This window comes from Gopherus flavomarginatus, chromosome 10, assembly GCF_025201925.1.
Source record: "Gopherus flavomarginatus isolate rGopFla2 chromosome 10, rGopFla2.mat.asm, whole genome shotgun sequence".
Lineage (NCBI taxonomy): Eukaryota > Metazoa > Chordata > Testudines > Testudinidae > Gopherus > Gopherus flavomarginatus.
Genome location: NC_066626.1, coordinates 18,978,800 through 19,119,240, shown reverse-complemented (window position 1 = coordinate 19,119,240; position 140,441 = coordinate 18,978,800). Strand labels below are relative to the sequence as shown.

Below are 140,441 nucleotides of genomic sequence, written 5' to 3'. Positions count from 1 at the left end.
ACAAACAAGCATAAGGGGTGCTATGGGGGTGGGAGAAACTTGGTCCTGTCATTCTTTTTCAGGCATGTAGGCAAATAAACGAAAGACAGAAATCCAGAATTGTTGGTACATAACTACAAGAGTGAAGGGAAAAATTATGGGATATTGCTATCTCCACAAACCAGGCTAGAAGCGGACTTCTTTACTTTATCAACCTGGAATGGTATTTTCCTGCACAACAATATGGGTTAACAATATTTCTCTACAGACTGGGTTGCGATGAAATCCTTTAAAGTGTAGTATTTAAAGAGGTATACTCTGCAAAAGCAACTTTCTTGAAAACCATTTTGGGCTTCCAGCTTGGCTTCTCAGTCACGCCATATCATTCTCAGTGAACAAGTACATGGGCCAGATTCCCAGCAGGCGTAAATCAATGTAACTCTATTGATTTCTGACAGTCCTGCAAACTCTCGCTGAGATTTGAAGCCAAGCAGAGTCTTTCAGCCTCAGTCTCTTCATCACCAGTATCAGTGTATCTGCAGTTGAACAATTCTGTTGAACCAGAACAAGCTCTAATTCTCTCTTGTCCCGGTGTGTTGACTGCAGGGTGAAAAAGTTGGGGTGGGGTGGAATAAACACCTGTTTTAGTCACTAAGGTAAGCTGATTGCTTGCAGTATTCAAAGGCACCTGTGTAGATCAGAACCCCTCGTAAGCTTAGTAGGGTTGGTCAATTTTTTTTTTTTTGGACAGAAAATGGGGTTTTTGCAAAACACTTTTTTGGGGTGGGGGACCTATTTTTCATTTTAAAAATATCAAGTTTTTGTTGAAAATGGATGAGAACTGAAAAATTTCATTTTATCTTAAAAACATTTCTGGGGAAGAAATCTCAACTTTCTGACCACCTTCAGTGCTTAGTCCTGTGCAAACACACGGTAAGAACGAGTTTCTGCATAAAGAGTTTACAGTGGAAACAAAAGACAGGAGAATGGGAATAGTATTAACACCATCTGGAACTGAGGTCAGAGAAGCTAAGTGACTTCTCCAAGGTCACACAGGACATCTGTGGCAGAACCAAGAATAGAACTCAGATGTCTTGAGTCCTAGTCCTTCGCTGTCCTTAACCACAAAACCATTCCTCTCTCTTAATCACAAGGCTGATCAGAGAGATCCCAGAGCCTTCTCTCCACACCTCATTTATAAGCATTTTAAAATCAGACTTTGTTGCCATTTTTCCACAGCACATCAACGTAATTTTATTGTAAGTTTGTCTTCACTACCAGCCAATCAGTCCTCGCTCCTGTGTTTGGTTTCTAAAGTCCATCACCAAATGGTGTAAGTAAGACTGACTCCTGCGGGTTCCCTAGAGCACAGCCTTTCCAATGCCAGGCATTAATTTACAGTGAGACGTGTCTGTCACCAGGCTCAGCAGCAGAAGGTGGCAATAATTAGCTCTTCTCCCCGTAGGAACGCGGCTCCCCAAACTTGTGTTTGTTTTAAGGTGTGACTTGTAAGTCTTTACATTTCATTTGTAAATTGCGTCTTTGGAACATTAAGAGTCAGGAGAAGCCCCATATCACCCATCATCATGATCTGGCCTTAAACTACTGAGATCTGATCATAAGCAATCCATAACCTTTAGCATGCAAGATTTAGCACGGTTCCAAATGCATCCAATGCAATTGCCACTGCCAGCAGATGGCGCTGCACCATAGGAAGAGATGCCTAAATGAGCTCTCTTCTGCCAGTTATTACAGAGGCATATTCTAGAATGAGCCCAAGATTTCATAGATACTTTGACATTTCCCGCAAATGCTTCTTATCAGATTCAAAGTCCTTATAAGGTCCTGAAAACTAAAGGGGAAATTTAAGCTGTTGACATTTGGCGTCTTTACAAATGTAATAGTCAGATGTTTGTTAACCAGCAGTTCCCTTCAAAAGACAAATACAAAGGGTTGTGTTGTCCAAAGCTTAATTAGCAGGTTTACCAGCATCCACTCAGGGTGCTTCATTGTCTTCACTGAGATTAAAAATAATAACCACTTGCACAGAGGGAGAAGAACCCAGTGAAAGGTGGGGGCCATGGAATTCAACCACAGCATTTCCAATATGCAAGGCGGGAAGGAGGGTAAAGCACAAGCAAAGCTTTGGAGCCAGTGCCTATGATAATGTATCCCTTCTGTTGCATTCCTGTCAGCACAGTGCTCATCCTTCTGTTACAATGATGCCTCGCACACTGTGTAGTGTAAAGAGACCTCTGAAGGCTGTGGAGAAGAGTCCCATGTTGCACCCCAAATCAGACACTGTGCACAAGTATTCACAGCACATTTAGGGCTCCTCGTGGCAAGAGTCAGCCACAGTCCCTAGAAGCTAGTGCTGCAGAAAACTGATCTGTAACAGCATTAGGGGGTGTGGGGGGATTATTTCATCTCCACCTGCTCTTACTGATTTTTTTTCATTTATTTTCTGTGCCTTTAACAGAATCCTTACATACATGGGAGAGCTACACCAAGGACTGTATTATGCAGGAGCTACTAGGTCAACCACAGTTTACAAATGGAAATTGTAGAGGAAAACAAACTCTCTAATCTTAACATCTCTCCTCTAACTCCCCTCCTCCGCCTGCTCCCTGAATCCTCTGCCTGGCTTTGTCTTGTATTCCTTTGTTGCTTTTTCTTTGATTCTCTTTGAGTGTCTAGTGGTGTGGGGATACATTTTGATCTCATTTACACTGGGGGTAAGCATGGCGTAATGCCATTGAAATTGGTGGGGTTACTTTTGATTTACCCCTGTGTAAGTGAATCAGAATTTAGCATAGTGTCCCTGCTTAATTAAAAAATAGGTGTTATTCTTTATTGTGGTCCGCAAGATCATTTTTACACTCAGCTACTTGCTTTCTGACACATTCTGCAGGCAAATCCTGCTTGCCTTATTCACATAAGTAGACTCAATGAAGTCATTTATTTGTAATTTTGGTCACTGGGTCATAACAGGGTGGCCAAAAATTTGACTGATGGAGTTTGACAATATACTTGATAAGAGCCCATTTTTAATACATGTGTAAACTGAACAAACTACAGGCCCAAACATGTGATACTCCATTTTCATCTAAGCAGCCTCTTTTATTCTGCTCCGTGCTATATAAATTAATGCAGCCCAAAGGTTGCCAGCAAGTTCCCAATATGGCCCCTGTTCAGTAAAGTTAAGCTGTCTCAGGGGCAGCATAATATGAAATGAGTAATACAATGTGCAGCCCGCTTCCTAGGGGCAGCAGGAGAAGATGGAAAAATTAGTCTCTTGAGCATTTGTGAAAAACATCTCTGTCCAATTTCTAGAGCTATTCAGACTGTCAGCAGCTATTTTCTGTTACACCACTTGGGCCCTAAACTCCACTCAGCTCTTATTCATTTGCGTAACCCAATGGTTCCATCATAAGTAAAAACCTAAGGTTGGGCCTCACACTTTGGGTCTGAACACATCAGGCTTTGCATCCAGATTGGATCCAGACTTTTCACCAGAGCTTCAGCTGTTGTAAGTCAGTGTAGCTGTGTTGATTTCAATGGAACTATGTGGATTAGGGAGACCAGATAGCAAGTGTGAAAAATTGAGATGGGGTGGGGGTAATAGGAGCCCATATATAAAAAAGCCCCAAATATCAGGACTGTCCCTATAAAATCAGGACATCTGGTCACCCTAATGTGGATTTACATTAGCTGAGGATCTGGCTCTTTTTGTTTCAGCTCCATCTAGTTCAAATTCTCCCTCCCCTAAGCTGTTTGTGTGATATGCTCTTGGAATTCCAGACAGAATGGCAAAGGGCTGAATGGACCTGGAGACTAAACTGCTCTGAGTCAATTCTGGGTTCTCCTGGTGGTTGTAGCCAATAGCACAACTTGAGAGCACTGTCTCGTCTCCTCCCCTTTGCTTTCTTTTGGCTTCTTTGGAGCTTAGTGCTTTTCTTGACCAGATGGGGAGACCAATTATAACAAATGAAAAATAAATTGGAGCATATTGCTTCTACAAGACATGCTGTGCCCATGATTTCCTTCTATGGATACTACAGGCCAAAGCCAATTTATTTTCATTGCCACAAAGCTGGGGAGGAAACAGTGATAGAGAGGGAAAGAAACTGAGATCACATCCAGAATGGAGGTTCTAGAATTGCTACAAAACCCAGCTAGGTTACAAAGTTCTCAAGACACCCCTGAACATTTGGATCTGGGATTTGCATTAGGTTGGGAGTCGGTGAGTTTTTTGCACTAATCTCTCATTTCTGGAGACTTAGGTTGAGTCATGTGCTAAGAACACTCTTTAGTATTCATGTGTGCTTAGGTGGTCTTGGCTTTGAGCACAGGTGTCACAACAAAGAGGCTTCTGCTGGTAGCATATGAACTGTACTCATGGTAAAAATCATAGCTAGTAGACAGACTAGACCACACATCTTTTAGACGCCTGGCCTCAGGGAAGAGTGGTTGAGTCTTTCCTATTAGTATTTCTTTCTTTCTTGGGGTGGCTGATTTCTTTAAACCTTTGTTTCCTCTTAAAATAGGGTATGTCTTTCGGATCTCTAGCAACCTCCTCAGATAGGCCTGATATGTGACATTATCCTCTAGAAGAAGTAAGACCCAGATCCTCAAAGGCTTTTAGGTCCCTAACTTCTAAACTATGCTCTTTGGGGCAGGTGTAGTAAAGTGATCCTTATAGGGTTAATTTGGTTACCCAAAGTATTATGGGATGGAGCCATGCTCCACCCCTTCCTTACTGCTTGTTTTGTAAGTGGGAGTTCCCCAGCACACTCTACAAACTCTGTTGTGATGCAGGAGAATAAAGCAGCAAGTTCCTAGCCTGCAGTATTGTGAGTAGAGTGTTATTTTTGTTGAACTGAGCAGTTTCTTTACAAATGCAGGGACTCTTTACTAGTCTGTGTTTGTATGGTGCCTAGTATAATGGGGCCCTATTTTGGCCTGGCCCATAGTCTCTGCTAAAATAAACATGATCACTAATAATACATTGGCAAACCTTCAAGCTCTTCTGTAGGAAGCACGTCTCAGGCAGCGCTAGTTGATTTAAGTTCCCCTGTATACAGGCCCTTCCCAGAATTGGGGAAGTAAGGGAATAGGGGATACGGGGTGGAAATACCCATATTTAGTGAAGTTGGAGCACTCTTTTCTTGTGAAGGTAAATGAGAAGCAAAACTCACTGCAGAATTGCTTGGGGAAAGGTATTTTAAATGCTAGTAAAAAAAGGACTGTTGTTCTTGGTGGTAAACTCCTGAAGGCATGATGTGAAGGAGGATTTCAGCTGGAGGCAGCTGAGCAATATATGGATTCTGGAAGTTTCTGGATAGAGCTGGTGTGGTCCCAGCCATGCTAGTGTGTCCCATACATAGGCTTCTACAGCTTACTCCGGTATTAGTTTTGAATGTTCTTCACATTGCAGGGGTCAGTTTAATTAGTGGGTATTTTGTTTCCTATTTCTCTGCTATATCATGGTGTATTGAAATAACCACCATTGTCTTCTGATATTTTGGGCTGGCAATAGGGGCCTAGCCTCTAGGTCATTATTTATGCTCTTCAGAAGGCTTTGCTGTTGATTGTCTGTTGCTCTGATATCTCCAGTTTGCATCTGGTATCAAAGTATGTTTCTATTTCCTTTGTGTTATACTCTTCCCCCATCTCCATTTGTTAACCCACCTTGTCATTCCTATGTAAGTTTAGGACAATGTCTCAGTAGTCATAAGTGAATGGACCTTTGCCATGCAATGAGCCATGACAGGACAACTTTGTTAACCTCAGCATCCTCCTTCCTGGAAGTTTGTCCTCAGCAGCAGACCTCCACTTAATTTGACATGATTGGCGTTCCCTGCTTATGAGAGATCCCAGAGTGGAATAACAGGAAAGCTCATTATTAAAGTGCATTACATAATTCCAATCCTACAGTATTGTAAGAAACAGAAGTGTCTTATATAGACAGAAGGGCAAGGAGCACTCATGGATGAATCAAGGCATGCAAAGATCCATTATTCAAAGTTCAGTGCAAGGAACATGTAAAGGTCATGCCCAGTTAAGGACATTCTTGCATGTTTCATGCATGATCCCTATATCATATGAATGATTATTGCATTGTTGCTGGTATAAAATATACGGACAGGGCTATCTTGTATATACCAGCTTTCATGGAGCCCGAATGTATGCACAGCAGCCATCCCTGCTACTGGCTTTTCTCTCAAAACACATTAAAGAAACTCATAGTGCTATTACCAAGGCTATGATGGATAATCAGAATGAGCAAATGGTGTACCCTGTTCTCACCCCAGGGAAGACCTTGACAAATCATGAGTTCTTGCAAGAGATCGTTTGGGTTTCACATTGGTATAAATTTGACAATACTTCTAGAAGGTGCTCAGAGGAAGTATATAATTCAGGAAGGGGAAGGATGTTCATGGAGTTTAAGAAGAAGGGGTAAACACTGGATTGGCCAGTGGCAAAGAGGAAATGTGTCATATCCAAGTTCATAATCATCATGTCCTGCATTAGGGGTCAGTGTGCAAATATAGTAAAACTGCAGACTTTTGTGTATGGAAGCCTTACTTGTCCTAGGCCTAAAATGTCCATGAACCCTTATTGAGGAACTGGTGGTATTGCTGGGATGTAAAAGAATGAAAAATGAATGGAACCAGTGAAGGAGAGACTGAACATGAGAAGAATCACCCAGCATCAAAGATGTGTTTGGGTGACATCCTTAGTGATGATTAGCTATAAAAGACCAGTGTCCAGATCCACATAACAAAAAGTCTCTAACAAGGCAGCCCACTCCTTTAAGGACCAGGAGGTTTTGGGCCAGCCAGCCCTGTTCAGTTAGCTCTGCCCTGCTACACTTGGGAAGGAGGTGTGACTTAAAAGGAGGAAGAGGAAGCAAGTGGGGGAGGTCCATGGAGAAAAGCATCTGGAATCTCCTGAGGCGTCTAGATCAGCTGAGGAAAAAGAGATGTAGGGGGAGTCTCCTGTGCCAGGCCCAGAGAGGAGAGTCAGCCAGAGAGCTGGCTGGAGAGGAGAGGATACTGGGCTTGGCCTGTGATCTGCTAGAGGCCTGAGGTAGGAGGTAGTCCTGATCCAGGTGATTGGAGTCCAGGAAGGAGTTGGTGGTTAGACAGTGAGGTGGGCCGTTGCTGCTGGGAGCCCACCTGTAAGGAAGGGAGCTAAAGACTGAAGCCAGTGGTGCTGAAGGTTTTTTTGCTGTGATGTTGTGTTAGACTTGGACTAAGGGACTCTGTTACCCTGCAGAGAGTAGTAGAATGATTTTAAAATGGATTGGTTACTGAAGATATTTGTGGGGAAACTGAGGCAGAGTGCTGCAGTGCTGGATCTTGCTGTGATGAGATGCTCTGAGACGGTGAGTCTTGTATCAGTGCCCATCTTGAGAAAGCAGAGCAGGTTTGATGGCATTTAAAGCCAATGCCAAGGTAGATCACTCATGTTACAATTGACTGCCTAGCACTCTCACAAGCTACAACATTAGGTTGCAGATGACTGGCACTCAAAAAAAGAAATGGTCATCTGATGCCTCTGTTCCTACCAGGAGGGTTGTGGTATGCAAGAGAGAGAGGCTCTTAAAATCTAATGGAGAATCCAGAATATAGGAAAAATATCACTATATCCGGTCCATAATTAACAATCCAGTATCTTGATTCTCCTCCTCATTCCATTCACTGACTGCACAGAGTTTGGGCTTTCAAGATTTTTGTCAGTAACTATCCCAGGGAGAGGAAACAGGGGTATTTTTTCTAGGATTTTTACAATTTAACAAAATGTCTGTAGCTTAATTAATCTAAGCTGGACCCGCCTGCGCGCAGCAAGGTCCTTAACAGCTTCCAGGTGAAGTAATGAAAGAGTTGTGAAATGTAATTCAGTACTGAAGGCAGCCTTACTCTCTTCAGCAACTGCTTGTGATATTCACTTGCGACAATGATTGCATGCCCATTTTAAAGGGAGATTTTAATTATTAGCATGAACAACATGGGCTAGTGCTTCATGGAGGTGAATGACTGGGAGGGCCAGTTCCCTGTCAAGCTTTTAATTGGGAAGCGCTCAGAATGGGCCCAGGTAACAACCCCCAGTGCCGACAGGATATGATCCCATGGAGCAAATGATTGCATGATAGCTTTGCTACTGAAATGCATCATTTGGCATTGCTTCCAGCTCACCAGGCAGGTATCCAATTAGTCACACAAAAGAAATCAATCCAATTTTCTTTTGCCTCGTACTGCAGAATCCCATTAATTTTACAAACTCTTGTTAGTACCTTCAATCTCCAAAACATTACCCAAGGATATTCTTTACTGTGTGAGCAACAGGGAATCAATAAGGGCTCTGGAAAGGGGCAAAAACAGTAGAAAGAGTTAATAGTAATTATTTATAGAAAGCAATCTGAATCATTTTAAATTTAATTTGAAGTCCAATATTTAAAGATTCTTGAATACTAAAGCCATTTTAATCATGTTTATCCTGTGTCTTATTGAGTAGGACCAGAGTATTACTCATTCGTGTGTGTGTGACCCTGAGTTATCAAGGACATGCTGGGCAAGCAGCCAAAGGTAATACAAGCTCAATAATAATAATCTATACTTAAAGTTAACATGATGGCTGTTACGCCACAGCCATGTTGACTGGAGGGGGTTAGATCCTCTAGCCCTGGTGACTGCTTGACTTAGTACTTGTTTTAGTGCATGAGAAACATTATAAAATTAAAACATCTCTCTTGCAAGGGGGGAAAGGCATGAAATAGAAGTAATTAAGAAATGGCTGAATATATGGAACGGGGGTGGTGGGGAGTGGTGAATCCAAAAGCAGCTTGTACTTGTTAAAACGGGCAATAAAACGTATCTGACACCAGGTACATAGCAGATTGCCATTGTGTGCTTCATGAGACCAGACCCAGAGATTTGCGGGACCTCTGTTCTATTTAAAGGACTCCACAGCCAGGATGCAGAATGAGAGATGGGAGAGACTCCTCACCAGTCCACCTTGTCCCATATTTCTCTCTATTGCGTATTTAATGTCTAGTTGAGTCATAAAATCCACAAGTGATGCAATTTCTTCTTCCATGACCTACCCCAGTTGGTGGCTGTCCTTATAGCTCAGTCCATGGGCTCTCAGTCTGGAGGTCATAACTACCCCTCGGGGGGAAGGCTGGTGAACAGGTTTCAAAGGTTGGGACCATCTTCCCTTTCCTTGTGGCTGGATGGATAGGAACTAGGAGGTCCCAGAGCCACCTTCTGTTGTAACAAGGGCTCATGGGATGTGAAAGGTGGAAAATCATTGGTGTAATCCATTCACTGTGAGGATGTTTTGCTTGATATTCATCCTAAATGTTCTGATTGCGCTAACTGAGGCTCTGGCTTCTCAAGTCTATAGAGCTGCTTGGAAGATTGGAAACACCTCCTTGGACCTGTAGCCCAACAGCATGACTGGGGCTAAGCTGGTATTGTCCTTCACTCTGTGCTGTGCTCAGGAAGCCCCAGAGTAGAATGCTGACAGGCTTGTAAAACTTGCAGATCTGGCCGTTTCGTTCCTGGGTAGCTCATGCATAAGGGCCTGCACTGAGAGGCTGTTTAGATACAATGTAGCGGGATAGCTGATGCCACTTGTGCTCTAGAAGAGCTGAAAGCCTGGTATTTTCTTAGGCTGTAAGGTCTTTGGGACAAGCATCATTTTCTTCTGCATTTGTACAGTACCTAGCGCAGTGGAGGCGTGGTTCATGAACAGGGTTCTGAGGCGCTGCAACAGGGTGATCACACGGCTCTGGCCCTAGAAGGGTAAAAGCAGCCCTGGAGAGGGCTGCAGCGCGTAAGAGAGATTAAGAACGGCTGGGGAAGCTGAGTGGGTAGCTGACCACAGCTGTGGCTGGCTGAATGAGGGCCCAGCTGACCCTGATAAGAGGACTGGGGGTCAGAAGCCGAGAGATATCCCTCTCACAGCCAGAGAGAGACTGGACCTGGCTGCTGGGAGCTGGGCTGGGGAAAAGCCAGAGGAGCTGGGGAGCTCCGGTCTGGAAAATCCCCAGGCTGCAGGCCTTGCTAAAAGCCGGAAAAGGTACTGGGGTTGCAGAGGGCAGCCCAGATACAGGCAGAGCAGCAGGTCCAAACCCCCTTGCCGATGATGAGTGGCAATTATACTGCAGACTGCCCTACTGAGCAGGGGCTCAATGGTGACTGGCAGTAGCCAAAGACTGAGGTGAGGTGGGGATAGGGGGTTGGGAGTTCCCTGGGGAGAGGAGACAGAGTGAGATTGTGGGGTACTGCAGGGGGCAGAACCTCAAGAGAAGGGGCACCGGGGTCCAGGAGGGACATGGGGAGCCAGCAGCAAGGCGAGACACTGGCCTGCAGAGGGCACTCCAGAGGCTGGTGAGCTAATTCCCTGGATGACCAGCAGGAGGTGCCGCAGCAGTGAGTCGTCACCCCGCCATATACGCCAGTCACAACTTTGAAAAAATGTAACCTGCCTACAGTTGATTTCAGGCACAAAAAGCCATTTATACATTTTCTAGTGCATATTTTGGAGCACCAATAGTAGTAGTTGCATTAAAAAAGCACCCAGATTGGAGCAGCCTTGTGCCAACACATAGCTAGAGAAAGTCCCTGCTTTTAGAAGAGATTATCAAAATGGGCAAAACAGACAAAGGGCGGGAGAAGAAACAAACAGGGGAAGTGGCTTGCCCACCAATGACTGTCGGAGCTTGGGCTAGAATACAGGTCTCCTGACTCTCATTCCAGGGCTCAATCCTCTAGATGACCCTGTCTCGCTAACATTAATAGTAACCATATTAATATTTAGTCACAAATAAAGCTTAAAACGAATCTTTACAGATTTTTACACGAGCATTTAGGAGCAAATACTAGCTTTCCAGCACCAGATGTACTTTCTGAAGATCACAGCATTCCAGTTTGAATCTTTTTTTTTTTGTATAGCACAGTTCCCTTACTTAGTATTTTTAATCACTGCTTATCTCATTGTTACAAAGAAGACCCTGACAAGCTCTCGCAATAACCGTGAGAGGGACTGTAGTAAATAAATACTATTTAAAGGTGACATTTCCAAATCAAGAGCTTAGATTTCCAGACAAACAGTGAGGCAGGTCTTATACTCACATCTGTATGTAGCATTATTCACGTAGTTTTTGCCTTAGTCTCAGGATTCCAAAAAATGATGTCCTGGTATCGTGCTATATGAAATCCCGGACCCCTCTCTGTAAAATCTCCATTGATACTTAATACTTGGCTTCAAAACACACAGAGTTCAGCAAAACCCACAATGAACTTTAATATCATCATCGGCCAGGAACAGACCGCAACAAGCCATGCAGGAGGTTTGACCTCACAGAAGGCTGGCATCTCAGAAGGCTCTTCCCTGAAGAACAGTGTTTTCCAAACACCAAGATGAGCTCTGACATAGAAACTGCTTAAAGGGATATTGTCCACTACGTTTAAGATGAAAATTCAGGTTTTTATAAGAAAGAAAGAAAGAGAAAAATCTTTTTTTAAAAAAGAGGCACCAGGCGGCTGTTTCTAACAGTGTTTTAACCTATTTAGGAAGTATTCACAGGCTTGCAACACATTGCTATGTGCATATCAGGGAGAAAATGAAAATCATTACAACAGAGGACTTTTGTTTAGAGAAATATTTATACAGTAATATAATTGTCAGCTCTGTCTATTTAAAAGGGAGATATGTTGTAGAGCGAATCTCTTTACACTACCCAGAACATATTGTTTTCTGGAGGTTTTATTAAATTGAGTGAAACTTCTGATATTTATCAAGCCAGGAAAATTTATCAAATGCTAATATTTATTTTTTTTTAAAAAAATGGACAGGTGTGCTTGATTTTGTGTTTTAGGGTGTTTTGTTTTTTTGAAAGGAAATGTACTTTGAGTATTGAGTAAGTGGTAATCAAATACCTAATTCAAGATTTATTTATTTTTTTTAAATAGCGAAAGCAGGATAATGATTGTAACTAGAACAGGCAACACAGATATGTGTTAATGTTAAACCTATTATCATGACAAACTCAGAATATTAATCTACTATTCAGAGTGCTGCTGAGTTTGATTCCGAATAATGTTCTACCCAGTTTCTCAGTGTGGGCTGGGGACACTGCATGGACCATCCAATCAGGAAGCCATTTGAGGGAGAGTGCCTTCTATCATTAGTTAATCCCCTGACTGAAGAAAAGGAACTAGGCCAACAGACTGACAGGAGCTCTTTCCATCCATTTCTCAGGCAGTGGGGAATGATTACCACACATGCCAGTTTAGAGGAGAGGGAACAGGGGAATCAAGGCCTGACCAATGCCCACAGAAGTCCAGGGAAAGTCTCCTATTCATTTCAGTGGGCACTAGACTGGGCCCTCTGTGAAGATCCATAGGTCTTTGGCAAGGCTCTAAAGGACGCCAGGACAAACAGATTGTAATCTGAATGTTGTTTTATGTCCCCCCAGTTCAGTGCTGACAAATTGCTCTAAGCTCTTTCAACAAAGATACAATCTTCTGTCCCACACCAATCTTTCTCAGCATAACAACGTAGGGTTTCAGTCCTTCAGATGAGGATCTAAATAATGGTTTTGCTGTGAAGATATGTCATCCATGGAAGGCAACTGACACAAAAATGTAGTGACAGATGCTGTGTGCATTGGAGTGTACCTGATGGCTCTTCCATACAGTCATCCAGCCACTAGCACAGGGGTGGGCAAACTGTGGACCGGGGGACACATCTGGCCTCCAGATGCTTTAATCCAGCCCTCGAGGTCCAGCTGGGGAGTGGGGGCCAGGGCTTGCCCTGCTCCACATGGCTCCCAGAAGCTGTGGCATGTCCCCTCTCCGGTTCCTACGCATAGGGGCAGCCAAGGGGCTCTGCACGCTGCTCCCGCAGCTCCCGTAGGCTGGGAACCATGGCCCCTGGGAGCTGCAGGGGTGGTGCCTGTGGACAGGGCAGCGTGCAGAGCCGCCTGACTGCGCCTCCACATAAGAGCCAGAGGAGGGGGACATGCCACTGCTTTTGGGAGCTGCTTGAGGTAAACACCATCTGGAGCCTGCCCCCCTGTTCCCCTCCTGCACCCCAACCTCCTGCCCCCCTTCCTCCAAACCCCTCAGTCCCAGCCTGGAGCACCCTCTTGCACCCCAAACCCCTCATCCCCAGCCAGAACCCTCACACACACCCCGCACCGCAACCCCCACTTTCGTGAGCATTCGTGGCCTGCCATACAATTTCCATACCCAGATGTGGCCCTCAGGCCAAAAAGTTTGCCCGCCCATGCCCTAGTATAACGACCCTCCAGCAGTCTGTGTTCATGGAAACTTAACACTCATAGGCTGTTTATTACATTGTTACACTACATTATTAGTTTGTATTGCAGTAACACAACGGGGCTCCCTCGTTGTGCTAGGCATTAGTACTCTGTGTAATAAAGAAGAGCTCAGAGTCTTAGCATGGGGAGAGAGACAACAGGAAACCATAACGAACAAATAGGAGACAATAAACCAAACAGCTGCTGCAATTATAGAATGACTAAAATGTTGTAGGCCTGATTCTGCTCTTGTTTACACCCATTGTAAAGCAGGAATAAGGCTGCAATTGTCCTTGGAGTAACCGCAGCGTAAAATCTGAATCAAGTCTGAGCGTGTATCTGCCAGCCCTTAAAAACAGAGCCATCCCATTGCAACCATGAAACTGCCTTGTGTTCACAGCAAATTGAAGATGAGACCATAAGAGTGCTTTGCTATAGAGTCATGGAGAGACACACCAGGCCTATATCCGAGGCCTACAGTAGATTACAGAAGCATACCTAACAGTCTTGATCAGCTTATTTGGTCGAGAAAGTATCATATGGCTTAAGGGGATAGAAAACTCCCTTTTTCGATAATGACTCACGTGGGGATTTCCCCTTGTTTCAGTATTAGCCTTGCTGGATTTTTTCTTCTTTCCTACCTGCTTTGCTGCTAGGAGATTGCTCATTATAACCCAGAATTAAAAAAAGATCCAATCTTGTCAGCATGGGTCTGAGTCATAAAGTGCGGAGCTCTCTCGGGGAGGTGAGAGCACTCAGCAGTTCCTACAAGCCAGCCTTTCGGAAAGAACGTCCCTCATTATGGTGCAGAGCGGTGCGAAGAAAGCCATTTGCTGTGCACAACAAGAATGTTGGTCTACAAAACCCAGGAGCTATGCCACGTATGGTGGTTTTTGTTAAATATTTGTATATATGTATAGCCAGAGCTGCCTTGTAACAGTCACTCTACCTATAGACCTGTGGCCAAATTCACACTCACTGTGAAACTCCCTTAGGCCTGTTGAGAGCCACTCTACCCCTGTGTAAGGGAGTCTATGCATTGAGGAGCTAGAGGAAGGTGTGAGTTAAGGTGGGATGGAGCCTAGTTTAATTGGCAGCTTCTTTCAGCTGCTTGGCTTGTAACAAACATCAGCTTAGCGCTACTTACACCCACTCCTGATATAGAAGGCTTTGTAAAGAGAGTCTAAGTTACTATATGGGGGAGAATGGCATGAATCTAACTTACCCATACTCACCATCACCTCTGAATTTGGCACCCACTGTTAACATCAAACTATAATATAGTAATTACTAAGTAATACCTAACACTTACAGTAGCACTTTTCAACAGTGGATCTAAAAGTGCTTTATAAAGGAGGTCAGTACAATTATCCCCATTTTAGAGATGGAGAAACTGAGGCAAAGAGGTGCCCTGACTTGCCCAAACTTACCCAGTAGTCCAGTGCAAGAGCTGGGAATACAACTTCTGAGTACCAGTCTGTTGCCCTATCCACCAGACTACACTCCTCTGAAGAGAAACCAAGAGTAAAACCCTGAGATTGTTGGAAAGACAAAACCAAACGTTATGCAGTGTTAAAAATACCCTCCCCGCCCCATCAGTTGAAGCTTCCTCCTCTACAGTGATAGTGTTTCTTAATGAGGCCTGATTTGTTTCAAAAGGCCCAAATACATTGACTTCAATGGGAGCTCTTGGGTGTTTGGTAGTTGAAAATCACTTATTTAGGCAGATAGCTAAGAGTTTAGGTGCCTAATTTTAATCCCCCTGAGAACAAGGGAGGAGGCTTTAAGAACAAGACACGTGGCATTAGGAAGAAGAACTTATTTTAAAAATATTGGCTCCCTCAACCAGATAATTCAGTAAGGTGACATTTGTGAATTTGCTAACAGCACCAAAGGGGCAACCCCCTCCTAGGTCAAAATAAACAAGCCCACTAAATTTCCATTGAAGAACTATGAAATACTCTGCCAGCCTTGCTTTCTAGACTTCAATATAGCACTGAAGAAACCAGATAATACATGCACATCACAAGTATGCTGCATAGGTACATGTTTTATGGTCTTCATCCTGCTCTCATTCTAGGTGGTGACAAAATTCCCATTGAACTTTAAGGGAAGCAGGATTGGTCCCAGCATATCTGTCCCTAATTTCCTGCTTTCCCCGTGAATCTCTAGCTGCTATCTTTTGCCACCTGTGATTGTTCTTTTTTTATTTCCTCTCTCCAGGAAGTCTGTGTCTGCTTATCTATTTGCTTAAGCCAGCACAAAAGTCTCTGTGGCTTTTTATCTGTAGTTACTCTTTATAGAACATCTGCTTACAGTCCAGTAGTCGTCCACATCTTTGAAAACAACCAATGCTTTTACTGATTTGTCTGAATCCTGTGTAAAATAGTTACTACTGTACTTCCAAAAATGTTCCCATTCTATTGGGAGAGCGCACACTAAAACAGTAGGCATCCAACAATATGATCAAGCAAAAGCAGAAAGACAGAAAGCACTTTCCAACAGGGCTAATGCATATAATGGTACTGTATAACGTATTGAAAAGACAGCAATGTGTTACATCCTGGGTTGTCAACCTGGGTATTGCACTTAACTGTTGTGAAGTTGTGACCGTCCTGCTATTCTCTTCTTTTTAAATGAAAATGTGGTGGGTTCTGGAGTGGCTAGATAGATGGTAGATGGGTGTGTGTGGATTTATATATTTCTATTGCTGTAGCTCCTGAGGGCTCTATACAGAAGTCAGTGCCCCGTTGTACAAGGCATGTACAAACATATAACACACAGCCAGCCCATGTCCCAGAGAGCTCACCGTCTAGGATGCAGACAATACGCAGCTGGAGAATAAGCTAACCCACGGTGGGGAGAGGGATAGGAAGGCAAGGTAATCGCAGAGATGGGTGCACTGAACAAAGTCAAAGTCCTACGGAGCTATGGAGTCAGTCACAGATGGAGGATCACGTTTTTTATTTTTGTGTACGTATTCTAAGAGCTGATACACTTGTGCCTGCTAGTTCTGCTACTGGGAAGAAAAGGTGCTTCTTCTGGACTCAGTCCTGCTCCCACTGGAGTCTTTGGCATAGAGCAACTCGTGTGAGTTCAAGCCCCTTAGGAGTACTCGCTATTGGGTGATTTACATTAGGTAGCTTGGTACAGCAATCTTGGTTACCAATAGAACATCCTCACCTCAGATAAGCATATAACATACAGCACAGCTGGATTTTCCACAGCGCCTGAATATCCCTAAAATCTGCCCCAATGTCTCTAACAGCTCCGACTGAAGAGCTGGGAGATAGTCCTCCAGTGTCAGTCCTTCCCTGCCTTTAGTGGCTTTTCAGCATCTCCGCTGGGCAGGCAGGGATCAGGGAGGGGCACGTGCTTTTGTCGGTTAAACATAATCATGTGTAAATTTAGTGTTGACAAAAGAGGGACACGAATAGTATAGGCTGGAGTTCTTCTGGGTGCAGACACGATTCCAGGTTTTCTCCTTCATGTTGCTCCTAGACACCCAGAAATTAGAAATGAATGTGAGAGGCTTGGTTACTTAATGTAGTTAAGGTCATTCAAGAGACCTATGGTAGAGCCAGGTACACTGCTAAATGGTGCTGTCTCCCTTTACTATACCAAGTAGGATCGTTTCATGGGTACTTTGACCTCCCACCTGTTTGTGTTTTCCTAACGTAGTGTCTCTTGTTTGGTTAGACTGCCAGCATTTTGGGGTAGGACCTGTTGTTTTTTTAATTTAATGTATTGTGTTTATACAGCCCAGGTTCCTGACTGCAGTACAAACAATAAGTGATATTATTATTTTAGACTCACTTCCCCTTCATAGTCTATCTAGATTGTCTTAAAATTCTTCCTCGTTACTACTCTTCTCATAAATGCAGAATGAGCTGGATCATTTCTGAGCATCCTATTATTTTATTAGGTAGGTTTCTGAAATACATCACCTCCATTTCACATGAAGTCTAAAAGGCATCCTATGAGTTACATAGACACTTGTATCCTTGAGGTTGTTGTTTGCTGAGTTAAACCCAACATGTTAAAAGTGCAGAAGGAGAACTAGAGCTTGTATTAAAATTGCCTGAGGGTTTTTGGACTGGTTCATAAAAATAGCTGCATCAAAAATCTGAAAAACAAATTCAGCACCAAATAGTTTCTAGTGCCCCCATCTATTTCAACTAGTGTGATATTAATAGAATACACAACAGCAGGGAGTGGGAAAATCAATGTATTCTCACTCACATAAGGGACTGACTAAATGACTCTCAAATACAAAAATAAATAAATGGCTCCCCATGATAATCTGAAACTGTATTATGCTGGCTGAAACAACTTGGCTTTTTAACTGTAACCTAACATGTTAAATTCAATCAGTTTTATTTGAGGCCATAGATAGATTGAGTGATCAATCTCCATTACCTTGGGCTCTCTCTCTTTTTTCCCCCACCTCCTCATCTTTGTGTTACCATTTTTCTTCTTACTAGACATCTCAGTTCATTTCTGTGAGCCTTCTTCCTCTTAATGGCTGAATTCCATATTTAACAATAAACCCCTCAGACATCTAAAGGGAAGTAAGTGTGTGTGTGTGTGTGTGTGCGTGTGTGCATGAAAGAGCAATGACAATTTTAAAATAATAGAGGCTCATTAACACTTTTGTGCACTGCTGTCGCTGGATAAATAACATATTTTAGCTTTCACAAATGGGATGTTCAAATGGGATGTTCAGATGCCATTTAAAAAAAATCTCCCTCTCCCTTCCCTTCTCCTCCCCCACCTCCCGTTGTATAATTGGCAAACAGGTATCTTCCCCCCCCTCAACCCTCTGAGAAATGGAATGAGGACATAGCAATTAACTCTCCAGTTCCTGCAATCAGAATGCTAATCACATCCTTAGCAACTGCTTGGTCACTACGGTACTGGCACCATCCCTAGCTCAAATCCGTTCTTAGTCATTCTCATAGTAACTTTGGTCAGAGCAGAGGTTATGCACACTTGCTGACACGCCGCCAAACGATCCCATCAATCTCCATTCTGCAAAGTCGGACCTCATTGCAAATGAAAGCAAGCTGGGAGGCTCAAAAGGCAGCCATTAACTGGCCAGAGAACCCAGGCTGTTTGCTTTTCAGACCCAGCGTGTAAATGACAGACCGACCGTTTCTCTACAGCCTCTCTGCTCTAATAGTCTTAAATGTGAGGCTAATGAACTTTATCTTTCAACTCCATTGAACCTCATTATACTGTAAATACCCCTTGTGTAACATCTTCCAGTGAATCAGCTGCCAAAAACAATAACGATGCTATCAATAAAGAACTATGGTCTAAAAAACAGCCCAACTAGATTCATTTTTCTCAGTAAATGTTTGCCCTATGAAGAGTAGAGACAAACTACAGAAGATGTAATAGAAGAATTATAGATGTCCTGATACCTGAGGATACTGAAAGAATCGATCAGTAATATTCAGTCAATAGATCAAAATTCTAGTCCTGCTGAAGTCAATTGACTCATGTGTCACTAAGATTTGACCTGTTAAAATGGCTCAGTTTCACTCACCAGTTCTCATTTGGCCAAAGTCTCTCAGATCCACCACTATAAATCCAGAGTAACTACTGTATGCAGGTGAAACGAAGAGGAATTTGTATCTCATCTAATCTATAATGAGCAATCTTCCAGACCAGGTGTGAACTACTGTAACCAGGTTTCATTCATTGGATATTTGGAGTCAAATTCACCAGCTCGCTCTAGTGCTTTGAGCCACTCCAGCAACACAAACCAGTCATAAGCCCAGTTTGCTGGTCCATTAAAGTGAGCTTGTGAGTGACAACTTTGCATTGCCAGAGGAGTATAAAACAGCCGGCATGTGTTCATGAATCTAGCCCTTAATTTTTAAGTGACAAAATTCTTGTCTATGGAATGGATCCTTTTACACTAGTCGGCAAGTACCCAGAGAAGGAAATCATAGTTGGAAGGAGGAGAATGAATGTGGCCTATTCAAAGTATGTGAGAGCCCATTTCATGTGTCAATCTCTAGCTATTGGGGATACAAGGAAACAACTCCTGGGGGCAGGTGATTCCAAATCTTCCTAATGCCGGATTTCTCCCTCTGGAGAAGCTGGTATTGGCCCCTGTGAGAGGCAGGATGCTGAACTAGCGGGTTTGGCCCAGTATGGTAATTTCTATGTTCAGATTCGGAGAACACATTCAGATATAAGGTCTGGGTGTTGAGATGCTGTAGAATAGATCGTTATTAACCCAGAGATCTGTCTAAGCATCAGATAGATGCATGGCTTCAAAATGAGGGGCAGAGTGGACATTTTCAGTAATGGCAGCATTTACTATATATTTATAATTGGAAGATATAAATTCTCCATTTTCCTAATTGATTCCTGTAACAGAGATGCACTGAGTGCTGTATACAGCTCTCTGATTGCTGGGCAAACATTATTGCAGTGTCAATATTTGCTCTTATTTTCCTAGAGCTATCATTGTCTGAGAGGCTATAATTCATTTGGGACAATGCTCTAGTAGTTTTGTATTTAATACACATGGAAAGTATCTGGCAAATTAACCTACTTTTTAGTTTGCAGTGAAAACAGTTGTAACTTCATTGCTAAGATTGAAGGCCAAGATGTTCAGAAGTGACTACTGATTTTGGGTGCCTCTTTTTTTATTCTTACCCTATTGAAGATACCTTTTAAAGGGGCCTGGATTTTCAAAGGGTGGGGGCTCAGAATTCATACTCACTTTAAGGCCCTTTTACACTGCCAGAGAGAGGCTGCGTAACCATGTTGGTCCTTCATCTTCTCATGCCCCATCTCCATCTGCTCTGACTGTTCCAGCCGCTTGTGGCATTTTTTTCTTGACTCTGGTAAGCTCTTTAGGGTAGGCACTATCTCTTACTATGTGTTTGCACGGCACCTCACGCAACAGGGACCTCCATCCTGATTTGTGTCTCCTGGCACTACTGTAACATAAACTAATCGATGATAAATGTGCCCCAAACTTTTATGCTGGCTGTGGGGGTTCCGTTGCCTGCAAGAGAAGGAGTAAGCAATACACCCAGATCTGGTCTGATTTTATTGTGGAGGGAATGGGGAGGATAGTGGATTGAGCAGGAGGAGGGAGAAGCTATATTCCGCTCTAGCCAGGGATAAATGAGACTTACCAATTCCTAAAGGGCTTATCTTTTTAATTACTACATGGCGCTGCCATGTAACCCTAGAGCATGAGCAGTAAACCTCTCGCTACTGCTGGTGGGTCCTTGGAGACTTCCTATGACTGCAAGTTTGGCCAAGTTGTCTGAATTGACCCTAAAAGTCATGCAAACCACAGCATGGGATCTTCATGGTATATATCCTACTTACAATAGGGTATTTTTGATATGTTGTTTGGGATGCACCACCATGGAGCAGTACTTCAGGTTATTCCGTTGGTCCTTGAGTCTTTTACATATACATAATTGTGTTTCAGATAATACTATTCCCAGTTTGACAGATGATCACTATAATTTATGGTAAGGAAATGACTAGGGAGTCCCTTCTGTGTCTGGAAGGAAGCCAGAACTAAAGAATATTGTGAGAAATAAGTGCCTGGGTGCTAGACCTCAATATAGGACTAGGTATTGGTTGAACAGTGTTCATCTATTTCAGATGTACGGAGCTAGACATCCATACCAAGGTCTTCTCACAGCCAGATCTGAACGGAGAAGCTGCAATTCTGAAAGGATATGATTGACTACAGGTTATTCATAATTGGTGCTTTGCTTTGCTTACTGTAATATCCATTTTTCACCCTGTTCTGTGTTCCAAAGGGCAGAATTTGGTCTCGTGTGTGTAAAAGGGTGGGGAGAGGGAGAAAAGCATCTTTCCATGGGCAACTAAAATGGGTCACTCCTCTGCAAGCTGATTTGAGAGGAAGCCCGGGGTCCAATATTCATTTCTCCTTACATGCATGGAAATTCAAGTTGCATGATTGAAACCTCATCCAGAATATTGGAGTCAAAATCCAAAGTGTGGATCTGAGAAGAGTTTTGCCAGATCTGTTCAAAAACTTATATGAGACGTTACCAAGATCCTGCTGACCAAGAACTCATTTTGCTGATTAAAATGATGATCATTGTGACACACTGGCCTGTGCGGGCTAGAGGTCCCCCTCTGTGCCCAATCCACAGAGGCTATGAGTCTTACAGAGCTCCAACTGGAGAACATTAGTTTAAGCTGTAGCCACTCACGCTTTTAGCTTTAGAGGTCTCCAGTTCAGTCCCCAATATGTCAGCCAAGATCATAGCTGGACCAGACACCTTGCTTTTTGTTCTTCCTTTCTGCCAAAGCTTCCTCTGACAGTCAAGTTGATGGTCCAGCATTAACCAACAAAATAATTTGAATTTCAAAATAAAGACAGCTTCCCAGCTGATAAACTATTTTCTGAGTCCTCAAGCATTCTCCCTCTCAGCCCTCCTCCCTGTCATGTCTTTTTCTGCCACAAGTTCACCTGGACCTTGCTGCAACTGATAACACTTCCAGTAGCAACCCTTGCAGATTTGTCTCTGGGACAAGTTCTGATCTGACCCCAGTTTTACACTAGTGTAACGGCATAGACTTCGATGGAGTTATTTTTGGTTTGCACCACGATAAATGAGATTGTCAAAATCAATTGGTTGGTCCTCCTTGTTGACTTTTCTCTAGACTCTGACTTGAATAATGAAAAATGAATTTTAATATGCTGTTCTTGAACTCTAGCAGCCCTAATATAAACGATTCATGGCCTGGTTGTCATTGCCATTAAGGTCCCTTTACACCACTCCACAGCTTGATGGAATCAGTAAATTGATATAATTTGTCACTTATACCCACTTTAAGATCCTTTATGCTGCTAGAACAATGTACAAAGGCCTTTATGAAAATGAGAATCAAGCCCTTAATGACTATTTTGTAGCACCAAATACTTGTAAGCAAAAATGGCTGGTCTGTTCTTAATCTCTTCCACTGCATTTATAAAATCAAAAACATAAAGACCAGCTCCTGTACGACAAAGATCCTTCCTGCTGGATTCCTCAGTAATAGGAGAATTGTAGCAAAAAGCTACCCAGTTGCAGGAGAATTTCAGATGTGCTACCAACAGTTGGCTACCAGAACCTAGATCAGTACTTTCCTATGGATATGGGCTTTGTAGTCTAATAGAAAAGACGAAAGGAGGAAATTAACAAGAAGAAACTTCAGAAAATAGAAACAGGATTATCTACTAGGGATGCCATTTCCTCCTAGATCCCATTTAAGGCCCTGAATCTGGGAAGCCCTTAAGCATGTGCTTAATTTTAAGCACTTGTCTAAGTGCCCTTTGAGCATAGGAATGCCTTCCTGAAGTGGAGCCCTGAGTGCTTTTTCCATTCTCTGGCTCTATAGAGCTTCTCCTCCCCTCCCCCTCCTTACGTACAATGGATCTCTGAAAAGTTTCTCTTTTCACATTGCTAAATATGGTGGGTGGGTGGATCACCATGGGAGGCAACTTATTCCAATAGTAAGTTAGGGAATAGATTATAAAAACAACAGCACATACCCAGCTATTTAAAGAGGAATTTGTGTTTCTAAATCATTTCAAGTTCACTGTAACCTTGAGAACTAAATATACATACTTACTGACCCAGGATCTGAGTTTTGTATGGATGTTCTTTTTTCTATAAATACACCAGCTTAGTACGTTTTGGAAAGCCATAAATTAGCACCAAAGAGACTAACAAATAATAATTTCTTGCATTTTTGTTTTAAGTTGAGTCATCTCTGGGTGGTTTGGGCCATCTTTTGGACACTTGCCACAGTACATTTCTTCTGGACATTTTTAATGTGTGGGAAAATGTTTCCAGTGCTTTTTAATACACTTGATAAAAAGGAAGGCTTTTTTCTTTAATTGCACCTCAGGAGCCTTCTCCTATTGACAATGAGTCACTGTAAGATTTGCCTCTGATTTTCAAAGAAGCATGATCAGTCCCTACGATCAGTGGAGGAAAATGACCATTTTAGATCAAAATTTCTGGGGCCAAGATTGTCAAAAGTGACTAGTGATTCCTCAGGGTGTTTTTTGTTTGTTTTTTTTGGAGTGCCCAACCTGAGCCACCTTAAAGGAGCCTGGTTAGGAAAGGGCAGGGGCTCGGCTCTTTGTAAAAGTCACTCTTCAGGGTGTCTCAGGATGGAGATAGGGGTTTACCCACTGGCACATGGCTTGAGAATCCACTTGAATCCAAGAGAATCTCACTTGGAACCAGGGACAATTTGTATAGCGGGGGTGCTGAGCAGGGACGGCTCCAGGCACCAGCGCACCGTGTGTGCGCCTGGGGCGGCAAGCCGCAGGGGGCGTCCTGCCAGTTGCTGTGAGGGCGGCAGTCACGCTGCCTTCAATGGCATTTCTGTGGGATGTCCACTGGTCCCGCGATTTCGGCAGTAGTTCAGCAGCGGGTACGCCGAAGGCGCGGGACTGGCAGACCTCCTGCAGGCATGCCGCCAAAAGCCGCCTAACTCCCATGCTTGGGGCAGCAAAATACATAGAGCCGCCCCTGCTGCTGAGAGCCATTCAACCAAACTGTATATGATGGAAACCACTTCAAGCCAGGGGTGCAGCGTCACCCCCACCCCTAGTTCCAGCAGGTCTGCTTGGAACCCAAAACCTGAGACGTCCAGAACACTAGTCACTCTTGAAAATATTGCCCCTGCCTGTGTGTCACTTTGATAGAAACTAATAGCTGAACCTCTAGAATGGAGAAAAGTAAGGGATTTTTAATTTAAATTTTTACTACTTCTATTTCTGTTCTTCCTGAATACTTCTATTACTTTCTTTTTTTAAAAGATATTAAACTTCCTGGAACAGTCTATACATAGCACAAGCACTCGCGATACACAAACCAAGTGGGGACTATAACCTGCATTCATTACTCACTCCCGTTGGCTACAATGACCTTAACTCTGCAATTTGCTTCCTCGTGTGGCCTGATAGAGCCCAAGTCTGCTGACCACCTGCCAGAGAGTGCCCTGTGCATCTGTTTACTCAGGGGCTAAGCTGGGAGAAGGGGGTTATAGCTCATGCTGTGGGATTTTACTTGATGTTCTTTTAGTTTAATGTGAACATTTGGGGCCATATTGCACAGCTGTCAAGCACTGACCTAGGTGACTAATCCCATTGATTATTGTATGTGCTCTATGGGAATGTCTACACTGCAATAATAAAACCTGCTGTACTGAGTCTCGGAGCCCAGGTCAGCACAGGGCCACCCAGAGGATTCGGGGGCCTGGGGCAGGGCTGGGTCTTTGGGGGCAATTCAGTGGCAGGCCCCTCTTGGAGTGAAGGACCCACTGCTGAATTGCCACTGAAGAATGAAGCCTAAGTGCCGCCGATTGAGCTTTTTTCTTCCTTTCTTTTTTTCCCTCGCCACTTGTGGCACTTGTACTCACTGGGCGGCGCTCCGAGGCTTCGGCAGCACTTCAGCGGTGGGTCCTTCACTCGCTCCGAGTCTTCTGCTGCATTGAAGAACCAGCCGCCAAAGTCCCAGAGCGAGTGAAGGACCCGCTGCTGAAAACCCGGAGCAGCTCGCAGGGGCCGGGGCCTGAGGCAAATTGCCCCACTTGTCCCTCCCTCCCCCCCTGTGGGCGACCCTGGGTCAGCAGGCTCGGTCTGGGGCTGCAGGCTATAAAATTGGTAGTGTTTACATTCAGGCTCGGGGCAGGCCAGGCTCTGAGAACCTGCAAAAGGAGGTGGTAGGTCTTAGAGCCTGGGCTCTAGCCTGAGCGTCTACACTGCTATTTTTAGCCCCACAGCCCAAGCCCTGTGAGCCAGAGTCCCCTGACCCAGGCTCTGAGGCTTGGTGCCATGTGGGTGGGGAGGGGTGGAGTTGTTGCAGTGTGGACATACCCTTATAGGCCCCAGTCCTGTGAAGGCTTAACCAGACTCATTGAGAGTAGCCCCACTGACTTCAGTGAGACCAGCGGTGAGCTGGAGCCGGTTCATGCATACCGGCTGTTAAATTTTGAAGTGGTTTTAGAACTGGTTGTTAACCCGCTTCCCTGAGAGGAGGGGGCGCTGTGGCTTTGAAGGGCTCTGGCCGGGAAGGGTGTAATTCCTCTTCTGGCCGCCAGGGGCGCTGCGCTGAGGGAGCCATGTGGGCTGCCGCCTGGCCCTGTTGCTGCTGCTGCTCCCCTGGCCCTGGGGCTCCCGCTGCTGCCTGCTGGGTCCCTGGCTGCTCTGCTGGGCTGGGCTGCATCCTGCTACTTGGGCTGTTCCGAGACACTATCCCCGTGAGTACCCCACACCCCTGCCCACAGCCAGCCCCTGTCTCCAGCCAGCCCTGCACCCCTTGTCTCCAGCCAACCCTTGCTGCACCCCCTGCAGCCGGCCCTGCCCTGCCTCCAGCCAGCCCTGCACCCCCCTGCCCTGCCTCCAGCCAGTCCCCCCCCGTCTCCAGCCAACCCTGCACCCCCTTGCCTCCAGGCACCTTTGCACCTTCCTGTCTCCAGCCAGCCCTGAACTGCCGCCTCCAGCTAGCCCTGCCCCATGCCCATGTCTGCAACCAACCAGACGTCCACTGGTGCCCTGCAGTTCCCAGGGCAGTAACCCTGCACACCTGCTTCAATGAGGGGGACAGGGCAGGGCCGGTGCAACCATTTAGGCAGACTAGGCGGTTGCCTAGGGCGCCGAGATTTGGGGGCGCCAAAAAGCGCCCCCACATTTTTTTTAAATGGTTGAGCAGCCGCTGCTGCTGGGACAGAGAGGGAGTCTGAGCTGCCGGCAGGAGCCGGCAGCCCAGGGTGTCCCCCCGGTCAGGGCGCCGTTGCCGGCAGCCCAGGGCTTCCTCTGGGTCAGCGCACCAGCAGGGCCGCCCAGAGAGGGGGGCAAGAGGGGCAATTTGCTCCAGGCCCCACAAGGGGCCCCCACGAGAGTTTTTCGAGGCCCCTGGAGCGGGGTCCTTCACTCGCTCTGGGAGCCCCGGAAAACTCTCGCGGGGCCTGGGCCCCTGGAGCTTCTTCTGCTCCCGGTCCTCGCTGGTGGGGGTCCTTCCGCTCCGGGGTGGAAGGACTCCCCACTGGTGAATTACCGCTGAAGTGGGACCCGCTGCCAACATGCAGCCTAGTCTTCGGCGGTAATTCGGTAGCTGGGGGCCCTTCCTCTCTGGGACCAGTCGCTGAAGTGCTCCGGAGACCAGCGGCGGGGGCCCTCCGCCACAGAATTACCGCTGAAGACCCGGCTGCACTTCGGCAGCTGGTCCCGCTTTGGCGGCAATTCGGCGGTGGGGGTGCCCCGCGGCAGGTCTCCGGGGCACTTCGGCAGCGGGTCCTGGAGTGGAAGGGCCCCCCGCTGCTGAATTACTGCCAAAGCGGGGGGCCCCCCGCCGCCGAAGACCTCAGGCCCCTGGAATCCTCTGGGCTGCCCTGGCGCGCCACTGGCAACCCAGGGATGTTCCCTGGGTCAGCACACCGCTGCCGGCAGCCGACAGCCCAGGGGTTGCACTGCGCAGTCCTGCTTGGAGAGGATGCGGAGCAGAGGTGAGCTGGGGTGTGGAGATACCGCAGGGATCCTCAGGCCAGGGGGTGGGGAGCTGCCACGGGGGCGGGGAGCTGCTGCAGGGCTAGGGGTGGCACAAGGTGGAAGTTTCGCCTAGGGCGCAAAACTTCCTTGCACCGGCCCTGGGGCAGGGAGCAGCTGGGACCCACACGTGCGATCAGACAGCAAGTGTGAAAAATCGGGATGGGGGTGAGGGGTAATAGGAGCCTATATAAGAAAAAGACCCGAAAATCATGACTGTCTCTATAAAATCAGGACATCTGGTCACCCTAGCACACATCCCAGGAGTGGCCGGGCCCCACACATGTGATACTGAGCTCATTTCTAGTTCAGGCCCATCTTTTTCAAAAAGAACTTTAGGTGGGGTTAACATACAGCTGTATTTTTCCAGACATGTCAGGCTTTTTGGTTCTTAAATCACCATCTGGGAGGAATTTTTAAATTTTAGAAATTCCTCTTGGGAAAATACGGATGTATGGTAACCCTATTGGTACAAAAGCTACATACTGTGGCACATCCCTTAAATCGGAACTTTTTATAGGGAACCGGTTGTTAAGATTTTGGCAGCTCATCATTGAATAGGACTCATTGCCTGCAGTAGGATTGCTCAGGGTGAGTTAATCATGAGTGAGGTTTTGTAGGATGGGAGATGTAGTTTGTATATACCTCCTGATGGCATGAGACTATTTTATACACACTCTGCCAGCATCTGGGAGACAGCTGGACTATCACTAACAGGATAGCGTTCTGGTTCAGGGGCCACATAATGGGAACGTGGGTAGGAAGAATTCCTTCTAACAAAATCTCATTTGTAACACTGAGGTGGGAGCCTAACAATTGCTCACTTTAACCCTCTACTGCCCAAGTTAATACAAGATGCAAACAAGAGGCTATGTGCTACCCTTGGTGCAGATGTAAGTAAGGCTCCCCATGTCTGGAGGGAATCAGTGAGGATAGATCTAGAGCTCTGAAAAGACAGGCCTTGCACTCTTCATTTTTTTTTCCCCCAGTGGCCTATGACTCTTGGGGGTACTCAAATAGCCTCCACCTTGAGCCTACGGAAGTGAATGTCCATAAGATCTTTCTGACTAGCCATCTACATTTTTAGATTCGTCTTACTGAAGTTGAGTATCGCCATGCTAGATCTTGGCTTGGCATGACTCTTCCCCAGTGGGTGTCAAACAGAGTTACGCTGTTGTTTTATTTAGTGGCTCTCACAGAGTTAGTACTTTGAACATGATTCAGATACGCATTCAACTGTCTGGTCTTACCACTCAGAAATGCTATCTCCTATGGCATCTTTCAGTTCTAGCGTTAGTCTCCCACCTCTGCGACCTAATCTGTCCTTGCTGTCCAGTTTAGACAAGTATTACAATAGCTTATTGATTTTTGTCATTTCACCATTTTTCAGAAATGCCCGTTATGTCAAATTCCTCTTCCATTGCCAGGCACACTACTTAACCTGTTAGCAGTTTTATGTTTCTGATTTATAGACATATACAAGATTTGTTTTTGACTATGTATCTATTTTTAAACAACTATGTTTGCCTGACTCCTTATTACTTTTCCACAATATGGTCTCAGTCCACCTCTCCCTTTTCAAGGTCAGCGGCCATTCTTGTTCCTGTTCCTCTGTACTGGATACACAGGTGCCTTTATATTACTGACATACGCTGGTCAAAAAGGGGACACACACTAATGACTTTCCTTTATCATCAATGAATTTTGAAACCATTTTTTGAGCAGCGATATCATAGAGCTGGTCAAAATACAGGATTTTTTTTAATGAAAATTTTTCAGATGTGAAATGTTTTGACTAATGCTGCTATTGACGTCTCCATGAAGCTGGTTGGAAAGTGGTAGAGTCTTTGTGGGAAAAAATCTGGAAAACATTGAAATTATTTTTTTCCTGCAAAAAAGAATGATTTTTTCATTGTAGTCAACATTTTTCATTAATAAAGGAATTTTGAAAGTGTGGGTGGGTTCTCTTTATTCCCTTCCCTTCTCCTTTTTCCACTTTTCCACTGAAAAGGTGGAGGGGGAAATTGCATTGTCATCTCATCCATGCACTTCACCTCCCATTTGCCCTGTATCTAAGCTGATTCTGTGGGTGAAATTGAAAGCATTTCACAGAAGACGAGCCTATCAGCTTCAGCTCAGGGCTGAAATTCAAACATTTTTAAAATAAATTTTTTTTAACTAGAATGGTTTTTAGAAACTAACATTTTTCAGTTTTTGGTTTTGATTTTTTTTTAAATTGAAAAACAGATTTTATTTTTCAATTTCACACAAAAAATGGCAGTTTCCTTAGTTCCCTTAACAACTAATTGAGCAGTGCCGTTCCCTCAGTTCTGAATGCCCACACGTGCCAAGCTCCGTTGTGGTCATTCTTTCAGTGCCTCACTCTAACCCAGTGGTTCTCAACCTATTTACCATTGTGTCCCACAATGTCTTACGTGGGCCGCATCCAGTACTACCTCTATGGCCCTGAGGATGTCACATGGGTGGCAGCTCTGTGTTTTATTGGGCTACAGGTTGAGAACCACTGCTCTATCCCAAGGAGCCTCTCAGTTTGAGAATCTACATAAAACACGAAATCCAGGAGAATATCACAGGGCTTCAGGTTTTGCTGGAAAGGTTTCACACAGCTTCACTGGCAGGGGGATTAGTGACCTACAAGCGGAGAAGAAAACCACTCAAGGTAGAGTGAATTAAAAAACATGTCACAGTCATTGTAATGCTTAGAAAAGATGTCCTTCATTATTGCCACATGGAAATATGTGGAATAAAAGTATCTTCAGCACCATTTTGGAGCATTTGCTATAAATACACTTGGAAGGAATCTAACTCTAGCCATAAACCATAATTTTGTAGGAAATTCAGCACACTGGGTCACCATCACTCAAGGGAGAAGTACTTGGCGGATGTTGTTAATTTGTTACATTATTAATGCTGAGCCCTGGCGTGGTCCCTGTAGAAAACATTGCTTTCTGTCTCCAGCTGTGCTTATTAAAATCGGAATTGTGCAGAAGAGCAGAGTCTTCACAAGACCTTGCTGCTTGGGGGACCAGGATCATGGGTGCATATAGAGAAATTCAAGTCAAATTATTTGCTCTTTGTTTCTATTTTATGACCCAAAAAAAAGCTGGAAAAGCTTGATATGGGGAAGGAAAGTCTCAGTATTCAGCACCAAGAATTAAGGGCCTGATCAAAAATCAATTGAAGCAAATTGGAGACTTTCTTCTGTGTGTGTGTGTGTTGTGGGTCCCCCCTCTCCCCCCGGTGGGCTTTGGATCAGGTTCCAGGTTAGCAACAATTCTTAGATGGGAGCTCTACATATGATTCGCACCTGAAAACTGCACACTGAATCTCGCTGCTCAGAGATGCAGTAATTGAGCTTCTCTCTCTCCCTCTTCTTGGAGATGGTTTCAACTCCCACTCCCACCCAAAAATAACCCAACAGAGTAATAGCTGCCAAAGTATTCCGCCTCCCTCTTCCTCGCCCGTACGCGTGGAATGCCCATGGGGTTTAATACTTGCTACCCAGGATGCTCTAGGAAAGAGAGAAATTGAAGCATAAACTGATGTGCTCAAGCACTCCTGAGGCAAGTATGTCGCGCACACATGCTGCAGAAAGCGACTCATCGCTCCTCACATATGTATCTTCTTTGTTACCTTGGAGGGACAAGATGCATTCATTGTTGATCTCAAAGCTTTTCATGGAAGCAGCTGGGTGCATGTTTTGTTTCTGGTGCAGATTGAGATTTGTGAATTCTGCAAAGATCTATTTATAGATTACAGCTACAAACAAATAGGCATTGAAGCTAGGCTTAGGAATAATGATTCTACACTTGTAAAGCAGCATCTAAGCATTGTATAGACATTAAAATACCCCTCTTCAACAGATATTCATCCCCCTGTTGTAGATGAAGTATAGAGGCCACATAACTGGCCCAAGACAATGCAGCAGATTGGTGGCAGGAGCTAGGATTGAAATTCAAGAGCTCAGAGCCCCAAAATCAATCTGCTGCTCCCTGCTGTTTGTAGTTTTCATATGAGAGGATAGTGCACAAGTAGGTTTATTATTGTGTATACAGTTTGTGAAAGCGTGCTAGGCACTTCACAGAACACACATGAAGATACTGTCACTGCCCAGCAAAGCTTTTAGATGTGATGCCACAAGTGACAGTAACAAACAATAGCAAGCATGAAATAGGGAAGGAATAGGGTTGTTGAGTTGTGGTATTTGCATACCCTGATGTTTCCATTAACTTTAATCTTATTTTATGGTAAACTAAGTTGTTTCTCTAGTCAACAAAGGAGTAGGTGTTTAGGAGGGATATGAACGAAGCCAGGGCTTGGGGGAGGGTGTTGCAGGCCAGGGAAAAAGTCAGAGGTGAGTGAGGTGTCATTTTGTCCAGTATATTTATATGGCTCCCCTTGCTGTATCATGTAAACACCTCATCTTGAAAGGTATTTATCCTCATGACACCCCTGGGAGGTGAGACAGTGGCATTATCCCCATTGTACTGATGGGAAACTGAGGCAGCTGACTTTCCCAAGGTCATGTGGGAAGTCTCTGGTATAGCAGAAAATTGAATCTAACTCCTAAGTCCTAGACTAACATAACCGCTGGATCATCCTTCTTCATTTGCTTCAAGTAGGAGTGGGCATGGGAGAATGAGACAGGAAACGAGGCTAGAGATGGTGTTGCCATCTTACCAGTCTTGATCTCTCCCAGGGCAACATTTTGATATTGTGACATTGTACCATGAGTCTATGATGTTGCATGAGTTCATAAGATTATCTGTACTGTCCTGTAAATGTTAGCAGAGATGGCAGCCCCAGAGGAGAGGTAAAAGGGTGTAGGGATTTTCACAACCACCTCTCCAGTCTGAATCTAGAGTCGGATGGTAGTGACCATCTGTAAACTATCTGATAGCTGATTGGTGTCCTACACACAGCAAATGGATTGGTAACTCCAGTCTGTTTCTTAGACCTTGTCTACGCTCACCCATGCTTGTGGCGGTGTGTACGGTACATTTTAGCTACATGCCACAGTGAAAGTCAGACTGTGTCCACGCTCACTGCATAGCTACACTATGTGTAGTTACATGTGGCAGTGAAAGGCTCTGGCTCAGGGAGGCAGAGTAGAAAAGCTATGGCAGCTTCCTGCTGCTGGAGCCTTTCACTTCTGGTAGGGAAAGGCTCTGGCAGAGGAGAGGCAGTGTTTATACCTCAGCTAGCCAGATATCTAGTATAAGTACTCTACACACCACCAAAAGAGAAGACCTTCCCTTATTGGACATGCATCTACCTTCACAACTGGCATTGCTTGGTACCGTTGTAGGCAGCCAATGCAGCAAAGACAAGGACTGGATAGAAATAGAGATTAAATTTTCCTTTCAATCCTAGAGGAGGTCGCTCTGGGTCAAGGTAGATGCACATCGGTGGTGAGGTATCAGGAAGGTTCTTTTCCCTGGACAGGGAATCTTAGCGTTTTCACCAGCAATAAATTCTCTCACACACACAACCAAAGCAAACCCTCACAAGAGGGAGGGTGTGTGGGCAACAGGCAGCTCTTGTTTTCAGGTTCACTTCATCATAAGAGAGTTGGCAGTGTAATTAGAGAGAGAAGAATAGCAGAGGTGCATGAAGGAAAACATCCTTCAATTGGAACAGTGAGTTCTCTGTGATTATTTACAAGATCTCTTCAGAAAAACCATACAGGAATGACTGAAAGCTCTCCTCCAAAATAGTGTCAGAGGCTGCTATGTAAACAATGAATTGCATTGTAATACATGTTTTGGACTAGGTAGTGAGAGGTGCCTTTCCCAAGCTGCTGTCAAACACAACTCACATGCCATATAGACTCCAAACTTACCCTTCTTGGAATTTTGGATTCGTTAACACGGAAATAAATTAGAACAAATAAGAGCTCAAAACTTCTTCCAGGCATGGTTACTCCTAGGGTTCCTCCCTCTCAATTGCTCAGCCCTCACTCTAGATCTTCTTGTTCTAGCAAGTCATTTCCACCTTCCTTATATTCTGGTTAGGTGACAAGCAACCTACTTTAGTGAGGCAGCAGAACCCACTTATCTGGTAGCAGATGAGGTGTCTCGGGCAAATATTACCAGCTTGTGACTTTGGAGTTGTTAAATATGAGGAGAGTGATTTCATTTAGCTGAGTATGAGCACATAAATGGAGGAGGGCATGGGGAACTGAGGCAATGAAAGATTAAGTGACTTGCCAAAGGTCACACAGGATATCTGTGGCAGAGCTAGGAACTGAACTCGTGTCTCCAGAGTCCTAATCCACTCTTTCACCACAAAATTCTGCTGGGGTCTCACTGTCTCTAAATCTGTGCATGATCTTTTCTCTTTAACTTTCGCTTCGTTCCTCTCCCTGGGCCAACAGCTGCAAAAAATCCTGAAGTCTGAGCTGTGTCTATTTCTCTATTAAAGTAGAGTGTCCAGTGTTGAAAGCATGCTGGACAACCTGTTCTGACACAAACATATAAGCAATTTACTTGTAGCTGTTGACTTCTTTTTAATCTATTCATACCAGCTTCCTTCCGGTTTCTTTTCCTACTGGAAATTAAGCCTTTTAGAGGGGGTTGGCCAAACCCCTTTTGACATACAGACTTGCTGCCAGTGATTACTGATTAATTAGAGGTATGTTCTCCCCTTGGTATGTGTGTGATACAATTCCTACTAACATCAAAGGGAGAACAGCCCCCTTAGGCTGGCTCAGCAGCAGCTGCCCAGGGGCTGCTTTTGTCTCTTGATAACATATTGCTCTGCTTCCGGATGTTTGGTTTGCCCATCCATTGTAGTTGCCCCATTCTTTCCCACACCTCCTTCTGGATCTCCCTCCTCTTTGCCTGTTAACTCAAAGCACAGCAAGACAAAGGAGGCGATCTCAAGCCTGACTGCTGGGGTCTGGCACATGCCTGGATGCCATAGCAGCATTGCTGAGTATTGTACAAGGCTGTATCAGAGGCACTGACCGGTCACCTTTCAATCCTGGGGCGACAGGTACTGAGGGTAACACTTACTCACCATGGCTTGGCTCCCCATACATCCCTGGTGTCCTCTCTCACATGCAGTGGTCACCATTAAAAGGCCAACAATTGCTTCCAATTCTAAGAATAATGGCAAGCCTGTGGAGCCGTGCAGTCCGCCAGTGCCTTTCAGTAGCAACTACTGTAACTGGTGCACCAGCCTGTGTTGCTGGATATACCAGCTGTGTCCATTGTAAAGTGTCAGCATGGCAAAGAGACCAGCAGCTAAGGGGTTGATAACAATTGTGTCCGAGAAGAATATTTCCAACTGCAGCATTTTTATAATTTATTTAGTAACCAACCCTGCGAGAGAAACTCAAGACTCAGCAACAAGCGCAGCTGGCTTTGCAGCGGGAACAGACACAAGAAGCTGAGAGGGTGGGGAAAGTCATCAAATGGCTGCGCAGAGAGAGAACGGCATGATTTCCACATTCTGTGAAAAGATTGGCTTCACCTGTGTTTCCTGTTGAGTTTCCCCTTCGCCATCACAGGTCTTGCTTCCTCTGCAGCGATTTCCAGTTAGTTAAAGAAGTGTTCAGGCTTTCCCCAAAACCAGCCATCATGATAAGGGCCAGCTCCTCCATTTGAAGTCAGGGAGTGTTGGTTGTACAAGAGAGGCACGATCTGACCCCCAAGACTCAATGTACCATGTAGTAATTTCCCTCCACGCTCAAATTCAATAGCTTTCCTGCTGGAGAAGGAGACGCCTGGTGGTTAAGGCATTGACCCTGGGTTCAATCCACCCAGTTCTGCTACAAACTTCCTGTGTGGCGTTGGGCCAGTCGTTTAATCTCTCGGGCCCAGATGCCCAAAGGTACCAAGGGACTGTTCTGCTCAGCATTGCAATATCTAACCCATAGTGGAATCCTCAGCCAGGTGCCCAGGCTCCCTAAAGAATATGTGGGGAGAATTAGGTGCCCAAGAAATGGATCCTCAGAAACCAGAAAGCTGAGTTGGGAGTTGCCTGAGGTGGCGAAGAGAGGGGTGGGGAGAGGCGGCCGACCTCGGGTGCCCGTCTGATGGGACAGAGAGAGGCACCTCCTATCACTTGGAATCCTCAACCACAAACACTCTCCTTGAGTTAGACATCTAAGCCAGGACAGCTACTTAGGGAGCCCATGTCCTAGCATCTGAACCAGCCTCCGGCTCCTGCTCAATACCTGTCTCGCTCTCTCCCTGCATTTTCCAACTGTCTCTTTTGTGTCCGTTCTGTGCTGTTGCCTACTCCTCCTACCCTGGCTACATCTAGCCCTCCTGCTGCTGGGTGAGATAGCAGCCTTTGCAAAAGCTCACCAGAAGAAACTTTTAGGCCTCTATGAGGTAAGGTAGCTTGAGGAGTTGTTTTGTTTTTTTTAAATGTGAGTGTGGCCTAAATGGTGGAGTTTGCTTCCTAAAGAGGCAGATACATGCCTAAATAAATTTGAGGCTCTGGGCCTTGGTGCCTCAGTTCTCTGTCTGTGACATGGGGGTGATACGTGCCCTCTCCTACCTCCTGTCTTTTTATATTTTGAGGGGTGCGATTTAGTATTTTTTTTCTGCCTTTGCCTGGGCCCTGCTATGTGAGGTACTACAGAGTGGTGCCCGTAACTGGGGAAATTCTAAATGCTATCTGGTCAGGAACATACAAAACTCCTTCCAACAGTTGTGGAGGAAGAGAAAGCAAATGAGCCCTCTCTCTTAATCACTGCCTCACTCTGTGCTGAGCTTCCTGCCTGTACTCTCCAAGAATCACAGGAAATTAGGGTTCTAATGTGGAAAAAATAACCCTAGCACTTAGCAAAGAAAATTGTAAACATTTCCACCTAGGAGAGGCAATGCTATTTGGCTTGCTGAGAAAACAATTAACTTTATAGAGAAGGGATCGCTGAGCGACAAAAGAATTTTAACCCACTACACTGAGCGCTAGTTATTGTGGGAATGAAGGAAAGTGTGTACACTTCAGTGTGCACAGAGGGGGGAATGCTGAGGAGGGGAGAGTATCAGAGGGGTAGCCGTGTTAGTCTGGATCTGTAAAAGCAGCAAAGAATTCTGTGGCACCTTATAGACTAATAGACGTTTTGGAGCATGAGCTTTTGTGGGTGAATACCCACTTCGTCAGATGCATGTGGTGGAAATTTCCAGGGGCAGGTATATATATGCAGGCAAGCTAGAAGAGGGGAGAGAAGATTGACAGCTGTATCACAAATACCGCAGCGGAGCAAGGCTGGTCCAGTGGATAAAAAACTGGACTGATACCAGGGTTCAGTTTCTAGCTCAGCCATGGGTTTCCTGTGCGACCTTGAACAGTTCACTTAATCTACACTGTGCCTCGGTTTCATCCCCCTTTATAAAATGAGATACTTCACAACATCAGTTTCAGGTAGGGAGGATAATGTCCATTAGTGACTATGAGGTAATCAGATACTATAATGAGGATGAGGGCCATATAAATTTATAGATGGACAGTGTAGCTGTGTCCTCCTAGGGAAGTTCCTTCTAGTGATGTCTAATTACCCAGGCACTTACAAGAATTCACTGTTCATTAATGGCCCATTGATACAGTGCACGTACAGTGAAAATCTGTCTCTCCTTCATTCTTTATTTTTAGGTCAAAGCGGCTAAGTTTTCTGCTTTACCTGACACACACTTAGGCTCTCTTCACATTGACTCACCAACGCATCGTTCTCTTCACTGAGCTGTGGAGACTGTGACCAGGTCACCGTGCCCATTGTTTCTTGGTGGCCCATGTGCTCTCTGTACGTAGAGCCTCTTAAACTTGAAGGAAACAGCCTATTGAAGAGGTCAGGCAGAAGTACCAATGTGTTTTCTCCAGGCAATATTAGAAACCTGAAATTCACTCAATGGCAGCAAGGAATGAGACACTTCCAATTGAGATTGAGATGAATTCGAGAGATAAGGTGCGTGAGTTAATAAAGCTTATTGGGCCAACTTCTGCTGGTGAAAGTGACATGCTTTCGAGCTATCCAGAGCTCTGTGGAGCTTGAAGGCTGGTCCTCCCACCAATAGAAATTGGTCCAATAAGAGAGATTACCTAGCCCACCTTGTCTCTCTCTAATATCCTGAGAACAACATGGCAAACATTAAGCTGAGAAACGTTTGGAACAGATGTAGACAAGCAAAGCATTATAATCTGTTCACCCAGGGCTACTGTGATGACTGAGATGATCTGGGCTTTGTGTGTTAATGGATTTGTCTAGGAACTATTACCTTGAATTTATATGCAGAGGTAAAAGAAACCCTTCCTCCTCTCCAATGGTGCTTAGAGAGTTCATGAACACATAAGCACTGTTCACAAACATTTCCCACAGTGCTATGCATTGTTGCTCTGATTACCAGGACTGCTTTATCTTCCCCTTTCCAGATTAGCTCAGCTATCATACATCTCTTCCTGTGTCCTCTGCTCACTGTATCGTTGCAGGGTCTGAGAAGGCATTGGAGAGAGATTTGTATTTGGCCTTTCAGAGAGATTCTGTTACTCAAGGCTCTTTTTGCTAAGATTTTGACTTCCAGCTCTGCCCCAACTTTCTACTTCCTAAGATAAGTGGAGTTTTTTTGGAGAGTAGGAAGCCGCCTATTTTCAGAAATCCTTCCTGAGCATCCAAAAATACTTTTACACCTCAGTTTTGAAATAGTGCTCCATTTAGCACCTCCATCTCCAGTACTTATGTGGCCCTAGTACTATAGTGTTCGAGTGCCTCACAGTCTTTAGTGAATTTGTCCTCACAACACCTTGTGAGGTAGGGCAATGCTATGATTCCCATTTTACAGGAGGGAAAATGAGGCACAGAGAGGCTTATGTGCCTTCCTCTAAGTTCCCAGGGGAAGGGTCTGTCGGGGGTGAGGAGGGCAGAGGAGAGAGAGTAGGAAACTGAACCTTGGTCTCCTGACTCTCAGGCTTCTACTCTAACCACTGGACCATACTTCCCTTTGAGTACGTACTCTGCACTGGACTATTGTTCAGTCTAGTGAGGACTAGGCTAAAATCACCACATCTGATTCTTTTCCATCCTAGACCAGTTTTACACCACTGTAACTCCAGTGACCTAAAGAGATTACCCCTGATTTACGCCAGGGTGAGTGACAGGAGACTCATGCCACCAAATGTAGGCCCTGTCATTAAGCAGATTTCCATCAGTGTCCTTGTATTGGGGAGAATTTCCTAATGTTTCCTAACTATTTCTCTCCGAACTGCTGGATACTAAGGTGGGGATGTATCACGAATACTGAGATACACTAGTAACGTTCAGAAGCTTCATAATGCGCCCCAGACCAGATGAAATCTGCCTGGTTTGGGCTTTCAGCCTGAAGTCAACACTCTGTGCTGCTCTGGGATCATGGGCTGAGTCTGAGGCAACTCCTCCCCGCCCCACAGGGTAGGTAGAGATTTATGGTTTGGGGTAGTTTCCAGATGAAATGTAGCAGCTTCTGGTGAGTTTCATCAAATTTCTGAGTGCATTTGGGGGAAGAAAAAACCAACACTGAGGAGCTGTGAATCCACATGATTAGACCCACTACAACCTGCGCTGGTACCTCTATAATTTGAACACTAGCCAACCAGTGTAAGCAGGAAAAGAATTTGAATCCGTTCAGTTCGATGCCAAGGAACACAGGAAACCTCCTCCATGGTTTGAAGCAAAATAGCGTTATCAGGAAACGAAGCAAATCGGCAACCCCTTGCCTTAGAAAGCCCCCGTGACTCACAGCTTTGACGACTCTGGTTGCCCCCCTACACTGTGGTGAAGACACATACACCAATGCTGGATCAGCAGACGTGGCTGGAGAGAGAACTGAGTTAACTCAGTGATGCGGAGGGTCTTTGGAAAGACGAGGGGGAGAGAGAGCTGGTCAAATTTTCATTGAAAAGGGTTTTTTGTTTGTTTGGTTTATCTTCATTTTTGCCAACAATCTAAAAAATTTTTAAAAATTTCAAAATACTTTAAAACGTTTTCTTTAGTTTTGGTGGGAAGGCCTCCGACTGGAAAAAAAGTGAGAGAAAATAAGGAAAAAGTAACAGACTCTCTCTCATTTTTATAGTTTCTTCATGTTTTCTTTTGCAAAACCATCCCCACATTTTGTTTCAACCAGGTCTAGACAAATTTCCGACTAGAAAACAAATGCAAGCTGGCAGCCTTCTGTGACACTTTGTAGTGTCCACCAGATAGCCTTCTACTCTTGGAGTCACGGCTAGGAAGAGGCTGGGTTCATTCAGGAGATTGGATTCTTTTAGCCTGAAGGAACAGCCTTGCCAGTTCTGCTCTCACCACACCCTGTTCCAGCTGATGTGCCTTGGAGGAGTATTTGGAGGGAGGGTATCACTTCTAATCTGGGTGGGAAACAAGGGGGAACTGCCCCTAGCATCAGTGGATGCAGATTTCTTTTAAATGGAGCGAATGCAGTACTGGAACTTGCCCCACGGCAGGAAGAGCACTGGCAGTGGAAGCTGTTGAAGGAGCTTGTTCTCTTTCTGTTAGTTGAGCAGTTTGAGTGGGAAGATGTTTCTTTATATGATCAGCTTTCCTGGCTTTAAGCCCAGGGAATGTGTGACTGCTATTCTTGTAGACTAAGTACGCAGCGGCTCCTAAGAGGAAATGAAATATGATAAGGTAAAGGAGAGGATTTTCTGAAAGTTCCTAGAGAATAAAATTATTAAAATGTTTACCTGTAAGTGAGAGTTCTGCATCTGATACACTAGTCAAAGGTTTGGCTCAGTCCTTTATCACAGGCTAAGCAGGCAGAAGTCAGTCAAATTGCACCAAAGGTTTTAGTGATGATGGCTACCCTTACTTAACCCAAAACTTCCACAGCACTCAGCGGGGGAGAGAGGTTAAGGATTTGGGCATAAGGTTTGTATGAAAGATGCTATAAAATGCTTGTTATATGGTTATAATTCCATATATTGTAGACAGTTGAAATAATTATGTACACTGCTATAATTATAGCCACATAATACAAGTATTTCCACCTATAATAAATGGACAAATGTTTCAGCCTTGTATTTTTGTGGCATGATGTCAAACTACTAAGATTATTTCACACATACTGTAAGAAAATATTTCATTTAAAATACGATGGCTTTTTTTAAAGCAACATCAGGTTTGGACTAGATGACCTCCTGAGGTCCCTTCCAACCCTGATAGTCTATGATTACTATTTGATCAGCAGAGACAGAAATGCAACCTCAACACTTAAATAAGTGTTGCATTCTTTTTGGCACAAGTGTAACAAATAATATACTCTCAGATAGGACATGTAGTGGTCACCATTAAATATGAAGCATTGACTTGTGCCATCATATTGATTACCAGTCCTTAATTTGTGGTTGGGCTGAGCCCTGGCACCTCTGGGCTTGGCAATTCATAGCCCCAGCATCTTTTGGCTTGCTGCATCAGTTATGAATGGAAAAAAATTGCTTGAACCCTGGCACTTCTTTCATTACAAAGTAAGCCCTGCTGATTATCCACCCAGCTGGAATCTTTGTCTCCTAACCTATGGCAGGATTTTCAGAAGTGCTCAGTATTGGCCGAGCTCTTCTTCCATGAAAGTAGTTTTGAGTTTCAACATTGACCTAAATGGGAAAAAGAGTTAAATCAGTGCTGAGTGCTTATGATGTTCCCACCCCCAAATGCCTCTTTTTACAAGCCCCATAAGTCTATGTGTAACTTGAAAATGACAGCTTTCTCTTATCGAAAACTCAAAGCTCCCACCACTTTTATGTTTCACCAGAAACCCTTATTAAAAATGTATGCTTATAATACAGTGCTCATTCACTAGTTACCACTCACGGGTACTGGAAATACCGTGGGTACCCTCTTTAGTCTTCCCTCAGATATGACTGTAGTAGACTTACATCAGTTTTGACCAATATCACTGAGATCAAAACCAAGCCATGGATGTACTACCAGCATCGAAGCCCAGTGGGGATCTCATAGAAGTCACTGGGAGTTGTTCACACGCAACTGACTGGATGATCAGGTCCCAAGTGTCTAACATTAATAATGCTATTAGTAAGTCTCTGGGGTAATGAGCTATGCTGTCCCAGGGAGGAAAACCAGATTGCAACATAGGGGCCCAACCAGCACATCGGATGAGTGCTTGCAATTCCTAATGAAGCAGATGGGGTTGAATATACATTTTCACTAGCATAAACGTAAAGGGTTTCAAGCCAGATTTTAAGAAGTTAGCCTCTTTATTTTATGCCAGTCATTATTTGTGTTGTCCACAATTATTGTTGGCCATCCAAGTACTTAATTTGTTGGTACAGTCAGGGGCTGGGACATCCAAGTGAACTAACCTGTGTCTGCAAAATTGCAGCCACAAAAAGAAGGAGACTAAGTGAGAGCGAAGATGGACATTTTGCTCTGTAGTACCTTGAGATGGAAAGTGCTCCATAGACAGGAGCATAGGCCTGGAAGTCGAGAGACCTCAATGCTGTCCTCACCTCTGCCACTGAGTTGTTCAACCTTTAGCAAGTCACTGAATCTCCTTGTAAAAGGTTATCATAATATTTACTTACCTATATAAAGTGTTTGGACCGCTATAGATGTAAAGAGCTATGCAAGTGCTGTATGCTATTATAAAAATGCCATGGGCCAGATCCTCAGCTGTTGTTAACTGGCGTAGCTCCAGCAGAGTGATGCTGATTTATACCAGCTGAGGATCAGCAACATTTTTAATCAAGGGAATATCTTTAGAGTCAGTCTCCCAAACCAGGCATGTAGAGGGCATGTATGTAAATGACACTCAGCTAGTCTAAGGTAAAAACGAAGTAGATAATATAGTTCCTGATCTCAATGGTCCCATTCATATACTTTAAGGCTGCCATTAAAAAAAAATGGAGAAAAATTGTTCTCTCTTGCCCCAGAGGGCAGGACAAGAGGCAATGGGTTCAAACTACAGCATGGCAGATTTAGATTAAATCTCACAAAAAACTTCCCAACTGTGAGAACAGTAGGACAATGGAACAGATTGCCTAGGGAAGTCGTGGAATCTCCTTTGGGGAGGTTTTCAAAAAGAGCCTGGACAGCCATCTGTCTTGGATAATTTTAGATCGGGGTTGGCAACCTTTGTCCTGCAGCCCGCCAGGGAAAGCTGCTGACGGGCTGGGCCAGTTTGTTTACCTGCCACGTCCACAGGTTCGGCTGATCGCAGCTCTCACTGGCCGCAGTTTGCTGTCCCAGGCCAATGGGGGCTGCGGGAAGGGTGGCCAGCATATCCCTCTGCCCACGCTGCTTCCCACAGCCCCTGTTGACCTGGGACGGCGAACTGCGGCCAGTGGGAGCTGCAATCAGCCAAACCTGCGGACGCGGCAGGTAAACAAACCGGCCCGGCCCGCCAGCGGCTTTCCCTGGCGGGTCGTGTGCCAAAGGTTGCCGATCCCTGATTTAGACACAACAAATCATGCATCTTGGCAAGTGGTTAGACTAGATGACCCTTGCAGTCCCTTCTACCCCTATGGTTCTATGATTCTATGTACGTGTTTGCAGCGTTAAGGCCTTATTATCTAAAGAGGTTTCATTCAGAGAAGTTCCGATAAGGAAATAACATTCAGGACACACTGACCATTTTCAGGCCAAACACATTCTACTGTTTATTACACATATTACATTCTTAAATAAAAATGCATCACATAACATTTTTGCATAGATATCTTACAATATACCAATTTAAAAAAGAATTATGAAACAGACCAGTAACAAAAATAAATTTTTTCTTCATTAATAATTTTGTAACATTAACATACCACCATCGTATAATACAAATAATATTTTTTAAATCTTAAGACTTTTTGTACAGCAAAAAAACTGACAAATTAATATATTTATATTTATATATATATATTTATAAAAAGCTTAAAAAAAATAAAATGTCAAAAAAAAGGCAGAACTGAGGGCTACAAGATTGGGTACTTCTGTGATATATTAGAAATACCGGAGTAGGCCTGAGAGAATGTGACTGAGGGCATCTCCGAATGCACTTGTTAGACACATCTGGCAAAAGAAAAATTATAGTGCAAAATGAACATCCTTCAAGCTATGGTGTGCGTGTGTGTGTGTGGGGGGGTTGTTTTTGCTTCAAATGGGGAGCAGACTTTTGTTTGTTTTTGTTAAAGGAAAGACTGATATGGTAGGGAGCAAGAAAGAGCTTAAATGGGGGAGTGGGGGCAGAAAGTAAACTTTGCTATAAAAGAAAAATATCTTGGCCTTATTATTGTTTACTTCCTGTTTAAATGAGCAGAAATACTCAGGCCTTGTTTTATGTGAGAAAAGTTACAGCAGTTCCTCTGGATTGATTTTTAAAAATCAATCTAGTTAAACCAGAGCCAGCCTCCATTATAAAGGCACCTAAAATAGCTTAGCTGTTTCTTACATCAGTTAAGATTAATTAAAAGTTACCAATTCAAACTAAACAGACTTGAGCAAAGGTTAAGTGCACCTATGTAGCGGCTTTTTTTTATTAGTTTAACTAGCCTGATTTAATAAAACTGGTGCAACTTGTCTGGTAGAGACAAGGCTCCGGTAACAAAGTAGTGTTTAAACCAGTATTTCAAGCTACTCTCAGAGCCTGTAGGGCTCGCGTTCTAAACTACAGGAGAGAGGGGTTAAAATATAAGCTAAGGATCAGCCCCCCAGCCAACAGGCCTTTCTGGGGCTGTGTTGGTTTTTATTTTGCTCTACAGTCCAAAGATAAAGGCTAAAAATGTCCTCTCTCTCCATTCTGTTTCACTCTCAGGGTATAGTCTGAGCCCTTCTTTCCCCCGCCCCCTAGTTTGCAGCCGATTAGCTCACAATACACAGCAACAAATATAGTTGAAAACTTCCTATGTACGCCCAAACTATTTCTAAAATGCACTGGCAACAGTAAGCACCTTCCCCAAACCAAAGGCAATAGGCACAGTTGGCTACCACACTGAAAATGTCAGTAGCTCAATTTCTCCTTCCATGTAAGTACGTGCTGTATGTACACACCCAGAGAGAGGGGGTAGGACCTGTTTTCTGGCAGTATACAGAAGTTGAAATCAAAACACTTAAAAGGAAATGTTTTCATTTTGAAAATTATGAAGAGTCCAACTTTAATTTTTACATAAAAATGCTATTGATAAGCTTTAAGGGGGGAAAAACCCAAAATCCTGTTTGAAAACACCTGCTTCTGAATGTTTTCAGTTAGGTTAATCCACTTTTGAGGTGGTACAGAAGGCAGCCGGTCACGACATTTTTTAATATAACTGACCTCTTTCTCAAAAAAGGGAGAAAAGTTTCACTACATAAAAGAGACCTTAGTGTGTGTGGGCCAACTACTGCAGTTCTTTTATGGGCAAAACTTGCCACGGAAGCCACTGAGATGTTGTGGCTGAGTAAGATTGCAGAATTTGTCCAGGTTATTATTAATGCAACACTTGGAAGATTAACCACATTAGCTTCATTGTGCAATCATCATTCCAAGGGACTAGAAATAATGCTAGTAAGAGAAGGCAAGACTCTTCAATCAATGGGTGTAAAATCTTATGAAGAAGAGAATTTTCATGTTTTTGTTTTTCAAGCCAATGCTGAATAGAGTTATTTTCACATTTTTTGTAAAATATATGATCTACCAGAAACCAACAAAATGTATTTTAAGGGAATGTTGGGTTAGAGGTTTTGCCCACAAATATGAAAGCTTAAACATACAAAATCATACTGCATGGGGATGCCAAGATGTGTTGACGCATGAATAAAAGCGTGATTTAAAAACCCTGGAGCTGCTGGCGGATGGCCTTGTGAAAGTGAAATTATTTACAAACTTTTCCCCTTTTTTTTTTTTATACGTTGACACATGTAAAGGTGGAGGGGGAAAAAGTAAATAATTAAACAAGCTTGATTTGTTTCTTATATTGCAAGCATCAGTTATGATCTCTTCGGTACATAGAGAAGCAAAGATCCCAACAGCTTAAATAGGGGGGCAATCTTTGTACTGGAAACTGCTAAAGAAACAAAAATGCCCAAAACTGGGGAATAATGAGAGAGCAAGCGAGCTTCTGAGTTCGCAAATAGTGATCAAGTCACAGAGAAGGTGCATTCAGTCACACTAGCCACCATATTCATCCATTGTCTTGGTTTTAAGCAGGACATCAAAGGTTAGTTGTTGCTTTTAGTTTAAATTAAACACGAAAGCAACGAGTGGGTCCCACTTTTACATTCCAATTCACCCTCTTCTCCCATATTTGGTCAATGGTTTCAGGGTATTAAGTAAAATGGTGCTTGCCTTTTTAAAAAAAAATAAAAAATAAAAAAATCAGATTCCAGTGAACCCTGCTGCCAATGAGAAGAAAGATAGTATTCTAATGTGCATATACACAGTGATGTAAATTACGTTAGATCTAAAGTAATTTAACTCCAATGTGTCGGGCAAGAACCCAAGACATAGGGATAGGCTGCATGGTACAGTAGTGTCTGCTGACAGAGTCATACTGGGACTTCCATAACTTTTTTTTTCCCCAAGACTTCTCTCCTCCTTATTAAATTCTATAGGACTTTTCTATTAGGAAACTAATAGAGGTCTGTAGAACATCTCTAGGCCTGATTCTATGTTCTGCTACACCAGTCTAATAGAGCGAAGAATCAATGCCACAAAATGAAATTCTGGGCACCAGTGAAGTCAATGAGAGTCTTGACACGGGGATTAGGATTTCATTCATGGAATTTAATAGCAAATTATATCCACCTTTTGTTTTCTAACCATTGAGGATGTAATTCTGTAGTTCAGCAGATAGAATGCTGGTCACTGGAGTAAAGGATTGAAGTATTCGCTAGGCTCTCACTTGAATTGCTGGAATTGTCTGGCATTTTGTATATTATATCAACACTTTTTGGGGGGTTGTTTTTGTTACTTTGAAAAGTGACTAAGAACATGGCATTATGGCCCTCCATGGTTGATATGGGAACAGTGAGACACAACAGGAGTGCTGAGGATACACATCAAAAAGGTGACCCCAAAGAAAGAAGGAAACCCAACTTGCATGTCAGATCCCAAGCTGAGTTATGAGACAACCGGCTTTTACACTTACACCAAGAAAATCTGATATGGAATAATTGAAAGAAAAAAATAAAGCCTCATAATGAAACTTTAACTCACTTTTTGAAGCAGAACTCCATTAAGGGTGTACATTCTGCTCGGTTACACCAGTGTAAATCCAGAATAACTCAGGCACCCCAGTGTCCTAATAGATGAAGTGCTCTTCTCCAGACTAATGCTACATCACTATTCAGAGAAACTCGTATTCCTCCTCTGTGCTCTTTTCCCACCAGTTTGTAGGCATCAATTTTTTTTGTGGGACTTGTGTCTCAATTTGTTCTCACCACACAATTTCCCTAGTGATCTTGGAAGCCATGTCTGGTCATTTTATATGGCTTCTGTTCTGCAAATGGGCATGAATTCAATCTGAAGGGAAACCGGGTAAAGCCCTCCCTTTAAGGCTCTTTTGTAAAGCTGCTAGATAACTTCGTTCCCAAAGCAGCCTTATAGAGAGGATTAGCCCTTTCCCATTTTTCATGTATCCCAGGTTGATTGTTACTAGTGATTCTTTACAATGTGGATGAAGTGAATGCAGCTGTAGCAGAAAAACATGGACTAAGACCTTCAGAAGTGGCTAGTGATCTTGGGTGCCTCAGGTTTTGAGCTCTCGACTTAAAAGGGCCCTGGTTTTTCTACCGAGTGCTGAGCACCAACGCATGGAAATCAGACCCATTTAAGTTGTCTCAAGTTGGGCACCCAAAATCCTTGGTCGCTTTTGAAAAATCTTAACTATGAACAAACTGTTTGCTTTACCCACTGTCCTCTATGATACTAGAACAAGCTTTTTCTGCTATAAAATGACTGACAGAGTGCACTGAGCTGAGACACAATATACGCAGATTACAGATGTCTCTGAAATATATCAGTGATGGTCCTGAAACCCAACATTTCTCTTTCAAAGTTAGAGGACCATTACTGACAGGGCCCAACTGAGAAATCCAGGTCTTGGTTTGGATTCTGAACCTATTTCCTATGGTTTTGGGGTGTTTTGATCCAGGATTTTGATTCAGGCCTATCTGTAGAAACTAAAGAGTTTCCAAATATTTCAGAAATTTTTGATATTTATCTAAAGGGCCCTTGTTCTACTATATTTTAAACGAGATGTCAACAAGACCTCAAGTGACAAGAAGAAGCAAATATTTTCTTTTCTTTTTTTCATTTTTAAAATAGAGCCTTGTACTTAAATTGCCTTTAAAATTAAGTCTTCTGGACTATTAGTAACATTTCTAGAGGCAGGAGTACCTAGACTTGTGAAGAGAACATTTATACAGATTCATAGCCAATGACTAATGTAGTGGCGGGTATGTGCACATGTACTGTAGGATGCTATGGGAATGAATTTCTTCTAGAGTTTACTATATTTTTATCCAATGCACTGAATGGATGCTCTATAGTTTTCATGTAACCGAGGTTCAAGTATCCTCAAACTCCCATGAGACATCCTGGTAAGATGCTCCACATATTCAAACACAAGTTGGGTGGTAGGGCCCTCAGAACCCAACTGAACTCCTGGATGGAATGGCCATAAGATGTATGCAAATACATAAGTAGAGAACGACGAGATTGTCAGCAAGCAGTGCTCCAGTAATTTTTTTAATAGTATAGTTAGTTTTTTTTAAATCTTTGGACTAAAACTCAATTTTCTCTTATTTTTTTCACTGTTACATCATTGGCCCCCAAAAAGATGGTTAGATTTTGGTCCATATCTCATGCCATAGGGGCCAGATATCATATTCCCCACCAAAGTGTCCAACTGTCAGTCAGTGTTTGTAAAAACTGTGAGCAAAATAAACATCTTTCAGGTAGATTCAATCTCTGACTGGGACAAAGGTTGCGCAAACGCTGAGAACGCAAGTACCAATGATTCCAGTGACTGCTCTTGCATTTTACAGCTATGGATTTTTTAAGAGTTCAGTTTTGCATCCCAAAAGGGAAATATTTAACAGTCAATGAGTCAAAACAGTCAAAGGAGGGCAGTTGGCTAGTACAGTATAAAGAGCAGCAACCATTTGTGGACCACATGCCATTTTGTTTCATTTCTAGACATGTCTTGTAGGGAGGGTCCCAGAATATACAAAATATACAACCTGTCCTAATGACCACCCCACCTGCTTGCATAGGCCATTTTATATGGTCCTAAAGGCAGTCTTTGGAGTTAGGGCCAGTGCCAACTTGCTATAAATGCAAGTTGTATTTATATATATATATTACTTTTTTTTTTAAACAAGAAATTTAGTCCACTTAGAGCTAAGATGGTCAAATTATCTACAGGATTCAAGGGTGAGCATGAGGCTTCCATTGATCCTGGATGGTACAGACTGAAGGTTGAATAGGACCCATGCTACCAATACTTTAGACCGATCACTTGGAAAATCCTTAGTGCTGTGCATAAAAGCCAACCCTTCATTCACCCTTTAAATATTCTTACAATTTTTTTTTATCAGTGGGCTATACCATCACCTTCATGAATGGCAAAGGAGGACTGTGATCTTTACTTTAAAAGATTAATGCTGAATGAAGCCACTTTATTTGGAAGCAGTCTCACCTTCCCATTCTGGGACTGGAGTAGTATTTTTGGCTTTTTTTTTTTTTTAAGATGCTTAACCAAGTTAGGCTTAGAAAATAAATGTTTGCAGGTGCTCTTTCAACAAATAAAAGTCAATGTTTTTAACTGGTCAATAGAATAACAAGAACACGCAACACAATTTGTCAATCACTGTGGATTGTAGCCAACATGCTCACATGGTGCTGAAGGAAATCTGTAGTCATGTCTGATTGGCCAGTCCAAGACAGATAAGCAGGTGAAGAAAAGGAGTTCTGAAGATCACTTGTTCATGGAGAAAAGATAAAATGTCTAAGCTTCCACGTGAGCTTTTCAAGTTTTCATCAGACAAAACAAGAAGTCCTAGCTATGGCAATAAGGTGATGCCTATGGAGATATAATGTGGTGTTTCAGGGACTCCAGTCATGCCAGCAGCTTCCATAATCCCTACCAGTGCATAGGGCATGCAATAGCCAAAAAAAGTTAACACAAAAATACCCAAACAAAAATATTGTCCTCCGTGAAGTCTACATAAACTCAGGCCAAACAGATGATGTTTATGTCACAGGTGTCACTCCACAGTCAACTGCCATTAAGGCCATTGGTATTGACGTAAAAGGATCTTAATAGCTCAGTTCTAGGAAGAACCAAAACCAAGACAGATCAAAGTGTCTGTGAGAAGTTTGACATGTCGAGCATTAGGAATTCTCAGACAAAGAACAAAGGAACCAAGAGGTTAATTTTGGCTACCAAACTGGGATTTGGTTTTCTAGGTCATTATTTTTCCCCACCCCCATCTATTTAAAAAGAAAAGTTAGTGCTACAAATATGCAACTTCAAGACGACATATTCTCCTATGGAGTTGCATTGAGAAGCGAGTTAAATAAGCCCCTCCTTCTTGCTGTCCACCTGCAGAGAAGCCTCTTCCATTTACTTTGATTTCTACTGGCAATAGCTGGAAACAAATCCGAGGGTGATGAAGTACTGTAAGCAATTGTTCTATCTTACTGACTTCACCTCTACCCCATCTCCTCTCCTGCACCTTCTTCCATCCAGCTGGGGCAAGGCATAAAGAACAGATGTATGTATTTAAGTATAGTTGGGTGCATGACAGTGTGAGTGTGTGGTCTGTGTACAGAGGTTTACATGTGATCAAGTTCTCTTCTTCTGCAAGGCAGTGGGTTATAACTGAGTTCCACCCTTCATGCCATGTCTTTTAGCTCAGCTGACATCTATGCCATGCTGACTGATTTTAGGTACTTAGATGTGTCTCTTCATGTGGAGGGCAAGATGGTCAGACCTGGAAAAACACCTGCGAAACAAACAAAACAAGGATTTTACAAAACAGGCCTTTCTGCTCCTCCACCATCATGCACAAGAACAATGTTCATCCAGGTTTACAGCAGTTCCCTGGAACATGCCACATGTGGTCACAAAGTCAAGGTGACTTCCCCTCCACCATTCAAGATAAGTAGCTATGCTGGCTCTTCGTTAGTAGATTATTCTCCCTTCACTCCAACCCCATCAGATTCATACTGTTAGAAACTGGGGAATGGGCAAGCTAACTCATTAAGCAAGTAGCTGTAGTAATAAAATTAAATAATTTTGCATATTTTCCAGTGCTCAGCACCCTTAGGTGTGGTCATTTCTTCAAAAGACCTCAGCACCCACTTAGGCATCAAAATAAGAGGCCAGATCTGCATTTCTCAGTAAGAAGCAGGTAAGGAAATTAAGTCAGTCAGTCATTTTTTTTTTTAAAGTTGAAAGAAAAACATCCAGATAAACAGGTCCCATGGGTGCCTTCAGCATAAGGAAAAAAAGAATCATGAAAATCAGAGGGGAAAGACTTGGTAGTGCACTTAGTCTGTCCTTTTGCCATTATTTTCTGATTCTCTGTGTTCCTACTACTACTTGTATGCAGGGGTGAGCAAATATGATAACTGTTTGTAAGAGCAGAAAATCTGCAAGAAGACCACCTTGGCCAGATCCTCAATGGATCGGCATAGCTCCAGCGTAATCAATGCTATGTTGATTCATACCAGCTGAGGATCTGGTCCATGCTTCTTTACAAAATAGAATAGGAAAAAACTAAAAAAAACAATTTTAGAATGGTATGGACTTGGAATCTTGCCTTCTTTTAAGTTCCAGAGTGAAGTATGTGCATTAAATCTGGAGAGAGAGAGACAGAGAGAGGAAAGCCTTACAATGGACAGTGGGCTTCTAATACACAAGGCTCACCACAGCTAGTATTGTCCAGCTGCAGGGTACCAAATATACCCCTGGACGGCTATCCCTCTTATCAGGATAATGGAGAAAACAGCATGCTATGGATATTACAGCTGCCAAAACAAGCCTGGGTGCCAGTAAGACAGGCACCAGCTGGCATTTTAGACTATGACCAGCCCAAGACCACCACCTGACCATTGCTTCTCTCAGATGCCTGCTAATAACCAGAAGCAATACTGATTAAAAGTTTTGCTGAGTCACTGATGTGGCAAGATTTGTTAATGTTAATAACAGAACCAAAACTTTGTTTTGTATCAATAACAGTATGTTCTGCTCCAATATATTTTTACACCTAATAAAATGATACATAACTAATCCTGTGGGCTCTCTCCCTGGCTAGTAACTCAGTTAACTTCATCTACTGGGGAGGCTCCTAGAGGAGGGCAACAGTTTCAACTGGGGGGGGGAAAGTCAAAAAAGAATTAGATAAATTCATGGATGATGGGTCCATCAATGGCTATTAGCCAGGATGGGCAGGGATGGCCTCTGTTTGCCAGAATCTGGGAATGGGCAACGGGATGGATCACTTGATAATGAACAGAACAGGTAATCCCTTCTGGGGTACCTGGCATTGGCCACTGTTGGAAGACAGGATACTGGGCTAGATGGACCTTTGGTCTGACCCAGTATGGCCATTCTTAGGCAAGTCTCCACAAAATTTTACAGCTAAATCCTACCGTCAAAAAGCCCAGGACACATCTGCAGCTATTAAGTTGCTGAGGTCCAGCCACGTTTTCCCTTCTTGGAACTGGTGCTGGCTGTAGAGTTGGCCCAGAATGGGCAGTTGTCCTCAATAGGTTTTGAGATAGGGATCCATGAAGGAAAATCCTGTGGATCTCTGGTCTTCCACAGGACAAGTCTCTGTCTCCACAACTTTGCCATCTCTATTTGCTGCATGTTGTACCCACGCCCAGCACATACCCCCTCCAGGATTCAGAAAGGCTGCATGTGTCCCTGCATTGTTCCTAGCAGGGACTGCTTGCAGTGCATAAAAATATCATAATTCCTGATGGGCTTGCATGGACATAAACTGCCTACTCCCAAACATGCTGCTGGGTTTCATCTCCGCATCTGCAGAGCAACAAGAGGAGGCAGCTGGGATGGGAAGAGAATATAATGTTCAGCCATCTTTTTCCTCTTCCCAGATCCTGCCCAGTGGGATTTGGTCCTCTTAGCAATCTACCTACCCCTCCAGCTGTGTGGAGGGGAGCACATGGGTCTTCGCTTGCAGTCAAAGAGGATACCCATATACATATTAGAATAAAGTTGAAGAGTTTTACATCACGTTTCCCTCAGTTGAACACGTGTGACAGCTGTGGCCATGGCTCACCCGGGTGTCCTGACATAGGGTATGTAAAGTCACCCATGGTTCTGAAAAGCTTCTCAACTAATTCTTCGGCAACTCCAATAACCAACATGGTCATGGTGCCTCAGCCACCCTGGGGACTCTTTCATTTCCTTCTGGGCTATTTCAGCTCCCTCTGCTTTCTCCCCTGCCGCCTCCAAAGCACACACCACTCGTTGTACATATGCTGCTCCTCACATCTGTGGTAGTTTGCCAACCAACATTTACAATACGATCTGTGTCCTGTAAGCCATGGGGGCAAAACTGAACACTTCATTTTAAAGGATCCTGTTTTTCCAGAAGAAACTTCAGCTGTTAACTCTCTTTGTCATGAAAGGGGATTGTGTTTACACCCAAGGCCAAAGGTCTGCTACAAAACCCTCAGCACCCTCGTTTACGCCAAAGACTGTGTGTGCCTGAAATTTCGGTGCTTTAAAAAGACGCCACCAACATTGTTTGAAAAAGAGAGAAAGTGTGTGTGCGTGTGCACTTGGGGAGGGAGAAAACAAAGTGACAGACGTCTAACTTCCTGTCTCCCCACCCCCACTTCCTTTTGTCACTAAAAGTTATAACACCTGAATCGACCTATATGTGTTGTTTTTAAAATTGTCCTCTAGGCTGATAGCATGAATACAATCCAAAAGGCTAGTGGTGTAAACCCACAGCCCTGAAAGAGGGGTTTTCAATGGACTAATTGATGGATCACGTACATAAACACTCCCCCTACTGGTAGTTCAATCACCATTTTCATGCTCTGATGGCCAAAATACTCGCCTTCACCTCTGAAGAGTGGTGTGCAGTTGGTTTACACTACGTCAAGACTCCTGAAAGATGTACCTAAGGCTACTTAAAGCTCAGAAAACCAGGATGTTTACTGTAGGAAAGGACCCTTCTATCATTAGTGGATGGTGAAAAGGAAGAACTTAAAAAGAAATCTAAGAGGCAGCAGTTTAGAGATGGAGAAATAGGATTCTATCTGGGACCTTAATTCAGGAAAGCACCTGTTTAACTTGAAGCATGTGCTTAAATGTTTTCTTGAATACAGCTGGACTGAAGTATGTGCTTAAGGGCATGCCTGAATCCAGGCCTGGAGTAGCGGGAGGTTAGCACACTTGGAAAGAGGAAGAGAAAGGAAAGAAAGCGTGAAGTCCAAAGCAGCGAAGTAAACCACTTTGAACACAGCGAGTCCCTGAGCTTCCCAAACTAGACCCAGTGAAAGGGTGGTGGGAAACTGGTGGACAGATTACACCACGTATGATCAGTTTAAACTGGTGAATACTTTTTACCTAGCCATAGTTCTGGTCAAAGGAGGAAAAATTGACATTTTTAAGGGAACAAATTCATAGAATAAAACTGCAAATAGACACTGTGATGGGGGTTGCTATAGAAAAAACACTTAGATAAAAAGAGAGGGGTGGTATTCTTCCAGCTCAACATGTGACAAATGACTAAAGGAGATTGTGGTGTTAATAGTAGGTGGTGAGATCTCCTTGGATCTGAATGATCACAACTGTTGTCTTTTTGCAACAGGAACCAAAAAGGGTGGTTTGTTTATTTGGGGGTTAAGGGACTGGGGGGGGGGGGGGCTTGGTCAGTTCTTAAAGAGCAAAGCTCAGCAGAAAGCAGCCTCTTACAATAAAAATGAAGAACACCAATGTTCTTCTACTTCACAGAGATGCTTATAAAAAGGCAAGAATCCAGAGGGTTTGTGCTTGGTTTATCCTTTATCATTATGAGCAAACAAGAGATAATCCAGGGGTAAAAGACAGAGGAAGCCCTTGGTTGGGGGCAGGGGAGCGAGGAGGAGGAGGATCTTGGAAAGACAGGATGTGCAAATGATCAAATTTCCTTCCCATCAAAGGATGTGTCCCTGTTTATGTTCTATGTATCATTTTTCTGTGCACGCTCTTGGCCAGTCTGGCGTGCCCACAGGCTTTATAAACTCTATATTGTATTACAAACCATTTTCTTATCATAACGGAGAACCTTAGTGCTGCATTAAAAAGATGGGTAATTTTCTTAAGCCTCTTAAAAATATATATAAATAGGATTAGCCGGATAACACGTTCAGATGCAAGTACATGATTTGATTATGCCTACACTGGATCCAGCCTTCACCGTGGGCATTGCCATCCTCCAGTTTGGGAGGGGGGTGTTATTGTCTGATAACATCAGTACTGTCAGATATGATTCCTTGTGTAGTGTCTCTCTTGCTCCACACCAATTATATATTTATTTTAAAGAGCCAGATTTTCAAAAATGCTCGGCAACTGCAACTGGGACCAGATTCTCAAAAGAGCTCTGCTTCCATTCAGGCACCTGAATGAAGAGGCCAGATTTTCAAGAGGAATCTGCAGCCAGCAGCTTCCATTGTTCTGGATGACAGATGCTGAGCAGACAGCTCTCGAGGCAAACCCAGTCACCTCATTTTTAGCTGCCCCAGTGAGAGCTGTTGGATGAGGAGTTCTTTGGAAAAGCTGGCTTTGGGTACCTATCCCTAGATCTAGGAGCTTAAAAAGACAGATGACAACCTCCATTTTATGTGGTACTGTAGATTTAATATTTTGTCAAGTGTGTGATTTAAAGACAAGAGGACTAGATTCTCAGTCAGCGTGAACAGTCATGGCCTCTTTGATTTCACCCAAAATCCTTGTGGTAAAATTTTCAGATGTGCCTAAATCACGTAGGCATTTTTGAAAATGTTGCCCTTTGTTTCCCCAGGAACTGTCCCTCCAACTGCCTCTAGGAAGAGAGGCAAACATAAGGCTGTGTGCTCAGTTAACTGAACCAGAAGATCAATGATAGATTTAACATGCAGAAAAGGGAAAATGCTGTCAGTCCCCTCGGTTTGGTTCTATATCTTGGGTTCCTTCGCCATTCACCTGAGAACCTGTGGAGATCTCACCACTTACTCCCCATCTTAGGCTGTGTTGACTTGCTTGACCACTGGTTTGTGAGGTTCGACAGTCCTCAGGTGACTTCCTTTATAGGGACCAGGAAGCCAAGAGGTGGAGCCTGATCACAATTTTGTAAGCGAGGAAGGGCAGCTGTGAATTCAGTCTTTTGTTGTTGCCCAAGTCACATGGGATCATGGAGAGGAAAAGCCAAGATGTTGCTGCGGCTAGCAGGTTGGGTAGAGTTTATGCACGTTAAAGTGAGATTTTGCTAAATAAAGCTGTGCATTGGGCCAAATCCTGCTCCAGTCAGAGTCAATGGCAAAACTCCCACTGACTTCGCTGGGACCACAATCTGGCCTTGACTCCATGCTTCTGCTTAGGTATCCATAAGAAAAAAAGGTACAGAAATGAGTTGCTGGTCTCAGCCCAGTTGCTAGCGGACAAACTTCCTCTTCACAACCCCCCCCCCCACTCCTGACACTCCGGCTGGCCACTGAGGAAGAGAGGGGTTTCAGGGCAAAAAAATACATTGGCGATGCGCTGTAAGCAAACATGCACTGTTGCTGCGTATGCTATGTGAAAAACCAGAGATTTTGGTCCCTGGGGGCTGGTAGTGTGCTGTCTTTCACCAGCTGTACATTTGCTTGCACACTAGATTTAGAAGGCTGCATTACCTGTCACAATGGTTGCATTTAAAGGGTTTTGCCCCTGTGTGTTTCCTGTAATGCCTTGTGAGCTCATCGCTTCGTGCAAAACGCCACTCGCACCCTTCCCACGAGCACTTGTAAGGCTTCTCACCTGCAGAGGGAAGAGAGATCAATCAGCACTGCAATGAAATTACTGCTGCCTAAATCTTCCCGCCCTTTAACCCACACCTGGCCAGCCAGCCCTATTCCCCATATCAAGCTGTACTGCCCACAAGCACCCATTCCTTTGCCCCAGCTAGCCAGGCCTTTGCCTCCCAACTAGCCACATAGGGCACGAGCACCACTGATTTTGCCCCACGTTTGCCCCACACCTTGTTGCCTAGCACGCAAGTACCAATGACTTGTATTCACTCAGACTCTTCAAATCTATGGCAGACTCCCAAAAGCTATTGACCATTCTGAACCTGTTTCAAGGACTGCTGAAGTCAATAGGAAACTTTCCATCAACTTGAATGGTCTTTGGATCAGGCACCAACTTTATTACATCTTAAATTCTTACACTGCCTTGGTGAAAGAAATATTTCAAAACCATCAGAATGTTTTGTTTCGTTCAAAAAAAACAAACCCAAACGCCCCCACAGCTGCGTTGCCGTAGGCTTGTTTTTCAATTCCTTCAGTCAGGGTTGTGTGCACAAATTTGGTTACTACTCATGCAAGTGGCTATTCCTGTGCACAGATATCATGGTTGCCCATGCATGTCAGGCAAATAGGTGTACAACTACACATGTAACCCACAGTGCTTAAAATGACACTTAACAAAAAGTATTGCTCTAGTTCTGGCTTTCAGGAGTTGCCTTTCACACACACACACCCACAGCACACGCATCTCCTCCCACCCAGACCCCACGTCTTGTATCGCCACTTAGATGCACCTGCTTAGTTGATTATAAAGTGCAAATGATGTTTTCGGTGCTGCAAGCGCAAGAGGAGAAGTTTTCTCTTTAAAACAAGTTAATCCCACAGACAATTGTGACTGATTAGCACCTTTCCGACCGTATGTTTATCAGCTGTTATCCCACATGGAACTCTCTCTCATACAATTCCCTTGAAGTCAGTGGGGCTGCAGGGATTGGACATCAGTGAAGAATCCGCTCCGCTGTGTTCACTTTCCCCATTTGATACCACAAACCAGGTTCTCGGGGTCAAATGCAGCTCTGGTGTAGCACCCATGACCTCAAGGACGGTACTCCAAGGCTACTAACATTTTAGAATGGATGCCGTCGAGGTCGAAATCTCCCCCCCTCCCATGACCCCTTCTCTATAGGACTGCAAAGTGTGTGCGTGTGCACAGACACCACATCTCCTCAGAACACATGTGTGAATGCTCTTCTACTACATTGCAGCCATGACACTATGCCCGGCCCTCCTGAGCTGCCCAGCAATAAAAAGAGGCTGGATGCATTAGGGGAGGTGGGGATGAGTGAGAACACAGTGAGGAAACTGATTTCATTGTTAAGCTTCAAAAGGGCAATTATTAGCAGGGAGGGAAATTTGGTTGGTTGTTTTTTTAAAATTCTGAAAATTGCTAAGAACGTGCTTCTTTCAATCTCTCTCTCTCTCTCTCTCTCTCTTTCTCAGCAGATTTAAATACCAAATATCGCATGTCAGGTCTCCACATGTCATGTATTTACCACGGAGTATATTCAGCAGGTACTAGAGAGAGATCTGAATGTGTTATAGTCCGAAACTGGGAGCGCCACAGTAAGCAAATGGGACAAGTCAGAAGAGTGTGAAGATCAAATTCATTGCTGGTGTAACTCCACTGACTGCAACACAGTTGCCCCAGGAACTGATTTGGCCCAGTACATGTAGGGAAAGCTTCTCTGTGACTAGTCATTTACCAAACATTATTGATTACAAGTTAGGCTCTGCAGCTCCCAAGATAAAGTGGAAAGCTGGCATGGAGAGAAGAGGAGAATGGGCTGGGATATCTACCAGAGTTCAGCAATTCAAGCCTTTTATCCTCAACTCAGGTTTGAAAAGCAAAATCCATAAAAGGATGTGTTGCATCAGTCCTATTAGAAGAGGAAACCCTACATAAGGCTGCAGCAGGTGGAGAAATGCCAGGCACAGATTGATCTATCAGTCAAACAATCACAGTCTACAGGCCCTAAAGAATAAAAGATAGTGGATGGGGGAGGGTTTGAGGAAAAACAAAAAAGAGGCAGCAGGATTTTCATTTCAAATCACATTCTCCCTGAAGCTCACTCTAGGCAGGTGCTGTTGGGTTTTTTCCCAAAATACCATATGAGAGTGTACAAAACAGAGCCTAGGTATTTTAAGCCAATCATGAACATTCACCGCACTGTACAGGTAACATTCCTCTACAGTACAAGGTCTTAGAACAGCAGGTCCCTTGTGTGCTGCAAGACCTGGGCAAAAGAGGCCAATGAAAGATGCCTACATTTGTAGGTGCTGTAGTATTTAGGATGCCCTAATTCTCTTCTGATTAGTGTGTTTGTCCTGGCCATTTTGGGGTTAGACCGTAAAAATAAAAGAAATCCTAAAGAAACCATGGCTGATAACAATGAGAAAATGGAACAAACATATAGGGCGACTAGACAGCAAGTGTGAAAAATTGGGACAGGGGGTGGGGGATAATAGGAGCCAATATAAGAAAAAGACCCAAAAAGCTGGACTCTCTCTATAAAATTGGGACAACTAGTCACCCTACAAACATAGCACAGGCTGGACTGGATCAAGCTAGACCCATTGAGGCAAATTTGTTTAAAAGGAATTTTCCACTCAGAAAGCCATTCAAAGTTTTCATTTCCATCAGAGCCTAGATCACGGGCAAGGTGGTGCTTCCCATGCCCATCTCAGCCGTGGCTTGGACACTGCCCCCAATGCTGGCCCACCCAAACACTGCTCTCAAGTGTGCTACAGCCCACATGCCCTCCCCTAGAGATCCAGGGCAAGATTTGCATGCTCTCCTCAGTCTCCACTGGCATAGAAAGTGGACACCCAGAAATGATGCCTCATATTCTGGGCTTGTCCCTGATGGTGGAACATTCAGCTGCTGCTCTACTGGGACAACTAACACGTTGTTTTTAAAAGCAATGCACCACAGTAACAAATTGTGTGCGGGTGTGGGAGGAGGTAAGTTGCATGGTGAAACTCATTTAGTTTGTGTGGCTGCAAGAGAAGAGATGTCTCGCTTGCAATGGAGACAGCAAGGCAGATGTGTTTGTGTGTGGCTGTGCCTTTGTTGCATACGTTATGGAGAGAATGAGAGACGCTGACGCTTGTTCAAAACTGGCAGGTACAGATAGCCTAACGTACAATCGTCTACGGAACAGAAGGGTTGTTGACAAATACTGTGGTCTTTGCCTGAAATCAGCAGGCATTTTGATTGAAGCAGCGTTTGTCTAATTAACATTTGCCAAGTGCTTTCAGAATGTAGCATGCGTATTTAGCTTATTAGAGGCCACCAGTAATTCTGTTAGGCCTGTCTAGAATACATGTATGGGTGGCATGCTACGTATCTCTGTTGTCTGTGCTCTAGGGGCTCTGTCCCCGATGTGTCTTTGCATAGCATAGAGTCTGGTTTTGTTTTCAGCTTCCCTTTCTCTGTAACATTAACCGTGTTCTGCCAAATGTCAGACAGCGCTCCTTTGTGCTCCTAGGCAGCCTGCTTGCTTACAGTCAGCTAGGCAAAAGCTGACTGTAAGCAAGGCAAAAGAAAGGCAAAAGAGCCTGTGACCTTTAAAGCCATGTCAAAAAGGGATCCTTGCCCCACAGACCTAAAAGAGATTAGCTTCACCCACCCCCACCCTCCATATAGCAATTCTGAAAATGAGAGTGTGGGGGTAGGGAGAGATTTCCGTGAGAATTTCTGTGCACAAAGGATAAAAACTAACTGTATCTTTTCATTGCTGCTTTACTCTTACCCATTGTAGATCAGATTAAAAGCCTCTCTTGGCTACTGGTCCCACAGAGGGTGTCTAGGAGTGAGGTGTCCCTCTGATCTCATTAGTGGTAATGGTAGAAAAGAATGGTAAGGGATGAATTCCATGCGCTCTTCTGTTTTCATAAGAAAGTACATGGTGAAATCCTGGCTCTACTGGAGTCAATGGCAAAACTCCCCATGACTTCAACGGGGCTAAGATTTCACCCAGTACACCAGGAATGAGTGTGCACCCACCCCCACCTCCCGCAACAGTCAAAATATTTCGGTTGCAATGTCTTTTGTGAAATCATGACATTTATTTGAATTAGTATTAGACCCTGATTCATGCAGGAAGATCCTTGCGTTCATGGGGTCCACATGCACACTGAGCTCTTTGCAACGTGCAGGCATAAGTCCCTTATGATCTCTCTCAATTTGCCCCTGTGAGACAGTAAGGAGACTCTCTTCAAGTATGGCTGAGTCAGCCAAAATATTTTAAGAATGTGGGGAGAGGGGGAAATAGATCCTTGACATGTACATTTTGAACTTCATTTAAATTTAAAAAAAATCACTTTCATTCTTCAATACTATTTAAAGGCACCTTTAAAACACACAATTAGAAAACCTCCATAAAAAGTCAGCATATGCTCTTCCACTGTAACTTATTTTCACACAGTTTCAGGACCCACAATTGTGCATTTTTCTAATGGGTACAAAACTGGAAATTCTATTTCCTTCCCTTTTTAAAAATTGGAGATAAAATCAGATTATTTGTGAGAAAAACAATTTCAAAAGCCTGAACTGTTAAGAAATTGTGTGGGCTGAGAGTCACTGCTAGAAATGTGTTCCAGTGGCTTCCTTGTAGAGATAGTCAAAGGTGAACTGCAAAGCAAAACTGAATATGGAGTTCAATGCAGGATCTTTCTCCTGAACTCCTCCCCTAAGCAAACTGGGGGGGCCAAGCAGCAGGAAGCTATGTCAGTAGGATCAGGACCAGAGCAGCTTCACTAACTTTTTAGAGAACCTTGTAATAGTCTCCTTCCCATCCCTTCTGCAAAATCCTTAGTACTTGCTGTTTCACAGAGAGTAGCCTAGAATGGGCCATCACACACAGCAGAAGTGCCAGTGTCACTGAAACTCATGCAATCCAAGGCATAGGTCACAGAGTAACACATTCTGGGATTGCTTTAGTGAAACAGGAAGTAACAAGAGAATTCCAGATGGAGGTGGGGTGGGGGTGGGATTTTAGTGGTGAATAGTTCCCAACCCACACTGCCTTGAGGAGATGTGTAATACATTAATTTGGTTTTGCTCGCTGTTTGTCTTAATAACAAAAGCCTATTGTATCACAATAAGAAGCCTAATACAATAATCACATTATATGTACCTTACATTTACCTCTCATCCCAAAGAGCTTTACAGTGTACCAGTGAAACAGAGCCTTTGCTGGGGCAAGGGTAGTAATCAGGCAGAATACCCAGCACGCTGTGCAACAGGAAACATTGTTGGTCAAGGACACTAGATCAAACCTTTATATCTATGAAAGATGCCAAGTGATCTTCAGCATCAGCATGTTGCAGAAAGGATGACAGATTTCAAGGACGCCTCCAAAAGACTCATACCTTAATAATAAGCCTCTTCGTGCCCTATGCACCACCACTACCCACCTCTCATTTCACTGTGCACACTCTACTCCATGATGGAGCATGGGGTTTTGTGAACCCCAGTCTCTCTAGAGACAGATTTGGAGTAGTCCAAGATCCTTTGCTGGCTGCCCAGCCACAGTTTCAGGTGAGGACACAAGTTGCAATTGTATGGCTCACACAGCTGAGATGGAAAAGTCTCCTGAAAAGACACATAGACACACCCTCTAGAGGTTAACTGTACAACTTCTGTGTCCTGCAACTTGTGTGCCTCTCCCCAACTAAGTAAAAGTGAAACTACTTATAAAGTCAATTTCAGCTTCTCTTAAGGTCCTTTCATTCTTCTAATTGATTTTCACTGAGAAATGGAAAATGACTTTTTATTTGAATATACAAAGGACTAGAGGGTACTGGACAGTATTTAACTGTTTCATCATTCTTTTCTACCTATATGAGAATTGTTTTATTCATTACCATTTTGGCACCAGCCAGAAAGAGAACTACTGCCTCAAAGGTGACAGTACAAAGCAAACGGACATTAGGCAGAATGTGACAGGAGTGTCAAATACACCATGAGACAAGGTTGTGACTCTTTTTAGGTCAATAGGAATGACTATGTGTTAAAATTAGAACTGATTTGCATGTACATGGTATAGATCTTTTCATCCCAAAAGCTCAAAAGTGCCTGTACAAAGGTGGCTATATTCAAGCCCATTTTAGAAGTGGGGAAAGAGAAATTAAAGGCCCAGTAAGTGTCTTTCACACACAGTCATTCAGTGCATGAAAATACATTATTTGGATTCTACCTTATTTTCTATATACATACACCTCGCCCCTCCCTACCCCACACATACAGGTGTAGAACCAACAAGGTTCAAAGCATGTAACTAATTTCAAAGAAAGGAAAACATTCCATTTTCTACCTTCCTTGCAAAGAAGCATTTATTAAATATCCATTGTCCATCGACACATATGCTGAACACAAAGCAGCCTGAGGAATACCACGTTTATTCTCCCATAAAGAACCATAAAGCTTTCTAAACTCTGATTTTCTTTTAAATATGGTCTACTAAGCTTAGCCGAGGAAGATGCTCCAGGATTCTGATGTGTGCTCAGAGCAGAAGGATTTAGTTTAAAGAGCAGGACTGGGGACACAGGTGCCAGACATTGTGTAGAATTTGCACTTATGCTCCATTAATTGCCAACATATCCCCCCTCTTCCCCCCGACCCCTCGGGAGAACAGCAAAGCAGCAGGCCCAGACTGGTACCCAGCAGCAACACCAGCAGCAAAAGTAGCCAATTAGCCTCTAGAATAAGTATGGGGGGGAGGGGGAAGTGGATGCAGTTGCCTAGCAACCAGAGAGCAGAAACAGCTGTGTAGCAGGCCAAGGTTGGTACCCTGGCAGTGACTGCTAGCCAATTAGCAGACTGCATTTAATGCTGATGTGGTTTCCTAGTAACTGGTTGTATAAATCTGTCTGTTGCACTCTCCTCCTTCTTTCCTCATATTTTCCCCCAGTCATGCTAGGCATTGCTGTTTGCCCTAATTACTGATTCTCTGCTGCTTCAAGCTGCCATTATTTTTGTCCCCAGAGAGGTTGGAAGAACTTAAAAAAAAATCTCCTCTAATAAGAGCTTTTAGTTTCAAATTCAGTTTAGCTCTAAAAGCGCAAGATGCAAGATGAGGTGACCACAGCAAAACAAACAGATGAAGGGGGAAGGGGGCAAAACCTCAAAGATTTCAATTCACTGTGAAAGATTTTCCCAGGATCCTACAATAGATATATATTTTTTTGCAAGTTACACAGAAGAGCAAGTAATGAAAAGGGCTATCTATAACACACCATAAATTTCCACAAAGCACAACTCTGTGGCAAAGGTCTATAGTTTGTGGACTTTCGTTTTGTGCATATAGATTCTCTGAGAAATCCCAGGCAACACAAGAAGACTTATCAGTGATTAGAGCTGGTGGGAAAATGGTTAAATATTTTCACAAAAATATGCTAACATTTTAAATTCTTTTTACTGCTGCAGGTTTTGAAAAGGGAACATTTTTTTTTGTTTGAAATTCTTTCGTATTCATTTTTACCCCTTTTTTTTCCTTTTGCCTCTGAAAAATAGGGAGGAAAAAAAGAGGAGAGGAGGAAAAAGGAGACAGAGAAAAATGAAAAACTCCCTAGAATTTTTCATTTTCCAGTTTTATTAAAAAAAATCTGATTTTTAAAAAGTAAAAAGGCTATTTTTGAATGAACAAAAAAAGTGGCTAAAAATGTTGAATCATTCTACTATGATGCCATGCTGTAGCCTTTTGCTATGGTGTATTATGCAAGCCAATTTATAATGGGTTCGTTCAACATGCATGAACTCTTGGTTGGGAAGTTTATATCAGGAATTGTATTATTTCATCTGGATTTTAGAAACTGCCATAGTTAAGTCTCTTCAGTTCTAAGGGAGATGAGAACACCAGTTCATAAGTCATCTGGAGTAATTAACTCCATCAGTGTAATTAACTATGTTGTGATAAATAACCACACAAATGCACTAAGAATATGTATCATTTGATGACTTGGAAACTTTACCAGGTTAGTGACCTTTGATATGGGGGGATGGGGGGAAGAGAGATTTATCTATAATGACAATACCCACTTCCTGGGCCTGATCCAAAGCGCATAAAGTCAATGAAAAGACTATGCCATTCATGGAAATCTGAACAACACTTAAAAGTGCTAATAAAATTGTACTAATTGTATTGCACATGTGTGAAGAGCAATTTTCACTGAATCATAACTCGGTCAATCCAAACCAGTTTTCACCAGATATGCTTAAAGGTGTGTCTTCTACACAAGGGCTATTTCCATGACCAATACCAACTTTCCAATCCCAGTCCTTACAGTGTTACAATTTTTAAAAAATTGTTTTCTAATTGGAAAATGTTTTCCTGCCCTGTCCCTCCCCAATACTCCTGCCTCTTTTACAAAAACAGTTTTTGCTCAAACTTTAAAACAAAACAACCAACCACTCCCACTGGGTAAAGACCAAGCACCTGAAAAGGTGAATGTTTTGCAAACTAAAAGGTGACTGAGAGCTTATGCAAGCAGCCATAGTGTCTACTGCTAGTTCAACATATAATATACTAAACAAAAATATACACAGTCTATTAAATTCACAAGCATTTATATAAAATCATCCACCTTTAAATAACATTTTGCTTCCAGGAGCCTCTATTGCATTAATAATCATTTATGGACATGGGAATTGGCCTACTCGGACTGCTCAATTGTCCAATATCCTGCTTCTGTCAGAGGTAAAGGAGCAGATGCTTCAGGGAAAGGTGTAAAATCCCTATTATACTTCTGGTTGTGCAATATTATACTGTGAGGGAACAGTTCATTCTGGGCCCAGCTGGTGATCAGTTTTTATCTTGAAACACGAGCCCTTATAAGGGTTATCTTAGCTAGTAGAACCGCAGATGTTTTCCACTGTGGGCCCAACCTTCAAATATGAGTTCAACAGTTAGGTGCCTCAAGGGTTAGGTGTCTAAAGTTGCACTTGCATGCCTAAACCCAGATTTAGGCATTGAACTGTAAAACTCTAGCCCATAAATATCTAATTTTTTTTTTAATTCGTACTCGGCCATTTGCCTCAAGATCTTGTAGCAATAAGCGGCATGAGTTAATCAGATGTACCAAAAAAAAAAAATTCTCATCTGTTTTAAAATTGATCTGCAAAGCAAAACAATTGGGTTTATGCCCTTTGGGCTTCTTTGTAATGTATAAAGATGGCTGTGAGCAGAGAAAGACTTAAGCCTGCTAGGCTTGATTCCCTAGTCATACAAAGGTTTTTGCATGCCCTCTGAGAAGTCTAGATAATTTGGGTTGTACTGTATGCTTCTACCTTCTCCATTTCAAACTGACTAGCCTATTACTTAAACTCTCCTTAGATGGAAGCCCCTGTCTCTTAATCGTTTTTAATCCATTACAGCACATGATAGCTTACCCTTTGGTTTCCAAAATTCCTTGCACATGGCCTTAAGCAAAAGCTTCTTGAGAAGTAAATAAAATGATCCCTGCTGGTTCTAGACCCTGTCCTGACCACGCTCTCCAACAGCTGCAGCAGGTTAGAAAGGTGCAATTATAACTTACAGAAACAATGCTGGGTTGTCCCCATCCTATCCAGGTCCTTTATCTGTCTTTAAATTAATTTTCCCAATGGGTGCTAACGTAAGGTTCGCAGTTCTTTATTACCCTCTGGCTTCTGTTTCAGTGTGGACGCAATACATGGGGGCACCATCCACTCCCCAGGCACTTCACTTTCAAGCACATCATTTTGTTAGTGGCTCAGATGCTTCAACCTTGGTTTCCTCTGAAATGCTCAGATCAATCACATCCAGTCGGTGATGTAACCGCGACTGCATTTTAACAATTTAAGTTGTTTCCATCTCTGACTGATTCTCATCTTTGCTAGGTGTGAAAAGCATTTCCAGAGTAGAGATTTCTCCATCATCCTCTGTTGAAAAAATGATGCAGAGAAACAGTTTAGGGCCAGATTCAAATATCCTTACTCCTGCTGAATGGCGACTGACTCTGCAGGAAGTGCCACTGATTTCAATGGGATGGCTCAAGGAGTAAGATGCCACCCAAAGCAGGTATCAGAATCTCCCCCTTAGCTTTGCTGCACAGTACATTACTTCCGTCTGCTAGATATTTGATTGTCTAAGCAGAAGTTATTGCACCCCATTACTCTTCTCTTACTAGGTTCAGGAATTTTGTTTCTATCTAGGCCTTGTCTCCTGGCCAGATCACTCTCGCTCATCTCTTCTGCTTTTAAGCTGCTGGTGTTGGTATCTGTATTTTCCATTTGTGATGATGTACCTGGTTCCGTGACCTTATTTTTCCTGATGCTGCTTCTTCAAAGGATTGTTCCTCCTTCTCCAGCCCCAGCTCTTCTTTTGCCAAAGCCAAAGTTATCCCTTACTACTGGTTACATACTTTTATTAAATGCTCCTTGTCTCCTTAGTAGATATCATGCTCTGTCCCCTAGCTCCTATATAAAAAAATCTTGTGAAACCTTAACAGTACACAACTAGGTTTTGTGTCCATAGAGCCTTTGCAGCCAATGATCTCACAGGTTAAGCTTCCCATCACCTCCATGAGTTGGGTATGTAAACACAGAGGCACCACAGACTGAAATGCAGTTACACTGCAGGAGAAACACAACAACTCTTTAACAATGCATAATCCCACTACACAATGGGAGGTGAATTGAAACTGCAGGGAGAACTTAGGTAAGCAGAAAGAAATTACCTGGACTTCATTACGGCAGCATTAGTATCTCTACCTTTACAGAAAGTGCCATGGGACCTTAGATTACCACTGGAGGTCATCTATTCCAAGAGTCAGCCTCTCCAGCAGTACCGTGCCCCCTCAGCTCACAGGGAAGGGCAAGGGAATTATCTTCCTTGTCTAGGTCCTGGTCCCAAGCTGCCCTGCGTGACAGCAAATAAGGAGCCCCCATGGCATTGCACTAAGCACAACCTAGGGAGTGACCTCTCTACACCCAGTCTCCAGAGTTCTATGGAAAAAAACTCATCAGTTCCACACAAGGCTCCTCCCACACCCATCTGTGCCACAACAAGATTTGGTCCTATCAGAATGAATGTGTGTTTCTGAGAAGTCACTGGCTCAGGAGAAAGTCTTTCACCCCTCAGCCACCATTTCTAATCCAGCTCAGGACAGCAGTGACCAAAAGCAACTATGAGCCAATGTTCATATAGAGATCTATGTGAAATGAGACGAAGGTCTCATTACTTGAGAATTGTTGTCCGTGTAATTGACACCTTTGTCTGCTCTGCCTCAGCAGAGACCAAGGACTGAATGGGTATGCGATAGCTACCCAGAGACACTAGAGGTGGCTCCTGTACCCTAAACAGTACTGCTTATGGGAAGAGGGTAGGTTTAGAAGAGAAAATAAGGAAAGAGCAAGTAAAAAATCACTTAGAAAAGTTAGATGACTGGCATGTCACATGGGTGACCGCACATGTGCTGCAGCTGGTGTGTAGAGAAAGTACTTACATTTTAAAGTGTTTTCTATCTATTGGTAATTTAGGTCTATGTAGATATTCTCCTATGATCTAGTACCTTTGAAGGGCCCATTTCCACAGTCACAGCTCTCGCTGGCATAAGACATGGGCACTTTCAAAAGTGAAATGGCAAGGTTTTTCCAAACCTAGCTGAACATTTAACAGACTCAGGAAGGGAAAACCCAGACTAGGCTCATTTTAATTAGTTAGATGAACTCTAGTTTCACTTCTATTCAAATTACAAAACAAAAAACAGAACAAAAAACCCTTCAAGTTTAGCAATGCAAAAGTATAGCCAACTACTCCAAAGTAAATATAACCAAGAAATGATTTCCTCCCACTAAGTATTTCCACTGTTTCTGCTGTCAGACCTAGGGAAGCTTGGAATTATCTGTGACCAAGGTTGCCCTTCCAGCCCTCCCACTTCTCATGTTGCTAACTCCTGCAGATTCTCTTCTACACATCACATAAAGCTGTGGATAGTTCTTTTTGCACAGTAGTAATCCTGGGCCAAAGGCAGGCAATCTCCCGTCTTGATTTCATCCATGCTGCCTGTGCAGCTCTTCCAAATATCTTTCCCCAATTTGCTTTGCTTAGCTATTCATATCCTTCTCCTCTTGCTTGGCTGGCTTCCTACCCACTTGCGCTATCTCATTAATACAGTGTAGATATTGCTTCACACGCTAATGCTATCAGTGGTCTTGCTGTCTAATGCTATCAAATCATCTTATTTCCCCAATTATTCCTTGACTTCCTATTCCTTTCCGTTATCTCTCACTCTTCTTACCACTATTCCTTCTTCTCTTGCCATTTCTAAATACTATAGTTTTCCTCTTCTATCCCCTACTTTTTGGAAATCTCTTCCCCATTGTCATCTTAAAGCCCATCTCGAAGCCTTTCTCCCCTCCTATTGTTTAATGCTGCTTCCAATGATCTGATGTCTCCCTTTTCTTCTTGTCGTAACTCTAATAATTTGTTCTCATGCAGGACCACCAGTGGTTGGCTTGTTTGGGTTTGTTATTCTTACCCAGCACTTTGGATAAAAGACACTATATAGTAAAACGGGAAGACAATGTGAGACAGGCTACTGCTTAAAGCCCTTTAGATACCTGGGGAAATGAAAGCACTGGGAAGTTAGATCTCACCAGATCCTAATTAAAAAAAAAAGCATCCCAAAAGACACACAAAGGAGTCCCAAGCAGGATCTGTCAGAGGGTCATCTTGAATAAAATCCCCTACTTAAGGATCTTCCTTGCAAGTCCGTCAGTGGTGTTTATTTTTGGCCATAAAGACTCCATCCCATCATTATACTCCCCCCTCCACCTCATATTAGTACAAGGAAGTCCAATATGACAAGCCTTATCTGTTCCACTGGCCTCTGAACTTAGGGACAAAATGGATCGTGGTCGCTAACCCTTCTTTAGGTCATGTGCCAGCTCATTTCTAGATGTGTTTGCATCCAGACCTTCGCCAGCAATATCCTGCTTTCTAATTTAGGAGGCAGCGGATGACTGTACTTTTTTTTTTTTTGCACATTCCAATTAGCTCCCCCTCTGTTCCTCGCTACATTGGTAATTCAGTTCCATGCATTTGTTAAGACTGGGCTAAAATCCCTGTCTTCCAAAGAGACAAACTGTCGTTGCTTGTGCTGATGTCTGCTATGTGATTAAGTGCAAGTGAATGTGTTAAGGCTGGATTACATCTGCAGCCAGCCCGACTCCATTTATGCCATTTAGATTCCACACCTCACTCCCGCATTAGCTGCACGTCTTTCCCAGACACACAGCTCATCTTTTCCTGCCATTTAAAGTTCTCTGTCACACCACACGTCTTCCTACTCACTGCTTGGCTTCCCCCACTTTGGTCTATACAACCTCCATTTTAATTTCCCCATTTACTCCATATTCCCCATTCCCTTCTGTTTTGTTCAGACTATTCTATCCCTTCCAAATTAAATTCTCTTCCATGCAGATAGCTGTTCATCCCTTTCCAAAGGCTGATGATTTCATAGTGAAAATGTTGCCTCAAACGTGCCATAGAATAATCTCCTGAATCTTTTACATATGGTGCAGCAGTATAATAGAAGTTTGTACAGCACCTAGCATGTTGCGACCCTGATCCTAACCGGAAACCTCTAAGCATTATTGCTTATATAAACACTCTACATAAGAAAAAATCAGATCTAGTGGGTTGCTATTACTTTGTGGCATGCCTAGCTCAGTTTGGATTGTCACACACTAAAGAAAGCCAGCCAAGTGTCCGGTCAGCGTTACAGACAAACAAAAAGGAATGCAAGCCTTCCTCCAACAGACATGGTTTTAATTTTCAGGGAAAGGAATGAATCATTTTCATCTGGCATGTTGTCTTTATACATGAGTTGGGTGATCCTCCTTCTGCTCTGTCTGAACCCCATAGTGAGAGCTCTTTGTCTGCAAGCGCCATCCTGCTCTTTGTGCAAAGAGCAGTAACTGGCAAATGGGTTTGTATTACACATGAGCGAACTACCAGCCAAAGTAAAAATATCTTGCAATCATTTCAGATCCTCTAGTTCAGATACCGACTGAGCCAAGTGGCTAGTGGCTACTGGCACTGTCGGCCGCATTCACAATCGACAGCAAGCAAGCTGCATGCGAAAACAAAGAACCAAGCGAGACGAGTGCTTCTTGTCTATAATCTTGGGTGTGGGGGCTGGGAGGAGACAGCTTGAGCCGTGTACAATACATAGCCCAGAATTTCCCAGCTCACTCCCCTCTAATATTTACTGTCTATGTTTTGGAGGCAGTTGGACTCTCTCCTTGTGTAAGAACCACTAGCTTTGTTGTTCAGAGTGATCAGATTTAAGCTCTTGATCATACTACACATGCAGTCCTGGAAGGAGATCCTGTTACAATGCACCAAAAGTTCAAACCATGCCCAAGGCTTTCACACTGCTCTTAAAATGAGGTGAGGTGTCCTGCTGTGATGGCACAATGGAACTGTGCTTTAAAATTTCCTGGAGACAGCCATGATGTAACTGGGTCCACCACTAGGGCTGTATCTGTAGCGTAGGCGAGACCTTCATGGAAAAAGTTCCACAGCTGGGTATTCTTCATGCTTTCAGAACCACCTCTGTCATCGGCCTTTCTCTGTGAAAGCCCAGTAGGACACTTCCAAAAGCCAAGAAATATCTGTGATCTTATTCTGATATCTTTGTTTACGCCAATTGGCACTTCAGTCCACGAGTAAACCCACTGAAGTCAATGAGACTATTTGTAGGCTGGGACTTCTGTTCAGCACAGGTAAAGGAATCAGAATAAGACTCTCCAGATTCAGGCTATAGTGAGAAACACTTCTCACCTGTAAACTATACAACATTTGAAATACAGATGGGCAAAGGCAATGATGTTAAGATCTTGGTTGGGGCTGCAGGTTGGAGATCAGACTTAATGTTGAACCAGGCAGAGGGCTTGGAGTTCCAAAGCATCAAAAACACAGTGGGCTGTTCTTGCAAGATTTTGACTCCAAACAGTAGAAATTTCACACGATCAGTAGCTTTTGCAAGCCTCCTCCCCCCCACAGTCTTAAATAATGAACATTTCATGAGGTCATCCCTTTCTTGGGAATTGTGTCACATTCTCTGCCAACCTGTGTGACAACTGAAGTGGATCCAGAAAATAGGTCACTTCTGGTTTTAGAGAGTGGGCTTTGGCTCTGGAGAGATCACAGTTTCAAATCTGAAACACACATGCTCAACATTTGTGGTCTGTTGGGGACAGTCTCTCCAGTTTAAGCGTTTTGACCGATATAGGTAGTCTGACAGTGGTGACGGTGTCTGTCTTACTGCTAAGTATTCTCAACATGGAGCCTAATGCCAGAGGTGGTAAAACATTTATCCTCCTGCCCAAGTGGAGATTGATGTGGCTGCTCCTTCATTGGCTAGGTCACACGTGAGGTTACTTTTGGCAAGATGGCTCCCACCACTGGGAGCATTTAGAATGCCCATATTAATGACAAAAAACAATTCCATTTTTACATTACGATGTATGTTTTACACCATGTAACTTCTCAAATGCTGCTGGGAGCAAGATGGATGCAGCTTTCTTAACAATCCACAGATTTGTTTGATTTACTGCACTGGTCCAACGTGCTGTTTTCACCTTGCAGGATCAACCTAGCGTCTAGGAATCCGCTTGTATGACAAAATCGTGAATTAAATGTGCAGTTATCATAAGAGACCACATATTTTAATGTAAAATTGAAGAAACTGATTACAGCAATCCCTCTGGAAACGAGAATAATCACATAAGATAGTGCTAATGGGAATTTATCATCCTCTATCACATGTGAAGCTTAGAACAAAGCAGTGACACTAGTCGATTTCACAGTTATTATTGTCAATGAAGATTCTAACCAAAAAGCTTCTAGGGGCTATAAACAGATGACAGGGGATTGGGGATTCTGAATCGCCAAATCTAAGCCAATTTGGTATGCTGCAAGTAGCTTAGACAGTGAAATTCACACACACCATTATTAAATATTACCCAAAACAACAACCTAATCTCCCTTTTTACAGCCTAATCTCCTGTCCCCTTCTCCCCATACCCACACACATAGCTAAGATAGATTCACCAGTACATTCTGGCTGCTTTGCATCACTAGAGCAGCCAGACAGAGCCAGAATTTATGAGTGTATCTAGTCAGTTTTCTTTCTCTTTCTCTCTCTCACACACACTAATTATATATATCTGATTTAGAATACAATCTTTTTATTTTTTTTAAAGTTACCCCTACAATATTTTCCATTTCAACCAAATAAGACTTGACTGAAATTAAAATTTTAAAAGGCACCTGTGGGAACGAGGCATCCAAATCCCATATTTCAGTAACAACCATTTGAATGGGAATTGGGCGTCCCATTCCCTTAGGCAACCTGCATTAATTCTGCACCAAAATCCGGTAAGCAGATCTCTGCGATACGTAAGACAACAACAGGTAAATCACAACACAGATGCAGGCCTACAACATTTTTCCACCTCGGTCCCCATTTCATAGCTAGAGGCTTTGACTTTTGGGAAGAGAGGAAGCCTTTTAAAAAAGAGAAATAAAAAGAGACCATAATGGCTAGGTGGCAGGAGAACAAGGAGAGAGAGAGGCATCCTACACCAGTACCTGTGTGAGTCCTCTGATGAGCCTTTAAGTGGGAGCTCTTTGTATAAACCTTCCGGCACCCATTGAACTGACAGCGATGAACCCTCTTCTTGTTTTCCGGGGATGCCTCGGCCCCTGCCCCTCCTTGCTCGCTGTCATTCTGCCCACTCTTTATCGTGCCTCCTGCTGCCACCGCCGCCACTCCCACCTTGACTGAGGTGAGTGATGCCTTCTTGGCCACCAATTTCAATGTTACCGTGCCATCCACTGCGGAGAGAGTTTGTGGGGTTTTTACCAGATGGCGGCTGAGCTCAGGAGAGGAAGGGGGTGTTAATGAGGTCACAGCATTGAGTTGGGCCTGGTTGACGGCGGCGTAACCCTCTATGGAAGAGCCGGTGGGCTGCAAGCTGAGGCACGTCTCAGACAGCAGCTTGTCCCGTGAGAGGATAAGGTCCATGTTGGTGCTTTTGTCGCATGTACTCGTCTCCACTGGCAACAGGATAGGGTCCAGCTGTCGGATATTGTCCTCTGAGCCTGAAGGAGAGGAGGTGTGAAGGAAACAGTCTAAATCCTCGCCAAAGTTCTCTGAGATCTTCCTTGGCTCTGTCTGAAGATAACGTTCCAATTCAAGGCATGTCTGCAGGGGGGACGGGGAGGGAAGGAAAGAAACCATCATTAGAAACCCATCTCCGCATTAACCCCCAGCTGGGGCAGGAGGAGAGGCATGGTAATCTCTCTGTGTCCAGAACAGTTCAGATATAGCATTTATACACGCCAAAGCAGTCAAGCAGAAAGAAACAAGACAAACCTACTCCTGTGGTACAGACCAGCTTTGGAACTACGTTGTGATGCAATGCATGTGTCTGGTGCACTTTTTGATTGCCTCACTTGCACTCTGCCCACTGATCTGTCTCCACATGGAATCATTCTAACAAGCCAAACCTCTGAGCAGCTTCAGGTAGCCATCATTTTTTTAAAAAATAACATTTCCAGAGAATTGATTATTCCTTCTCCACACAAATGTGGTATTTCACCCCCAAAATTACCCCAGTCCAAAGCACTGCTCAGCTAGGACCCAGTCTGATCCCAAAAGTGGCACAGTTTTGAATTCCACTATCTTGAAACTCTGCAGGGCTAGAAGCAGGTGACTAGAAGAGGGAGATTCCCAATGGGACCCAACGTTTGCTGTTCAACCCTAGAAGGTCCTGACTCAGTGGAAGATGTGACACAGAAAAGCAACTTTGGGTCATTTTTAGAGGTTTTTCTGGCTCCCTGTACAGTGGAGCACACCTGGCTTTTACTTAAACACACACACACATTACTTACAAAAGACTTGATTATGGTGGAGTTAAGGTGGTCACCACACAAAAATTGCCACCACCTCTCTGTAACAAACTATGAGCATGGACGCAATGCTGTGGTGCAAAGACTTTCTCAGCCTGAGGTCGGGATGACCACCTGACTTAAAAGTGGCCAGATGAGGACCAATAAAGCCTTTCAGCACATCACACCATCTGGTATTCGCCTTATTTTTACAGACAATAGTTAGAAATAATTTGGGAAGTCTTACAGAGTTTAATTTAGTGCTATTTTTCACACTCCTCTGCCTGTAAAGCCTGGCTGTGTTCGCATCTTGATTCTAAATCTACAAGAGTTGGCATGAGACAAATCATCTATCTGATTCATTTTTGAAACATCTACAAATTATCTCTGAGAGAGCGGTTCCATATCATAGAATCATAGAAGATTAGGGTTGGAAGGGACCTCAGGAGGTCATCTAGTCCAACCCAACTCAACTCAACTCAAAGCAGGACCAATACCAACTAAATCATCCCAGCCAGGGCTTTGTCAAGCCAAGTCTTAAAAACCTCTAAGAATGGAGATTCCACCACCTCCCTAGGTAACCCATTCCAGTGCTTCACCATTCTCCTAGTGAAATAGTGTTTCATAATATCCAGCCTAGACCTCCCATACTGCAACTTGAGACCAGTGTTCTGTCATCCGCCACCACTGAGAACAGCCAAGCTCTATCCTCTTTGGAACCCCCATTCAGATAGTTGAAGACTGCTTTCAAATCCCCCCTCACTCTTCTCTTCTGCAGACTAAACAGGTCCAGTTCCCTCAGCCTCTCCTCATAAGTCACGTGCCCCAACCTTCTGATCATTTTCATTGCCCTCTGCTGGACTCTCTCCAATTTGTCCACATCCTTTCTTACAATAGATGGTAAGGTTGGGCTATTATGGTGAGATTTTCAAAGGAGCTTATGGGAGTTGGATGCCCAATTAAATATAAGCCTGTAAATCCAATACCTTTCAACACCTGAGCCAGAAACAAAAGCCTCAAACCATCGGAAGAGAGGTGAGAGATTCTTGGCTTGATGGTAGGGCTTTCACTGATAGTTCTGGGAAAAGTCTGAGTTACTTTTAACCCATAATGGATCTAGGAATGTGTATTGCCTATTCCACACGTAATTTTCCAGGACAAATGTCATAGCTAGGGAAAGGGGGAAACATTTTGCAGGCAATTCATTTTTAATTTGTTTTTTCAATGGTAGCTGTTTGAAGACTTAGAAGCCTGAAGTAGAGAGATGGAGCCCTGGGCATAGTAAAGGTGAGGCAGTCAAAATTGCATAAGAAGTTACTAACATAGCGCTACAGTGTATCACATGGATATAATTTACATAACTGTCTGTTATGTGTCACCTTTCTGTGCACAGGGCTGGAGCCAGAAGCTCTGCAGATCAGATCTTAGTTGGTTCTGACCTCTGTTGACCTAGTCTTGAACAAATCATTTCTCTCTCTTGCCTCAGTTTTGCAGCCTATAAAATGGAGGTGTTACTTCCTTATCCACCACTCAGGCTGTTCTGAGTAACAGGGTTTGTAAAGCACTTTGAAGAATAAAGTGCTAAGCACTAATTCTCCCAGTTTTGAACACAGTGTGGTCCACCACTAATAACAGAGGGCCGGATTTTCAGAAGTGACTAATGATTTTGAGACACGTCAGAGAGGCTGGATGCTCAGTCCTTTCAGCAAATTGGGACCCTTGTGTCAAGCTGGGCACCCAAAAACTGAGATACCTCAGAATCACTAGTTGCTTTTGAAAATCTTGGCCTTACTCTGTATTTTGTAGTGGCGTGTACAGTAGGATAGAGGAAGGTTTGAGCCAGTACCTAACACTTTCTCTGCAGCCCCATCAGGGGCTTTTGCACAAGGTAGAGCTTCCATTTTTTAAAATGGGTTTCTTTAGGTATCTTATCATTATTATTTGTATTCTCATGGTGCCTAGGAGCCTGGTCATGAACCAGGACCCCCTGGTGCTGGGCGCTGGCCCAAACAGTTTAGAGTCTAATGGTTCAAAATAACATCATCCAAAGAGAATCTAATCCAATGCCGTCTTTACAGCCCTGTCTATATTGGGCAAGGTTTACAACAAAATATTCCAACTGGTTTTGGCACTAGAGGGACCCTGGAATAATGAGGATCTTGCGGCTAGATACGTTTCTAGTCAACAACCCCATTTAGCTGAACCTGCCTTGAAGAAAGTCTAACAAAAAATGACGATAAAAAGGAAGCTGCCCTCCAAAGCCTTGCCCACTGTCAGGCTCCCACCAGTCGCCCTGAGAGAACTGGTTTGTAATTATGCCTAGTGTAGACACAATCACTGAATCAGCAAATAAACAGAAATGCTGAGCCAGACACTCGGCTGACCCCAATCAGTGTAATTCCACTGCAGTCAGTGGATGTGTACTTATCTACACGAGCCAAGGACCTGGCCCCGGTGCTGTCCTCTTACTGGGATGCTGATTCTAGTGACTGTTATCAACTGTTTCATTGCTGACTGCAGAGAGGCCTGGTCAATCGTATGTGGAGCTTGAGTAGCACACACCATGTTCCTGCACTGAGTCCTGGACCCCGAGTAAACGTCTGATCCCATAGGATTGCTCCAAAAAGAGCACATGCCCTTTTCACAGTGATGATTGTACTTCTATTGACTTTGGTTGTCACCTGGTATGATGGTAACGGGGAAAGGTCAAAAGAAGAGGATAAAGCACAGTTATTCATAAAGCTCTCTCAGGCCTTGTCTATAGGAATTAGCACCAATCTGAGCAACTATTGCCGTTGGACCCATACAAATCATTTCATGCACCCATGCAAATCATTGCACCCATACAAGGGCTCTCCTTGTCTACATTGGTACAGCCTCCTTGGCAGCTGAAACTGAGGCTAGTTCCCTGTGCAGACACAGGCTATTTCTACAGGCCTATTCATCTGCTTACATGGCTTGTATTACATTAGTATGTGAATGCTTCACAATCCTTAATGTGTTTATCCTCACAACTATCCTCTTCGTTAGGGAAGCTCAGACCCCAAATGACTTGCCCAAGGTCACGCCTGGGGGTCTGTGGTGCAGCAGAAGATTGAATCCAAATCCCCCGAGTCCCAGGTTACTGCCCTCACCTCAGAGCAGCTGTCTCTGGAGATATTGTAAGGGTAGCTCCCGGCACACACTGGGAATCTCTGTTTGTATTGCCACTGGAGGTGCTACATTCCACAAGGAACTGAAGGGACGGCAACCAACAGCTGATCCCTTTATTTTTCAGTTAGCATTTCAAGTACAGTGGCTGGGAAGCACTGAAACCAGGCCCTCAAGTTTGACAGTTTGCAAAATCCAAGAATAATGTTACGAAAGCCAATCTGGTAGAAGACAGATGCTAAGAACCTGAGACTTCTGTCAGGTCTCTTTGATGTGTGGCTCTGCTGATGGTCCTGATTCAGGAGTCGAGAAATTGCTTATTTGTCTTCCCCCCTCCCCGCCCTCCTTCAGTTAGTTTCTTTGGAAGGGTTCACATTTCCTGCTGCACAATGCAAATCAGCCCCTGGAACATCCGCCCATTTCATCTTCTGAGGTTTCCCTGCTTGCGGTGCAGAAGAGGAAGTTTGAAACTCCTGGAGTCGGCATTAAACACTTGGGCAAGTTGTAACAGCGTCACAGGTTGCTGTTGCCTAACTTCCCTGACTACATGTGATTGTCGGACATGCTTTTTGCTGAGGCCTTCCCTCTTTAAATGAATGCTGAGGATTTCTTTGAAGGGAAAGGCCCAGTCTGTCGACATGCGCGTATTCTTCCCCTCCCCCTCACTGACAAATCATACAAGCCACAGCAGAAATGTGCACTACTAATGGGAGAGCATTGATCAGCTGCAAGATGAACAACTATTTCTTGAACCAGTTGCAGATCCCACGGATACTGCTGTTGTGGGCACCAGTAACAATTTTATAAGCCTGTCATTCACAGTCCTACTCTGCCACTTCTCTCAGCAAACTGAAATCAGAGGCATCAAGAATCGCACGGAGAAACCGCGGCACTGGACCACAGAAGCCACTGTCCCTGGGCTATTTGTGCATTTGCTAGACAATAAGAAGGCAGGGCACTCTTCAGAAAAGAAGAGGCTGGTTTTCTATTTAAACTAGGATCTTGGAACTGCAGGCAGCGGATCCAACCTGGGATCCCAAATCTCTCCAGATGCATGATAACAGGTAGTGAGGGCAGATTTTCAAAAGGCACACATAGGAGTCAGGCACCCAGCTCCCATTGGCTTTGAATGAGGTAGACTCCTTTGAAAAATCTCCTCCCTTAAAAGAAAAAAAAAAGAAACAAGTTTGTCCGCTCCCCTGCTGCTTGTTTCATTTTGTCTTTCTTTTCCAGCTACCCACTGTCTCTTGGGAGAGACAGAGAGATTCAGGGGTTAATAAATAAAAAGCTCCGGAGAGAGAGAGAGAGAGAACATAATCTTAGGTTCCAGCAAAGAGACACCGACAGAGACACAAGGCCATTAAATCCAATGACAGTCACATGAAATGTCAATTGCACTGACACTAGAGAGGCTGTGTCCTCTCTCCTCATTTCCCACAGAGGGAACAGAGAGGCACTGTCCCTTTAAGGCAGGACTCCCTCCTCCCCACCCCCATGACAACAATCGTGGTCCTGACAGTTTTTCAGCTTCACCATTAATTTTCCATAAAGAGCAGTTTCTCGGCGAGCCCTTTTCAGGCAAGGCCTGACGCTTCAGAAACCTGTAATTATTCTTGGCTCCCCCACTCCCCGCCGTCTTTGCACCTGTGTCAGTTCAAGACACCAGCTGGTCACGTCTTGCCTTCTGCCTCTGAAATCCAAAACCAGCCGAAGGAGCCCATCTCCCCACAGAGGGAAAGAAAACAACCACAAGAAAAAGAAACAATATAATGGGCAGGAAAGGGGGGAACCCAACACCAACCCTTGTCCCTCCACCAAGGCAATAGGGAAAAAACCACTGAGCCAAGAAAGGCCTCCCTCTAATCAGCATTACAGACAAAGCCGTTAGCAAAAGGGAAGGGGTCTGACAAAAGAGAGCTCCAACACTCTCCTTCCTGTACCCCCAACCACAGTCCTACCTGCTGTTGCCTTTGCTAAGAGCTGGCACTTGGGTGCAGGAACAAAGTTTCTTTATCCCTCACGCCCTTTTCTGCTCATGCTGAATACCTTACCTGACTTTCCTCTCTGCCCCACGTCACTGGGGGAGGCAGAGTTCTGGCTGCTGCACTCGCTTGTTGTATGGTTAAACAACAGGCCACTTTCCTTCACTCCCCTCACAATGCATTGTTGTTGTCCTTAATTGCTAGGCTCACGAAGTCCAGCCTCTGCCTTCAGCCCTGACCTGGAGACACACAGTGGGATCATCCAAGAGACTGAAGGGAGACAGATGCTGAGCTCCGATCCTATTGACCAGTAGGGCTGGCTTTAGGCTGATTCGCCCAATTCCCAGGAATAGGGCCCCACGCTTTAGGCACTTTTAAAATTTTTTTTCTTTACTCACCCGGCGGCGGTCCGCTCCGGGGTCTTCGGCGGCATTTCGGCGGCGGGGGGGGGTCCTTCGATGCCGTGGAAGACCCGGAGCGGACCCCCCCCACCGAAGTGCTGCCAAAGCCCCAGACCGCCGCCGGGGGTCCCGCAGTTAATAAAGCCAGCCCTGTTGACTGGTTCGTGAGATAAGAGGGCACCTCTGTCTCCATGCCCACTGAGTCCTTGGCTGCCCTGCCAGCAAGTGCACCCGCTACTGTTGTTTGCAGTGGTGGCTGGTGTGATGTTGACCCGTCCCCTGAGAATTGGACTGACTACCAGACTCATCTTCTGAAGAGTCATCAGAGAGCGGCTTTCATCACTATCAAGTTGGGCTGATTTTTGAACCTTGGTTGGACAGGATATGGGTGAAGTGTCCTCTCTTTGATGGCCAATCCCTTAAGACAACCAGACTGTCTCTAAATGGCAAGAATATGCTTTTGTGGGACAGAGTGGAATTCAGGTCCTGACTGAATAACTCAGTCCATAATCATGGTCCACTGAGAGGTTTGTCTGGTGTACTTCAGGTTTCTCCGATGCAGAAATTCTACTAAACCTCAGCAACCAACATCAGCAAGTATCTTTAAGATTTACAGCAATTTAGACTATGGAGATTCCCACTCGAAGAGGAAAATAGCTCCCATCAGGTATGCAATATGAACATACAGGAGACCAGTGGTTGCCATCGGAGTGATTTTTCAGGCTAGGGATAAAAAGTGACCCAAGGCTTCAATCCACCTGCCCCAATAAATAAAGGATCATTTTCTTTGCATTTTGCTTCACAATTCAGCCAGCTCAAAGTAAGGATGATTCACGGGTGACAAACAGGATGTGATTGTACTAGGCTCCATACTTACACAAGGAGCTGGCTAGAAGAGAGGACGGCAATCTTGCGTGTGGCCATTTCCTAAAATACCTCAGCCCGATTTCTCCATTGAAATACAATTGCAAGAGAAGTGCTTTCTGAACATCACATGCTAGGAACCCTCACGGAGACAGAACCCTGCCTGCCCCACACAGATGCCTACCAGTGCCAACTGGTTTCTTAAATTACAATGTATCCTAAAATACTGTGTGGCCTATATAGCACCCAAGTGAATGCAGGTGTTGCATACTTTGGTATTCAATTTAAACATACAGGGCTAGATCCTCAGATGGTGTAAACCAATGCAGCGCCAGTTACTTCACTATACCATTTTACACCAGCAGAGGACCTGGCCTGTATTTTGTGATTCTACCTAAAGATGCTGTATTAGAACTGATCCAATATCAATCCAGAAACACATGCTGTCCAGTTTATGTACTGCCTTACCTCTGGCTCTCATTCAGTACAGAACAATTATTATTTATTGAAATACATCAGTATACTCTTCCCTGTGCAGCACAAAGCCAGAAAAGCCATGGTGCTTGTCTCTCTGAGTTGGAACTTACATGAGATATTATGGGGGGCCATTTTCAAGAGTGCTCCACGCCAGCCTACCTCTGCTCCTGTTGAAGTCAAAGGGAGTTTTACCCCTGACATGAACTGGAGCAGAGTAAGGTCAACAAAGAACACGTTCAAATCCCATCCTATTGCCCCAATAGCACTCTACAGGTTTGTCTACATGGGCAGTTATTCCAGAAGAGCTATTCTTGATTGTGGACATCTTTATTCCATAATAAGAGCAACCACTCCTGGAGTTAAATTATGAATAGTTAGTCCACTTTAAATTCATACCCCTTCTAACTCCGGATTAACTTTCATGTGTAGTTACTTCAGTGACAACAGCGTATATCTGAGATAATGCCAATGAAGGCAATGGAGTTCCTCCACATTTACAGCTGGGTAATGCATTAGAATTTGGCCTATACATGTGAGCCCTCAAAGAAAGCGAGTTCAGTTCAGAAGCACCTAGTTTTTCTGTGGAATCTTCATAATACTTAAATATTTCGGAGTTGTTTTGAGAGTGGGAGCCACAAGGGAGATGGAGTGGGTAAAGGCCAGTGCTGGGTTAACAAGAGCCCAAGTACCTACAAGGAATTTAGGATAGAAAATCAAGAAGGGACCTACTCGCTCTGTTCAGCTGATTCTTCTGTTTTATTGATACTATGATATTTTATTACATCTTAATTTTGAATTTTTCTAGCAGACCATGGGCAGTTCTCTCATCTGGAATGTGCTAGTTACTTTTAAGTGCTATTTTACTGCACATATAATGGGACATTAAGCACTGAACCTGGAAGTTATCCAAAACCTAATTCATAAATTTGGTGCTTGGATTAGGCTGTGACAGAAAATGAAAATGTTGAACGTGCTGTATATGCAGGTCTGAACTACAGACTCAGTTTACGCAAGTTACAAGGATTCTTCACGTAGGGGAGTTTATTAGAGTATGTCTGGGTAGAACCTGCTCTAGTTAAGGTCGATTTCCAACTCTCCTTCTAATTCCTGGTTTCCAGTTGCATGCAAAAAAAGGCCTCCTCTATAAACTACTGCACAAGTCTCATGATTGCAAAGAAAGCCTTCAGAATGTGAAAACCGAGACATCTGCCTGAATCTGCAGACAGCCTGAAACAATAATTCATAGACCTGTAAAATCCCTGCCACTTCCCCTGCAGTCTGATCACAACAGCGTAAAGTGTCCACATACCCTAGTTCACTGCTGATCAGGCTGGCAGTAGCACTGAGCTAATGTAGCTCTCTCATTTTTGGCCACAAAGGCAGATATTGGAATGGAGTACAGTGGGGCAGCCAGTGGGTGGAGTGGCGGATGAGGAATTCTAGGCAAAGCCCCCATCCCCAAAATGCAAATCTCCCTCTGCCGCTGTCCAAAAGAGGGAGTTAAAAAGATGCATCCTCCTCCCTATTACCAAAAGGCGTAACTAGCTCCTGAATAATATAAGCCAACACCAGCTATCATGACTTCCTGGGTTCCAAAAACCATCATCTGTCCCTCACCCAGCTGCCAAAAACTCCAGCTTTTCTTCTTGGCAGCTCCTATAGTGCAGTTGTTAATTATCAATGCAAAAATCTGCAGCCCACTGAAAGTTTAACATTTGAGAGGGCATAAAATAAATTGAATTTAATATCAAAATAAGCTACCCGGAGTGCACGACACTGATTGGATTGGACTGGGCTCGATGGCAACAAAGGGGAGAGGCGGTGCTGCATAATTCTGTGATCTCTGCTGCGTAGTTTAGATCTAATGTGTCACACAGGATACAGGGCTTATTGCTCACAATAAATTCCTTTTGTGCTGAAAATTTTCCCTGCGTGGTCTCCACCCCAAAGACGAACTTTCAAGGAAATGTATTTGGCAAAAACAGCCGCCACAGTGTAATTCAACAGCAAAACCACATTTTTTACTGATCTGTTCCCATCACAATTAAAATGCTATACTTTCCCCAGGTGTTACAAACAAAATTTTTGGCATCTATGAGAACATAAAGAGGCTGAAACCAGAAACTTCAAACTTGGCTTGTTTTGTAGATCTCCTTGAGACTTAAGGCAGTCAAGATAAATTTTAATAAAACCAGTCCTGCAGCTTTTTTTTAAGGAAACCAAGAAAAATTCCATGCAAAACCAACCATGCAAAAAACAAAAACAAAAAAATACCAGTAATGTTAGTACAACAAGCATTCAGAAGTAAAGAACTAGCAAAAGTTACACCAGAGCATTCCACCTTAATGCTGTCCTTCTGCATAAGCCAGAAAAACCATCAAATAGCAGCACAGAAATATCATATCATACAAACGAGAGTTTCCTACACAATCTTACATACCAGCACAACTGGGTAATCCAGATTGCAGGTAGCTAGATAAGGATAATATAAGAGATAGGAAATACAGTGTTGGACTTTTTAAGAAGAGTCCTCTTATTTGCATAATAAAGCAGGATGGTTCAGAGCCAGTGGAAGACATGGTCTTAAGATGCAAAGTTGGGCCTAGCTGCAAACTTTCACCTACATTTGTTAATTTTTAGATTTCAGTGTTGTTTCCTGTTTGGGCCCACCTCTCATTTAGCATTATAAATAGTCAGAAGAGACCGTTAGCTTCTAACAAACACTTGCTCAATCCAGCTCCCACTGTACTCAGTGGATCAGGTTGCCAGAGCTCCCAGCAAGCACAGTAAAAATGCCATAAGAAGTGGATTTGCAAATACATAAAAATGGTGCTGATGGCTGAGAACTTTAGAAAGTGGAGCCGTCTTCCAGGTCCTGATCCCGCAATAGGATTTACCCCCATGGAGCACGGCAGTGGGGCAAGAATCCATGCTGGTGGGTAGCTCTGGACTGGCTCACAGACTCATAACGTACTATTTAGAGCTAGTTAATTAACATCCATGAGTAGTTTAAATTTTCTCCCCATCAACTGACATACATATGCAAATTAAAATTTCACTCTGTACTGTACTCAAAATTGCGAATCGTCAAACTCAAGCCATGAACTAAAAACTGAAGATGTTTGATGAATAAACTCAAAATATGAGGCGTAACTAAAGTAAGTTGTTAGTTATGAATCATTTCCTCTGCTCTAGTTTTCAGGTGTATCAACAAGGAGCAGCATTAAATTGAAATTCCTAACCCAAAGGTTTGATTTCTCAATCTTAACTCTGGGTTAAGAGGTGCTTGAGTCCAATTAGGCCACTGGGTGGCACCTGGAGGGGTGTCAGGCACAACTGGTGATCAAACCCAGCTGGGGCTTCAGGAAGGCAGGAGCAGAGAGCAGTGGAAAGAAAGGCTAGGGAGGAGGCCCAGGGGAAAGGTAGCTAAAGGCTGATGAGAGAAGTCTGAAACTAGGAATAGTGAAGCCCAGGGCTAGAAGTGGGTTGTACTGAACTGTGACAAATCCAAAAAGAGGCAGGAACAGTAAAGCCTGAGGAGCATTTGGACTGGAGTTTGAGGAGCTGCAGAGGGAGAGGGAAGAACTTTACAGTCCCTCTCTGAGCACTAGAAAATGGAGCTGTCTGGAAGACACACACTGGACTAAGTGCCTCTGGCTGATCCTGCTGCAAGGGTAGGAACTGGACCTCTGAAGAGTACCCTGGAAGATGCTGCTTCTTACCAGGCACCCTGGAAGAGACTGAGAGGAAAGGTGTAGGGAAAGATGAATGGTAGGAAGGAGTCCAGGGAGGCACCAGCAGGGTGTCTGATGGTGTGGACCTTTGCTGCTTTCTTAGCATCCCTGGACTGGAACCCAGAGGGTGGGCCTGGGTTCCCTCATCAGCCATTGGGAAGAAGGTATGAAGCCCCCTGATGTAAGGGGGACAAGGACAATTCAGAGCCTGGAGAAAGAGGGGCGTAAGGACTGCTGCACCCAGAGTCAGGGGCCAGAGACCTGACAACAAGTCTTGTGGAGTTGTTTGGACTTTCTGTTACCATGAACAGGGTGTGGAACTAAAATGTGACCCGACTGGAGGGCGGAGTCGCAAGATGAGGCAACCTACCGCAGGATGACATTACTGTCAGCAGGGGTTGCTAGAGCAGACAGAGCTGCTACACCAACTTAGCCACCAGGTGAGTCCTCTCTTCTACAATGCCCATTCACTGTTCAATCTTATGGCTCAAAAAATTGTTCACTTCCATATTATTTTTGGCTGCTGAGAGGAAGAGGTTGGGGGACCTGCCTGGGAAACAGGAAGCAGAGGGAAGGAGAGGAATGTGTTGTGGACACACAGTCAGGACAAACAGAATGAAGAGCATTTATCCCATTTCTAAATCATAACAAACACATGGGAGCCAAACTATAACCCCAGTTACACTAAGATCAATGGTCTGAATTCAGCTTAGAGATTCAAACAGCCCAAAAAGTCTTAGATCAAAATCAATAAAAAAGCTAATTATTTGCCTTTTTTGTTTTATCTGTTGGGTAATTTGTGGTGGTAGTGTTTTTTTTTTAAAGCCATTAGCTATCTCACAAATGCAAGACAATGTGTGTTCCATGGGGATAAAACACAAATCTCAGTGAAGAAAAAGCAGATTAGTTTCAAGCTTCCAACCTGCTTACACTGAGCAAAAAAAATAATCAGATTTTGTTTTTTAAAGGATGGAAAAGGGAACCATATCCTTAGCTAGTGTAACTTGGCAACACCCCCACTGCCTCCAGTTGCTCCCACCTATATCAGCTAAGCATCTGGCCTCTAGTCATTCCAAACCAGATCCTGCCCTTGGTTAGACCCATACAGAGTCACTGTGGTTGTGTGGATCTAAGTGAGAGCAGAATCTGGCATGTCCCGTAAAAGAATGATTCTATTTGATGATAAATTTCCCATACTTTACTAATGCCATTGTTACCAAAAAGGGAAACCAGGAAATCCATAAAAGCAGCCACACACACACTAATTTTGAATGTTATGGCTTCCTTCTACCCACCCCCACAACAACTACAGGCACAGGGACCAGTTTGCACGTCCTGATTTCACAAGGTGACCTGCACATGCACATCACGCACTGTCACCTGCCAGTTATAGATTTAATCACTTGTGCCTGGCCACTGTCTAACGGATTCTTCCTTCTCTTTGTATGGCATTCGATGCTAGTTGTGGTACAGGTTTGTTTTTCAAGTAGTTCTCTTTTAAAATTGCTTTATAAAGAATTTGCCCCCAAGTTCCAGCCCTCTGTGAATAGAGCCCAATTATTAAATCCTGGCAATGGTGCACCCACAATGCAGGATTGGCCTGCCAAGCATTTGACTAGGAATTGCTTAATTCTCAGTTGTGCCTCATCACTATTCTGTTAATGTACTGTCTAGCAGGCATTGCAGCCAGTGGCTAAAGCATGGGACTTGGAGTTAGGAGACCCATGTTCCATTTGCCAGCTCTGCCACTCATTTTCTGGGTGACTTTGAACAAGCCACTTCAGCTATCTGGGCCATATCATCAGCTGATGTAAATTAGTGCAGCTCCATACGCCATGTGACACTGCTATTGGTGAATTGGGCCTGTGGGGCCTTACCCACATTTATAAAGCATTTTGAGATCTACCAAAGAGAGAGTGCTATCTAAGTGCAATGTGAATAGCAACAGTCTGTAAAACCAAAACCTAGAAGAGATGCAATGTCTTGTTGCTTCACGGTGCCCATGTTGCATACCCTACCGTGGTTAAGACAAGACATCTTGATGTGCTGGTGTTTTGTTAGGTCATGTAATTGTGATAAATCCATTGTTACGTGCCTTCCCCAGAAATGCTCCCCACTTTCTCTGCCCCTATAAGAAATACAATGTGAGAGGCAGCAGACTAGTGCATGGAGTTCTTGGGTTTATTGGAAGCAGGATGCCTAGGAGAGAGGCCAGGTGGTGGCATATCCAGGATGAATGGAGCTCTGACACTAAGATTTTAGAGACTTCTCTCCTAATGAGCACAGCCAAGTCAATGAGGGGACCTGTCTGTCTCCAATTCACAAGCTTTTTTCCCCTGTGTTTTCATGACTCTTCTCCCTGCCTCAAAAGTCTTGCTCCATTCTACCTCTCTGATCTTATTTGCCACCTCCTCCCCCTTCCCACTCGCCGCTCCCTTCATGAATCTTCACTTCTAGGAATGACCATATCTCAAATGCTGCCCTCCTAGAAGTTGTACGTCTAGGTGAGGGTCACTGCGTCTCTTAAACGCTGCCACCTTTGCTTGTTCTTATGCTTATTGCAGAATATCCCTGCAAAATATATTACAAAATGACATAGCCGCGCACAATAGTGCCGTTCATCCCAAAGGATCCCAGAATACTTCACAAAACACCTCCGAAAACAGAAACGGAGCCACTACATAGCACGGAGACAGCATGGGGAGGAGGCCCAAAGGCAAACCTCAACTCTTAGATCAATATCACAGGCTCTTTAATGTCCATGCAGAGCACAAAGATTCTCTGTTACTAAGGTCCCGAAGAAACCTGCTCCTAGCAAATAGCCAGGAACTCAGTGTGTCTCTTTCAGGGACAAAAGGCTGAGCTGATGCTGCTGGAATTTGAACATGTTGCTCTTGGGAATCCAAAATCTTGCAGCTTGCTGCCTAGGCAATTAAATCTTCCCCTCTGGTACTGAATTCATTTTTATGTGCAAGAGCATTGTCGCTAACTGTTGACCCAGGGCGAATGCGTCCATTAGCCGACCCTAGGCAGTTGCCTAGGGCGCCAGGATTCGGGGGGTGACATTTTGTGCACTCCCCACGGGGCGCATGGGAGATTCCGGTTCCGCTCCCGTTGCGCCGCCAAAGAAGGACCTTCTGCCGACGTGCCGTGGGAAACAGCAGCAGGCAACTGAGCAGCTCAATGACCGCCGCTGTTGCCTGCGGCATTTCGGCGGAGGGTCCTTCTTCGGCGGAGCAACGGGAGTGGAACCAGAAGCTCCGCATGCCTCGTAGGGAGCGCACAAAATGCCGCCCCCTGAATTCTGCCTAGGGCGCCAGAAACCCTGGTGCTGCTCCTGCGTTGACCCTGTACAGATGGGGATGGCTGCCTTGTTCTACCATCCACGGTGCTCCCTCACTGCTCCCCAGAAAGCAAACAAATGCAAATCACTTCTCTTACTTATGATCAAGGGAAAGAGGGAGTGTGTATTTGTGTATGTTAATATCACATATCCATGCATCATACTCTATACAGTTGTAGGAGCAGGATTTTATAATTGTACTATGAGAATTAATGTATGATTTGATTTCATCCTGCCAGCCACCTTTTTTAAATAGTTTTAGTCCTTCCAATTGTTGTAAACTTCCTATCTAAATTCTGCATTTTCCCCTAGTTTTGCATTTACCTCGGTTTATTTCTGTACAGCCTCCATTACATGAAGCCTGCTTTTCCCTCTTTGGTTTTAGTTACCCCTTTCCTCTCTGTCTTTCTGAGACAGGGCCGAAGCCCCTGATGTAGTTGTGAGAAGGGGAGGAGTGGAAGAGCTCTCTCTCTCTCTCTCTCTCTCAGCAGATCTAGTCTATAGTCTGGGGAGGGGGACCTCTTTGGCAAGGTATATTTCTCTGACACTCTGTTTATCACTAGTACTGCCCAATTAAAGTCATTTTTAGTAGCCCACAAAGCCGACTGTTGTCATCACAAACATTTTCAGACTCCTGGTAGTGCACTCTTGTACAGCCCCTGCAGTAACTAAACACAAACGTTTTTTCTCCAAGTACAAATGGCAGCTTTCAAGAGCTGCAATTTTATTTTGGATATAAACATACGAAAGTTACCTTGACTCCAGCAAAAGCACAGTACAGAGACCACAGGACAACCACCTGTCCTTTGCATGTACAATTTGTGGAAGCCCTTAATGCCTTACTATTAGTTGGGCCCAACTTCCAAAAATACCATTACAATGTCGGAGTACTATGGAAGAATTAAAGTTCTTAAATATTCATCTCCCCAAATAGGGATGAAGTAACCAAATTAGGCACAGGAGGTGTGGGAAGCCCCAGAATTGCAAATAAAATAAATGCATTTTAAAATGAAAGGCCAAGATCAGAGTTCATGGGTTCCTGTTTCTCTAGCTATTGTTGTCCTACGTGCTCAGGACAAGATTTTCAGGAGATGAGTCACTCTGGGTGCCCAGCCTGAGACCTCGTCAAAGGGCAGTTTCTTTAAGGTGTCTCAAGTTGAGCATCCGAAAACGGAGTCTTCCCCTGTCACTGCTGAAAATCTTGGCTTCCTGCTGATCCAGCTATTTAATCCATGTAGAGTGTCCATCATAATTATTTATTTGTATGGCTGTAACCCATTGTGTTAGGTGCTGTACAAATACAGAACAAAAAGAGAGCTTACGATCCAAGCACCAGGACTGATAAGGGGCAGTGCAGAAACTCAGAGGCTGCTCTGAGGATGCAGTTCCTGCACCCAGGAGAACACAGGGCTGTAATTAGGCCGAACCCCATCACACGGAGACATCCAAAGGAGGTGAGATTTCCTTGCGCCTTCCTCATGTCACCCCCTGCTCAGTGTATGTTACATGTTCCCCTTTGTGCCTGATCTACAGGGGATGTGAGTCTGGCTCTCTAGCTCAAGCTGTCGTTGCTCACGCTTCCTGCTCTGGAGGTCCCAGTTCAAGCCCTGGTGGCTGTCACACACAAGAGCCAGGCACAAGCTGCTGTTCCCTGCCATGAATTAGGGACAAGGAATGTAGCCTGACTCCTCACTGAATCCAGTAGGATTCAGAGCATGAAATCCTGGACCCATTGAGTCCATGGGAGTTATGCCAGTGACTGCAGCGCACCAGGATTTCACCCAGAGAGTGTCAACATGAATGTCACTGTTCATAGGGGAAGCCTCTTAGTTGCAGCTTCTGCAAGCTGTTAGATTGGCTATGGAGCAACTGACAGCTCATATTAGGGGCAAAAGGCACAAACCTGATCATAGGCCTAGTTAGGACTGCAACTAGCTTGCCTTGCTCCATTTATCTCTGCTCTTCTAAGGTAAGAGATGCCACACTAGTCACTAGACTCATAACCTCACCTACTTCGTGTAACAGGGGCCAGAAATAAAAATCAGGCACTATCCAGCCCTCCTGTGTGTCACAAGAGACTTCACATCTGTTCTCTGGCTCCCGGAGGCAGCACATTAAAAGTCACAGCAACCATAATTTACAACACTCTCTCTGTAGACATCAAGGACTTTCCAGGTTGGAGCAATTGTAATTATCCCCACTTTACAGATGGGTAAACTGAGACATGGATAATTTTTTGAATGTTTGGCGTGAGCCTAATTTTGGATGCCTCTAGTTTTAGGTGGCTAGCTTGGGGCACCCAGAAGAGCTTGATTTTTCACAAGCAATGAGCACCTGCACCTTAACTCCAACTGGAATGGTGGGTGCTCAGCACCTATGTAAGTCAGGGCCCAAGTGCCTCAAGTTGGGTGCCCAGACTTAAACGTCGGCTTAAGTGACTTCCCTAAGCCCAAATGGGCATACCAGGGAACAGACCCCAGGTCTCCCACCTCCTAATCCACTTTTCTACTCACGGGACTTTCCCAGTAGGGGTGGTTGGTCTGGAAACTACCAACCGTCAGCTTTTCTTATAAAATATTTCCATGAACCATGCCTCACTGATATATTTAGCAGAGGATGTGGGAGCCATAGAAAGCTTTGGAGTTGCACTTTGAGGCAAACAGCATCGTGATGTACTTAGCTAAGGCAAACCCCAGAAATATATAATTATTAATATATGAGCAGGAGACATATACATTCCCTTGCTGGGAAGTTATGTCTCTTTTACGGGAAGGAAACAGGTAGTCTGGGGGAGGATTCTGGCCAAAAGGTAGGAGAGCAAACATCTGCTCGTATGAGAAGTGCCCTGGAAGCTGTAATGTGCATGCAGAGTGCATTGCCTTCATTTTTAATGTCTCAGCCATACTTTCCCTTCCCTTCCTCCCCTGCCCCTCACTTCATCTGCCAAAGCAGCATCAAGAGTTGTCTAGTGCCAGCCTCCCCTTACAAAATCATCCATTCCTGGAAGCAAGATCCTGGCTGGAGACAAAAATCTGCAATAAAGCTATTTTTATGTGAGTGTTAAGAACTTTAATTCGCATGTCATTTTTCCTCATAAATACCCCCTCAAGGTGACTGCGTTCTCCAGAGACAACTCAAAATGTACTGTAAGTAAAACCGGCGATTGGCAATTTGTCATATGGAAAAATAAAAGCCACATTTGGTTTCTCCATACACTTAAAACTACCACTTACACTGTCTGAGGCAGACCAAACTGCTTAAAAAGGTCATGAATAGCAGCTTGGGGAGAGGAGGGAAAGCCCCACCCTAGGCATGTTTTTCTTGCACTCTGCTTTTCTGACTGCTTAGAAAGGGAGCAAAACAACAAAGAGGAAACCTCTCCTGTTCCCGTAACTCGGTGTTTATCCATATTCCAGCAGCTGACAGTGCTCGCTAACAGGCTCCTTGAGGAGCTTCTCAAGGGCACAGAATCAGAGCTGGTTTTAAAGCGTTCCTCAAGTTGAGACATGGCCAATTCAAGCAGGAGCAGCCTCAGGAGTTACCTGAAAGTGTGGATGAGAAAGCCAATGGAGAATAGGGCCTCCTGACGTCCTCCACACCCCCACCCCCACCCAGTTAAAAACTCAAAATGCCTTTTTACCAAGAAAAGGCTAAAAAAAAAAATGCATTTGAGGAAGCACAGGGCTAAGACTAAAAACCATTCCTCCCCCCACACCCCACAAACCGTCCCCAGTGGCAGCGGAATCTGACTCAATCAATGCAGCAGCAACATTAACACTGCAATACTAGGAGAGAGGACAGGAGTGCTCGCTAGTGTCTACCAGATGGGAGGCGGGGAAGAAAATTACTATGGCTATTCTCCAAGGAAAAAGCATTTTTAAAGTGTTAGGTTTTTCATAATGACATTTCCCTCTCCTCCTCCATACGCAAGTTCCTTTTTGAGAGAGCCCAATTTTACCAGTACTGCTAAGCCCCAAGGGTTCTGAAATCATGAGTCACGTCCACCAAATATCACAACATTGGCTTAAAAATCACCTGGATCTTAAAAATTATATTGTTGTCAGAGAGACAAGCTGGGAGGCGTAATATTTTGTATTGGATCAACGTCAACCTTTTGAGCTACACCGAGCTCTTCAGGTCTGGGAAATGTACTAATGTCAGGGATGGTCTTGCACAGTGCTTCTCAAAGTCAGGCCGTTGCTTGTTCAGGGAAAGCCCCTGATGGGACGGGACGGTTTGTTTACCTGCCACATCTGCATGCTCAGCCGATCGCTGCTCCCACTGGCCGCAGTTTGCTGCTCCAGGCCAATGGGGGCTGCGGGAAGGGCGGCCAGCATATCCCTCGGTGCACGCCGCTTCCTGCAGCCCCCATTGGCCTGGATCGGCAAATCGCGGCCAGTGGGAGCCGTGATCGGCTGAACCTGCGGATGGGGCAGGTAAACAAACCAGCCTGGCCCATCAGGGGCTTTTCCTGAACAAGCGGTGGACCAGCTTTGAGAACCACAGGTCTAGATAATACTTAGCCCTGCCATGAGTGCAGGGAACTGGACTAGACGACCTCTCAAAACAGCTGATGGTGACATAGTACAAGCAAATGAATATGTTGGAAAAACAGCACAGCTCTGTAAGTGACATGTCTTACTGTTGATTTTACACTTGATAACTGCAGGTAGGGAGAGGAATGGAGAAATTAGTAAGAGTATGGCAAGGGAAGAGAGACAATCCCTCATAATCAGCAGCAAGCATAAAGGTTTTGTAGGCTTCAGGGCCCTGGCAAGTCTCTGGAGGAGGAGAAGGAAGCGGCTGTATGGATTATACCAGGGAATCTCCCTTCTCTTGCACCTCCCCCAATACACAAGGGTCTGCGTAGGAGGAAGCACTCAAGGTGTCTAAAGTAGAAGCTGACTGGAGGGTGGTGAGTAGTGAGACCACTGGTGGAGTGAAGGTAGGGGTCAGGGTCATGGTAAATTATCAGATCAGCAAGGTGTGAAGAGCCTTAAAGACAAACACAGGAAAGGTATTTCATCTACTGCTGGAAGGAGGCATCACACCAGATGTCAGAAATCGCTAGCTGTGCACCAGCCTTAGGGTCGTCAGACAGCAAATGTGAAAAATCAGGACGAGGGTGAGGGGTAATAGGAGCCTATATAAGAACAAGCCCCAAAAATCGGGACTGTCCCTATAAAATCGAGACATCTGGTCACCCTAGCCCTCCTTGATTTGGTCTAACTTGGATAAAAACGACAAGGGCTGTGATAACCAGTTCCCTACAAGAGGCAAATGAATCTTACCCAGAGACCCCTCCCCAGAGAAGACTTTCAAAATCCAAATGAGAAAGTGAAAAATCTAGCTAGTGTGTGCATACATACATGCCTAGCCCTGCCTCTATGCAACACATTCATTAAGCACCGTTCACCAGACCCGCATGGTACTTTCATGCAGCTGCTGGCACCTGGTTACTCCAGCGATGGGGGCTTCAGAAGTGTCTAGACAGACAAAAATTAAACACAAATTATACGAAGCTGCCCCTCAGTTTATAAATTAGGGCCGGATCCTTAGCTGGTGTGAATCAGCAGAGCTCCACTGAAGTCAATGAAGCTATGCTGATTTCTGCTGCCTGGGAATCTGGCCCATAACCTACTGCCAAAACTGTAGCCACAATTTCATCCGCTAGCCCACGCTTCAATTGCCAAGAAGGACCATTACAAAAACAATTTAATTACAATTGAGTGTCAGTAGACTGTGATCTGTTCCCAGCTGTATCATTGACTCACTGTGTGACAACAGAACATAGAGGTTCATGAATTGCCCCAGTGTTGCCACCTGTAAAATGGGCATAATGAAGCTTTCCCAATGCTTTGAGATCCATGAGTGAAAGGCATGATGTGACTGCTAAGCATGATCACTAGATCAAACGGGAATGCCTGGCATCTGAATGTGGTCAAACTTGGGCACGGGAGGAGCCATTTCCAAAAGTGTGTGCAGTGGCGGGAGGGGGAGAAGGGTCTCGCTACTGAGACAGCTGTCACTGGTCCTGGAAAGTTTGATTCCAAAACTGACAGCAAGAGCATTCCAACCAAACTTGATTTGCAACATTACAGGGTAAAAGGCTTAGGTGCTGGAACTACGGGTGCTGGGGGCTGCCGAATCCCCTGGCTTAAAGTGGTTTCCATTATATCCAGTGCTTAAAGTTTGGTTCAATGTGTCTCAGCAGCCCCACTATACAAATTGTTCCAGCACCCCGGGGTGCTCTCTGCGGTAATCAGGTACTAGATTGTCACATGAGACGATCACATGATTTCATTGCTTTGCATCGTTGAACCAAGCTATAAATCTAATGGAACAGCGATGACGAAATTCTGCTTTGCAACTGGTCCTAAACTGCTGTAAACTGAGCTACCTATCCAGGCCAACGTGCATCTTAACTTTCAATCACAATTATGTTCTTTGCATTTTACCTTTGGATCTGGCCTTTCTCAGTAGTTACTGACTGGGTGGATTATTGGACCTATAGCATCTCCTTGGGTCTTCATCTCTCCCAGTCAGTAGTTAAATAGTAAGAAACACCCAGTATTTGGACCAGGACAGTCATGCCAATCAGTTATGAGGATGACACATGCTTCTTCTGTGTTTAAGCCACTTTCCTTGTTTGGCATCCTTGGTGCTAACAAAATCATTTTGCATTAATGTTTGCACGATGGTCCTGGTCTATAGGAATGGTAGCTTTGACTTTCAGGTAGTTCTTACACATGGTATGTCTTTCACGAATTGTATTCACAGAATCCCTGTGCCTGGAACAGATAAAAATCCAATGTAGATGCTCTATATGATTACAAGATCATTCCCTGAATGAGCTTTCTGTTAGATTAACATCTCAAGTATAAGTATTTCACATGAGGGCAAATTAATGCGGGTCTAATCACCAGGAGACCCACTGAAGAGGGCTGAAGTTTGCATAGGGGAATGCAAACAAAACAAACCCAAAAGGATAATCTGTTGCCGGATGTACTTCAGCTTTGATTCTGATAATACTTCCCTATATACCAGTATCCTTGAGATCTTCCTAGAATAGAGAACTTGCTCTCGAAGCTTTGCTGGGAGGAGGGAACAGACCACGGTTTGTGTCCAAATTATATAGGGCCAGATCTTTAGCTAATGTAAATCTGCATCTCTCCACTGATCTAGCCAAAGGTGTGCACTAATTTTTCAGTGAGGTCCTGCTACTTTGTTACAAGCATAAGATGCCAAACCCTGTGTTATCAGGTTGCACCTCACACAGGATAGACTGGTACTACATGTCTTCCTAAAAACAGAGAAGGTCTTTTTTGCAAGCCTCCATAGCAACCAGCCCAAAATCCTCACAAGAGAACAGACAGACTAGTGTGTCAGGAGATTCTACTGCCTGCAGTTAGTAGCCAGGCTCAACAAAGAGTGGCTGAAAGCTCAAAACGTCTGGCACTTTATGCTGTCAGCAGACTCAGACGTTTCCTTAGGGTTGTGGATCAGGATTAGTCTCATCTCTGTCAGGCCTGATCCAAAGCCTATGATTTCCACTGACTTCAGCAGCCTGTGGATCAGGTCCATAGTGCCTACCTGGCAATGACATCCAAAGCATAGTCTTATAGTATTCTGTTTGCATTTTACAGTATTTTAGGCTTAGCAGTGCCATGCAGGGGAGCCTTTAGTAGCCCACTCAGGAGCAGCACTCTCGTAAACAACAGTTGCCTAATGCTTTCCTAGGGCCTTACTGGTCTAGGACTCTGGAGGTTTAATATTCAGGCAAAGGTCATACAACATCCTCAACTCCTGGGTCTGGATTTTCTGGCAATCCCAGCCATCAGCTATCATCCTTTTACTGGTATTCTCCTCTGCCCTCTGGTCAGCTAGGAGGGCATTTTAGCAGAATTAAAAACTGCACACCCCCCCCCCACCTTCTAGATAAAGTAAAAAAAAGCAGATTCGCTCAATCCTGGAGATGCAGGTATCCTACTCAATGGTCTAGTTTAAATATATATATATTGTACCTGTCAAAAAGGCCAAACAGAAACATGCAAAACAGTGGGGTAGGTCCAGTGTCAACTTGCTGATGTTGGTAGGGAAGGAACAAAAATTCTAGCACGAGGAACCCTGCTCCTCTACACACTGTGACTGTCAACCAGACACAAGTCACATTTTTGGGCCCTGAGATTTTCCACTATCTGCCATCAGTGGTCAGCATTCAGAACTGGCTATTGGCAAGGACGTTACAAGAGATATCATCTGTACTGGATTTGACTTTGCCCTCCTTATGATCTTTTCTGTCTTAAAGGGGCAGGGGTGAGAGGAAAACAATTGACATTTAAAAAAAATCAGTTATTTTAGTCCACATCACTAAATTTAACAAGAAACAAACAGAGAACAGGTGTGAGTCTGATACTCAACACAAGTTAAAAACCCAAGGAAGGTAATATAAAGCTCTCTTTGAAAACAAAGAAAGCAAAGAAAAATATCTTAAAAGGAAGTGTTGTCTTTAAATGATGCCAGTGAAGGGATTATACAAAGGGACCCACACAGTGAGCAGAGACATGAGCAGAAAATAAGTAGGTGAGATTCAATTATAAAAAATGCAGACTAATACATCTAGGAGACTCGGCGAATCTGAGCCACACATACTCAAGGGGAAGGAGAGAGCCAGTCAGATGCTGAAAGGGACCTAAAAACTGAAAAGACGTGATATTACAATGGGAGATGGCAATCAAAAGGCCAGTTTAATTTTTGGGATGCATTCTCATACACATGTTATGGAGCAGGATCCATCTCTAGGACAACGTCACCTAGAAATATTAGATTCACTTCTGTGAACGGCAATACAAGACAGGTATATAGGCAAATTGCAGGAGCCCAGAGAAGTACAACAGGAATTATTAGGAAGCTGGGGAGAACACTTTATTCTTTGTTTTGCAACAGCTGCTTCACCATCAGGAATCAGGGTCCCAATGGTGCTAGGAGCTGCACACTCCTTTAACAAGAGGATGGTCTCTGAGAGAGCTAATTTATGTATAGCAACAGCTAATAGAATGAAGACATAAGTCTATAAAGATTTCATAGAATATCAGGGTTGGAAGGGACCTCAGGAGGTCATCTAGTCCAACCCCCTGCAGGACCAATCCCCAACTAAATTATCCCAGCCGGGCTTCGTCAAGCCTGACCTTAAAAACCTCCAAAGAAGGAGATTCCACCACCTCCCTAGGTAACCTATTCCAGTGCTTCACCACCTTCCTAGTGAAAAAGTTTTTCCTAATATACAACCTAAACCTCCCCCACTGCAACTTGAGACCATTATTCCTTGTTCTGTCATCTGGTACCACTGAGAACAGTCTAGATCCGTTTGAATGGTCTGAACTGCAATGAGGCAGTGGAATTATTTAGAGCAGTAAAAGGAAATATAAATAGGAGAAATTTGATTCAATTAAGGAAACGGAAATAGTCTTTTCTGATATTCAGCCTGTAACAATGAGTTCTATTAGACCGGATAAAGTATTGTCCGTGTACACTAAAGAATGGCACATTGGCAGAAAGACTAAATGATCGTAATGGGGATTTTCCAGTTCAGTTTCTATGATCTGAATAAAAAAATTATACATGTGCACCACTGTTTATGGGCCCAATTCTGCAGCCCTGCCACACATGACCTATGGACGGGTACGCTGTTCCCTATCATTGGCTGAAGGCAGTGGACAATATGGCCTTCACATTGCATGTTCCCAGCTCATTTGCCTTCAGAATCAGCCAGGTGGATTCTCAGACTGAACCCTCACCTCTTCCAGATACTTACTGATCGTCTGGGCCAAACTCTAATCATAGGCAGAAGAGGCCCTTGGGCCTGAACCAAAACTCACTGTGATCAACGACGTCAGGTATCGGAGTAGCCGTGTTAGTCTGTATCCACAAAAACAACAAGGAGTGGTTCTCCACTTGTGAGGTAACTCCCTTCTCATGTGTCATTATATAATGCCTGCATCTGTAATTTTTACTCCATGCATCTGAAGAAGTGAGGTTTTTTTACCCACAAAAGCTGATGCCCAAATAAATCTGTTAGCCTTTAAGGTGCCACCGGACTCCTTGTTGTTTTTGTGATCAATGGCAAGATTCTCTATTGACTGTAAAGAATTAGGATTTAATCCAAAACCCATTGTGTATAAACACGGGCTTTCCTTAAAAGGTTTTCTTCTAGAGCCACTCCAGATGCTATATACAATGTACTCTCTTGACCCTGATTTTATAAATGAAACATTCTCATCTTCTGAGAATAAATCAGGGTGGATTTGATTTAAATCACTAGTAGGAAGACTCGATTTAATCATGGATTTCTACATAAAAGTGCATTCTTGGTGGTTGTTATAACCTTAATACATATTCTTCACCACTCAGAGATAGATGTAGGTTTCATTTTTAGAAGGTACACACTATACATTTTAAGTGATTTATTTTGAAAACTTTTCAGATTAGTTTTAATCTATATCAGGAAATGAATGACAGTTTGGTTATTTCATTGACCAAAGGTAATTGAAGCAGATAGTTCACCTCCCAATGACTTCATAAATATCTCCAGTTCAACAGGTTAATCATTAATATTTGGAGGATTTTCTTGCCATGCTGTATTAGGAGGAGAACATCACCAGACAAACATTTAAATTGTTTTATTTAACTAAAACAACAACATTATGTATTCTGGATTTTTTTTCTTCAACAGCAAACGCATAATATTTAAACAAAACAAGCATATGAATTTTTGAATTTAGTTAAACATTCAAGTTTTTTTAAATCAGGTTTGTTTTTGTTAATTTTTTTAACTAAAATAGTTAAATGAAATATTTAAAAAAAACAAACAAAAATTAAATTGACTATGTCAGCCAGGTCAACATAAGAAATTTAAAATATTGGCTTCTGCAGCTAACTCAGTCATCTTCACCCTCATTTTCCTGTTTGTTCATAATCTGGAAAAGAAAAACAAGCTGTCCTGCTTTTTCAGGTCCCAAACCATTTCTCAATTTGGAATGAATTAGTCTAAAGGAAGAAAATATTCTTCCTACACTGGCAGAAGAATCTATTGCTGTTAAAAGTGAGATGATCATTTCAACGGTCTCTGAATCCAAGTGCTTAAGTGACTTCCACCAGTTCACTGGTGTGACTTTCTTTAAAACATCATCAGCAAACATATTTCTTGAATGGGTCACCCTTAGCTCTGAAGATTTATTATAATTGGCATTATGGAGGGATGATTGCTGGATGCATTTTAAAAAAATCCAATTTTTTTTTAATTGTTTAAAAAGAAAAAATTGATTTTTATCCACTCTGGAATAAATCCAAATCCTGATTCTCATTTACACTAAGGCCCCTTTGCACCACGCTCGCAGTGCAGAGGTGCCTCTAAGTGGGCCTGACTCACCTACTATTCTGCATATCCTGCTGGAGAAGTGCAGGAAGGCCCCTGATGAGGTGTGTACACCACACAGACAAGGAAAGGGTTATGGTTTTATAGCTATATCATTTGTTATCATATTGTTATGCTACCTGGCCGCATCTGGACAGGGGTCCAGGTTTAAATAAAGTTGAAATCCCACCGGGGAAGGAACTGGGTGATGTGGAGAAGGAAGCACCGATTAGAAGGGCCATAGGGAGCGAGAGGAAACGAGTTCTGCAGTTTGGGGTTGGTTTTGTTTTTTGATTGCACAAAAAATGTATCCCTTTCACAAGGGACGCAATGTACACCTCAGATAGCTCCCCACCCTTCCAAAGTGGGAGAAGGACATGGTTATGCTGTGCATACGCTGCCCCATCCCCCCCATATTTTCGTCACAGGAAGAAGAGCTACCACTTTTTCCTGGAAAGAAAATTCCTTGCTTGTATGTATTTCTTCCCATTATTTGCTACCTAAAAGGGTGCGGATGATGTTTATAGAATTCCTAACGCCATACTCACTAGAAATAAGCCAAAACAGTCAGCTGTGACTTAAAGGTCAATGGACAGTGTTAGAGAATGCGAGAATAACCTATTTCCTTCCAAAATGCCACTGGAAATAATACTTATGGAAAACCAGGAACTGCTTTATTCTTTATCAACAATCATTAAAATGGGCATATTATTTTTGCCCTGTTTTTATTTACTCCGTGTCTTGTATACTGTATAGAATGAAAGCACCTGGTTGTTGTGCTGTGATTAATTATACGTTCTTTGCTTTTCTGTAGAATCTTCTACACAGAGGTCTCAAATGACTTGACAGATGTCAGGCCAGATCCTCAACTAATGTAAATCAGCCAAGGCCCATGGAAATTGATGTAGAGCCACAACCGTCTATCAGGGTTTGTCTATGTGGGGCAGCAATGAGCATGGTCTACATGGGCCAGCTCGCCCGCAGCACGTTGGTGTTCAGTTTCAGTTTGTAGTCCATGTAGACAAGTTCGTAGTTGAGGATCTGACTGAGTCAGACAGACAAAACCCCAATGCAGAGCAGCTATTACTATTCTCATGTTATGCAGCGGGGGGGGGGGGGAATGATGCATAACTGACCAGCCCAAGGTCTCTTGACTGCATGAGACTACTTTCCCCTCAAATATATGGAAGGCAACAAGAGATGAAAATGTGCCACCCTTTATTAAAGTCTCTTTTGGCCTAAAATGTTGAACAAACTGAAACTCTGCATTGGGGTTTTGTCTGTCTAACTCAGTCAGATCCTCAACTAAGAGCTTGTCTACATGGACTACAAACTGAAACTGAACGAACAAAAGGAGGTGCAACTGGGGCGGAACTCACCAGATGAAGATGGAGAGTCAGCAAGAGAGAGTGTCCCAAAGTTGAGGGTTTCCAAATGACAAATGTCCTACTCACTCTTGAAAGCAGCGTTCAAGACCCTAAGATGAAATGTCCCAATGGGGGCAGTGGACATGAAAGAAGGATATGGTCTCAACACTAAGCATGTACTTTCAAGAATAGCAAAAAATGGGGTTTTACTACAAGATGTACTCTCCTGCTCAACCACAGTAGAATAGTTTACAAGATTACAGTAGGGAGGTTAGGTAACTCAATGGATAATTTAGCTTCCTGGCATTCAGCCTGCACCTTGGGCCACTGTAGTCAAAAGCCACGTGTAAAGATGAATATACATTCAGTTTAATGGTCCCACCTGCGTAACTAGCAAGATTTACACTCTAGATTGATACAGGAGAAAATACAGATTAGCTGAAAAGGTAAATGGAGTTTGAGTTGAGGATCCCTGCAAATCAAGGTTGAGGCTGACTGGACAAGAAGCTCAGGCAGCAACATTTTGTAATGAAGTTATCAATAATTTTGGTGTCTAATGCTGCAATGGGCTTTCCACACTCAGCTCCTAAATATTATGACCGTGGTTTTCTAAAGACATTAGTGATTTTTGTTAATACCCAACTGGAGACAACTTAAAAATGGCTCCTGCTTTCAGAAAATAGGTGGGTGGTTCAGCCCCTTATGAAAACAATGGACCTTTGAGGTGTTTCCAGATGAAAACCTCAGCCCATCTTCCCATCATTCTCCCTCAAAATTCTTATCTTTAAAAGTAGTAGGAAAAAATATTTAAAATACCATTTTATGTAGATCAGCAAGCACCCTTTGCTTTTCCTTCAGTACCTAGAGACTATATATTTGGAGTGGAGAACTCCTCACTGCAGGATTCAACTTGGCATTTTGATTTCTCTGCTCTTTCTCAAAACACTTGTGGCTTATATCAGATATAAAAACAAAATAGAAAAACCTACTGCAAGCCGGCACATCTAACACAGAATATTTAATCAGGGTACCCTAAAACCTATCTGCTATCCTTCGAGAAAGATCAATACAGGAGTCACTCTTTGAAATCATAAAGCTGTCTCGTGAAAGTGGAAAATCAGGGCTGAATAAACATAGAGAATGTCATTGTAGCCAAAGGAGGACTAGAGAGCATTGCTGTAGAATAGCCCAAACGGAATTTGAGGCGATTAGCATAGCTTCCTCACATGGCTCTGTGGACAGAATTCTTGAACCTGGAAGGATCATAATTCCTAGGGCTCCAATTCAGAGAAACATCTCTATTCAGGAAAGCACTTAAGCACATGCTTTAATACCCACTGAAGTCAGTGAAGTTAAACATATGTTTAAGTGTTTTACTGAACTGGGACCAAAGGGGCTGATCATACATTCACTGAGGTCAATGGCAAAGCTCCCATTAACTTTGTACAGGATCAGTACCTAAGTGACTGAGGGCATGTCTATATTACACGCTGGATTGATGAGAAGTGATTGACCCAGCGGGGGTCGATTTATCCCATCTAGTCTAGACGCGATAAATCGACTGTCAAGCGCTCTCCGGTACTCCACAAGAGTGAGAAGCACAGGCAGAGTCGATGGGGAGCGTCAGCCATCAACTTACCACAGTGAAGACACTGCGGTAAGTAGATCTAAGTACATCAACTTCAGCTAGATAGGTTCCCTCCCCAGCCCCCTCCCCCCCCCCAGCGTAGACCAGGCCTTTCTCTGTATGGAAAGATCCCACAGAACGACACAGAGGTGAAACCTGTAGAGTTCTATAGATATTACTCGAAAAGCCTACAGAATGATCACCTTTTAAAAAAAACTTCGAGAGAAAGAATGAGACACTTAAATTCGGCAGCATGGTTTACTCACTTAAATTCGGCAGCTTGTCACCTCCTATTCTATAGGACTTTCCCATATGCCCTATTTTTCACAGGAAACTAGGTAGATTCTTCTTTAGATTTAGTTTGTACAGAACCATGTGACATACACTTATCCCAAAGCTCCCAGCCACAGAAGCCATTAAAACGGCTTTTATAAGCTATTTCAGTCAGCACATACATCATTGTCATACTAACCCCATATCCATTCATCTCTCTTCTCCGTACCCCGAGACACAGGCAACCTCTAAGTTACATCGCTGCCTCATTGCTCTCATATTGAGCAGACATGCAGTATTGCCAACTCTGGCAATTTTATTGACAATCTCACAATATATGATATTTCCCTTAAAATGCCGGCTCTTAGAGGTACGTGGTTATGTGAGAATCTCAGCTTTCATGTTTCTAAGAAATGAATACAATTCTAGCTTTCATGGCTGTGCAGAAAAGCCTGAAAACATGACCTAGTTAAATGCAAAGGGCTCAGAACCGGAAGAACCTCCCATTTTTAATCTCATGATTTTGTGGGGCCCTGACATGTGATACAGTATTGGAGTGGGAGGTAAGTTTCTGGAAGAGTAGAGGGGTATAGAGTTATCAAACCTGGTATTAATCTCTTCTAGGCCCTAGGCAGGGACAGTGGTGTAACCAATCTTGCTCAGTTTTTATACCCCCTGAAGCAATCTTATTCAATCTTATTCACTGCACTTTGCTTCCCCAATTACTCATTTTCAAATGCACAAAAAGAGAATAAAAGCCACTCACACCACATCTTTCCACCCATTCAATTCACACAACAATGCAAAAGGTTTCGCCAAACAGGCACTACATAGGAATTCCAGTAGACAGTGAAGGCAGCCTCTCCACTGCTAACATGTCAGAGACAAAGCAGTTTCTGGTTTGATGCTTTCCTTATGAAGCACCAGCTCATCTTCCTTCCCTCACCCTCAACCACCCTTTTTCATACTTCCTTACTCACATGGCAGCTCTTAGTAGCTCCAGTTGAGGGGGATGGTTTTGCAGAGCACTGTGCGTTTTCCAGCCTGACAAGGAAGGCAATATATGGCTACAAAAAAGTTTCAACCAGTTCATTGGCTGAATTAAGCCTTGTAGAGCAAGCTATGCTTTGGCCAATGCACTGGTAAAACCACCATGCAATTGCAGGAGACGAACAAAAACATGGAGCTTTTCATCTCCCCCTGTACAGTTGAAAGGGGAACCAACATAAAGGTTCTAAGTAACCTCAAACCATTCAGGGACAGCAGGTTCCTAAGTTAGGGACAAGAAGGAACTGGCACGAAAGCGGAAGCCTCATGCAGAGCCAAGCCTTACACTTCACGGGGCAACAGACAACGGGCCCAAGCTTCCAGAAAAAGGGGTAGGGAGTCAAGTGAGACAATCAGCAGCCTCTCTCTTCATTCCCACCAGCAGAAGAAAATCTGATGGGGAGTTGATTCCTGGCTATCTAGCGTGGGGTTGAGGAACGATCAGTGAACTGCAGAACCTGGAAGGGCCAGGAAGCCCAAAAGAGCAGGGCTCCAAGTGGTTGCTTACACTTGGAAAGGGACGCTGGCCATTTAAATGTCACATTATTAAAACCAAACGACTAACAGCGCATTAGCTCATCAGGAGCAAAAGCATTTTTGAAAATCTAATTTACTTGTCATGCTCCCTGCATTTCTCCCAGCAGGGCAATCAAAAGCAACCAAGGCACTTTCACTTTCGTTACTAGTTACTTTCACTTTCGGGTAACAGCGCTGGAACGTGGTAGTGTTGGCCCTGCCAAAACAGCAGCTGGGCTGGGTTCTTTGTTTTGTTTTTTCCTTTTAAAATTCTGCTTCCCATGGAAATATTTCTATTGATAGTAGGCTTTGTCAAGAGCTATACTTATCTGCAAAGTCTAAATGTGTGGCCAAACAGACTTGATGGCATTGCCCCTTTGACGCTGACCTTGAGATACTTGTACATAACAGAATAATTTATAAATCTGGATAGTTATTGGAACAATTTTCTGTGCGCCAATGTCCTTTTCCTTCAGATCCCTCCTGAAAATCCATTTTCTCCACAATGCCTTCCTATGCTCTGCAACTGCTCTTCAATTCGTTTTAGTGTCGGAACTGTTCCCCTGTATATCCTATAATCTTTAGGCCCCAGTTCTTCAGTTGGATCCACAGCTGCCCAGAGCTTTGGCGATTCAGCTGTGGGATTGGAGCTTTAAACTCTTCAAAGCATGGAATTTCTACATCGAGATTGGATGTTTTTCTAAGAGAGAAGCTCTAGTTCAAACAGGAATTATTTCAGGGAAGTTCTGTGGCCTGTGTTAGACAGGAGGGCAGATTAGGCGATCACAGTGGTCCATTCTGGCCTTGGAATCCTGACTTCAGTGATTTATGTATTTACCCAAAGTCCTATTTTTTTTTAAATGACATTGGCATTTAGGTGCTTAATTACTGTTGACTTTCAATCAGACTTAGTGACTTAAGCGCTTTTGAAAATTATATCCTTTATCTTTTTGCATGTTTTAGAGAATGCCCTATGTGTCCTTATGGCTCTCTCTAAAGCAACGTATGCAGTGCACAGACAACTGCATACAAGAGTATCGAGGTGTGGAACCGTTCTGGATTAGAAGGGGGTACCTCAGATTTACAGAAAAGGGGAAAGTAAGCACCCATTCCAATCAAAAACTTTAAACGCCACATCACGTTGAAAGATCAATAGATTGTTTTCTTTCGGTGTCTGACATAAGTTTCCTATTCACCGCCTTCTTTTATACCTCTACCTCTCTGCGAAAGTTAGGTCAAGTTAGTTCTACCTGCTGTTTTCTCTAAGATGTCATAGACTAATTACATACATTCTGGGAGGTGGAGCAGTGGAGGTGGGGGATTAAGCTTACATGTAAGAACAATTTTTTAACCAGAGGCAAGATTGTGAGCACTGCTGAGAGCTATTAGAGACGGGGAGCTGTCCCACAGTTTCAGCAGATATCAGTCCAACGAATGTAGGGAATTAAACACCAGGAATATAGTGTAGTAAGTCTCAGAATGAGCTAGCTATCTTAGATCTGCATCACTGCCGTGTCTGAGCATCTCCCAGTCTTTATCCTCACGTCAGCCCTGGGTGCTAGAGCCGTGCTGTTATCCCCATGGTACAGATGGGGAACTGAGGCACAGAGAGATTAACTGACTTGCCCAAAGCCTGTGATGGAGCAGAAATTGAACACAGGACTCACACAGGCTCTCACACTCACCACTGGACCATCCTTCCTTACAAGCTAATGTTGGGAATATAATGGGTGATACTCTACATAGGGCCCGATTCGCTGCCACTTCCTCTTCTGTAGATTGTAGGCACTGCCCAAAGGGCTTACAACCTGTCTCTTACCATGTATGTGTAGAGCAGTGTTATTAACTCGGGGTACTCCTCTGAGTCTCAGAACACGTGGTGTTTTTTCTTAAAGCTCCAGCTTGTGGAATCATGTAATTATCTGAGAATCTCAGCTTGCAAAGAATATATAAAAAATTAAGCCCATGACAAAAGTGCAGTTAACTTCAACATTGTAGGGTCAAGGGCATAATACACCTTTACAAAACATTTCAGTTAAACACACACATTCTCCAACCAAGTCAAAATCAGGGGAGGGAGGGGGAGAAAAGGAGCTCTTTCCTCAACAGATTTTAGTTACTGGGCCAATTGAGCTCCTTAGTCCTGACCCCAAATACACACACATTCTAACGAAGATGATGGCTGATATCATTAGCAGACACTAATGGAGGCATAGGAAATGGACACTTTCTGGAGGAACCTGAAGTTTGAAGGCAGGGGGTAGAAATCACAGAAATGACGCTTGTCGTTCCTGGGCCGTGCCAGCCTACTCCTATTAGAAAGGATGGAGTGGGAAGTTTTGCAGGTTTCTAGAAGAAGCTGTAGCATAGGATGATAGTCATAAGGCACCTGAAAGTACCGGCAGGGGAAGGAGGGCAATGCATGTGAATGAGAGAGAGAGAGAGTGTGCAGCACCATTCTTACAAAGCTCCATTATCACCTGCTTGGTTTCGCTTTATGGTCCTAAGCCAGTGTCCATTACAGTCAATGGAAAAACTCTCACGGACGCCAATTGGCTTTGAATGACCCTCTTTGTGGGTGAGGGCCACCTGTCCAAGTGCGACAGGCTTAACCTGGAATAAAATCTGTATCTTCTACACTGACACTTAATTTACTGAACCCCAATGCCACACTCGCCTGAGAAGATGAACAAGCTGTCTTCTTCTCTATAACAAAGAATTAAAAATAACTTAATATAGTTACAGATTTAAATGGAAGCTGCTTCCTCCCCATGCCCTTGTGAAATATGTCCTAATAGAGAACAGGGTTCCCCACAATGGAGAACCTGTAATAAGGCCTCAAAGGATTCAACAATATACAGAAAAATATTAAAGACAATTCACCTCCACCCTGAAAAGCCAAAATATGAAGCTATAACTGCATGGAACTGAAAATCTCCTGCCATTTCAAAATGATAGTACCTCTATTTAGTCTGTGTATATTGTGTGTGCGCGCACGCATGTGTGTATTGCAAGTGAGAGAAAGAGACAGGAGTATGTATATGGCGGGCGGGCTGTATATATATACACACACGTACACAATCTCACATTAGACTAGTTTATATATATATAATGTGTGTATAGACTCCAAATTATTTTTCTTTAAAGCACAAATACTCATTTGATTTCATGACCATGAGCTTCCACTACAAAAAAAAATATGCATTTGGTAACTGTATCTTTTTAACTATACTAAATAATAGAGAATATTTTCCCATTTAGTACCTTCACTATTAAAAGAAATACATTTACCCAATCTGAAGATCATACACAAGTCACGCATTAAATCAGCTATTTTATCCTTATAATGGAGTTTGCAGGTCTCCTTTGTGTCTACACATTTATACCAGTAATACTAAGTGCCAAGAAGTGATAATATAAACAAGGTTTCCTGTAAGTAAGAGACGCAGAAAATGATATGAACAGTGGCTCCAGTTTACTGATCTGATATTTTTAAATTTATTTTTGGAGGGTGACAGGAGCCTGCTTTCAGTTCCTTTAGCAGACAGCGAGCCTGTATACGGGTATTGAACATGGCTCACAGTCCAAATACATTGCATCACACATGTGGCTGTTCTTGGAAGTCAACCATTTCTGCAAGTTATCCTCAGGAGGCCTGATGTGCTACAAGCACTTAGAAATGTGTTTCACTGTGACTGGAACCAAGATGAAATTGCAATATTAGAGGAGATGGTTTAGTTTATGTAGTGGCCAAGTATGCCATTAAACTAGAACAATGAGGAGAGTGAGGAGGTAGGAACATTCTACAATGTAATTTATTCCTTTCCAGTAGCAGTGGAAATTTTTCCTTCAGGCCTGAACCTGACCCTATCTGCCAAATATAAATCGGAATCAACTAACAGAGTTCTTCTAGATTAGTCACATCATAATACAGTAATACATTGCACTTACATAGCACAAGGATCTCAAAGCACTTTCCTGGCATTAAACTATTTAGCCTCACAATGCCCCAGTATGTATTATTAAGTACTGTATTATCATCACTCATTTAACAGAGAGGAAAACATTTGCACAAAGATTTGCTCAAGGATATGCTGGGAAGAAGAGGAAGGGTGTCTACAGCAGAGCCAACCCCTCCCCCTCCCCGATTTCTCGAGTCCCAGTCCAATGTCTCAACTCATCCTTTCTTCCTGTTCTAGTGTAAGAGAAACCAAGCTTAGTTCATCTAAGAACTAAAGAATCATCCCAGAGAGAAGGAATTCAAATTAGACTAGAAGCATCAACCCCTATGTTTGGAATCATATTTCTTTTTATCAGAAGAAGCGTTCCTGTTTCCAGTCCTCCTGGCGAATAGGAACTCTGACCCCACCCCTGACAAAACCTGGGAGAATGGGAAGGGCTTGACACCCAAACTCTGCTAATTTCAGAGTTCCCCTGGAAGCGTGAGGCCATAAGCATAGAGACCCTGTGCCTCAGCCCATCTTCCGGGCTCCCCTACTCTGATAGCAGGGATCCACTTTAGTTGCACTACCAAAGTCTTCCATGCCAGAGGCTATCCCTTGGGGTCCTCCTTTAAGGGGATGAGAGGCCTTGTAGAAAAAGGAATGCAGCCCCCGGCTGTTCCCTGACCCTTTTCCCACTGGTGGATTCTGCACCCTGGGAAGTCCTTCCTAAAGCCCAAAGAAGGGAGGGGTGGTTGTCATGGGGCAGCGGATGCCTCCCTCCTATGGAGTTGCACATCTGCAAGTGGATGATCCCCTCTGCACACAGCTCACCTAGTCCTGTGTCTTCACAGGATCAGGCAGACCCCTCCAAACCCCTCCCCTCCACCGGGGGTAACATGCTGTGGATCAAAGGCACCTCCTGGCCTTTTATTGTTTGAAATCTGCTTTACACACCCTCTACAGGTCTCGTTCAATATTCCCAGTGTCACATCTGGTGAATACCTCACAATAACAGTGCACGTGAACCCAGGGTTCTTTACAGTATAGGACAGGCAGGGAGGATTCATGCCAGCTCGGGCTTCCCCCTCTGAACAGGGTCCTAACATGTAGTCAGCTCATAGGAATGGATACCAATGAAGATGGTTCAAATGAGAGCCACAGTGATGCACTGGAGGGCCATTTACAGAATATGTCCGAGCTACCAGGCAGTTGAAATACACCCTGGGCCTGATTTTTAAACATTCTGAGCCGACTACCACATCTATTGTCAATGAGAAAGCAATATCGTGGTAAATTGTGGTCCAGACCCTCCATTCCTTGCTCAGGCAAAATTCCCACTGATCTGAGAGGAGTTTTGCCTGACAAAAAAATCAGGCCTTAGGGAACTGCAACATTAGTTAACAAGAATTAGGCACCAAAGATTACACCCCCACATAAAAATGTACATGAAAATAATCTAAACACACAGCACCTTCAGATTCCATCTTAAATTTCAAACACGCAAGCCTTCCCATGTTTACAATTTAAGCTATGTTCTCCCCCTCCCTTTTGAAATCCACACATATAAATACATTTTTAATCTCCTACTACCAAAAATCTGTTCACTTTGCACTTACAGGTTGGGCTGTCTAATGACTGTCTTATTTTAACTTCCAACACTAATTAAGAGAAGCACAGATACTAAATTTCCTCTCACTTCTGTTGCGGGGGAGGGGAGGGGAGATCAGTTGAGTGCATGCAAGTGTTTAGCAACCAGCCTGAGCCGTCACTGCAATTAGTGATGCACATTTCATAATCGGAAACACTAGCAGTTGCATGCAACTGTCCCTACTACACACTTCACCAAGCAGCCACAAAACAGTGGCCCAAACTAGGGACAAAAGGAAGAAGGTTGTGTTAACAATTTCACCTAGCTTTAGGGTAAAACTATCAACAGCCCAGTTGTGTCTTTATAGTAGAGAAGGAGTTTTTAAACTGGCACACCCTAACCTCTCTACCACCAGTGTTATAAGCCTGTTAAACAAGAAACAACTTTTACCGACAACGTGATAAAGAATCTTGCTCTTCACCCTCAGAGCCATACTGTTGCCATCTTAAAAGAGACTAGAATAATTCTTAAAAGAGACTAGAATAATCTTCCAAAAGACTGCTGCATTGCTGGTGGAAGAGGTAGTATTCTGGATCGTTACTGTAGTATTTATATTGCACTGGGTTTTCATTTGAAGAGATGTTAGAATGATCCGTTCAAGCGCTTTCACTTAAAATTAAGGTGGCTACTTTACATTCTAAGGGGGCTCCATGTGATGGATTACTGCCCCGGGAAGAAGAGAGGCAAAGACAGACGTTACTAGTTATCTGTCTCCCAAAAGCACGGTCTCCAGATTACCACTTTTAAAGGCAAACAAATGGAAACCACACATGTCCCTGAAAGCTTTTTAACCTGATTATGACAACTGAAAGAGATTAGGAAGACAAAACACCTCTCTTTTTCAGTTGGTTTTACTTTGTACATTTGACAGCACCTTGTGCACCAGTCAGCTTCACTGTTCCCTGTGTCAGCCAGTTTTCCCCCAGTTGCTTGCGTGGAGACTTCACACAGCAACAGAGGAGGAAAAACATTATAAAAATAGGATGTACTATAAAACAACAAGAATTGGCCTGGGGACTGAAGGGAAGAGGTAGCCTGTGAAAATGGTCTTAGCTCCTTTTCTAAAAATTAGCTAAATTTTTTTAAGTGATGGTGTTCCTTTAAAATGTAGCTCTTACAATAGGATTGCTTTGATACACTATTGCAGAAAGTGAACTGCTTCCCTTCCTTGTATGTAGTGAGGCAGCAGTAGACAAAGTATCACATACAGTATCTGCCTTAGGCATGCTGGCTGTGTCAACAGATTATCTCACATTCAAGGGTCTAGACTGTTATTAATATGCAACTGATTCAACAGCAAGGACAATGCAGAATTAAATGGGGATTCTAAAATGAAATCATATTAACTGCTTCAGTTTAATTTAGCACGTTAAAAGTCTAAAGGAAACCAGATGTGACTGTCACCGAGGTGCAGACTGAATATTAATAACAAAAAGTGTTTCCCCCTTTGTAGTAGTAAGCAAAGTTGGACTGTCCAGTTGCAAATGAAATCTGAAAATGTTTGCCCCGGGGCTGCCAGTAAGCCTTTCATAAAAGAAAGCTGAAGCCAAAATAATTTGACTAGGTAAATCTCCAAGTATGCAAGCACAGCTCAAGTAGGTAACAATGCCACAGATTGTCCTGGAGTCCTACCATCTACCCAGAAACAAAAACAAAAAATCCTACCGCCCACTTACTAGAGAACTAACACATGCTAGCCTTGTGCTGGCAAATATTGCACTGGGTCAATGCAAACTGAAATCCAGCGGTCATTAGTCTTAACCTACTTCTGTCACAGGGTATGTAAGTTACATGAGCGCCACATGCCATTCTACCCACCCCTGACTATTCTTATAGACTTGTCGATTTTTTTAAGAGACACTAATTTACAGAATGTTGACAATCTGACTAACCTGTAATCACATCAGGCAACACAGTAGCTTAGCTCTTATCCTGCTATAATGAGGAGCCCTCTGTTTTTTCCTCCAGTATCCCAGTTGATAGTTATTTATGGTCAGTTTGTATTTGGGCTGGTCATAACTTTTATACATCTCACCCATTTCTCTATAAACAACTCTTCTCCTTGATATTATTTAGTCATGTCACCCATCATTTTTAATGCATACATAATACCAGATTTCCACCTTTAGAAGTACTCCAGTTCCTTCTGCATATTAACCCTATAGTGTCTCAGTACACCCTGGTGGTTGAAACCAGCCTGAAATGTTACTGTCTTAAACCAGTTTAAGATACAACAAGAAGTTTTATCTGTCCAGAACAATTCAAAAATCAGTTGTCTTTCTTATTCCAGATTTCACTTACTGTCTTTTGCTGTTGATACCATTCCCACCCCCAGCACATCTCTAAATTAAGGCAGGATTTTTAGTGACACATACTAATTACCAGGAAAAAAAAGAATGATCTATTCCGTTTCCACCAGCTGCCAGTTGTCAACACTGGCTGGAACAAGTGATCAGCCTTGTTTCAAAGAACAAAAAAAAAAATCACTAAGCTTTAGGAATAATAATAAAAAACAAAACCCAAAGAATGTCACCGGATCTCAGATACTGCCTGGTGTGTTTGTATGACTGAAGGTAGAAAGCTTTGAATGGACTGCTCTGTTTCTAATTGAAAAAAAAAAAATTAAGGTGTTAGCCCCGCACACAAAAAACCTCCAAATTAAGTATTAAAGAAAAATAAAATAAAATCAGAAATGCAGCCTCAACGCACCGACTGTCTGCACTTAAAAGATTTACAGGAGTAATTTAAATGGTTCACCTGCTGCCAGTTTTCCTCCAAGGATGGCAACGCTGAGAAGTAGCCGGTGTCGTGGACAAGCTGTAGTTCCTGGAATATACTATAACTAGCCAACACATCCATGCTGCTGCTGAGCAAAACCCTTTTGTTTTGTTTTGTGTTTGTTTGTTTGTGGTGGGGTTTTGTTTTTGATCATAAAAAACAACAATAGATCCAATGTCCCCTTTTTGTTTTGTTTCTGTCACACTGTTACAAAAATCAATTCAGGAAAGAGAAGGGAGGGAGAAAAAAAACCCAGTGAGAATGGCTAGGTGCACCCAATATGTACAGTGCAAACAGCAGCCAGCAAAAGAGGGGGGACTCTTCCACTTGTAGTTAATGCAATTCCCTTCCAGGGCTCTAATCACTCCACTTCTTGGACCAGGAAGAGGGAATGCAAACTCACTGACACGAAACTGCCATCTATTTCTGCATTGCTGCTCGCTGCTCAGTGCAATCTTTGCTCTTTATTTTTGGGAGGTTGCATTTTTTTTTCTCGCGATCGCTTTTTTTCTCAGCCCCCATTGTCCCCCCCCTTTCAAAGCCAATCCCCCCCGCCTCAATCCTGCAAGCTCAGAGCCCCCCCGTTCTCTTCGTCCCCCTCCCCTCCCATCTTTTCTCCGCGCAGCCGTCAGCTCTTGAAGGAAGCTGTCCATTAAGACAACGCGTGACCATGTAAGGCGAAAAGGGGGCGGTGGGGGGAGGCCATGAAGTCACTGAAGCCCAATGAGGGCCAGAAAGAAGGGGTCGGAGGCGGAGCCTGGCACGGAAGAGCAGTGCGGATTGGATGGGGGTTGATCTCCCCGCTGCCTTACAAGGCAGGCTACGGCGAGCTATTTTTAGAGGGCTATATAAGGGGCGCACGGCTGCGCGCGCCTGCCTGGGGATGGGAGAGGGGGTGATGGAGAGACACGGGCCCTGGCTGTGGGTTAGCCGTGTGGGGAGGTTTGCAAAGAGAGCCCCGTTAGCTGCGGGCTGTCCGTAAAGAGACACGGCAGGTAGGAGCTCGCCCCGTGCCCGGCTCCCACGCAGAGCTGGGCCAGCAGCGTGCACACACAAGGACCCACACCATCGCCCCCTCCCTGCCCCACCAAGGGTGCACCAGGGCTCTGAAATCTGCAGCCTCGGGTGGCATCTGAATTGCAAAACCCCAAGTGTTTCGGGGAGACGGACTTGCTCGTTGTTTACCGTTGTAAGGAGAGAAGCGCCACTCTTAAAATACAAGGCACAGCCGGGAGGGGAGGGCAACACTCCTGTTCGGAAGGAAGTAGGATCTGGCTTCTGGCCTCTTTTATTTAGCTGTCTGTTCCGCCCCAGGAGGAGAGTATCAGCCCTTCTCTGGAACGTGCCACCGGGACCAAATCTTTTGACTGGAACAAGGGGAGAACATGGTGCAGAGAGTGGAGGAAAGACATTCAGTGTAATCAGAGCAGAAAAGCAGAGAGTTAAATCCAGGCTCTCTGCTTTACCCCTGTTCTGCAGACTTAGCTACATCTAGTGTTCTGCTCGCCAGCTCCCTAACTCCAATGTGAGCGCCCCTACTTCTTTTCTTCCCATGCTGATCCCTGAAGCGGGAGGATCTGTAGAAAAAATTCCGAGTCCCAGTCAACAGCTGATTGGGAGCGGGCACGTCAGACTGATGTGTAAATTGTAAGGGGTGAGAGGGGAAGACTAAATAGCGTTACAGCAGGTGTGTGAAATCTGTTGGCATATGAAGGATTTGGGAGTGAGTCTTAGACGCGTGCCCAGTGTCTCTGTGTGTTGTGGATATCTAGCCCAGACAAGGATAATGCAGCCTCTGAGAAGCAAGAAGTACTGAATGTTAATAAGGCTGGAATACCTCCATAAATGTACATGTATTTATTAAGTCAATAGAGATTCATCAAAGCATTTAACCGGGCTTAGCTGTTACTTGAGCCTCCTGCATACTAGTCTGGGTTAGCTAGTGAGCTGTTTGACCGTAAATGGGTAGTGTGATGGCAGCTTCCCCAAATTGCTCTTGGAGCCGGGCAAAGTTGCGTTTCTGCTTTTGGAATGATTGCAGAAGTGTGACTGTGCTCATTTAAAGATGGTGGTTTTTTCCAGTAATAGGAGAAATACGTTCTCTTTGTCTCTCTTGAATTCAGAGGGCCCGTGAGTCCCATCAGATTCACAGCCAGGGCCATATCCTGCCATCATTCAGCGTGCAGAGCTCCCTGCAATGCCCCTTTGCTGGGGACCCTTGAGTGTGAGGGTTGGAATGGTTATCAACATAAACAGATTTTGCCACAGATGCTGCCATATACTCTCAGGCCATCTGGTTTTGCAACAGTTGCATCACCACTTTTCTGCCCTTACATGAATAAGATGAACACATTTAGCCCCCATCTATTTCTGCAACCCAACTTGAATTCCTGGGCCAGATTGTCAGCTGATGTAAATTGGAATAGCTCCACTGACTTTAGTGGAGCTGTGCTGATTTACACCAGCTGAGGATCTGGTCCCTTAAGTGTAGCACACAGTAACCTTCAGGTATAAAGTAAACTCTCTGGCAGTAATGATTTTTGTATGTGTTTTGTCCCCTTCTGGGTTTTTTGCACGGAAAGAGACAATCAGGGCCAAATTATGGGGAATGGTGTTTTCCAGCACTGACTTCACATTAAATGCAATAATTCTGTAGCTGAAATTTATGTTTGGAGGAGATATAATTTTGGATTCGGTAAACAATAATCAGGAGCGAAGATAGGCTTGGGGACTATACAAATCAATGTCTTTGGCACTGCGAAAGGACACATTCTTTTAGATTGTGGGGTTGTTTTGAAAAATAGTTGGATGGTTCGTGGACTTGATCAAAGGGTGCTCAGTCTTTCACCTCTGCAGCCTGCACAGTTCAATGGTAATGGTGTGTTACTGTTTATTGGCAGTTCAAAGGTCTGTGTGGGAGGGAAAAAAGCATTTCCTTTCTCTCTCCATTCACTAGCCCATTGTAAAAGAACTACCCCATTTGGCAGAGGAGAAGAGAAGCTTTGCACTGGCTTTATCTGTGCTGGAGGTGTTCTGAGGATAGAAGTCATCAGTTTCCAGGGTTTATTGGTCTCCCAGAGTAGTGACAGATTTTCTGAGCACATGATAAAGATCCTAATGAAAAGACCAGAAAAGAAAATTCCAAACCAAGAGGGTCAAATATGATAGGAAACAAGACAAGGCAATTGTTACACAGCTACTGTACCTAGAAAAATGTGTTTTAGAAAAAGCTTTCAGTGAGCATTTGTCCTTCACAGATCATCTTTGGAAAACGATTTCAGAGCAAGAAACTTGTAATGAAGCTGTACTTGGCCTGTTTAAGGGTACAGAAGATGAAGACTACTGAATTTGCACAATTTGGACTGTTTAAGTCTCCATTTCTATCTACTGATTTGAGAGTTTCCCAGGGCTGAAAAAGCTCTTTACGCTGCACCTCTAGCCTTGAATCAGATGTCACTTTTTAATAGTTCTGCGCGTCTACAATTTTAATAAGCAAGGTGCTGAGCAGTTGGACCCCCAGAGCTAAGGACTTCCTCTTTCAAAATGATTAACCTGTGGTTTTATTTCAGCACTTTCCATTTCTAAAAGGAAGAGAGGATCTTTTCCGTATTCCAGGCCTCCATTTAGGCCAGTTTCAGCTCTCACATACACTCATGCCCATCTGGAGTAATGCCATTGGTTTCAGAAAGGGACGATTTCCATTCTCACTTACCCCAGTGCAGATCTGTAATGGAGTTACTCCAGATTTAGACTGGTGTAAGTGAGAGCAGAATTTGGCCTTTATGGCTTGGGGATAGATTGCTCTAAGCTCCAGGTTGTCGGTCCCTACTGACAGATGACCTTATAGGAGTCTCCTGTGATACGGTACTGATCAATTTCACTTTCTTGCCCTACCTGTCATCAGAGATTTCTGCTTTGGATCATCATTGTTTGTTTTGATTTTATTTCTTTCAAGCTTCTCTGGCTAACCCGGCACATGGAGAAATTACTATATCTCTGTCCTGGAAAAGGCTGCTCTCCAGTACGGCACTACACTGCTGGACACCAGCTGAGAATCTAGCCAGCAGTCTTTTATCAGGCTGCATGGTTACTAAAGGCCAGACTTTGCCATTCGATATAGACATGCGGCTCCCGTTAGTTTCAGAAGGACTGCATGCTTGTAGCTGAAGGCAGAATTTGGCCTTAAGCCTTGATGTGAAGATCTGTGCTAAGATTCTGCCTGGAAATGATTCAAAGGGCATCACTCCATGGTTTCCAGGAAGGTGTTTAATTTTTATTGTCTGCAGCGTTGTGGATATTCTGCTTAGACGTTGGTTCAGAAAGCAGGCTCTGCCTTTCTCTTAAAGCCAGATGGGAGTTATCCTTTGACAGTGTTGGAAATGTCTGAACCTGGAACTGATGCTACTCCATTTAGCCTACACAATCTTCCCAAAATGCACCACGCAGCTGTGCTGATTCAGGAGCAGTGAAGGAAGAGTTTCCTGCTCCACCCTGGCTCCAGGGGTGGTAATCTGCTACTGGCCACTACCATTAGCAAAGTGCAACTCCTCCTCCCATGACCCAGCGACACTTCCCAGCACACTGAGTGACACCTAACTCTTACTTACAGACTAGTTTTCATCAGTAGATTGCAAAGTGCTCTACAAATTAGGCAGTATTCAGATGGGGAAACTGAGGCACAGAGTGGGGACGTGACTTGCCCAAGGTCATCCAGCTGTCTAGTAGCAGAGACAGAAAAGATCTCAGGTCTCCTGAGCCTTAGCCCAGTGTTCTGTGCACTAGGCCTCGCTGTCTCCACTAAACCTTGCTTGTGGGTGTGGAATTAGTGGGCTCACAGGCCCAGAGCGCCAAAGATATTTAGGTGCCTGACTCTCATGGGAGTCAGGCATCTAAATACATTTGAGCATCTGGACCACAGTGCCTTCATACTCTTATGGAGCCCCAATGTCCAGGGAGGCTGCACATGAGTTTCGGGCGCATCCCATGACCCCTTGCATCCCTACTCAGCTGCATAGTCTGAGTCACCATCTGATCCTCAGCGAATCAGATGACCGCATTGGCAATGGGAGCGGTTTGCACCATTGATTTTGATTTGCATTTTTGGCACCCAAGAGCAATGGTGGCTTTTAGTCCTGGGGTGGGGAGCGGGGATGTCTTTCCTTGGTGCCTCTGGTTTCTTGGGTAAGGACAGAGGTAAATATTTTTGGTGGCTACTTGAAAGCCTCATCTCCCATTCTGGCACCTCGGGCAGCAACTACTGCCCCCACCCCAACCTCTGCCACTCTAACAAAAAGGAGCTGCCTCTTACCATTTGTACCATAATAAGAACACCAAGCTCTTACAGAGCACTTTTTGCTTTAAGGGTTTTACAAAGGTCAGTCTCATTATCCCCATTTTACAGATGGGGAAACTCAGGCACAATGAAGGGATGTGACTAGTCCAAGATCGCCCAGGAAACCAGTGGTAGATTTGGGCATTGAATCCAGATTCCCTGTGTCCCTGCCCAGTGCCCTATTCACTGATCCTCAGAGATATTTAGGTGCTTTACTTCTGTCGATTTCAGTGGGAGTTGGGCACCTAAATTTACTTGTGAGGATCTGGGTCTAAGCCATGTTGCCTCCTCAACAGTGCCCTGAGCTTGGCCAGGCCCTTACGTGCTCCTGTGTCACAATTAATAATAATGATTATTTCTGTAGCTCTGTTCAGGCTCCTGGTGTTTTGTTCAGGATGATCTTTCATGCACATTGGAGCCTGGCCTCACTGAGCCCTGGAGCAGTGCTGGGGTATGTTTCAGTAGGATGCTATGAAATCCCAGTTTGTGCAGAGCATTTACGTTTGCACATGTATTGTATTACTCTGGATTAGCGAGGGCACAGTGTGGTTTGTTTCATGAGGATAAAGAGCCGGGATGTTATGTGGAGTGTGGTATAAACTCCTAGATGGATATATTGGTTTTGTTACCAGTTTAGGTTTCAATTCAGAGTTTCTTAGAGATCTAATCCTTACATTGGGATGACCCTTTTGAACCCTGGCCGCTCTTATTTAGCTGTGCATCATTCCTAAGAAATAAACTGAATTGTGTGCATTTACACTCTGGGTTTTCATGGTGAGATTTTAAAGCCTGAGATCTTCTCTGCTCTGCATGGCCAGAAATGATCCCATGGTGCTTTCCACACAAGTAAGAGTTTGCCCAGGTGTCTTGGCCAAACTTTGCCTTTCCACCACATCTGCAGGGCTGCTGTCTGCATCATTAATCTCCCCAATGCACCGCTCCATCCCAGAAGAGGCTGTAATTCAGAGATGCTGTGTGTATATCGGCCCTGATACTGCAAAGGGACCCACAAGCACGTATTCCCTGAAGTCAGTGAGTCTTCGCATGGGTCTGCACTTGGGGATGCCTTTCCAGGCTTGGGGGCCATTAGGATAAAAAGCACTCCGTACACACTGTGAGCTTGATTCTGCGCTGGTGCAGCCATTTCCTGTTGTGCAAAGCAGGTGTAAAGTTCTGTCATCACTCAGTGCGAGAGGAGAATTCTGATCTGGCAGCTGTTTACAACCTCTTTCCACAAGTATAAGTGACTGCCCAAGGTGCAGTGCGGGGGATCAGACCCTGGGAAAGCATTGCTGTTTTGATTAAGTGCTATCTGATTCCATTGCGGATGTGTTCCACATCTCTAAATCTGGTCTGAACAGCTGCAGCTTTTACCAAAATCCTAATAAACAGTAAAGAGCCATAAAAGAGATAATTTCCTTTCCCAGAACCAAGCATTTTTCTTCAGGCCTCTGAAGTCCCTAATTTCCTCTAAATTTTGATAGCTTTCCCCTTCTTGTCAGAAGGCCTTTATTGATGGACTTTATAGTTCCCACCCTCACCCCTTAGCATATCAGTGAGTGGAAGGATAGTTCAGTATGTCAAGTTTCCTAACATGGTCTCTTAAAATGCACACTGTTTTGCATGACCGCATGGCCGAGCTAGACCAGACCAAGAGGGAGTTAGCAATGTTGAGTGCTGGGATAGAATTCATGCTCTGCTCTTCTCTTCTGACCCTTGTCTTTGGCGCAGATCCTAGGGTGGAGGCAGACAGGGCACAGTGAGAAATCTGGTTTTCTAGGGCATGGAAATCCTTGTTGGCCCATAATTTTTAACCTTCTGCTTTTTAGTTGAAGGTATTTCTCTGGAATAGCTCTTTAAATACCATTGTGCCCTCTTCAGATGGCCCCGTCCCCATTCTGATTGGCGGAAAGCGAGATTGTATGAGAGAGGAATCTGATTAGGCCCTTGTTTTGTGTCCGAAAGGGCCCCTGAATTCTCCAATGTCCACAGGGAATGCAAGACTTCTGTTGGACAGCTCCTCTGAAGAGCACAGCGTGCAGGCTGGACATATGTCTCTGTGCACATGTGTCGTCTCACTTGTTCGTAACCCAGAAGGGCCAATCTCACAGTCATAGAATCATAGAATATCAGGGCTGGAAGGGACTCCAGGAGATCATTTAGTCCAACCCCCTGCTCAAAGCAGGACCAATCCCCAGATAGATTTTTGTCCCAGATCCCTAAATGGATTGAGGATTGAACTCACAACCCTGGGTTTAGCAGGCTAATGCTCAAACCACTGAGTTATCCCTTCTGACTGGGGAGCATCTCAAATGAACATCAGTGGGAATTTTGCCTAATCAGAGGAAAATTAGGAAGCGGTGGGGCCCACTGGATGGAACCATAGTGTAGGAACCAGAAGACCTGGGTTCTATCCCTAGCGCTGACCTTGAGCAAGTCTCTCTTCTTCCCTCCTTTTCTTTGTCTTGTCTATGTAGACTGTAATCTCTTTGGAGCAGAGACCATCTTTTACTATGTGTTTGTACTGTGCCTAGCACCAGGGGGTCCTGAGCTTGGTGGTAATAGTACCGACTGCTGGATTGGGCTCATCATGGGGCGCACACATGAGTTCATCTGGAATATATCGTATCTGGGGGATGCAGTTAGCATTATTCTGCAGGCACAACTTTGTAGGGAATCGCACTGTAGCACGGCTACCCTTTTCTAGGATTGGCTAGACTGGTGGTTTTTGAGAGTCCCTCACTGCTGCTTCACAGGTGGACAGCCGTGGTGGCTGATAGTGTCTTCGGCTCATGTGCAGCTTGCCAGCAGATTGTGATTTTTTGCAGCATGACTTTGCCATTTTCAGATTGGGGGACCGGAACACGCTTTCCTGGGGGTGGCCCTCCCGGAACCTCTAACAGCTGAACACAGTGGGTTGGGTTGCCATGAGCACACACAACACCTGTGTTCTTTGTTCTTCACTGGCTACTGGTTCTGTTCCCGATCCAATTAAAGGTGCAGGTGACAATCCTTAAAACCTTCTGGTCTGGGATCTGGTTACCAAAGGGATTGTTCCTCCATGATCCGCTGTCACATTGGAAGTCCAAAGAGATACATGTGATACTAGAATTCCAAAGATGGCAGAAGCAAGATATTCTCAGCTGAAAGATCCCATCTTTGCAGCTCACGTCCCTGGTAGAGCCCCAGACTGTTAGGTTTAATCAGGCTTTTGACTAACTATTCTTCTGTTATCAATTTGGGGCGGGAGGGTTGCTTTGTTTGCTTTAATGGAAACATTTCAGAGGGTTTTAACTAAGAGCAGGACACTCTGTAAATGAGTTGTCATCTCCCCTGGGATTTGGGACTGCATTCCTATTGGCCACTCACTTTCCTCACTTGCACTGCCTCTCCACCAGCTTTACCCCCTGCCATCCACTGCCACTGGGCTTTTGCATGAGATCCCTTTCATGTCTGAGCTAGTTGCTATGGCTGCTGGCAGTCTGTTACCTTCTGGGTCTCTGGGAGCCATAAGTGAAGGTGTTTTTGCAGCATGGAGGTAAACGTTGACTCCTCCTTGTGTGGCGCATCCAGCCTCAATCAACACACACGGCTGGTGTTTCACCTTGCAAATGAGCCTGGATTTGATGGGGTGAGAGGCTGCAGTTTCTTCTTTCCTCTTTGAAAACAGCTTTTTCCTTTGTATAGCTTTTTACTACAAAGGGGAGGCTTCGGTTCTAGGCGTTTTCTTGCTTTGCATGTATTTGTGTATGTGCATGTGTTCTCCATATATCTTTTGTTGCCCCTTCTGTTTAAAAAAAGTCAGTTTCATCTCTGGAATTGTTTTGTGGATATGGAGACTTTCATCTCCTCATATTCTCTGGGTTTCTTTTCTTGAGGATATGTTTTGTATCCTTGCTTCAATCTTTGCTAAATTGCAGGAGCGATACCTCTTTAAAAGGATTAGTGTGCACGCTGGGACTCAACCTTGCGATGGAAAACAAACTGGTTCCACTTTGCATAAGCTCTTCTTTGCCAGCCCCTGCTTCCCCTAACCGAATGTACATGTTCTGACCCAGTGCCTAGGCAGCTGTTTTGCCTTTGCTCTCCCAGGGAGAAAGCCTGGTCAGCTGCTCTGAACAAAGGCGGAGCTAGGAAAGGGAGAGAGACGGTGAGGTTGGAATCTTGGCTTGTTGACCCTCTGTTCTACTTTGCTGAGAGATCAGATCCCAGCTGGAGACTTGTTAAGAAACGGAGGCTGAGATTCTGTCCTTCTCCTCCAGCAGGTACTGCCCAGAAGGCATAGCTCAAGGGAAAGAAGGTGGAAAGTAGCTTTCAGACACCTTTGTGCCCTGGGATGCTTGGCTGTTCTAGCACTTGATGTGATCTTCAGTATAAATTGGAGCAATCAGGAGCTGCCCCCACTCCCACCCCAATCCACTCTCTTCTGCTCCAGCTCCACCCACGGTATTTTCACTGAGCTGGGCTTTGCTTTGCAACCCCTTGTGGCTTGTCTGTCGCCCCTACATGCTGCCACATGATGTGTAGGGGCCAGAACGGTTGGCAGAATCCTTCCCAGACTGCAGGTCACTTCCATTCTGTGGCATAATGAGGTTCCCATGTTTTCCCTAATTCCTAAAATGGGCATAATTGGTTTTCTGGACCTTTCAAGTCATTGAACCATGGAAAATGAAATGGCAAAATAACATTGACTCTAATTGCTATGCAGCAAGTGAGCACCCTTCAGAGGTAAGACTGAACACGCTTAACCCCATAAACTTAGCTGAGTTCATCCAAAGAGCTTAACAGACTTTGCAAACTAATCACAAATCACTGAGTGTGCCCACAGAAGGTGCAGCCCAAACCAGAACAGGGGTCCATCTAGCTCAGTGGACTCTGTCTCTGACAGAGGCCAGGCACAGAAGGTTCAGTGTAAGGTTAAAAACAATCGTACTGTGTGAGCTTGATCCTGGAAGGAGGTGAGTTCCGTTGACTCCCCATCTTCAATGGGAGTGGAGGGTGCTGAGCTCCTCATAGGACTGAGCTCTTACAGAATAACTTTGCCATCTATTAATGGTTGGATTATATGCCCTAACGTGTTTATATGCCTAATAATTGCTTTTTAACTCATCTAATTGTAGCTGTTCTCGTTACTCAGATGAAGGCCAGTCTGCGTCTCTGGGGCTGCATTTGTATCCGGGACATCAGAACATGCCGTAAAGTAGATGTGGCTCAGATGCTGTTACCATTGTGTTAGGTGACATGGCGGTAGCAATAAACTGAGCCCTGGCTTGGCTACGTCCTTTACCCTGGCTACTGAGGAAGGAGTTGCACCCCTGGGGAATTACGGGTTCTAATTTCTTAGTTTAGGCAGGAGCTGAAATGCAGCCGCTTTTGGAGAACTGCTTTCACTACCCCAGTGTCTTGGCCAAATTCCAGCTCAGCTAATGGTGTTTCTACACCCTAAGAGTCTCCCCTCTCACTTTAGCTGGATACAGTAGTCTTCATTTTGCATTGGTTCCATAGCGTGGCTTTGCACTATCTTGGTAAAACATGTTTAACAGACATTTGATTTGTCCACACTGACCAGGCAAGCATCTTAGGCCTGCATTGTTAAATAACAGATTCAGATAAAGCACCTTGGACCAGAGCCTCAGCTGATACAGATGAAGGTGCAGCTGCTTTGACTGCAATGGATTGACATCCGCTGGAGATCTGGCCTGATATTTTATGTGAGATAGATGGGGCAATGGAGGCTATCACAAGGGTCTGAACCTCTCTGGTGGAGTGGATGAAAAAAGGGATTTCTCCGCCTTTTAAAACTTTTAGCCAGGCGGAAGCTGGTTTCCTATTTAGTTTGCTCTTGGGTTTTTAAATCACTTGCAGTGACTTTGACTCCTAAGTAAAATGTGTGAACCAAGTGGCATCCTGGAAGGAAGGATTTGCTTCACGATTGGCCTGATCCTGATCACATCAAAGTCAATAGGAAAGCACCTGTTGAGTTTAACAAATTCTTAGTAGGAATTTTGCTGATTTGGGCCAGATTTGATGCTGATTTATAAGCCCACAGGCCTCGGTGGAGGTTGCAGTGTTGTTGTAGCCACGTTAGTCTCAGGATATTAGAGAGACAAGGTTGGTGAGGTTCATTGGACCAGTTTCTGTTGGTGAAAATGACACACTTTCAAGCTTGCTTTCTTTCTTTCTTTCTTTCTTTCTTTCTTTCTTTCTTTCTTTCTTTCTTTCTTTCTTTCTTTCTTTCTTTCTTTTGACTTATGACTGCAGACATATTGATGGGCCAGTTCACCTTGAATTGTCCCATAGAATATGCATTAACTACATATGCTAAACAATCTATTCCACTTTGTATTTAGCTGTGACACTCTGTATATGTCCACACTGCAATTAAAACCCCACATCTGGCCCATGCCAGCTGACTCAGGCTCACAGGACTCAGGCTAAGAGGCTGTTTAAATTGCAGTGTAGACTTTTGGGCTCAGCCTGGGACTTAAGACCTTGTGAGGTGGGAGGGCACCAGAGCTCAGGTTGCATCCAAGCCTGGACATCTAGACCACAGTTAAACAGCCCTTTGCTTGAGCCCCGGGAGCCAAAGTCAGCTGGCAAGGGTCAGCTGCAGGTGACTAATAGCAGAGTAGACATACCCTCTGACTACCATTCCCAAAGGCGAGGAAGAGGTCTGTGGAGCTCAAAAGTTTCTCTCTTCCACCAACGGAAGTTGGTCCAATACAAGATATTACCTTGCCCATTTTGTCTCAGTGGAGGTGTAAGTTAGCAAGGAATTTGGTCCATAATGTTAAATTATAAACTCCTTAATATGGGTTCACTCCAAAGCCCATGGAATTCAGTGAGGGTCTTTCCATTAACTTCAGTGGGCTTTGGCACAGGCATTCTGTGGTTTTGGTTTTAGAAATGAATGCGGGCAACCAACGAATGAGATTCAAAAAATGGGTTAGAATAATAATACTTTGTATGTATACAGCATCCTCCATCCAGTCATCTCAGAGTACTTTACAACACTGATTGGTGATGGATTAAATCTGTCAATCGGTAACGTGGCATTATCCTATTTTGCAACTAGGGAAGCTGAAGCACAGAGAGCTTCTATGGCTTATTTGAGGTTCCCAGTCCTGAGCGTTTAACCACTGATCCATTCTTCCCCACCAAAAGGTTCACTCACTTATCTGAACCTTATCTTACTATCCAAACCACTTGGGTCTGTAGACCAGTCTGTAAACCAGGTAAGGGCAGGCTTTCTCCAGAGATATCGAGTAATTCCTGATTCCCGCCAGACCAGAAATACTGCAAGAACATTGTTCCCTGCTGTACATCTACCTCCAGCCCAACGCAACAGTAGGAGTACAAGGGTGAGCAAAAAAGCCAGACCTGAAACTGTTTATCCACATCATCTGAATGTTTCTGGCTCTCCTGGGGTGAGGTAGCAGCTGTCTTTGTTCTACATGTGTCCAGTGCCAAGCACAATGGGGCTTGGAGCACTTCCTTAGGCCCTGTAGGTTCTACTGCCATAAGAACAATAAATAATAACTCAAACACAACTGTTTTTGCAGGTTATTTGGGGGGATGGTTCCAATTGGCTCTCCTGGTTCAGCCATCCCTGCTGGAGAGTCACTGTGATAATTGGTATTGCAGCTATGCCTGGAAGTCCCTGTCAGCAATTAGGGTCCCATTGTGCCAGGCTCATAATGAAAAGGTGGTTCTTGCCCCAGAAGAGCTTACAATCTAGGTAACAAATGGTGTCTGATATGGCAATGCCATGATAGGTTCATAAACAGTAGTTGTCTTACTGCTGGGCTGATCCTGCTCTCGCTGTTTGGGTCACTGCTGAATTCGATGAGAGCCAGATCAAGTCCTCTGGCAACATTCCTGGCCCCTCATTCCCATGTTGCAAAGGTGATGGAAAATAATGCATCAGGAGGTGCTGTAAGGTAGTTCTCAAAGAGGAGGTGGAATTGTTTACATGGTGCGTGCCTGCGATTTCATATGTTTAACAACCAAGCCAGTTGACTCGCAGATAACTTATAGGAAACGTTGCAGGAAAATCAGGGAACATTGGCAGGTCCCAACGGATGGTGTCATGTGACATCGCATCTGGTAGATCACACTTTTTTGATCATCAGCCCAGACCTTATGTAAAGCGGTGGCTTTCCTCCATAGATAGGATACGGACTGACCAATGTTGAATGTGTGCTGCTCTCGCCACAGTGAGACAGTAAGCAGCCGTGTGCCGCTCACTGCCTTCTGAAAGGCTGGAATTTTCAAGGAAGCAGAGGTTAAAACAGCGCTGCTGGTTTTTTCTAAACAACTCTCAGATGAAGGATATGCAAAGGGTTCAGACTAAAACCTGCCTTCCAGTCAGGAGCTGCCAGAGTCTATTACTGAGCTGTTTCCACATCCTCGGGGGGGGAGTCTCTCCTCTGCTGTCCCTTATAACAAGCTGCTGAAGACATGGCTCTCATGTTGCGTTATGGATGTGTGAATTAATGAGGAGATTTTCAAGTGCGATGAAGAAAGTAGAGGCTCCCAGCTTGTCTGTCAGAACAAGTCACGCTGGATGCACCCAGGTTTAATAGACATACCACTAGCCTAGCAAGTCTTTCTTCAGACTTCCTGATGGAGAGGTGAGGGGAATAAAATACCCAACCTGGCCAAAAATGCACACACGACGAGGGTGCCTGCGCCTGGTATCAAGGGGGAGATGTGTAGGGAGGAAAGGGGAAATTCACATCTCTTTATTCAAGCCACAGGCCAGATCCTCAGCTGGTGTAAATCAACGCAGCTCCATTGGCTGCTCTGAGGGTCTGGAGGCTCTGTGTTGTGAGGTAACAGGGTAGCATTCCTCAAAGTGCCAGCTTGCCATTAATGTCAGCGTTTCGGATGTACCGGTGCAAGTGTAAGGAGCAAGCTGCATGCTGCCCCTTGTACCTAGCTGGCCGCACTGAGGTGGCTCATTACTAGCACTGAAGGGGGGATGGATCTATGTGTCTGTCTGCCTGGAGCATCCCATGCTGGAACATGTGTTTATATAGTTTATTTTGCTCTGATTTTGTCCTATATGAAGGATCAGAACATAAGAATGGCGATACTGGATCAGATCAGAGGTCCATCTAGCCCAGTATCCTGTCTTCCAACAGTGGCCAATTCCAGGTGCCCCAGAGAGAATGAACAGAACAAGTAATCATCAAGTGACCCATCCCCTGTCGCCCATTCCCAGCTTCTGGCAATCAGAGGCTAGGGAAACCCAGAGCATGGGGTTGCATCCTTGACAATCTTGGTTAATAGCCATTGATGGACCTGTCCTTGCCTATCTTCTGCCCACTTATAGAGTCCAGCACTCAGCTCAAATGTGGTGTTCTTCAACAGTGTGTGGCAGGGAGAAAGATCGTCTCCCTTTCAAGCTACAGCGCAGCAGCAGAGCTCCTCCACACCCCCAGTGCAACCTCCAGCAACCTCATTTGCAAACTCACGTGTTCTGTGCCTTATTTTACACTGCCCTGCACCTGCGGGCAGAAACTCTGCCGGGAGCATAGAACACTCTCAGGAGAGTGTATTGCCCCTGTTTAAGCCTTAAAGTGGAGGGGACAGGTCTGATTAGGCTGATGGATACGTTATTATTAGTAGAACTACAGTAGTACCTAGACGCTTCTGCTAAGATTGTGGCCTCATTGTGCTGGGCACTGTCCAGACACAGAATAAGAGAGAGGCCTGGCCACAAAGAGCATAAGCTCAAAACCTCGGAGGTATATAGGCACCTAATTGCCATGGCAATCAATGGGAGTTTGGTGCCTACATTCCTTTGAGGATCAGGGCTTTGCAGTCTAAATAGACAAATGCTGGGAGAAGAAATGGAGCCTTACCCAAGGTGGCTGGTAGAGCCAGGAATAACACCCAGCTTGACCAAGTCCTAACCAGTGCCCCAGCCATTGCACCACACCTGTTTTGCTCCTCCTTTACCTGAAGCCCCAGTCTCCCAGTCACTCCTTGATGAGAGTAGACTCTTGATTTCTAGTGTCAATTTGCCAGTTGGTGGAACTCGGCTGAGCCGTCATTTCCTCCAAGGTGATGCTCAGAAGGGTAGCTTGCAGTTTGTCATCCTTGCCCTTTCTACCAGTAGCGATTGCTGTCATGAGTGAGTAATCGGTTATTACTATTAAAGCCACAGGGAATGTTATGAGATTATTTCACAAGGGAGGGGGGCGGGAAATCATTTTATAAAGTGAAGGTCACCAGTGTCCCTCCTGCTCTTTAACAGAAGGTAAATATGTTAGCCTGACGGTTGTTCTTTCAGAGGAAAAAAGACAAAAAGGCAATGCAAGTAATAGGTGGTAGCCAGGATCTGATTGTTGCTCTGCCTTCCCTGACTTGAGAGTGAGTTTACAGAAGTGAGGCTAGACATGTTGTGTAATCATTCCCACTGGAGCGCTATAAAGCAAAAGAGAGAGCTCAGTGTGCGCTGTGGATTCATATTGATTTTTGAAATCAGAAATAAAACTAAGTGAGGCAGAGTCCAGGAGAGAACAGAGAGACATGTCACCTCATATATTCTCCTAGATTCTTGGAAACAGGTGACCTTGTGGTTGCTTTTATCTCTGACATCACTTTACTCTCCATGGCAACCCATCATATCACCACACTCAGGTGAGCTGGAGGTAAAAGCAACCTGTAAAAGCAAACCTTTCTGGCCGGGAGGAGAAATATATTGCCTCACTTTGATTTGTACTCAATGCACCACCATTGAGAGTCTGATCTGGCTCCTGTACAAGTCAAGAGGAAGACACCCATTGACTTGAATGGGAGTTGGATCAGGCGCTGACCCTAACCCACCAACTCTGTAAAACAAGGTGAACTATCAAATACCCCAGGAAATGGAACATTGGGATTCAGAATCTGATAGGGATCCAATTTCATTCTCCTGAGAAAAACAGTTGCTTTAAGAGCCACCTCTCGTTATAGACCGTGGGAGTTTTGCCATTGGCTTAAATAGGATCGGAGCAAGAGAGGGGACAGCTTTCTGATTCCGACAGCTGAGGGAACAACTAGGGTGTTGTCCATTTTTGATTGGGTTTTGACCAATAGGGATGAATTAGTTGCAAATGTGAAGATGGTCGGGAACTTGGGAGGAAGTGATCATGATCTGATAGAATTCAAGATCCTATGGTAAGGAGGACATGAGAAATAGTAGGCAAGGTCCCATGGCAAGACCAATTAGGAAGAAAAGAGTCGAAGGGGGCTGGCAATTCTTAAAAGATGTAATACTGGAGATTCAACATCATTCTGTTCCAACGCAGAGAAAAGATAAGATCTGCAGAAGGCCAATGTGGCTGCACAAGGAGCCTTTTAGCTGTCTAAAAACCAGATGGGATCCATACAGGAAATGGAAGGAGAGGAAAGTCACCAAGGAAGTATACTTAGGAATAGCATGAGCATGTAGGGACAAAATAAAAAAAGCCAAAGCACAGAATGAATTACAGCTGGCAGGAAATGTTGGAGACCACATGAAGTGGTTCTTCAAATATGGTAGACAAAAAAGAAAGCTCAAGGATGGTGTGTGTCCACTGCTTAGTGGAGAAAGTGAGCTGGTAACATGATAGGAAAACAGAGCTGCCCCATGCCTACTTTACTTGAGTCTTCTCTCAAAAAAATAATGTGTGATCGGATGATTAGAGAAGTTACATAGACAATAAAGGGGAAGGGATGCAGATCTTCTGATCAATTTGAATTCAAATCAGTGGGACTGGATGCTATTCACCTAAGGGTACTGAAGGAATTACCTGAAGAACCCTGGGGGCCACTGGCAATAACATTTACAAACTCATGAGTGACAGGAGAAGGTTCTGGAAGACTGGAGAAGGGCTAACGTAGTGCCTATCTTTAAATGTGTGGGAGGGGGAGCTGGGGAGCTATCGATCAGTTAGCCTCGCTTCAATACCTGGGAAGCTACTAGAGCAATGTATAAAACATTCAGTTTGCAAATAGCTGGAGGATGAAGGGGTAATCACTATCAGCCAACATGAATTTACTAAGAACAAATCATGCCAAAACAGCTTGATTTCCTTCTTTGGCAGGATAACTGATCTGGTGGATAGAGGCATACGAGGGACATAATATACCAGGACTTCAGCAAGGCTTTTGGCACAGTCCCACATGACATTTTGATCGGTAAGCTGGAGAAATGCGGGCTCCGCAGAACTACTATTAAGTGGCTGCATAACTGGTTAAACAACCACAAACAAAAAGTAACTATTAATGGAATGATGTTGGATTGGAGGGAGGTCTCAAGTGGGGTTCCACATGGATCTGTTCTGGGTCCAGTTGTTTAACATCTTTATTAATGACCTGGATGTCGGTATAGAGAGCATACTGATCAAGTTTGCAGATGACACAAAGGTGTGGTGGTGGGAGGGGGTTGCCAATACTTTGGAGGATAGAGATAAAATTCAGAGGGATTTTGATAATTTGGAACTAGAGACAACAAAATGAAATTCAGCAGAGACACATGTAAATGCTACACTTAGGGAAGAAAAGCCAAATGCACAAAAGTGGAATGGGGGAAAACTAACTTGGCAGCAGTACTGCTGAGAAGGATCTGGGAGCTGTGGTGGATCACAGCCTCAACATAAGTCAGCAATGCAATGCTGTTGTAAAAAAAGCAAATGCAGTTTTGGGTTGCATCAACAGAGGTAGCATATGCAAGTCACGGGAGGTGATAGTACTGCTCTGCTTGGTACTGGTTAGGCCTCAGCTGGAGTGCTGTGTCCAGTTTTGGTCACCAATGTATAGAAAGGGTGTAGAAAAACTGGAAAAGGTCCAGAGTTGAGCAACAAAGATGATCAAAGGGATGGAATGCAAGCCATCTGAGCAAAGGCTGAAGGAACTGTGTATGTTTAAGCCTGGTAAAGAGGAGTTTAAGGGGAGATATGATAATGGTCTTCAAATACTTGAAAGGCTGCCATAAAAAGGTGGAGAAAAGTTGTTCTCTTTTGCCCACCAAGGGCAGGACCACAGGCTATGGGTTCAAACTACATTATAGCAGATTTAGATTAAATCTCAGGAAAAACGTCCAAACTGTAAGGGTAGTAGGACAATGGAACAGACTGCCTAGGGAGGTTGTGGAAACTTCTTCACTGGAGGTTTTCAAAAGGAGGCTGGAGAGCCAACTCTCTTGGGATGGTTTAGACACAACAAATCCTGCATCTTGGCAGAGGGTTAGAATAGGTGACCATTGCTGTCCCATCTAAACCTTATGATTCTATGATCTGCCCTTAAATCAATCATATAACACTTTAAAATTGAGAGACAGTGTTGCCTAGCAGATAGTGCACTGGACTGGGACTCAGGAGACCTGGGTTCTATTCCCATCTCTGCTACTGGCATGCTGGGTGACCTTAGGCAAGTCACCTCTTTGTGCCTTAGTTTCCCCATCTGTAAAATGTAGATAATGATGCTGATCTCTTTTGAAAAGTGCTAGGAATTATTTAAGAACTGCTCTTTTTAATAGTAGCTGTTATAGGTATTATTAATTATAGGGATTGCTTTTGTAATCTATCAGTTATTTTCAAGTTATTGGTGTTAGAGAGGGTGTATGTCAGGGCAGATTTTGTCCCTTTGTTTTGTGCAGTCTTTGTTTTTGTTTTGGAGAAGCTATTTGCGAGGTCGGTGTTTTCCTGGCCCCAGTGGTATGGCTCCTCTGGGGAGAAGGAGTGATGCTTATTCTTGGAACCGTTTTCCTTCAGCTCACCAGTTGCAAGCCAGTGTTGTCAATCATAGTTGGAACCGGACAAGGTGATTTTGTTTCAGTGACCATCCATCCATCAACAGGGAGTCAAGGACACATACCCCATGTCGCAAAGGAAATGCATGAATATAACACAGTATTTCCAATAATCGAACCCAGAGTCCTGCTACAATCCTCAGCAATAGTCATATAGAGTCACACAAATGTTAATATCACCCTCTTTAAAACAGCCAACGACAAAACACTTTCCCCCCCACTTCCATTGTCATTGTTATTACCTGGAAAAGAACAATTCCAGGGTTTCTTTTCCCCTTCCACACTATGAGTTCACTTTAACATTTTCTAGGAATGTAAAATGAGGCAGCCCACAGAAAGAGAATGCACAAACAGAGCCTTCCTGAAGAAGCCATTATGTAGCATTCAGAAACGAGGAGACAGCTAATAAAATTACATTGACATTATTCCAGTAGCTTGGCGCTTAGCGAATGACTCCCTAGAAGTACCTAAGACAGATAAGACAGGGAGAAAAATTAGAATTTACTGGATGCTTTTGCCTCTACTTGAGTACAACAAGCTAACTAAAGTACAAAAAAATGCCCTATTCAGAATATGAGACTTTTTAGCATCTTGCCCAACCCTGAAAATTACAAACTATACTGCAGGATTTTCAATCAATGTTGGTTTATTCCCATTTGTCTGTAAGTGATTAACATAGATCTCAGTCACACATTCACTGGGGGGTGTCTGAGTTCAGGGCTACTTAAACAGTGGATCGGGAAAGACTCCCAGATGTACAGAAACTCTTTGCTTTTATGTCTCAGAGCATAAAGTGCTTTCTGTCAGGGTATAATATGGGTTATCTTGATTTGCCAGGAGGCAGTTCAGGTTTCTATCTCAGTCTGATTCCTCTGAGTATTTGTTTTAATAAAAAAGAATGGTTGTGATGTCCAGGTTTCTAAAAACGTCTGCTATCAAGCATACAGAATACTTTCCATATAGCGTTTTAGTCCATATGGTTACTGCACAGTAAGGATAACACATTATTTGCATGTAATAATTATGCCTACCTCTCATATACCGTTTTTCAGCACTATATGAAGGTCAGTATCATTATCTCTGTATTACAGATGTGGAAGGTCTGGAGGGGGGAAGCGACTTGCCCAAAGTCACACAGCAGGCCAGTGCAGGACTCAGGAATAGGCTCCTGAATCTCTGTCTAGTGCTCTATCCAGTAAGTCACGTTGCCTCTCAGTTTTTAAGGTTAAAATGCCCCGTCTTGGCAGTAAAACCATAGACATTCTGAAGGAGCAGCTAGTACATTGATCCTTAGCGGCCTGCAGTGATAAATTAGACCGTGGGAGTCAAAGGATCTGTCCTGCTTGTTGTGTTAATCTGGCCTCCCTAGAAGATGAAGAATTTGTGGAATGTAATATTAACATATATGTACATATATTTACGTGTTCAGACCTTATGTTTGGGAAGAAAATCTTCTGGATGTGGCACAGTACAGTGCTGTAGGCAGCCCAAATGGGACTATAGCTCTAAGAGAGAAGTGAGTTGCCCCTTTTGTCTCAATGGGATATTGATGGTACGTCACTTTAAATAGCAATATTGGTAGCTGTCAAAGGCTTTGTGTATACTAGGGGGTTGCTCAGATTCCAGCCAGAAGCAAGCATACCTGCACCAGTGAAAATCTCTAGCGTGGGCAGGCAAAGCTGCTCCTTGCGCTGGTGGAACTTCTTTTTGCACTGGTGGAGCAACTTTGCCTGTCTTCATGCAGTCGGGGTTTGCCTGCATGCAGCTACCCAAGTTGCAGATGGCAGGAATCGAGGTAAATCCCCAGTGTGGGCACGCACCGGCTGCTGATCACATCCAGGTAATGTGCTTATCCCAGGAGGTGGGAGGCAGCAGTGTGGATATCAGGAGCGGCCACTCACCATCCCAATCAGATTAAAGGAGTTCACTTCACTAAACCTTGCAGTGCTGCTTTGTCTGCCCCTGTCCTCTGCCTGAGAGCAGGAGCCAAGGAAGGAGAAATTAGCCACTGCTGGGCTTCCCACACTGCTGTGCTCAGGACAGGTGGTCAGGAGGGAATGGAAGAGCTGATTTTGCTGTGCTTTTCACCTAGGACTGCTAGATGCCTCCCCTCCTTCTTCATCCTTTGCTCTTTCCCGACTCAGTGCAGCCAGCCACCATGGGGAGCTGGGTGGGAGGCGCAGCAAACCCACAGGCAGTGATATACATTAGTAGCCCAAAGAATGGGGACAAGAGTGGCTGGCTGCACTGATGTCCCTGAGGAGGTTTGGTCTTGGGCACTGGCACAGAGGGATGAGTGAGATGGAGGAGAGTGTGGGAGTGAAGTTGAGAGCGGGAGAAAGAATTCGAGCCCTGCAATGATGTGAAGTCAGCTCTGCCTTTGAAAAGAACAGATAGACAAGAACAATAGAGGAAAGTGAGCCCAGAGAAGAGAAATGTAGGGAGAAGAAAGGATGAGAGAAGTGCAGAAAGAGGGGACTGACTAGAAACCAAAACTGCGAGGTACGGGTGGGGAGTGGGAAGAGATAGGGAAGGAAGAGAATTAAAGGACAGACACAGCGGCCCCAAATGGGCCCTGGCAGCACTTTTGTTTGTCACTGATGCCAAACGTTCACCAAGGGCCCATTCGTACTCCGCCATAAGACTCCCATTGACTTCACTGGGAGCTGGAACAGGCCCTAAAGATGTAGCAGCTACCTAAGGGCTATGTTCTACCCTTGATCTTTACAGTGAATCTCCCATTGACACCAGGGAGAATTCCACTGTGGAAGGAGGTTCCTCTGTGGCCCTATAGACCTAGCCTATGAACTCTAGCAAAACAGGCCCTTCATCTCCCCTCATAGAATAATTTTGACACCCTACCCATGGTTAGACTGCAGTAACTCCAAAGAAGCATTATCCTTTTTCCTGCCAGTGATGGGAGGATAAAGGATTCCCTAAAAGCACATTAACCCGATAGACTTTAATAGTTCAGAAGAGGCCTTTACGGTCTGCAGATAATGGCTTACTGAGAGATTGTCAAGTAGCGGATTTGGTAAAACTGATCAGCTAGAAAAACTATTTTAAAAAATGGGTTTGTGCCCTTGTTTTATTTTGCTGCTTTGTGATGTGCAAGGTGGCAGGGAAGGATTTTTTAAAGGGCGTAAATTGGGGGAGGTCCTGCTGATTTTTTTACCTTAGAAATATCAGCAATGTCAAGTCTGGTCTTCACTGGTTTTTGTCAGAGGACTTGTTGGAGGTCTCAGGTGGTGGTATGTAAATGAAGGGATAGAGGTGCTGAAACTTCAACAAAGGTATCTTTCTCCCAAAGGCACTTTCCCACCAAAACAAACTTTTGGCGGAAAAATACATTTTCACTAAAATAGAAATGTTTTGTGGGACCATGTTGATTTGGAAAAGTTTTCAATGGGAAAATTGTCAAAATGAATCATTTCAACTTTCTCATTTTGTCTCTGTAATGTCAAAGTGTTTCATTTCAGTAAGGTAAAAATGTTTTGTTTCGACTGTCACATTTTATTTCATTTTGTTTTCACATATTAAATTATAATTTTATTATATTGAAGTCTATATTATATCGTAAACTTTTCACCTTATTGAAATGAAACATTTTGCACTATCAAAAGGAACGATTTGATATTATTGAAACAAAGAGTTTTGTGTTTCAAACTGAATTTTTTCAGAATTCCCATTCCATGGTAAATTTTGACTCTTTATCCCAATTTGGAATGAAAAGAAATTTTAAAATGGAAATTTCCCCCAGAATGGTAATTCCCTTTTCTCACCATGTCTTCTTTCAGGCACTTGAGTTAAATTGGTGCTAATAATTGAAAAAAAAGTAAGCAGTCTGAACAAAAATCACTTTCCCTCTTAGTTGATCAGGCTTCATTTGTACAGTGTCATGAAACTAGTTCTCTGGTCTATAGCGTCTTTCAGGAAAAAGAGGGTAGACAAGACCAGAATTTCTAATATAAGACAATAATCATGAAAAACATTTCTGGAAAACTCCTGTCAGTCATAAAGAAGTAAAATAGGACACAGACCCTGTTTTTTGCTTCGTTGCAGATTATCTTTAACCATCTTCCATATTAGCTGTGTCTCCCCTTTACTTCTTGCTCCTCTCCTCACTGCCTTTCTGAGCCTGTGGTTTATGCATAACATCCACACTGCTCGCTGCCTTACATGGCCATTTCCTCAGCCACAAAAAAGTCTGCAAGCCACATAGGCGGGCAGCATTCTCTCCTTATGGTGCCTGTGCAATCTTAATTTGGCAGCCTCATGCATGTCTTAGTTACATGATCACATACTGTTTTTTCCCCCACATTTCCTAACTTTGACTTGGCAGCTTTAAGTGTCATTTTTTATGTAAATTTGTACGTTTTTTTTTAAACCTTAAATATTTGGGGAAAAAATTCATCATGTCGAACCTTGTTGTTCCCCCCACGCCCATTGGTCATCAGCAGAATTGGAATCTTTGGCTCCATAGAATAGTCCTCTACCACTTGAGCTAACAGAGTAACTGGTAGCAGTAGAAGGCTGTCATCTTCTACATAGATCTGCGTAGAGGGGCATGTGGGTTTCACAGCTACTAGCTACATAGCGAAGGATTGTTGTGACTTGGGAATAATGGGTTTAAAAATCCAAGTTCTAGAGAAGAGTATTACAGATCCTTCGGTCCTATTCACCTCCGCTTCTCTCTGTTCTCTTCTGCTTCTATTTCCCGCTCCCTACTCCTGCCCTGTCCCTTATCTTTCCTGGTTCCTCTCTCTGTCACCAACTCCTGCCCAGTATTTTCCACCCCTGCTCCTGTTGTCTCCCATTCCTGGCTCCTACTCGTGTCCCTTCTTACTTGTTCCTATCTTCTCTCTTTAGCCCTCTCCCCCTGCCCCTCTTGTAGCTTCTGCTCCTGTGATAAAATCCTATAGGTTTTTAGAGTAGTAGCTACAGAACCTCTCTGCATTTCTGTAGAACCCTCTGTTTATTCAATAGAACTAAGGACCTTTTTGGTCATTCCTAGCTTCCGGTCTGTGCCACTGGGTCATTCTGGAGTGAAGCTGAAAAATATTAGATGAAATTAAGAAATGTGACCTCTCTATATCTATCACTGAGGGAATATCTGTGAGTCCAATAAAACTTAAGTCAGAAATTGCTGGGCAAAAAGGAAGACGGGAGGAAAGACACTTGTGTGACCTGTAGTGTGAATGTTGTCATCTATGTTGCTCAGGAGGAGACTGAAGGAGTCTAATACCTGTTGACGCTCACAGGAATCACCTGGGTAACCTGTAATGCTTATAAGTTGTGCATGTAAATACCGCTCAGAAGCAACAGTGCCCCAGTTTTTGTAACCATGTTGATAATTCATTGGATGATGCCATCAAATTATGTCAAGTTAATGGCTCTTATACATCACACTTTGAAGATGCTTTTTATTGACTTAATGTGAATATTATTGCCGTTGTTTATTACTGAGAAGTATCTTGTAGTAATTGAAATACAATATGGTGCCATTAATCACTTTGAATGCAAAATGTTAATTTTAAACTGTTCATCGTGCATTAAATGCTCTTCTAACCATAAAACACTTTGATTTGCAACAGGATATTTTATAAATGTCTGGTGTTTAGGATTTAATAAGGACTGGCATTTGTGTTGCAGTGTTTGGTGTTTCTGTGCATATGGGTGACAATTTCCTTCTGAATTTCTGTAAAAGATGTGATAGTAAAGTTTTTTATTGGTGCATTGGTGTAAGTAAATGTAAACAGCTGAAAGCATGGGAATTTGCAGTTTAACAGCATCTCAGATGATGTGGTCATAGTATCAATGAAATTCTAAATTGTACAGTAAACTGTATGCGGTACGCTTACCTCCTAAAACATTACAAGTATTTTATTCCCAAGACTCCTTGTAAAAGACTGAAGTAATAAAGCAGCAGTAGAAAAGATAGGTAAAAGGGAAGAGAAATACTCAAATTGAGAGATTGTATGTAGAGCTGGATGAAAAATAGCAATTCGTTTTGACAGGTAATTTTTAAACAATTCCATTTTTTCCTAAATTGCCTGCAGAAAAATAAAATTTAAGAGGAAAAACCAAAAGGGATTTTTATCATTTTTGAAAACCATCTGCAGTAAAACAAAAACAGCAAACACTGAAAAATTAAAATTTGAACTTCGTACTGAATCTGATTTTTTTTCTCTATTTTTCATCAACAAACAAGAAAATTGTGGACAACATGAAAATTTTCCTTTTTTGTTGCAAAGCCATTTTCAGTTGGGGAAAAAGAATGTTTTTATGTTCAGCCAGCTCTAATGATAGGCCTATAGGACTGTCCAAACACCAGCAAAATTTCCATTGAAGTGAGGCAGTATATATGAATGGTTCTTAAAAGGTCCTTTTAACACTCTGTTTGCTGTAAGCAGTCATACAGGGCATGCTCTTGCAAGGTGCAGAGCACTCTTGCAACCTGCTTTTGGTTGCAATAGCAGCAGCGTGAGCTCAGCGCTGCATAGCAGGTGCTAAACAAGCCCACAGAGACTGAGATTTATAGCTGAAATTATTCCTGTGCCTTGCATTTCACCCTACCTACTGTCTGATCCTGCTGTCATTGATATGAGAGTAAAAATTGCCACTAACTTTAGTGTTCAGGATTAGGCCTTTGTCAGTCTAGTATGGTATCTAATGACAAGAGTCACTTAAAACATGTATGGAATTTGAGCTCAAACCCTTATTTAACCTAATGCTTCCAGAGAAGTTAATGAGAATCTTGCCAAGTATAGACTGCAAGATCAGGCTCTCAAACTATTTATAAAAAAACTATTTGTATACCCTGAGAGTAGCTGAGCACCTGGCCTTCCACTCCCATAGATGTCATTGAGAGAGTGGCCAATCCACATCAGGCCATGGCTTTTCATTTATTTATATGTGTGTGTGTGATTAGTACATTCACAATATAGTCATGCCTGTTATAGGACCGACCTTGAAGGGCACACCCATTCAGTTGTATGCAGGTGTATTATATATGCTACACAAACAAAATATATGACCTGATCCAAATCACTGATGTCAATGGAAAGATTTCCTCCCCCCTCCCTCTGCCCATTTGACTTCAATAGGCTTTGGATCAGTCCCGTGATGTTTTTCCATAATAAAATACTCCAGAATGCTAAAAATGTGCAGCATGCCGTGGATTTAATAAACACCGATATTCAATATTTACAAAGATCCTCACTTTTTACTATCTTACTTAAAAGGCAAATTTAAATTACATTTACATGATGTAAAAATACATGTAACTTCAATTTTCTAGACAGATCTTTAAAGGTTTGCCAGAAATACAGGATGAGGTTGGTTTTGGTTTGGGGTTGTTTTATGTGTTTGTTTGTTTGTTTGAGTAGAAATATATATACTTGTGAGATGTATTTTTAATAAAAGGTAAATGATAGAAGCAATAGCATCTGACTTAGCTCTCTGCTGCTCAGCTGGTGACATTTATAAGGCAATGTCACATCTTTTCAAAACAGTCTCTTCTTTGTAGTTACTGTATTGATGTACACATTTATTTTAGCACTGGCAACGAGATGAAAATGATAATGTATGAAAAATCCCACAAGGCATGGATCCATGGATTTGAAACGCAGCTCACCAGCCTTTGGCATAATTTGGGGGATAAGGGTCATAGATGAGTCATTATGAAACAGCACAGGCACTTCTTTCATACATACTCAATAATGTCTCATTTTTCTCAGTTTCTGTTGACACCAGCTGTGTATATCTTAATCATCTCAGCGAGTTTACATTTCTTTCTCAATTATATGTAAACAAACCATAACAATTACATGACAGGTGATGGCTAGGGAGAATTGGCCAAGTGTGAGATTGTGTCGTGAATGGGGACGGGAGAAAAAAAATATATATATGTGGGGCTATACAAAGCTCCTTTAAAAATATATCTATATAGCTGCCCTAACGAGCATCCTATTGAAACACAATACATTTACTGCATACAGTCAATAGCAGCCACGGGCCAAATTAATCCCTGGTGCAATTCTATTGACTTTGGAACCATGTGTTTCTATTCCAGTCCCTTTAAGACCACAATTCAGGAAAGCATCTAAGCACGATGGAACTTATGCACCTGCTTAAAATTAAGCGTATGCTTAAGTGCTTTCCTGAACTGGGGTCTAAATGAACGCCAAGTAGACATAGGAAGTATTTTCACTGCTTAAAGGCCCAACCCTGCAAATTCTTGCTCAAATGGGTAGATTTTGCTCATACAGGTAGTTCCACTGACAGCAGTAGATCTAACTGTGTGATTAAGGATTGCTCCAATGAGAGGATTTTCAGGACCAATGAAATCAATACAGCAACATTACAAGCATACTTTTATTTCCAGATGAGAAAATAATCATAAGGAATATTTATGTCTGTAGATATTATTTTACTATGTAATTGTATATCTTTAGTGTGTCTGTGCTTTACATCTGCCTCCTTGTCCATCAGTTTACCAGATGAGATGGGATTTGTTTTTAAACCTCGGGGCAAATTCTGCCCTTTGGGTTTAAAATAGGATTTCTCTGAATTATTGAATATATCAATAAATAAAGCCAAGGAGGCAGGCAGAAGAAAATTGAGGATATAAACTCTGGCAATGGGATGTTACAGCAGTAAAAATAAGGAAAACAAAGGGTCTAAACTAAACTTCTTTGTTGTTTTGGTTTTTATTGAGTTTGATGGCAGTTGGTGGTCAGGTGTTTTGGTTGTATTTTTTTTCCCTGTGGGTTCCATCTGCTGTCATGACGAAGGGAACACTGGAAGTGGTTAGATAAATAGCCTAGGCAAATGGAGTAAGGAAAACAAAAATCACATTCGACTTTTCCCATGGCTCTGCCCTGCTTGCAGAGCCAGGGTGTAGTGCTGTGGGGCAAATTCTGGGAGCCTGAATGGAAGCGCAGCATTCAGGTGA

At 43.8% G+C, this 140,441-nt stretch overlaps 1 protein-coding gene across 2 annotated transcripts; it reads right to left on the bottom strand.

Annotated features, from left to right (window-relative positions):
- Positions 1-48,933: 48,933 nt before the first annotated feature.
- On the bottom strand, positions 48,934-112,896 carry KLF7 (KLF transcription factor 7). 2 transcript variants are annotated; one of them, XM_050916202.1, is made up of 4 exons: positions 112,350-112,896; positions 72,505-73,120; positions 55,712-55,835; positions 48,934-49,821 (listed from the first exon to the last, which is right to left on the bottom strand). In XM_050916202.1, the coding sequence occupies exons 1-4, from the start codon at positions 112,449-112,451 to the stop codon at positions 49,770-49,772; spliced, it is 894 nt and encodes a 297-aa protein (XP_050772159.1). In that variant the 5' UTR covers positions 112,452-112,896; the 3' UTR covers positions 48,934-49,769. The 2 variants fall into 2 exon arrangements, with proteins under 2 accessions (XP_050772159.1, XP_050772160.1); XM_050916203.1 differs by having other exon boundaries at positions 72,692-73,120.
- Positions 112,897-140,441: the final 27,545 nt, after the last annotated feature.

Bases quoted from the DNA above. Each gene is read 5' to 3' on its own strand.
- KLF7 (XM_050916202.1), bottom strand. From the start codon at position 112,451: ATGGATGTGTTGGCTAGTTATAGTATATTCCAGGAACTACAGCTTGTC. The intron at 73,121-112,349 runs GTGAACCATTTA...TCCCCCCTGCAG, and splicing joins TGGAGGAAAACTGGCAGCAG to ACATGCCTTGAATTGGAACG. The intron at 49,822-55,711 runs GTAATGCAGCCT...TTTGTTTCGCAG, and splicing joins AAATGCAACCATTGTGACAG to GTGTTTTTCCAGGTCTGACC.